We start from the raw sequence: 144,179 nt of genomic DNA, 5'->3' as shown, positions 1-144,179 counted from the left end.
CATGAGCCTTAGAATTATACAGAAGCTATTAATTCTATAGACTGTGAACACTGGAGTAGAGCAGTGGAGGAAGAAACGGCTTTGTTGGAGGAAAAAGCTGTGTGGACTTTGGACGTCTGCAACCAGATCTTAATCCCATCACAAACCGTTGGGTTTAAAGAATTAAGGCAAATCTGATGGTAAAATTGATTGCTACAAAGCAAGACTAGTTGTTTACGGATTTAGTCAACAACAAGGTATTGACTATGAGGAAACATTTAGTCCTGGTGTTATATACGATACAATTAAAGCAATTTTTGCTAGTGAGCATTTTCAGTTGACACAGTTAGATGTAAAATCTGCTTTTTTGATGTTTTTGTAAAATAACACCTATAAATTGAGTAGCCTAAGAGATTTAGGGATGGGGCTGATTGAGTGTGCAATCTTCATAAACGTTTATGTGGACGAAAACGATCTCTAATATGCTGGAACCAATGGTTCAATAATGTCCTAATGAATCTTGAGCTTGTGGAAAGTAAAGCAGCTCTGTGTCTGTTCTATCAAGAAGACTGCAGTGACAAGTTGGCGGTAGTTCTGTATGTCGATGATGGATTAACATCTGCAGACAACAAGAAAGACATTGATGCTTTGTAAAGGAATGTTTAAGATTTCTGTTGAGCCAGTAGGATATTTCTTAAATATTAATATTGTGTGTTAAGAAAATTTATCAATGGACATTAATCAAGAAAGTTATGTTAAAGACATTTTACAATGGTTTAACATAATGCAGGCAAATCCTGTGTCAATTCCAATTGAGCAATATCTAGAGCCAGATGAATTGACTGATGATAAACCAACCAACGCCCCATATCAAGAAGCTGTTGACTGTCTTACATATTTAGCTGTTGGTACAAGGCCCAATATAATATTTGTAGTGAGCTACATGTCAAAATGTTTAGAGAATTCTCAAGAAAATCATTGATCTTTAGTAATAAGGATTCTAAATTATAGAAAAGGTAATGGGTATAAAGCATGATGCTAGCCACACAAATGGAAGACTGAAGATATATGTTGATGATTATTATGCCAATGATCCAACAAGTTCGCTAACTAGTAGAATCATGCCAGATTTTGTGGAGGAGCGGCAACATGCATTTCACTGCCAACAACCGAGTCAGAATATGTGGCTGCCAGTAAAGAGGCAAGAGAAGGAATATGGCTATCCAAGCTCTATGAAGAAATTTCGCCATTGAAGAGTGCTCTTGTACTTCTTGTTGATTATACAGGCGCCATTAAACTGGCCAGAAATCTATAATTTCATATGAGATTCAAGAGTATTGATGATGTTTGGTTTTTCAGGTGCTCAACTGCATGGACATTGGCGCCCACAAGAGTACTGATGTTTGTATGCACTACATCAGTGAGAAAATTCAAGAAGGCCAGCTAGCCATCCAGCATATACCACACAGTAAGCAAGCAGCAGATATTCTCACCAAACCAGTGACATATATCTGGACTGAATATTTAAAATCATTGATTGGAATGTGACATGTATTGTATTTAGCAATACAAACATTTAGGGGAAGTGTTGAAGCCAAATGTTTATGTTAGTATCTAGGCAGTGTAGCTTATCTCTGTCTTTTGTTGCTACCCTAAAATATATGTGTGTTGTTGTAGCAACCTACTTTTTGCATGTGTTTTGCATTGTACTCTTTTTTTCTTGAAGTTTCTCTAATACTATTAACTCAATTAGCAACACATTTTGCAGACAGTATCCACATATGCCGCTGAGTGTACCTATGACCTTATATCACTGCATGGCACATAGAGCAGAAGATATGACGTCATAAACACTGAGGTGCATGAGTGCCACATCAAGCACGATGTTTAAATATATTACTTCTTTGCTACAAATTCTGTTCACAACATACTTCGCTGATAGTATTCACATATGCCACTGAGTGTGCATTCACAAAAATATCTTTGTACGTCTCATAGATCAACAGATATGAGGTCATGAACACTGAGATATGTGAAAAACTGCCACAACATGCATGAAGTATTTTTACATTTTTTTCTTTACTAATAAGACACTGCTACAGTCGAGTCAACTTAAGGAGATCCCTGACACCTGGTAGCCCTTTTGACAGCTTTCAACTGCAAAACATAAGCGGCTGTAGGGGCAAGACAATGGCTGGCTATAGACCCACAGTCTACCGTATGATAGTCTGTCATAGAGCTATGAAGGAGCATTTCCATGGAGATGTTCACAGCAAATTTGAATACTGTTCTGATATATCTTAACATTACACATATTCGTTTCTACGACTTTCTATTTTCAAAGGTGTTTTCACGAATACATGGAAATGAAACTGTTTCGATATTATATTAAAAACACAGATCATTTTTTGTTTTCGTTTCTAATAGAAAATTGGCAGTATGAGTGCCTGGGAAATAGCGGGTTTGTCAGTTAGAAAAATATCCGAGTATAAGATAAGCCTACCCGCAATTAATCCATTAGCTTCAGCACTGATCATTAGTTTATTTCACAACATCATATAATATGACAAATTTGAATGCATGCATTTTTTCTGAAAACATTTTGAAGACAGATCACATGTATTTACCCCGCAGGTATATGATATATTATAAGATTATACTGAGAGTCTTTTAATTCACTGTAAACTCTATTCTCGAAGAATCATCTTATGGAGTACTTTTCCATAGTCCAAGGGGATTCATCATGCAAAAGCGATTTAGAAAGCCTTTTATGTATTGAGGAAGTTTATGTTCCATGATGAAGTTTAATTACAACTACAAGAAAAGATGGAAATTGTTCTGTTCGTATTTTACTCAACAGTATAAGCTGAGGAATGGTCCTGTGCTGTTTCAGAAGTCAAAGCACCATATTTAGATTTCGGAATTCTTTCAAAGCTTTATATATGCTTAGTACCTCATTGTGGGCGATGCATGCTACAAGAAGAGAAAAGTGCCCAGGGGGCCAAGAATGATAAAGGTTTATTACTAACACGTAGAGTACACAAAATAGCGTTTGGATCCAGATAACAACTGAAATAAAAGATTCTGAATGAAAGCGACTGCAAGTTCGTCACAGTTGGGAAAGACTGCCGTAGGCAAAGCCCATATAAAATGCATTAGTAATGTCGCAGGCTCTGACTGGCTCTAACGGGTAGAGCTTCCGGTGTCGAACACTACTGTGGAGACTAGAACTTACAGTGACTGTCGAGTTATTGGACAGCGTCCTTTAAGGTCGTCCAGCGGAGAACTATCAGAAAATTATCCTAGGATCACATGGCTCGTGGAGACGGGCTAATGGCGGAACAGCAGCACTGTACCCAACAGACGTGGCGCCTGCTGGTGCTGCAGCGGCTGTCGCAGGCAGTAATTGCTGCAGTGGAGTTCCAGATACCTTGACAGGTCGGCAACTCGTAGCACTCTGTTGTGTCGCTTGTGGATGGGTCATAAGATGCCAGCTGGATGCCATGTATGTTATCAGGTCGTCGATAGTGATACGCTGTGTGTGGCTTTACAAAAACTGAAAAATCATTCATGGTGGCATGAAAAAGAATGTGTTACTAAACAGAAGGTCTGGCTGAGATAGGCATCAAATTCATGGAACACTATAATAAATATTGTTAAAAAAGTGAGGAACAGAAGCTATGTATACTTCAGGTTTTTTCCGAGAATTCCCAGAAAGGTCCAGGGCAAATAGAGAGACTTTGTCAAAGAATAAGTATTTTTCTCATCACATTTCTCTCACACACTAGGTTAATAGTAGAGATACAGGCTATATTATTAAAGCTAATGGAGCAATACTCTATTCATAATTTAGTTGTTCTGGACAATATTTCTGATATAAAGATTTTATGTCATTCTACAATTTTTTAAATGGAGAGGCATTGTTTCTTTCTCGCTTAGCCGAGATCATACACAACTTTTTTTTTTTTGCCAAAGGAAACCAAACTAGGGAGTACCACAGAAAAACCAAACTTGAAAAATAAGAGCCTTTCTAAGTATCACGTTCTGTTTTTGGAAAAAATGTGAAAATCACAATTTTATGTAAACTTTCTTACACTAAAATTTAAAAAACAATTAAAAGTTGCCTTATAAACTAATAATTAAATCATACAGATGAAACTTTAGAAACTGTTAATAAAAAAACTAAAAACGTATTGCTGTGTTTGGCGTTTTCCATATATATGCCTGTGTGTTAAAAAACCTGTTAATAAAAAACTAAAAAAAATATTCCTGTTTTTGGTGTTTTCCATATTTATTCCTTTGTGTTGCTAAATTACGCAGTTTCAGTGATATAACACATTAAAGATCTATCCAAAATTTGTCGTTGTAAGTATGGTTTGCTGTGCTACAGTGGTAGGAAGTGTGACTTCAGTACATAAAACGTTCATGAATACATAACTATAATTGATATGGTGAAAGTATGTGATATTTTTATTACATGTTCATGGATAAAATTTTTGGTGAATAAGCAATCATTATTGAGTGATTGGGTGAAAGGTGGCTTGCATAATTCTTCAAAGTGTGGAAATTTAAGCAATGCTGGCAGTATGTTCAGATTCGAGTATATGGGCGTCTTCAGTGATCATAAACGCTTGGCGCCGGCCGAAGTGGCCGTGCGGTTAAAGGCGCTGCAGTCTGGAACCGCAAGACCGATACGGTCGCAGGTTCGAATCCTGCCTCGGGCATGGATGTTTGTGATGTCCTTAGGTTAGTTAGGTTTAACTAGTTCTAAGTTCTAGGGGACTAATGACCTCTGCAGTTGAGTCCCATAGTGCTCAGAGCCATTTGAACCATTTTTAAACGCTTGGCCAGTGGATTTGAGAAAGGAAGTAACAAGGTTTCTGGCACCAGTAGAATTTAGATTGAGTGTAGCTCAAGGAAATCAACTATATTACAGTGTATTTTGGTACATTTGTTCAATGCATAAATCCAAAATTCGATATAGAATAACTTCAATATTTCATCGTATTTAACTTTTGTGGAGCACAGATCGAAAATATTAGATTTCAAACGAGTCTCTAGGACACTGTAAATAGATCCAACACATCATACAAGAATGACGAAACTGTAGTTTTGAGGACATTACATACATAATGGAGCAACGACAGATAATCGCCAGGTGTCAGTTATCCAAGCATCACTTGTTTCATTCGGGCAAGTACTGCATCTCTGAAGTGAGCATCTGATATTTAAATAGAGCCGGATATGCAGCTCAACAGCCACTCAAAATATACTTTTGATATCGAAAAGTGGTTCAAGAATGGATTCTCGTTTATGAATGCTACTTTATTTATACGTGTATTTGATGCTCCTTTGTTATTTCTGTGCAATACCCACTTCCAAAACCAACAGTTATGCTACCTCTTTTTCTGATTGGATTCTTGACTCAATTCTAATGTCATAATCTAAATGATGAACACTAATTTCTGTTCAAGTAATCTCAGTTGACACTAAATAGAAAGTCGAACAACTGGAATTTTTATCAAGAGCATATGAAAGAACAGTGCATGGATATCAGCTGTCATATGCTTGCTTCAACTTCGTGGTATGCAGTTGACTCGTAATTGATAGTACTGACAGCTAATTGAAAACTGAGCATTTCATCGCATATATATATATATATATTCTAAACACACATATTTTCATAAAAATTGAGGAAAGGAAATTTTATAACTGCAGCTCTTATAGCCAAGAGGTTCAGCGACCAAACCATCTGGCTGGGGAGCAGAGAACTTGTATTCGATTCTCTGATGTGCTCTACATCATTTCCATATTGAAATTGATAGGAATCAGAGAGTTGATAAGGTAAGTAAATATTAGTAAAGAATAAAATTTTTTAAGCCTCATTGTATGAAAGCAGTTCCAAGTAAGACTTTATTGAATTCATCAGAAGGTATCAGTCAGCCCATCACGCCATAGACAAGGTATTCATCATAAGTATTCTCTATAGAGAAATATTTCTAAAAGCAAGTGAAGTAAGTTCTCCCCCGAATATTGAGGAGCAAAGATGTAATTGTACAAAGACTGCATTCATTATTTGTTTATGATGCCATGAGTATATTTGCTTCTAATGTTTCTGTGACAAATACTATCCATCTAGTTGTTTGAAGGAAACTGAAGACTTGTAACAAATTGAGTGAAAGAAATACTGTAAATCGACCCACAATAAATTTTTAGTTCTTTACTAATCCACGTTGTTTGGAATTTATTTGCCTACCTTGTTATTTATTATTCCTTATTAATCTACGTGCCCTTATTAACCATTCTATTCTTACCAATTTAGACACAAAAAAATGTAAATGAATAAACACTGGAGAATACATTGCCAAATCGAACAAAAGTTCTCTGCTTCCCATCCAAATGTCTTGGTCGTTATGCCAAAGCCACTTTCGTTGAATACCGTTTCCTTATGGGTGCATAAGTTTTAGTCTATTGCTTGTCATGAGGTTTTCTAAAAAACGGGGTTGTATTGATCTAAAATATTTTAGTGTCTTTCATTTTAGGCTGTACACAAGTGACCTGTCAAATATGAGCAAAATCAGTTCGCTCTATTATGGTTTCCTCTTGTGAGTTTAAATTCAATGTGCCACTAAGATTTTATGACCACAACCTTGAGGACTTAATATGTTGCTCTGCTCCCTTAATCCTGCACTGGATATTCAGCCTTCATGTACAATTAAATATCTTCAAAGTAACTGAACATTTAGATTGTTACCATAAAGCATTTCATGTACAAGAACCAAGTGTATTTCATCAAAATCGAACTTTTACTAACTCTATATAGTGTAGTGGCTACTTCTGACACCAAATGTAACAGCAACACCAAATGTAGCGGGAAGCATATTAAGACTCGTCTGAGCTTTCCAAGTGATTTATTGTTTCCAACTACAGTGCCGCGTTCCCCTCAGTCTGCGTCACTGGGTTCCGCAAGGCTGAGGACACCACTTGGCTGACTGCAAGACAGCTTGGCGCTGAATGGCTGCTTCAGCAACCCGTGCAAGTACTGCTGTGTATTGGCCTTGTACGGCCGTTCACCTCTGCCACCTCAGCGCTCCCTGCTGCAAGGTGATCCGCAATGCGCTCCCTCGCTAGTGTGGCTAAGAATGCGTCAACAACGAGTGCCCATGATCGGGCAGCTGAATCTGCGGCCCTCGCCCTGGATGCCTCCGGTGTGTGTTGGGAGCCAAGACAACTGCCCGTGGTAACAAGCCATGGAGTGGCCCGTCGCTGGCTGGCTACGGACCCCACATTGGCCTCAGATGGTCAAACCAGCCACCCACCATGGACTCGAGCACTGTTGACCCATCAGCTGCTGCTTGTAGCTGGTGGTGTGACATACCCTGCCGTCCCGGATAGCTGTCATACTTGAATGACTTGTTAGAAAATCGGCACCTATTTATACGTGGCTGTGCGCCTCTGTTTTGCTAATGCACCGCTCCAAGTCATGTACTCACAACACCTAGGTTGTGCCAGTGGGCCCCTTTTGACTTTCACAATGCTAACTGCTGTGTGTACTTTTCCCAGCTGTTCTATGCCGCTACATTATTCCTCCCTTTGGAAAGACCCGGTTCCCGGATCGACCTTTAACTAACTCTTAACTTGTTTGGGTTGGCACCTATGACATATTTCCTTACTTTTAGAAAACTTAAATGTGGTCTAGTGCTCCTTAAAACACATGACATGAAACAAAACGTACTAATTCCTTACTGGACGACCACTGCTGGATCAATCCCTTACCTACTCGTCTCACGCCCTCGGTATCCTTGGCACACAGGTGCTCATAATAATCGTTATTTGCTGTTGCCTTTCCCTATACTGAGTGGCATGTTGCACATGCTGTTCAGCTGATATGCGCCTCTCTTGCTCTAGTATGAACTGATTTACAGATCTCAACAGATCTGACTCCAGGGTTTGGTTTAACAAGGTCAGATTCTGCCTTGCCAAAAACTCTAAAGTTGCTTATGGCCAGTACAGCTGTGGCTGCATAACGTTCAATTGCGTGACTCCTGAAATTGACGCTGGCAGATGGAAGGTTGGTCCTACTATGTTACACACAGTTCCATTGATTAAAGTTCCGCTCCCCTCGAGCTCTATACGTTTCGCTTCTGCAAAAACTCCCTACTCAAAACAACTTGCTATTACTACCAAATTCTCGTAGGTGGACAAGATCCAATGCATCTCGACCCCTTTGCAAGCTCAATTTTGGCTCCATGATGTCCCTTGGACAGTCTATTTCTTTCCTCCTGGCTAAAAATAACTGCATCGTCCAAGTGTACGGACTGGTTGCTTATTACCCTGTCCGGGCATACCGCTACCTTCCCTCTATGGTGGCTTTGTAATTCCTCCCCTGTCACCTCGGTGTACCGGCTGTTAACTGCCGAGATCAGCAATATCTCCTCAGTTTTTACTTCTACGAACCATTACCCTTCTTTCCTCTTCAAAAAGACTGATGTCCCTAGCAGGCTCACAATACTGAAAAACACATACAACATATGAAAATACAATGCCTAATTAATCAATGCAAACACAATGACACATAACAAGAAAACAAAACAAAAAAACTACAAATACTCTACTACTTTCTGGATTCCAATGCATATGGTACTCCATGCTGTATTCTTCTTCCTGGTTTTCTCTGTGATCAGCACCTCTCTTCACTCTCTCTTTCTTCCTCTTTCCTTCCTGTGACACGCTTGGAATCACATCCGGGCGTAACCGCCCAATGTGTACTATTGTTGGCTGGCCGGAGTGGCCGAGCGGTTCTAGGCGCTATGGTCTGGAACAGCGCGACCGCTACGTTCGCAGGTTCGAATCCTGCCTCGGGCATGGATGTGTGTGATGTCCTTAGGTTAGTTAGGTTTAAGTAGTACTACGTTCTAGGGGACTGATGACATCAGATGTTAAGTCCCATAGTGCTCAGAGCCGCTTGAACCATTTTTGTACTATTGTTGTTCTAGTTGGCAGCTGAAGATTAACATTAACGGGGGATGTGGTTTTAACAACTTGGTATGGCCCTTGATACCTCGTAAGCAACTTCTTCGTTTTCCCTTTCTGCATATAGGGACTGGACAGCATTACCCAATGCACCACTCTGTACTGTGGTAAACTTCCTTTCCGCTTCATTGCGTCTTCCTGCCTTTCCAAAGCCTTCGTATTCACCTTTTGTACCCGTTTCCAAACATCCCGAATTGTTCTCCCAAATTGACGTACAGATTCACCAGTCCTTCCTTTCTGTAGCTTCAATAAATCAAACGGTGACGGCATTTTTCGCCCTTGCACTACCTCCTATGGAGACAAACCGGTATTTGTATGGATTTTTGTATTATATGCACATACAATATGCTTCAAATACTCGTACCCCTGATGGGGATGAGAATCCACATAAAAACTCAGCATCTTCCTGACTGTTCTGTGTACCCATTCTGTCCTTCCGTTCACCTGTGGATGCAGGGCGCTCGTCCTCAACTTCTTTACGTTCAACAATTTACACAGTTCCTTTATTAAATGCAGTATGAAGTTGGTCCCTTGGTCAGTAATTATTGTCTCTGGTACACCAAACTTCAAAATCCAGTTGTTTACTAACGCTTGCATGATCATTGCTGCCTGTTGATTTGGCATAGCCACCATCTCCACATACCTCGAAAAATGATCTATTACTGTCAGAACGAATCTGTTCGCCTGAAAGGTCCTAAGACATCAAACCCCAACAAAGAAAATGGACATGTCGCTTCCGGCAATCGTTATAGCTGTATCTGTTTCCGACTCAAATCTGCTCTCTGTGCACATGGTATACAATTCTTGACAAACTGATCCACATCTACTTTCCTACTTCTCCACCAATACTTCTCTGCCACTCTCCTATTCCTCGCTCTACTCCCACCATGACCAGATAACACCTGATCATGTGCTTCCTTTAAAACCTCATCTCTCAGTTTCGCTGCCACTACTACCCTTGGCCCTAACTTCGTTTCCCTGCACAGAAGACCTTCGTACATATTAAATTGAGACAATGTCTGATACAATTTACAATCGTTGTCAGTGTCCTGTAATTCTTGCCACACTGATAGGTCATAATGTATGACCTCTGCTTTTGCCACCTTCCTACTTAGTGCATCTGCATTACCGTGCTTTTTCCAAGGCTTGTGCACCACCTCGTAGTCGAATTCACTAAGCCTCACAGCCCATCTAGTTAGTCTAGTGGACGGATCCTTCAACCCCAACAACCACTTCAACGCAGCATGATCTGTCATTACCCGAAATCTTCTCCCATATAAATAACATTTAAAATATGTGATTCCATAAATTATGCTAAGCATCTCCCTCTCCGTTGTTGAGTAATTCCTCTCTGCTGCATAGGTACAGGATGCTCTTTCCTATCTAATCCTGACTAAGAACACGCCCTAATGCTTGATTCGATACATCACATGCCAATATAAACGCATTTTCAAAATCTGGAAACATAAGAACCGGATTTGATGATAACTCTTCTTTCAGTTTGTCAAACGTTTTCTGACACTCTTCTGTCCACTAAAATTTCACACCCTTCTGTAACAATCGCGTCAACGGCGGTGCTAAATCTGCAAAACCCTTCACGAACTTTCGATAGAATTTGCAAATTCTGATGAATGACTGCACTTCCTTAACTGTTTTTGGTTCCCGAAAGTACAGACTGTACCAACTTCTGATCTGTTCGCACTCCGTCCTTATTGATGTTATGACCTAAACATTCCGCTTGTTCCAATGCAAAATGACACTTCTCCAGGCTCAACGGTAAATGAGCCGCTCTTAACATCATCAAGACTTCTCTTAATCGCTGTCTATGCTGCTCCATACTACTTGAAAACACTATAATGTCATCCAAACAGACAAGACACTGCCGTGCTTTCAAACCCCTCAACACACTGTCTAGCAACCTCTGAAAAGCTGCCGGGGCGTTTTTCAAACCAAATGGCATTCTCCTGTATTGGTAATGGCCTCCCGGAGTAGAGAACACAGTTTTGCTATGATCCTCTGGAGCCACCTCTAACTGATGATAAACACTTGTCTAATACATCGTAGAAAGGTACTGGCACTGTCCTAAGTGATCCAAAGTCTCCGATATGTTCGGAATGGGGTATGTGTCCATTACTGTCTTATTATTGAGGTATCGGTAGTCACAACAGAACTTGTATTTCTTAGTTCCATCCAAAGATATTTTTAGGCACAACGACAGTGCCCGCTCCCCAGGAACTATGCTCTATAATACAGTCCGCAAGCTGCTGATCAATGAATCGGCTGCAAATACCTCGGTATTCTATATGGTTTATGGTAAACAGTTGCTTCATTCCCTGTTGGTATCCTATGTTGAACTAATGGAGTTGCTGGCAAAGGTCCTTGTGGAAAAAACGAATCCTTAAATTCCCACAATAATTCTTCCAATTGCTCTCTTCTCCTCCTTTCAAATACTTAATTTTGTCACGCAATGCAGTTCTATCGGCAGTTAGTGGTTGATCGCTTCGCGTACCTCTTTGTCACCTGGCACATCCAAATTTGCTACTAAAACTCCTTTTCCCAAATTCGCGCCTACATCGCTAAAATTACCCACGTGCACGGGAACTACTCGCTCATCATTCTCCTCCTGTACGCGTACAACACTACGTTTCACAAAACAACACAATGGACCCAAAACTTCATTATGCTCCAATGGTTCAATAACACATACTGTACCGTTAGGTAGATTTGACTCTACACTTACGCAAAGCGACTTCCCAGTGCCACCAGACACACACTCATGCGAGTTAAGCCTTAATGCTAATTTACGCCGGCCGCGGTGGTCTATCGGTTCTAGGCACTCAGTCTGGAACCAGGGGACTGCTACGGTCGCAAGTTCGAATCCTGCCTCGGGCATGGATGTGTGTGACGTCCTTAGGTTAGGTAGGTTTAAGTAGTTCTAAGTTCTAGGGGACTGATGACCACAGATGTTAAGTCCCATAGTGCTCAGAGCCATTTGAACCATTTTGCTAATCTACGCTGTTCAGTTGGTTTGTTCATTACGTTGAACGCTCCTCGCGACAGCTCTGCATCGACAACAATTTCCCCTAGTTGAAAAAACATTCCACCAAGTTCCACAGTTCGTTGTCCAAGGTCAATTTTGGCATGATGTTGATGTAAGAAATCTGCTCCTAGGATCATGTCGTAGCCCTCGCTCACGCATGATACCACCTCCATGTATGCATCAAATCGGACTTTCACTATTCGAAAGTCAACTGTCACCGACTCGAGAGGCGTGACCTTCTTATCCCCAACTCCATGCAACCTATAACGTGGTGGGTCTAACTTCCTTCGTCCTATTATATTCTTAGTAGCCACGGACACTTGCGCCCCTGTGTCTAACAAAATCTTAAACTTTTTACTTCCTACAGATCCTACCACTGAACATTCCACCTCTGCATACGTACTCGTAGCATTGAAATTAAACGGGAGCTCCCTTGGGTGGGTCTTGGGTCTCCTCTGCCGTTTAATGATTGTCCACCTCTACTAGCTCCACTTCTCCATCCTCCACACTGCTGTTTTCCACCCCTTCCTCTATTACTTCGGTGATTGGGTACTTTGCCTCAGCACATGTCCCATACAACCACCCTTATAACATTTTATACCCGCTGTAAACACTGTTTGTCTGTCACGTACCCCCGTTGCCACGTCTATTTCCTCACATTGGATTGCCAGCTGAATGGCTGAATACAAATCTTTCGGAGTTCCTGCACGCAGTTTCCGCGACATATGTGCCGGTAACCCCCTCAAAAATATATCAAGTGCCCTTTACTCGGCCTCCTGCAACAGAACACCAATCGCTTCATCGCTCTGACCCAACTCGTAAGTGTACTCTTAATTTCTCTTATTCTGTCCGCAAATTTCTCTATCGTCTTCCCCTGTCTCTTCGTCATTGTACTCAACCTCTCTCTAAAGTACTGAGCGCTATTCTGTTTCTTGTACCTTTGTAAAAGCCCCTCCTTCAACTGCTTAAACTGTCCTGTCTTCCTTAAGACCTCAGTACACTTTACATATGTCTTCGCTTCACCCATTAATCTAATCTTGGCTACATGTAACAACTGTTCATCCAGCCAACCATTCATCACAGCTGAAGTTTCCAAGTCCTCCACAAACGAACGCACATCCTAAGATGCCCTGCAGAAAACGAAATAATCAAACTCATGGCAGCTAGATCAATCTCCTGCTGCGACACCCTAGGCAAAAACGACTGATCCAGTGCGGTTTCCTGCTCACTTCCAGATGTTAATTCACTTCTCAACTGCGTATTGTTCACTGTCAATTGTGCTACCTTTTCCACCAAAATCCGTAACACTTCTGGTACCGACACACCTTGCGTCCCTGACTCTGCCATTGTATTGCTTTTGCTCCCAGTTAGTTCCGAAACAAAACATTTAACTACAAAAATAACCCAATTCCCCACACCTCAGTATCATCATACTCAGTAACATCATTCTCAAACCAATAGAAAAGTAACGAAATGCCACGAAAAAAAAAATCTTACTGCCCCAAATACACTAACACTTACTCTGACAACAAAAAAATACTATGCCCACACAAAATATCTACAATGTTTGCCATGAGCCATGCTCAAAACACAAAAAAGAAAGAAAACGTCCAACACTCAAAAGAAAACTGGTCAAAACTCACCACATCTTGTGACTGTAATGCAGGCGGTGGGCTCAAATGTTGTACTGTACAGACGACGTCCGCTATTCTGACACCAAATGTAGTGGCAACTTCTGACACCGAATGTAAGAACAACACCAAATGTAGTGGGAAGAGGTAGAAGGCACTGTATTAAGACTGGTCCGAGCTTTCCAAACGATTTATTGTTTCCAACTACAGTGCCGCGTTCTCCTCAGGCTGCATCACCGGGTCCCGCAATGCTGAGGACACCACTTCAATGACAGCGAAATGGCTTGGCGCGGAATGGCTGCCTCAGTGACCCATGCACGCACTGCTGTGTATTGGCCTTGTACGGCTGTGACGTCAGGATGCGCCAGTAGCCGACTCAGTGGCCTTCGCCTCTGTCACCTCAGTGCCATCCTCTGCAAGGCGACCCACGACATGCTCTCTCACAGGTGTGGCTAATGATGTGGCGACAACGATCCCTGCGATCCTGCAGCTGAATCTGCAGCCCTCGTCCTGGATGTCTCCAGTGTGTGTTGGGAGCCAAGACAACTGCCTGTGGCAGAGAGCCATGAAGTGGCCCATCGTTGGCTGGCTACGGACCCCATGTCAGCCTCAAAGGGTCGAACCAGCGACCCGCTGTGGAGTGGAGCACTGGCGCCCCATCTGCTGCTGTGTGTAGCCAGTGGTGTGACACGCCCTGCAGTCCAAAAGTGCTGTCACACTTGAATGCCTTGTTGGAAAACTGGCACCAAATTATACGTGGCTGTGCACCTCTGTTTTGCTAATGTGCCGCTCCAGGTCACATACTCATAACACCTAGGTTGCACCAGTGGTCCCTAGTGCCTGTGACTTGCACCATGCGAACTGCTGAGTGTTTTTTTCCCGGTAGTTCTACGCCCCTGTGGCCTCTATTTTACTTTGCAAATCCTGGTGAGTGTAACTCACTGTAAACAGGGCCATGCCTGGCTGTAACTTGTGGCCTCAGAAATATTGCACCAAAACTGACTTTTTCTATCCCAAACAGTAGTGCCGCTACAATAGTTAAATTTGCTTCTTCTTTGTTTTAACATTGTCTTTGTTGGTGGGCTCTAAAAAGTTCGGCCTGTTCAGTAGTGAAATGCCACAGTCAATGTAATTTCTGCAGCAGCCCAACAACAACCTATTTAATTTTGACACATCCTCCCAGTAAAGTCGCTGTCTGCTGAGTGCATAAAGCTGGGTTCACACATGCAACTAAAGTGTCGCCATAGCTTGTGGCTTGCTGCAGTTGCAGTGGAGTTGCATATTTGAACTTCCAGTTTTTAGTGGCTCAACATAAAAGAAGTACTTTTGTCATGCCACAAAAAGTTCAGCTTGATTGTAATTTGTTGTGGCACTTTCCTTCAATGACTACACCCTACTGGTAGTATTTCGAAGCGCAAGCACACATTTGTGGAAAGCTACAAACTTCATCTCTTTAAGAGATTTAAGAACTGATTGAAAAATAAAAAAATCACTATCTTCAAAAGAAAACATGAGAACACTCTCAATATCGTAAATTATCTCTTCTGGATGAAACACATAATATATAATTTTGTACTATAGCTAATGAAAACATTCTATGTACCAATTGTATATTTTATGTCAGAACTGTAACTGTTTCTAAGGAAATTACAAACTGAAACCTTCTTTCATTTAGCACTCCGAAAATACACTTTGCAATTCATAAGTTGCAATAAAATAAGTACTCATTAGGATGCGAAAATCAGAGATCACCTCAACCTTCAGAAATCGACAAGGGCTGTTTGTAATCCAAGAGGTCTTAAGCTCTTTACATAAAGTAACTAACAGAATTTAGAACTTCATTCAGAAAAAAATGTAATAGAAAAACAAAACTAATCACTGTGTCATTCATATATCCTCCAGTAAAGATGCTATTTCTTTATCTGTGCAATACTGGAAGCAAAAATCTTTCATAAATTTATGAAATGAGTTCATGAGATGTATGTAACTGAATAACATAAAACTCAGTAATTCATTCACACACCTTAGATGACTATGCTTGGTATGACACAACACATGTAACATATTTTATTTTTACATAAATGTGATAAATATTGATTATAAAGTGCCAAATGTTAACATACTACTAGGTTCATCCAAGATATCTAAATGAAAAATACTGTGTGAAATTGACATGAAAGGTGGAGGAATGATGTTAATTTTTAATTTGTAGATCATCAATCTAAGGAATCTCCAGGCATAGACTTAATTTTTACTTTATTCTTATTGATCCTCCCTACCATAAGAAATATGAACATTACTCAGATCATGTACCATATCTACTGAACTACTACTACTAAAATGATGCAATGTATACTGGCAAAATTAAATTCTTTCTTCCAATAAAGTATGTGACACAGACTACAAGGCTACCTTCTATGTGGTCTCTCATGTAGTGTTTGTGTGGAGATGGTTCATTGGTGAATGAACTGTTCATTACACTAAAAGCAAGAACCAAGTAATGAATATTAATGAATAGCTGTCCACTGTTCACTTGGATTGTTTTAGCTGCTATTTTGGTCAGATCTATTAGGTCTCCTTCATTTAATTTATGTATTTGTATGATCTATGTATCAAAATTACGATATCTCACCATGATGGGGAAGAAGTTAGTTTTACAATTATAATACAGTTTCTCATAGGAAAATATAGCAACCTGTTGTATATTTAAATAATTACATTAAGCTCCATTTTATATACATTAACTGATACATTAACATGCTTCATCTCGCTTTCTTAAAAACACTCACACTATATTATTAAACATTCAGAAAATCTCAAAAGGAGTTGTCGAGAAGCTATGTCTGCAATTTTTGTGTGAAGATAATTGCATTATGAATTATTATTCACATCAATCAGTGGTTTGACAAGGATTTATATGGCTGAGCACCGCAATCCATTCTGCTACCACTAAGACTGAGCAAAGAAAGATAGAAGTCATCATGCCTTCTGATATTATATTTATGAATGTTAGTTTTTTGTATTGAACTATGATTCATTGTTGAAAACAAACTTAATATGTGAGGTGGCCGCTCATATCGATAGCGCCACTCTGGTGGTTTATCTTTCCTGCCATGGTCAGGGCGGTAAGCAGCGCCCTCCGGGGCCTACACAAGGAGTAACGAGGCGAGGTCCTGTGGGGGCTGTGCTCCGGAATATGGTGGAAGACAGTTGTTGGGTTGATGCAGCGAGTGTGGTACTGGACATATCGTATGGAGATATACAAGTTGGCTCTGAACAGAAGGCGCCGTACTAAGCAGCGGGAAGCGGGCATCCTGTAATTTGTGTGAAGGAGCAACGATTTTTGCATTGGATGTCCCAGCAGTTCCCGAGAGTTGCGATGGCTGCTTTCGGAGAAGAGAATTGGTAAGAGCTTGTGTCTACACTCTTTTCTGTACGATGTTGCTGCCTGCCGTTATAAACGGGTGAAAAGCAGGCGCTTGTATTGACTATACGGGAACTGGTGATGGAAAATTACATTTGTGATTGAGTCTCACTTGTACTGTGACAATTTAGAGGCGACAACTGTGGTGGTTTCATTACGTCTGGTTCTTTGCTGTGCAACTAAGGGAGTCAGTTATTTGGGGTAACTGAGGGAGCACCATTATGTTGGTCTAAGTGATATGTTCTCCGCGTTTTGTCTATGGCTTTGCGAATCGAAATCGTGGGGGAGTACACGTGTGAGTAATTTGCTATAAAGACTCTTCTCTAGTGTGTTAAATCACGCGCTCACTTGAAGCCAATCTAAGCAGAAGATACCATTGCTACTTGCTTATGTGCTACTGTCCTTATGATTGGCGTTTTTTGTCTTTTGATTGTGGGTGTGCTCACGTTTAAAAAAAAATTATGGCTACTATTCATAAGGGTTGTCTAGTAAGGAAATTGCTTAAGCTTTTATCATATGCTGGTCTGTTTGCTTATCACATTGGCTTTCTATGCAGTAGCTGGAGGAATGTGTATGGTGGTTGAAGATTGTAGGCTGACTAGTATTTGAACTGGTGTCAAGGTTAAGGGCGAGATCAGCACAGCACCCTGTAAACCCACACGCTGCACGTGTTTAAATGTTCCGCTATTTGGGAGCCGGCTCTCTGTTCTTGGATTTGTAAGGATACATTATGAGTGCATCGCTGGAGTTTTTCGCGTGCTAAATTGCGGGGTGTCGGTGCCGTCCTAGGGCTAGACTTGTGATGAATGTTATGTTGAAAGGGCATTAACTGTACCAAACTTAAGAGAGCTTTTAGTTTCTTTTAGGTCTGTACATGGAATGATGTTGATATTTTGTCGATTGCGGCAATAACTTCCTGTGTGGGGAGATCCTCTGAGGGACTTGTATTGTACTGTTGCAGTGCAGTCCATCTGAAACGTGCTGCTTAAAACTTGGGACTGCAGCTCTCTGATGTTATATATTACTGTTTAATCTTAAATATCTTGGATGTAATATGGTTCCTGAGGATTATGTAATTAATTTTGATTGCTGGTTCCTTAAAGGATGTATTGCGTTTTAAAATATGTGCTCGGTCAGAGCCTATTTAAATATGATTTTAACTCATCATTCAAATTATCTAGTCTTGCTTTCTTAAAAGGCTGTCAGTTAAATGATTGCTATTAGCCTATGTAAATGTTTGAGTGACTGAAAGGAAAAGAATATTATTTTGTAATTTTTACTGATTGTTCCGTTTGGGTAATACCTGACCCAGAGTTGAGCACACATCTGCACGGCATCTTAGAGCGGCCCATTTGTCTCGCTGGGGAGGACAGTACACAGGTAAGCGCTGCTTTGCTGGCTCGCGCTGCGTCGTTTTCTGGTGTGCGTGGGAGCCTTGAGTTTATGCGGGGCAGTAATCTGTCACGTATTCAAACTAGACCTCCTTCGAGCTGACTAGAAGTGGACAGAGGCGCCGCGTCACAGAAGTGTCCCATACGGAGGTATAATCACATAAGGGCTGTTGTAGGGTCTTCCTTACCCTCTGTGTGTGGGGCCTTGAATCGCGAGCTGATTTGTATGTTGGTCGCCTCAGGGAGTAGTGCTTCCTTATTGTATTACCGTTGGTACCAGAAGCACCGTCATCTGTGTAAGCTGCCTGACTTACAAACGATTCCCGGGGTCTGTCGGGCTGTTAACAGGCAGAACCTGTCTATTCTAGGTCGCTGCCGAGGTAGTATTTCTATTGAAGGGTTTTCTTGGTCAGCTAAGTTGTTGGTGGTGGACAACCTACCTGTCGAACTATTATTAGGTTGTGGCGTGATACAATGGTGGGGATTAATTTTGGATTGGGCTGGTAGAATGTTTTCTGTCCGTTTCGCACTGGGGAAAGGGTTAAAATTTTGTTCATGTCGGGTGCAGACGGAGGTTATTAATGTAGTAGGGCAAGGTTCCGAGTCTGGACTCAGTCATATACCGCATAGTCAGGCGGAGAAGCTGTCAGTGCTTTTGAGTAGTTTTCCCGATGTATTGACTAACAGATTAGGTGTTACACACAAAATTAGATATCACATACGCCTCGCGGATGATATACCTGTTCGTCAGCCACCTTATAGGCTGTCGCCTCCCAAGATGGAGACATTACGGCAGTTACTTGATAAAATGTTTGGGGAAGGCGTAATTAGGAAGTCGACTTCGTCTTATGCGGCTCCAATGTTTTTAGTCCCAAAGGCGGGGGAGGGATACCGCGGCGTAGTGGAGTATAGACAGCTTAATCAAAATTGTTTTACCTGGTTTGCGGGGACTAAGATATTTACTGTCCTGGACCTGAACCAGGCTTATTATCAAATCACGTTGTCAGAAGAGTCTAAGCCGGATTGGAATCTTTATGAGTTTAATCGGGTGCCATTTGGATTGTCCACGGGGGCGGTGGTACTGTCCTGGTTGTTTGATAATATCTTTGGTGACGTCAAGTACAAGTTTGTGTATAACTACCTCGATGACGTCGTAGTGTATAGTTCAACATTTGAGGACCACATTCAACACCTTGAACAAGTTTTGTTATGATTGCGTGAAGTTGGACTTACGGTTAAGCCATCCAAGATTAGTTTAGCACATGAAGAGATTTCTTTCTTAGAACATTTGGTTTCTGCTAAAGGCATTAAGATTGACCAGGAGAGGACAAGAGATTTGCGAAGGTTCCCGCCTCCCACGAGTAAGAAGGGAATCGCCCGTTTTGTAGGAATGGCGAATATTTTTCGCAAATACGTACCAAATTTTGCGCAATTGGCAGCGCCCCTGAATCAACTTCGAAAGGAGAATGTACCGTTTAAGTGGAAGGAGTCGCAACAATCCTCCTTTGATGCGATAAAATCTGCTTTAGCTAACCCTCCGGTGTTAGCGGTTCCCGAATTCCGCAAGAAGTTTGTCGTTCAGACCGACGCGTCGAACTCTGGGGTATCTGCTGTTCTTCTCCAGGAAGATGAGGGTGAACGTCTCCCAATTGCCTACGCGTCCAGGACCCTTTCGGCTGCCGAATTATTGTATTCCGTTTACGAATGGGAAGCGTTAGTAATACTCTTCACTTTAGAAAAATTCCGTTTCTACCTGGAACATAGGCAATTCGAATTCGAATTAGAGACCGATAACCAGGCATTAAGCTGGGTCCTGGCTAGACCCAGGAAGACTGGACGTATTGCGCGGTGGGCGGATATCCGTTTTTAGGTTTAGCGTCCGACATATCAGGGGATCAGAAAACTCTGTAGCGGACGCTCTGAGCCGAATGTTCGAGAAGGCTAAAGAGACAGAGAAGGGTAATTCTGAAGACAAGTCAGAATGTTGGGTCATGGGTGTGCTAACGCAAGTCCCGGAACTCTATGGGAGTCTAAAGGAGAGGCAGGAGATGGATCCCGAATTGGGTCCGGTGAGGAAGCAGCTCCTCGAAGGTAGGCAAGTGCAGGGGTATAGCCTCGAAAAGGGTATCGTCTGTTATCAGACTACGAATGACAGAAGGTCTAAGCTTTGTTTGCCTAAGGAACTCGTTCCCACTGTGTTCCATTACTTTCATAGCTCGGTGGTAGGAGGGCATTTGGGAATTGCGAAAACTGTTCAGAAAATCCGAGAACACCTGACATGGAAGACCCTGTATAAAGAGGTCCGTAGGTTAGTGGAGGAGTGTCAGGTGTGGAAAATTTCTAAACCAAATGCGAATACTGAAAGAGGCTTCTTGCAGTCTAGCAGGGAGAAGGTACCAATGGACAAGCTGTTTATTGATTATATCGGTCCCTTGCCAAAGACTAGGAACGGACATAGGTATGTACTCGTGGTAGTAGATGCTTTTACCCGATTTGTATGGCTCATTTCTAGTAGCGGAATAACCGCAGGGCTCACTATTCGCCACTTAATGGGCATATTTTCCATCTTCGGTCCCCCACGGGTTTTAGTTAGCGACAACGCCCCCGCCTTCGTGTCTCAACAATTTAAGAAGTTTTGTTTCGAAAGTGCTATACTGCATACCACCAACATTCCATATTATCCGCAACCCTCCTTTGAGGAACGCGTCAATAGGAACCTCAAGGCCGCATTGATAGCCTTTCATCATAAGCCACAGCGTAGGTTGGACGAAACTATACCCTGGTTGAACTTAGCTTCCACTACTGCTCATCATGAAGCGAGTAAGGACACCCCCCTGTCGCTGATGCTTAGCTACCCAGCGAATTCACCGCTCGCGAATTTGTGGGCCATCAATTACTTATTACTTGAAGAGCTGGACGAGGAGCAGATCCGCCAGAATTGGAAGCGCCCGCGTAGAAACATTGAGCTCGCACATCAGAGGCTGGTTCAGCGCTACAATGAAGGACGTCGTCCATTCAGAGTGCAACCGGGGGAGAGCGTCTTTATTCGTAACTTTGTTACAGGGGGTCAGGGTGCCGATAAGATTGCAGGAAAGCTCTCACCGCATTTCATGGGTCCATGCAAGGTGTTGCGTGTCGTAAACCCGGTCAGTTTAATAGTTAAAAACCTAAGGACGGGAAAGGTCTCCCGGAACCACGTCTCCCAGGTGAAGGGAGTAAACTGACTGGAAGAAAAGAAGGGAGGGGGAGGGTAGTTCCTGTTTTCTGCGGGGGAGTATGGGAGTAAATGTGCTGTAAGGATGCTGTCAGTGTACACATTACACAACTTTTTAACTAACTGTCTACAAAAGATTATCCTTCTTACATGGCTAAGTGCAAGAAACACATTTTTCTCAGTGATGTTTAAGTCTAGAAATGATGCTATAAGACATTAGCGAACAAAAATTGGAAATGTAAATCAGATTATTGACACTTTCATCTCCTAAATCTGATGTTATCCATAATGCAAAAGTTACAGACATCAGACGTTCAGGACAATCTGTAACATGAGATCTCCAGTCCAGGTTCCCACCCCTCCTCTAGCTCTCAGGGAAAGGAAAAAAATATAGGGCACTCAATGTTTTTATTTCAAGAAAATCATTTAAAAGTCAATATTATGCAGGTTTTTAATAGGGCCAGAACTGGGATTTGTTTATGGTTACTTACAAGTTGCTATTCATCTTCCAAAATATTAAAAATACTCCATACTCCCAGGTCGAGTTCCCCCCCCCCTTCCCCACTACATCCTATCATGTGGATACCCTTGTCTAAGGCCTTAGAATAATTTGTTTCATTTATTGGTTTACCTTCATGTATTATTTCTAATTGTGTTGTCAGCCCTAGTGCAATATGGAATTGTGTGTACATTGTTTTAGGCAAGTTCAGAGACAAACCATTTGCAGAGAACCAGGTATTAATTTTCAAGAAATTTTTATTTATATTTTAAGTTCTTTCTTGGGTGGTAACTCTTTGTTCATTTCAGTCTATTTTCTATGTAATACTGAACTGTCATTAGTTTCATTCACTGCATGGAGTCCTTCTCATTCAATTTCAAACTGGTCTCAAAACCTCGACATATAGTTGTTAGTACTTGCCATTCAGCATCAGTGTATAATAACTTATAACTTGATTGTAATTATATAACGTACAGAAAAAGTTAATTTCTATGTCAGACATAAAGTGTTCATATCACAGTCAACTGACCAGCTAAAAAGGTAAGTCTGCTTATCTTCCCATCATTTTGGTCACTTGTAAAACTGATATTTAACACAAGACAAGTAGTTTCTATTTTTATTAGGAAATTTTTTTCGACTTGAAGTGTTTGATTTAATTACTTGATTTACAAAAATCATGTGATTTTACCATTATTTGCAAAAATAATATATAAGCCTTTTTGGATTTTTTGTCATTCAACTGCACAGCTCCATTCTCCACTGTTCGATTTCTATCTATTTTGATTGCCTGCAATGGAATCTGCACTGAATAAACTGAAAGCAACTTACTTGCAAATGAAGTTAACAACATTATAATTGAAACAGTAGTCGCACTTTTCAACCTGGTAGTCTGTTTTTCTGAAGTTAGTGCCCAATTATTTTTCAATTTATCTATTTTTAGAAATTATGAACGTGAACTGACAACAGACAAATGGGAAATCACAGAGTATTCGATAATATTATTTTAAATCTTTAAAAAATAGGTAAGGAGGTGAGTATTGAGCAGATTGTGTCATTACCTAAAACGTCAATTGTGACATGGACACTTTCAAAATTCATTTCTTTGTTTAAAATCTGAGAAGAGAACCTCCAATAACAGCTGTGATGTTTGAGAAAATTACCAACTAGAATCATTGCCACTACTAAAGTAATAATCGTTGGTAGCATTTTATGATATTAAATAGGTTCAGAATAAATCTATTCATAAGTTTATAACCATAACCGCAGTATGTTGAAGAAATTAAACAACAACAGGTAATAGGCACAGATTATGAAAAACAATGGTTTATTTCGAACAAAGGGAATTACATGTTGTAACATTTCCGCAATCTACTTGCTGTCTAAAGAATTTTCAATGTGAATCCAACAGTTGTATTGGTGCAGAACACAACAAAATTACACCGGCCAGCTGTGAGAGAATATAACATGACAAACCTTTCTTCACAATCTACTACTAGACATAGCTCACTGCTGCAGTAGGCGGCAGTATAAAAGGGTGCACAGCGATATGTTAGTACTGACCTATCTGCCAGTACTGCATTGTACCTAGACAGCTGCATTGTTCCAATCTCTGAAACTGATGTGACCTTAACTGTAGTGCATTTATCCATACACTTCACTTCAGCTCAAAATTCTGCATAATGAATCTTCAATTTTTGACTTATGAAAAAGACTTAGTTCAGCAACTTATGCTCTATGTATTACAGCAGCGACTGTAAAATACTGATGCTGTTAAGGCTGTTTATTTCGGCTATTTTCAGTCATTGTTGTCATATGGCAAAATGTTTTGGGAAATCAGCCAATGGCAAATAAAGTATTTGTCATTCAGAAAAGAGCAATCCGAATTTTAAGTGGAGTGAGTAGAATTCATTCATGCAGAAAACTTTATAAAAAAGAACACACAAGATATTAATAGTGAACTCACAATATGTCCTATCCCTTTTGTCCTTTTTTAGTTAAGAATGTACCCACGCACAAAACGAACAGTGACTATCATGACTATGACACAACTTCAGCCTAGTACAAAATAGTGTACACTACTCAAGCAAAAAGGTGTTTAATGCGCTTCCTATGGACATAAAAAGTCTTACTAGTATAATACCACAATTTAAAAGTAAATTAAAAGAATATCTTCTGGAACACTCTTTTTACTCCCTTATGAGATCTTCAACATAAAAACTTCTATATTGTAAGTCAGATATGGCACATTGACATGTAATATATTTGATGTTACTGCTTTGTAACTGAACATGATGACCTATGTCAGAATAACAATGTACTTCTCTTTTAGAAAAATTATAAGACAATATGGAATAATTATGATTTATTATTGTATTGTTTTATACCTCTGTTTTACTTTAAGAAGTGTCTAAGCTTGTAATTGTTAACATATTTTGAAAAAAAAAGCTGCTGTTTTCATTTTTAATTATGACTTGTTTCATATCTGTACAATTCTCTTGTATACTGGATCTACAGAACACGAATAAATAAGTAAAAACACAAACACACTTGGGGATTTTGAATACAACTATGGTTATATTGAGGGCTGCTGTCCACTCCTGACCTAGAGCACATTCCTCTAGTCATATCTAGATCAAATCTGATAGACTTGCTTAATTAAAACTTAAATATCTGCAATGCCTATGCTCCAATCGTTATGCTGTTTTTATCACTCTTATTGTAATAAAATACTGCATCATTTAACGTGTTTCCCAAGTAATTGCGTTTCTGAGTTATTATTCTCATTTACATAATTTGTTAATAATCACATTGTATATCTGCAGTGTTATGACAATAGACTGCCACGTCTCAATGTGCCTTCAGTACTACAGTTAACTTCACTTCAAGATGCGCCAGCACTGTAGCTTCCTTCAACCATACACACTCATATTAATCAAGAAGCTGAAAGGAAGAGAAAATGACAAAACATGGCTCTTTCCCAAATAACTTATTTATATCATGGAGAGCTACAGCAATGCATAACAGGTAAGTTCACATATGAGCTACGTGCTAAAATTATAGGCTACTTCAAGTGTGCAAGAAACATGGATAAAGGTTAAACAAACCTGCATGTACTCTGGGCTTTCCTGAAGAATAAGAGTACAGATGACACTCTTAACAACTAGATAGGAGACCTGTGTGTCAAAAATCATTTCCGCATCAGTCAAATTGAATGACATTAAATTTGAAGTGAAGGACGAGTGGGTTGGATATATTTTATTGAGAGGGATGCCTGGTGATTGCATACCATTGATGCTCAGTTTAGATTACTCCACTGTGATGATAACAGGAGATTCCATGAGGAACAAACCACTACAGCAACTAAAAGATGATGTGACCACAATTCAAGATTTAATGACATAGCTTCTTGAGCAAACAGGAAAGAGAGCATCAATAACACATACCATGTTCGCAGAGGTCCAAGATGTTACCACTTCAATAAATATGAGTACATAGTGAGGAACTGTACAGTAATAACAAAACAAGTAAACAATCTGTCACCACAGCACTATGAATGTCACAATATCGCTACCATGAGGTAGAGTTAATTCATTCTTTATTGCTCCAGTGAATCATTTTGTGTACAGAGAGTACTACATGATATGGGACAAGTCATTACACTTTTTAAACATTTAAAAAATACATAACATTAAATTAAATACACCTAGACTTACACAACTGTATAATAGTTATAGATCACTGAATATAATACTAGTATATTCACAAGTTTTTCCAAACAAAGCTCTACAAGACATAATTAAAATAAAAATTCGTGGATACATTTAAAATCAAATTAAGTGCAAATAAGCACTATGTAATTTATACAACAGTTAAGATTTAGTAGATAAACATAATATGTACATGCAAGTACATCAATTTTTAACAGTTGGTTAGGCCTTATTGACATTTACATTTTGAAGATAAATTATAGTAGAGAAAGATTGTCCTGCATTGCTGATGTTTTTTATGTTTATTGGTAGATAATTATAAAGTTTTATCCCTCTAGTGATGTGCTGGTGAGAGTTCTGATTTTGCTTCAGGCTGCCAATATTTAACTTGGTAAAACGTAGTATCTCCAATATGTACTGGCTTGGAAGTGGAAGAATACCTAGTTTTCAGAATAGTTGTTTACACAAGCCTCTTTGCTTTTTAAATAACATTATCCTGATAGCTGTCTTTTGCAGCTTAAATATTTTATTGGACTCAGAACTGTGGCCCCAGAATATGAGGCCATCTTTTAGGATTGAGTGAAAAAGAGCATGGTACACTGACGTTGGGATATTTATACTCATCACTTCCCTGACTGACAGAAGCATAAAACATATGTTACTTAGATCGGTAGCTAAGCTGTCAGTGTGCCTTTTCCAGCTTAGAGTGTCAGAGATAGATATTCTGATGAATTTAGTTACATTTTACAATTCTATTTCCACCTATTTGTATAGTTCAGACGGTGGGATTTCTGTTCTGGATTGTATGAAATGTTTGGCCTACAGTTTCTTTTTACATTAAGACGTAGCCCATTAGCCATTAATCCAGTAGAGCTGTACATTGGTTGACTTCGGCTTCAATATGATCATCTGAGTCAGATATCAGAATATTGGTGTCATCGACGAAATGGAAGGTATTGCAAGTCAGTAGGTGAAGAGGAAGATCATTAATAAACAGCGGAAGTAGGATTGGGCCTAAAACTGATCCTTGAGGGACATCATGTTTTATGGTTTGCACATCAGAACATGAAACTGTGGATTTTCCTGAAAGGATGACCTCACATAATTGCAAATACTGTTTTCTGTTTAGTACATAGCTTGCAGACCAATCATAGGCTGTGCCTTGTAGACCATAGTTATATTGTTTTGTAATAGTGTTTCTTGGTTTACAGTATCAAAGGATAAAGGAACAACCCCACAGCTGGCTGTTTCTTATCTACGAGAGTGAGAGTTGTATCTAGAACTTTATGGACAGCATCTACTGTTGTTTCCCCTCCTGGAATCCATAGTAAGATGGAGATAGGATACGATACCTATTCAGAAATGATTTTACATACTAAATTATTTCACTAAACACAGAGAGGACTGCTATCGGCTGATAATTATTGTAATCTTGTTTAGAGTCTTTTTTGTGTATTGGTATAATTTTTGCTATGGTAAGTAATTTAGGGAATATGCCTTCCAAAAATTAAGAATTAATGATATGTGATAGAGCCTTATTTATTATACTTGAACATCTTTCCACTAGGAAACAAGGGATTTCGTCTTATGCAAGAGAAGGAACCTTTTTTTTTTTTTTTTTTTTTTTTTTGCCGACTGTATTTTCGAATTCTGCTTCTGAGGTTGGTGATAAGAATAGTGAAGTAATAGAGTTGCTTGGATGAGGAGCCGGCATATGGTTGTTCTTCAAGTGAATAGTTTTCAACAGAATTTGTGAAGAAGGAGTTAAATTCATGAGCAATTTTTTTGTTAGTAAACAATCTTCCATTTAGTTCTAGGTTACTGCTATTTGCAATGTTTTTAGTCCTACTTGTGTTAGCGTTTACTATATGCCACATACACTTACTTTTGTTAGTTGAATATTTGATGAGTGTGTCATAATAAATAACTAAATGTATAGACTGGATCAACCAAGTGATCATAATGTTGAAACGAAGTATAAATTCTTGTCTAACGATGCAAATCTATGGCCCAGCCACACTTCTATGCAGTGATCTCATTTCTTCAGGTTTTGGAGTTGGGGTTTTTACCTATAGGTAGGTTCCGTCTTTTTATGATAATTCGAGTGCCAAGTCAGTCACAAAGATTTTTTATATTATGCAGAATATTTGACCTATCTACAACATTCGGTTTGTGTTTCTGTTACTCAGTATTGAACGAAACTGGCGTTGTAAGACCTATTTTTGACCTACTTTGTAGCTGTATCGATATTTCTATGTCAGTTTGTAGTATTGCTTATGTAAGATGTTGTATCTGTCATGGACTTCTTTGACTATATATACATGTTTCAGTTACTTGAATTTTTGAACGATATCATTTAAAATATGCTTCTGAATTTAAATAACTACTGAAATGATTGTTGTGCAATGTTCTATAAATGACTAGGTCAATGATTAAGGAACATAGTGTTAAATGTAAAAGATGTGGGGAAGCCCCACAGCTACAGAAGTAGTCTGGCAGAGTGGAAAAGGTGTGGTTGGCGTGCAAGTGGCAACTCGCCCTTCGTGATGAGTAAGGAGTCTGAGCTGAGCAGTGCTGTGGTTAACGCCTTGCTAGCAGCAGCGGATCATAGTGATTCATATTCCATGAGTTTTGAGACCAGAAGAGCTTAAGGGCAGTATTTATTGGCCTCTGATGCTGAATTTGGTGATACCATTATGATGGCATGGTTTTTAGCACTATAAAAGTATTATTTCGACGCCAAGAGGATTAGTAACAGGGCGAAGCCAAAATTTTGCCATGACTGCATCGCTGCCAGGTTAATAGCCACTGCAAATTGCGACACCAGTGCCACCAGCCTCTATTAAATTGTTTTTTATTTGGCACTCTGTAAATGGACCAGGTATTTGTGAAATTTGCTTAAACTAAATTATAATGATGGTGTTACTAAAATCTCTATCTTATACCCATGATTATCCCAAATCACAAAATTGGACTGGCTTCCTATCCTAGTGAATTTAATTCCGAGTGTCCTAATTTATTCTGAGAAAGTGGCTGAACTTGAATTTAACGTTGTATTGTCATTTGCACAGCCAATTACAATTTTGAGTAGTTCAAAAGACTGTTTATGAAAGCACATTTGTTATTTAAAAAGTTATAGTTTGTTGTGCTTTACTTAACTAATAATTAATAATAAGAATACTTACCTTTTCTCATACATATTGGTGTAGTTTTGTTAATGAGCATTGTTCTTCAAACCATGAAAGTTTAAGGGTCCTCATGGACCAGCCTAGTTATTTGATGAAGCAATGCAAAGGATCCTTCAGAGCCAGTGTATTTAGATTTGCATTCTGTTTAGCTGCTTCAAACGAGTTTAAGGAAGAACTGTTTACTATGTTACCTATTCTAATACAAGTTGGTTACATACAGGCATAGAGACCCAGTATTAGGCAATAAAGTTATAGATTATAATCATTAGACCCTCTGATTTAAATTCAGAGTCATTTCAAACTTTTCCCTGTTCAGTACTGCTACTAGTTTCATGTGTTTTGGTATTTGGTTTTATAAACTGTTGCACCTAGTTCATTTAAGGTACTTGATTTTGAGAGGCATATTTTGCTGTTTACTATCTCATTGGCCATTTGCTTATCCGACATACTAGTTAGTATCTGTAAGGTTATTATCTGTTATCTGTTAGGTTATTGTGTTGTAGTGTGAATGGATATAATGAAAGAGTTTAGTGTGTGTGTCAAAGAAGGTTAGGTTAGCCTTAGCACTGCCTTCTCTTTATCGTTATGCTTGGCACAATAATGCCTAATTAGGCTGGCAGCCTGTTTTAATATGTAATGTTACAACTTGCTTTTGTGCGGGGGTGGGGGGGTACGTCTGTTCCTGACCCACCATTCACTAATGTTCATACTCTGCTGGAGTATTTCGGAAATGAATCCCACTTTGATTGCTCTGTTTCCATTAGGTTATCTCGCGAACACATCTCAAAAATTCCTTGCACAGGTAGAACCTTAGCATTGATTGCTGTTTAAGGTTGGTAGGTAGTGCTGTTAACTTGAAAAGTCATACAACGATTTACTTCAGTTTTTTACATGATACTCTAATAAACTTCTAGACTAAATATTTTGTAATATATGTGGTATAAAAGTATCCATTTAAGATCTATTCTATTATATCGAGAAAAGTTGATCTTTAGTGATGTAGCTAAGAATCTTGAAAAATTCTTGACAAACTTCCTTCCAATTTGAACACAATACGCTAATAAATGTTTGAATGGACATAGACTACATATTATGTGGGAAGTGTTATTAAGGCTGGTATTACACTTTCCTATTTCTGTATCAAAGTTGATATAACAAATATTTATCTCAAAGAAATTTGATGGTGTAATAGGGAACTTTGTCAAATCTCGCCTATCATCAAATAAATATGATCAAATCTAGGGCCTTGCAGTAGATTTGATCATAAAAGTCGCTTGTCTTCTGTTCACTACATTGTGAAATGTTACCACTTGGAGCGCTAGCATCACTCCAGCGTTCTGTCACCATTAGTGTGTTTGTAAATTGGCTGTGAAGTTTAATTTGTGTGTGCCCTCAACAACAAAATTAATAGAAATGTATGAAGCTGATGAGGCACTTTACAACATAAGACACCATGAGTACAAAAATAGGTTGAGAAGACTGGAGAGCTACAAAATAATTGCGGAGGTCATTAGCCATGAGATATGGCCCAGGTGCACAGCCGGCAGGATTGGCCTAGCGGTTCTAGGCGCTACAGTCTGTAACCGCGTGACCGCTATGGTTGCAGGTTCAAATCTTGCCTTGGGCATGGATGTGTCTGATGTCTGTAGGTTAGTTAGGTTTAAGTAGTTATAAGTTCTAGGGGACTGATGACCTCTGCAGTTAACTCCCATAGTGCTCAGAGCTATTTGTTGAACCAGGTGCATGGCTGATGGTATGAAAAACAAAATTAATGGCCTCCGTTCAAGCTGTTCTCACGAGAAATCAAAAGTAAGTATCACCATACTTACTTATATATATATATATATATATAGAAATTTTCTGAACTCTCAAATATTCTTAATCGTTTTTTGTACTCAGGATGCCCCACATTGTAAATCACCTCATCAGCTTCATACGTTTCTATTAATTTAGTAGTTTTGGGACACAAAATGTAATTATTACTTTGATCTACAATAAAAATAGTTCTTAGTGCACATAAAGTGCATAGAACATATATTTACTTTCAGATATTGGTCCTTTAGTGCTTTGTGAATTGCTTCACAGGTTTCAGGTATTATGTTAATTAATGTGCACTGTGGTATTAGAGTGCTGTACTTTAAGATAGAGTAACTCTCTCCAGCAGCAAGAAATCGGAAACCTACTGTGAGTCTGTCTTCTGCAGATATAACGCTTCTTAATTGAGTATTGTGCTTTGTGATATGACGAGACAGTTCACTGAGCAAATACTGAAATGCATGCTCATCCATTCTTAAGTAATTTATGTACAACTTATGTCCTCCACTAGAAGCTGTTGAAAGCTTTTATCACTTCGTCGTAAAACCCATGGCTTCACCCAGGTATGTTCCTTCCCACCCTCCTCTTCCAAATGTGCACACAGAGCTATTGTGGTAAATGCAACTGCTGTGAATAGTAACAAGTTGTTGTCAGCCATCTTGAACTTTGACAAAAATATGATGACAGTGTAATGCCCATTTTTATCGCCACATCAAATATCTTTGCCAAACAAATTGGACAAATATTTGATCATATCTTTGATCAAATCTTTGACCAAGGAATATAATAGTGTAATACCATAATAAGAAACATATCGAAAAGTTCTTGACCGATTTACTTCAAATTTTGATGCAATACTGTAATGAACATTTGTACAGACATAGGCCTGCTCCTCCCTCCTCCCCCCCCCCTACACACACACACACACACACACACCGAAGTGTATATATATATATATATATATATATATATATATATATATATATATATATATATATATACTTCTTAAAGGGGCAACATTGTTAACAAAAATCTAGAAAAGTTCCTGACTGATTTACTTCAAATTATTACACAGTGCTCTTTGAACAGACATAGACTACACATTTTTAATATACTGGTACGGTTTTGAAAATAAATAATAAATCGAATTATTACTTTGTATGGGCAAACCTTATAGCACAAGCAGCAGTAATTGTCCGAGTTTTCGCTGTGCTACACACTGTATGTGATGCTTACTGTGCAATGGTAGTGTCTATATACATGATGGCGTCACAATAGGAAAAGGCTTTCTATGTGCACCGTATTGAGGTGTCCAGATCTGTGGTTACAGGGCAGTGTTAGTTTCATGCACAGTTTAAGACACCCCATACAAGAATAACATTAGCAGGTGGTGCCACTGTTCATGGAAACTAGATGTCCTTGTAAGGCAGAGAGCTCTTTTTGGCCTAGTTTTTTTCTGGTGGAAACATCGAAAGAGTGCGCGAGGCGTTATACCAAAGTCCTCGCAACTCACTTGGTAACACAAGCAGGGAATTGTTCATGCCAAAGATTACATTGTAGAAGGTGATGCACAAGCACCTACATTTAAAACTGTACAAAGTACTACATCGTTAGGAAAAAGTGAAAAGGCGTGACTTTTGTGAAGAACTACAGTTCAAAATGGAGTATGGTGCTCTTGTAGAAAGTCCCATCTTTTGTAAAGAAGAGCAGATGAGTGCCAAGCACTGAGTGGGAGTAAAAGGGAGAGAGGGGATAAAGGTCCCTCAAATGCATGGTGAAGATGTGAGGAATACATGGTGAAGATGTGAGGCCGATTGGAGGTTCAGAGAGAGCCCAAAATATTTACGAAAATCTGTCCTGTGGACAGAACAGTCGACATCAGCGACCTCGGAAGTCCAAGAGAACATCAGGTCCCCCGTGAGCTGGGAATGAATGACTGCCATGCCACAGACAGGTATGTCGCAGTTGGTGGCTGCACAAAGGAACAGCAGACTTGTGAGACAGGATATGTAGCTGAAGATGAGACGCACTTTAACCTGCTTAAAAGTCCATATCATGACATCAAGTAGTTCCTCAGATGTGACTTCAGAGCGGCGATGGCGCCACAATTGAGATGGGGTCTGAACCTGTAGCTTTACTTTGTGTATAATGTAGTGAATTGTTTCGCTAGGAGGGTGAAATAGGGGTTCAATAAGTGGGACCTAATGGTAGCATATTTATGTTGAGAGGGCAGATCCAGCAGCAGGTGACTGATGAAGTCTGGTTCATTAGGTAAGTGGTTAAGCAGGCATATGAAAGCATCATAGTACAGAATTCTGTGAATGTCCAATGAGTTATAGACCAATGCAAACCCTGTTTTGAGATGCTCCTTCTGCGGGTGAGATAGTTTAGGGAAACGTTTGACAAGCACCTGTTGCGGCGATGCAGAAAGAGGCGAGTGGCAATATTGCGATGACAGTGGCGACAAAGACCCATGAAGTAATATTTCGTCTCAAAGAGGGGGGGGAGGGGATAGCTACGCACTGTCCACACTTGACACATGATGCAGTTGGCATGGATGTGCATGTGGTTTTCGTGAGTGCTGTAACGTTGGTCACGAATGTACAAAACAGAAATGTTGTTGTTACAATGACTGCGCAAAAGTACATTTCCACATTTAGTGGAAGGACGGAACAAGTCCACTTTATGTACAAACGTCTGCTGTGGCAACACTGGAAAGCCGAAAATGTTTGTTGCTTGATTTGGTGTGGTATGAATTTGGGGTATTGTGGCATGTTGTGGATGTGGACATGTCCTATATGCAGTTCCCACTAAGGTGGCTGCAACACAGACAGGTTAGAGTTCACATTCGCAGATGGATGCCAGCTGATAGGCACAAACGACTGCAGGATAAGTACACACTGAATGGTAGCAGTGTCACTATCAAAAAACACTGTCCATGTGACATGGTAGAGTCCACGTCACAAAACTGCAGCTGATCCATTATGCAAGCACCTTAGACATGAAGGCATTAATGCATCACACAAAAACATGATAGAATGGAACACATCAGATGGTCACCAATTTAATACTCGATCTGTATGTGGAGTAACACCCTTTTTTATTGGAAACATTTACACAATACGTCTGCACATCGCCAGAGCACAGTTCTTACTAAACAGAGACAGTCCACAAATTCACTCTTGTAGGTCGGTGATGTTGTTGTGGTCCATAGCCACCACGGTCGCAAAGGCGTGATGTACACAGACATGACCCTACATATGGTAACGATCTAGATTTCGCTTTTAAACTGAATAAATCTTCATAGTTTTAAATTCACTGGGATGAAGATGTCAATGAACTACCTTTACTACTGAATCAGACGACTAGAAAAATATGAGTAGTTTGTTTCATACACCAACCACTAAGAGAGAAGATTTTGTGAAATTTGAAGATTTTTACCTGGTTTAGACAAACAACTGTACAATATTACTCGTAAAGTAATTTACAGGCTATAGCGTCCCCAGTGCCATATTACGAAAAGACTTAAAAACAGTATATATTTTTATCATGTAGCCATAAAATAATAATTTCTCTGTGTAGGTTTAGATTGCAAAGAAATAATTTATGACAAAATGATCTAAAGAGACGACAAGATACGCTCTTTTGTTAATTTTTTAGTCGTCTTCACTTCCTCTTTTGTCTTGAGTGTGTATAGACGGACATCTTTCGAGTGCTGACAAGTGTAAGCATATTTGTATGAGTTAAGCAGATAATATATTAATTGAATATTATTGTGCACTTTTAATTTGTAAGAGGTGATCCCGATTTCATGTCCGCCTTCCTTGAATTAACCTGCATTCCAGTAATTTACAGTTCAACAATCGCAGCGGCCGATGCAGCCAACGACGCCATTACGTGGCGATATTAACTTATGAAAATTAGCGGAAGCGAAATACCCGCCCGCTGTTAACATGGTATTAATTTTTCTCCACAGCCGCCCAACGTTGCAGAAAATACTTAGCTTTAAGATTCTTATTTTCAGTACCATAGCCGAGACCCAGAGCCAGGACGCCGACTACAATACAATGGTTAACGGAGGTAAGAAAAATACTCTCGCGCGTGTGTCGGCCGCAATTGTAATTAATAACTAAAGATCTTTTGCTTTAAGGTGAATTGACTAGCCGAGAAATTAATATGAAAAGTTTATTACATTGTTCAGCTTGTATGCTCATGTTTTAAGATGCAGCAAGTCTAACATTCATTAACATAACAAATAATTTGAGATTAATATTGTTAAAAAGGAGAACTTCAGGAAAGCATTTAACCGTAAAATCAAAATTAAATGGAATATCATTTTTATTAAGGCCCACCACATAAGTCGGCAACAATCAAAAAATAATAATAATAACCATAATAATATATTAAATAACCACGGCCAAAGTTACGTGAGATTGGCGCCGCAACTTTGGGGCCCGATTAATATGATTCTATTGTACTGAATGTAATTATGTATGTGTCTAATTGTTGTAAAATATTAATGCTTATATGAATTCTTTTACATGTACAACAACAAAACCACACCCTAAGGAGATCTGGAGAAGAAAAAGTGTAGAAAAGAAAAAGGATTGAGAGAAAGAAAAACAAGTAAGGTAAGGCCTATTGTGCAAGCATCCTGTGTAGCTCTGTGCGGAATATCGAACCCATGTGCACATGAGATACCTTCGGTGTTTTGTGTATTTATGTGTTTATTTTTTGGAGGGGATAATTATTCGTGTGTGTATCAGTGTTAAAGATTTGTCAGTGGCTTAAAGTGAATTTAGTATGGGTAAGATAGGACAACCTAAAGCATCCGTACCAGAAGAACAGAATTCTGTTAATATCGAAAGTGAGGATCATTTGCAAAACGTAAACGAATCCCAAGCCACCGCCTCCAGTAACATAATTTCCGGAGCGGGGGGCGAGGATCTGTGGACGGTGAATGACGCTCCACAGCAGAATGGGAATAGAGTAACAACTCCACTGCCTGGGCAGGGGGGCCAATCGAGTGCTAGATTAAGTGGGACACCAGTATGCTCACCGATTGCAGACCCATTTGCAGAATTTCTGCGCAGGTTAGAAGAAAGAGATAGGGAAAGAGATCAGAAACTGGCTCAGATGCTCTATGAGCAAGAGCAACAAAGAGAACAGAAAGAAAGGGAAAAAGAAAGAATGTCAGAACAGAGGGAAAAACAAAGAGACAAAAAACTGGCTCAGATGCTCTATGAGCAAGAGCAACAAAGAGAACAGAAAGAAAGGGAAAAAGAAAGAATGTCAGAACAGAGGGAAAAACAAAGAGACGAAAAACTGGCTCAGTTGATGCATGAGCAGGAGAAAAAATTAACGCAAAAGCTCATTGAGCAAGAGCAGCGCAGTGAAGCAAAACTAGACAGTATCCAAAGCGAACTGGCCGAGATGCGGAATGCGTGCAAAGAAATACCCGATCTTGTGCAAAGCTTAGCCGGCGAAATGCAAAAATTACAGATAGTCAAAATTAAATGGAATATCATTTTTATTAAGGCCCACCACGTAAGTCGGCAACAATCAAAAAATAATAATAATAACCATAATAATATATTAAATAACCACGGCCGAAGTTACGCGAGAAGGCATACAGAAATGACTACATTTACCGTGTCCATATCAAAGTGTTTTAAGGTATTCCCCAATGTGCCAGTAGCATATGGTATTGTCTTCTTGTATTAAACTGCGAGAAAAGCTTCAGTAGCACAATTCATTCCTCAGTATTTAATGCACAATGATAATAACTTCATCACGTACAGAACAACAAATGTTGACTATTGTTTAATCTTGAGTCCTACTGATACAGCACATGTTACGAAAATAGCAATAACATGCTTTCTTTCTGGCAGGCAAAAGTTCTTAAGGACAACTGCAATGTAATTAGTGCTGGAAAGCTTCTGTAAAGTTTGGAAGGTAGGAGACGAGGTACTGGCAGAAGTAAAGCTGTGAGTACCGGGCGTGAGTCGTGCTTTGGTAGCTCAGATGGTAGAGCACTTGCCCGCGAAAGGCAAAGGTCCCTAGTTCGAGTCTCGGTCGGGCACACAGTTTTAATCTGCCAGGAAGTTTCATATCAGCGCACACTCCGCTACAGAGTGAAAATCTCATTCTGGTACCATCCAGTATCTTTGACATCGATTTGTTGTAGAATCTTAGAATGTATTCTGAACTGAAACATAATGAGATATCTTGAACAAAATGTCTTCCTCAGTGTCGCCAGCATGGATTCCAGAATCATCGATCATGTGAAACCCAACTTACACTTTTCTCATGTGACATAGTGAAAGCTCTGGATCAAGGCGATTAGCTCAATGCAGTATTTTTTTATTTCCAATAAGAATTTGACTCAGAACCACACTTACGCTTACTGTTGAAAGTACGATCATATGGGGTATCAAGTGAAATTTGTGACTGGATTGAGGATTTCTTGATAGGGAGGATGCAGCTTGTTATATTGGATGGAGAGTCATAGACGTAGAAGTAACATTGGGTGTGCCCCAGGGAATTGTATTGGGACTCTTGCTCTTCATGTTGTATATTAATGATCTTGCAGGCAGTATTAATAGTAAAATCAGGCTTGTTGCAGATGATGTAGTTATCTGTAATAAAATACTATCTGAAAGAAACTGCATAAATATTCAGTCAGATCTTGATAAGATTTTAAGGTAGTACAAAAATTGGCAACTTACTCTCAATGTTCAGATATGTAAAATTGTGCACTTCACAAAACGATAAAACGCAGTACCCTATGACTATAATATCAATAAGTCTCTGTTGGAATCAGCCAACTGATACAAATACTTGGGTGTAACACTTTGTAGACAAATGAAATGGAATGATCACATAGACTCAGTCATGGGTAAAGCAAGTGGCAGACTTTGGTCTAGTGGTAGAATACTGGGGGAGAGCAATCAGTCTACAAAGAAGATTGTTTATAAATCACTCGTGCGACTGGTACTAGAATATTGTTCAGGTGTGTGGGACTCATACCAAATACAACTAACAGGGGATATTTAATGTATACGGAGAAGAGCAGAACGAATGGTTACAGGTTTGTTCATCCATGGAAGAGTGTCACAGAGATACTGAAGGAATTGAACTGGCAGACTCTTGAATACAGATGTAAACAATCCCGAGAGAGGCTATCAACAAAGTTTCAAGAATTGGCTTTAAATGATGACTCTAGGAAGGTATTTCAATCCCCTGCATACCATTCACATAGGGATCAACAGGATAAGATCAGAAAAATTGCTACACCCACAGAGGCAATCGTTCTTCCTATGCTGCATACGTGAATGGTACATGAAGAAACCACTATAACTTGCACAATGGGATGTATCCTTTGTTATGCACCTCATGGTGGTTTGTAGAGTACAGATGTAGATATAATGTAGATGTATATTCTTGTTCATTCTTAACATCATGTAATACCTCAACTTTTATGCTGTAGCCTGTAGGTGGTATCCCTCAACTCTTATAAGGAGGGGAGTCACTTATCAGGTATCCCGCTAGTAACAAGGTACCAATTCATCCTTAAGCAATGTTGAATTCGTATTACATTAATTTAAACGTGTGGTGATAAGCTCTCACAGGAAACGCACTTTTCCTGTTAAACCTCTGTACTCAAAAGCTCTTCTTTGATTGTCCCATACTTCCTTAGCCATGCTGTTCTTTTCCATATGAATGTAATTTATAGGATCGACTAGAAGAATTAATTTGCTTTCTGCCTTATGATATTTATTCTAGAAATCTGAATCCATGGACTTAAGGTTCCATCAATGATGTCCCAAAGGTGGTCCTACTGTAGATAAGCTTCTATTGCAAACTTCCAAGTGCATAATTATCTCGACTCAGGAGCTTCTAAATGTCTGGTATATGGCCAGAAGCCATTTATGTAGTTACAATATAATTAGTGTAAAATATAAACTACTCACAAGCAGTATTACATTTTTCACCATTTACTGACCAAACTTATGCACTTCTGTCTTCCTGGGTCCGTAACATGTTGGGTTATATATTTGCACAGTAAAATAATGTTTATGGAGAAACTTAAATTAGGAATATATATTTTATTACAAATAATGTCTTCCCAGCACTTACCAAGGCACACTACGCAAGGGCATATTAAAGCCCATCCCCAAGAAACGAGCTGTCTACGCAAATGTCTGCGCACATCACGCCTGTCCAGGCAGATCGTTGTGTATGAACCATAGAGGCCTGTACAGGGTATCTGCACAGATATGATATGTGCACAAACCTGGAAGTTGGAGTTGGTAGTTTGAGCGAAATTGCTCCAATCTGTGAGTTCAAATCACGTCTGCGCAGACAAATTGGAGGGTATGGATAGCAGATCGCCGCAAATCTGACGCTAAACCGTGTCTGAGCCAGCTGTTTGTCCACTCAGGTGTTCTTCATCTGTGTGCGCACGGTGGATTTTAAAATGGCAGATACACGTCTTTGTTCTAGATAATTCATTGCCAAGGTTATCGAAACATCCAGTGTAACACATGTTTGTGGAAAATTAAAAGCAGGGAATACAACGATAGGGTATAAGAGGGCAATTGCTTATAATTTTTTAACAGCAAAATGACGAGTGGCTGAGCCTATGGCAAACAGAAAAACGGTACATAACTAAAAACATAATTGCAGACTGTTTACCACAAAGAGCTAAGCCAAGTAATGAAATCTATTCGATCTGTTGCTGGTGGATTTCTAGCATATTTTCACTCATTGCTGTCCTACGTCATAATTTAATTTGAGCTGTGATATAGCAGCAAAAATAAGTAGGCCCAATTAGTTCTACAAAAGAGTGCAATCAGAATACAGAGGTGACAAAAGTCACAGGATAGCGATATCCACATATACAGACGGTGGTAGTATCATGTACACAAGGTATAAAAAGAGCAGTTGCATTGACAGATCTGTCATTTGTAGTCAGGCGATTCAAATGATAAGGTTTCCGACCTGATTATGGCTGCACAGTGGGCATTAATGGACTCTGAATGCGGAATCGTAGTTGGAGCCAGACTCATGGGACATTCCATTTCGGAAATCGTTGGGGAATTCAATATTCTGAGATCGAGTGTGTCAAGAGTGTGCCAAGAACACCACATTTCAGGCATTACCTCTCACCACAGACAACACAGTGGCCGAGGCAGCATCGTTTGCGTAGATTTGTCAGTGCTAACAGACAAATAACACTGGATGAAATACCCACAGAAATCAATGTGGGACTTACGACGAACGTATCCAGTAGGTGTGGCGAAATGAAACGTTAATAGGCTACGACAGCAGCCGACTGATATCAGTGCCTTTGCCAACAGCACGACATCGCCTGTAGCTCCTCTCCTGGACTCGTGGCCTTATTGGTTGGACCCTCGATGACTGGAAATTCGTGCGCTGGTAAGATGAGTCCTGATTTCAGTTAGTATGAGCTGGTAGTAGGCTTTGGGTGTGGTACAGACCCCATAAAGCCTTGGACCCAAGTTGTTAACAAAGGCACTGTGCAAGCTGGTGGTAGCTCCATAATGGTGAGTTGTGTTTACATGGAATAGACTGGATACTCTTGTCCAAAGGAACTGACAATTGACTGGAAATATTTATGTTTGGTTACTTGGAGACCATTTGCAGCCATACAAGGATTTCAAGTTTTCAAACAAGGATGGAATTTTTTGGATGGCAGTGCGCCGTGTCAATGGGTCACAATTGTTCGCGACTGGTTTGAAGAACATTCTGTACAATTCGAATGAATGATCTGGTCACCCAGATCGCCCAAAATGAATCCCATCAGACATTTATGAGACATAATTGAGACCTCAGTTCATGCACAAAATCCTGCACCGCCAACGCTTTCGCAATTACGGACGGCTATAGAGACAGTATGGCTCAGTATTTCCTCAGAGGACTTCCAATGGCTTGTTGAGTCCATACCACATCGAATTGCTGCACTACGCTGGGCAAAAGGAGGTCCGAAACGATATTAGGAGGTAACACATGACTTCTTTCACCTCAGTGAATTGTGTTAAGCTGATAATGGAAGGGCCGGCCGTGGTGGCCGAGCGGTTCTAGGCGCTATAGTCTGGAGCCGCGCGACCGCTACGGTCGCAGGTTCGAATCCTGCCTCGGGCATGGATGTGTGTGATGTCCTTAGGTTCGTTAGGTTTAACTAGTTCTAAGTTCTAGGGGACTGATGACCTGAGAAGTTAAGTCCCATAGTGCTGAGAGCCATTTTTTTTGATAATGGAAGATCTTGGAACAGTGCCTTCAGGGACATCGGTATTATTACACTTAATTTAGTTGCTAAAACAATATGTGACACATAACAAGTTAAGAATACATGTAATAAGCTCCTGACACACATAACAAATATTTTGTTCACCATCTTCAAATAATTAGCAACTTATTTGTCCCTTTAATTGCAGTCAGTCATTTTACTTTACACGCTAAGTTGTTTAGTGCATATAGATAACTCGTCGGGTCAAAATGAGGCAAATTATGCGTATTTTATAGCTACAAATATCCACCCATATTTCACTCGAGCATAGAGTTTCGCGTCAGCTATTTGCGCGTCGTTAAACTACAGCCAGGCGTGTACAGGCGCTGGTCACATGGTGCTGGTTTCCAGTTACAAACGTTAACGCAACCAAACGCTTTACTGGCGCGAAACACTTACAGTGTGAATCTACTTCCGTGTAGTGGAAGGTGTACGCATGTTTTTTATTCGTCAACTTTGGTTTCTGCGCAACGCTGTGGTTAAACAAAACATGGGGTGCGAGTTTTGAATGAGTGTTGATATTGTGATAAAGACTGGTTAATGAATACTAGTCGAGAAGTTTATGAAACGGTGTCAGAATGCCAACCTGGAATCAAATTCAGTCTCAACTTAGGAATCCGAATAATCCTGTTGTGTTCTTTGACATAAGTGTCGGGACAACGGTAGCACATTTACTCAGTGTTAAAATGCCAAATTACATAGTGATGTCTATATATGTATTTTTGTCATCGCTTTTAATCTTTCGTAGGAAATAGGACGTATGATTCTTGAACTCTTCGCAGATGTGGTGCCAAAAACATGCGAAAATTTCCGTGAGTTTTGTACTGGCGAATATCGAAGAGATGGAGTGCCTCTGGGATATAAGGGTGCAATATTCCACAGAGTGATAAAAGATTTCATGATTCAGGGTGGGGACTTCGTAAACGTGAGTAATTATCATCATCTTTCAAGGTATTTGAAATTCTAAAATCGACCGAAAAAAATGGAATGCTAGGGCGCCATTCCATCCTGGTGATCACATTTTTCAAAAGTTTCCCGCTCTTCCATTTCCGATTTTGTTCAAATTTACCGTGGGTACAAATATACCATAGAAATCAACTCGTGAAAAATGTGAGCTCATCATACTCGGTATGTTGGAAATTGTGGCCCTTTATTTGAGAAGCTCTTCTACAAGGGTGTGTTGCAGTCAAACCCCAATGTTTGAACCTTTCGTAATACAAGGGAACAGCAACTAGGAACCTATTGTTTTCAGATCCTATAGAATTTTTAGCCTTGAGTGAGAAAAACAAAGTGTGGCAATGTGCAGAACACGTTGAGAGTCAGTATAATGCATCACAATGCCCCAAAAAGACGTGCAGAGAAAAACTTTAAAATTTTTAGCCTTCTTTGGAGTGGGATATCTCTTGAAAAAAAACGCAAAAGAACTACAACTGGGCACTTATATTAACAGCACCTGGGGCAGGACTCTCAGTCCATCTTCTTGCCTAAGTACTTTTGTGGATCATACTCAACCAGAAACATGGTGTCAAATATAAAACTGCAGAAAGTGACTCAAGTTCAGGTGCAAAATTGTAAAAGGATCACTTCAGAAGTTCGTATTTCCAGTACTGGGACCAATGACCTCAGCAGTTTGGTCCCATAGGAACTTTTTAATTTCCAGGACCACCGGAAAGACCACAATTTTTTCCACTACAAACATCATCTTGTATCTTAGAGTTAGTTCACCAAAGGGATGAAAAGTAAGGTTGAACTTCAACAAAAATCATGCACAGTATACTACCATCACAAGGTCGTACAGCTGGTTGAATGCACAGTGCCAGGCAAATTGATGTTGATTTACAGCTAATCATGAAGACCTATACAGTTCTCATCCATAAAGACATCCTTCTGTGAACCTGCTGGACAATAGTCTAATCTGATGTTGCGTAATTCATGTAAGATTCTTGTAGATATTGTCAAGGAAAGAAGGTTTTTGTCATAGTTAGAAGTCCTAAAGGAACGAAAACAGAAATGCCAATTGCTTGTAAATTTGAAACTGTTGTTTATTCAGCATTGAAAAGATAATATGAAACAAGAAATTGGGTTACCTAAATTTTGTGAGTTTCAACCAAAATAGTTCATTACCATTGGAGCAGCTGTAACTCTTTCAGTACACATTTCTGCAATCCATCAAAATGTGAAGCTGATGTTTAATGCAAAACCTGTTGACACTGAATACAAGTCCCTTCTTGCTGAGACTGATTGCAATTTAGATTCGAACGATTGCATGCTTCAGTGGTGTGAAAGAATGTGGTTTTGATGAGGTGACTGACTGACTTTGAACTATGGACCAACACTGATCGTGATACACTGGAGACAAAGCAGCTGCCTTTTAAAGAATTTAGTAAAAATTTGATTGCCAAAAATTTGAAGCTTTCTAGTCATCACTCCATTGCGAAACACCTGACTTGTCACCTGAAAAAAGTCAAAGAAAATTTGAAGTCTACTGAATTAGCCTTTCTAATGCATTTCACGGAAAACTGTTCTTTTATCATCCAAGATGCTGTTTAAGGATGCCACTGAGAGAACAGTCCAGCAGCGTTGCACCCGTTTCTGTACACTATAAAACTGAAGAAGTACAACATACCAGCTTACGCATTATCAGCTATTATCCCGAACATGACAGCATTGTCATCCATACATTTCTGAGCAAATTGATCAACAATTTGAAAAGAACAATCAAGCAGTAGTATGCATTCACTATTTCAGTGATGGTTACACTGCTCAGTACAAGAATTACAAAAAAAGGACATTGGTAAATTGTGTGGTCAAAAGTATCTGGACACCTCCAAAAACATATGTTTTTCATATTAGGTGCTCTGTGCTGCCACCTGCTATCAGGTACTCCATATCAGTGACCGCAGTAGTCATTAGACATTGTGAGAGAGAAGAATGAGACGACCTGCGGAACCGACGGACTTCAAACGTGGTCAGGTGATTGGGTGTCACTTGTGCCATACATCTGTAAGAAAGATTTCCACCCTCCTAAACATCCCTAGGTCCACTGTTTCTGACGTAATAATGAACTGGAAATGTGAACAAACACATACAGCACAAAAGTGTACAGGCCGACCTCATCTGTTGACTGACGGAGACCGATGACAGTTGAAGATGGTTGTAATGTGTAATAGGCAGACATCTATCCAGACCATCACACAGGAATTTCTGACTGCATTAGAATCCAGCGCAAGTACTATGACAGTTAGGCGGGAGGTGAGAAGACTTGGATTTCATGGTCGAGCGGCTGTTCATAAGCCACACATCACGCCGGTAAATGCCAAACTCACTTGATGTAAGGAGTGTAAACATTGGACTATTCAACAACGGAAAAATGTTGTAGGGAGTGACGAATCCCGGTACACAATGTGGCGATCTGATGGAGAATGCCCGGTGAACATCATCTGCCAGAATGTGTAGTGCCAACAGTAAATTTCGGAGATGGTGGTGTTATGGTGTGGTCATGTTTTTCATGGAGGGGTCTTGCACCCCTTGTTGTTTTGCATGGAACTATCACAGCACAGGCCTACATTGATGTTTTAAGAACCTTCTTGCTTTGCAGTGTTGAAGAGTGATTCGGGCATGACGATTACATCTTTCAACATGATTGAGCAGCTGTTCATAATGCATGGCCTGTGGTACAGTGGTTGGACAATAACATCCCTGTAATGGACTGGCCTGCACAGAGTCCTGACCTGAATCCTGTAGTAAGCCTTTGGGATGTTTTGGAACACCGACCAACATCGATACCTTTCCTCAGTGCAGCACTCTATGAAGAATGGGCCACCATTCCCGAAGAAACCTTCCAGCATCTTATTGAACATAGGCCTGTGAGAGTGGAAGCTGTCATCAAAGCTAAGGGTGGGCCAGCACCATATTGAATTCCAGAATTACCGCTGCAGGGTGCCAGGAACTTGTAAGGCAGTATCAGCCAAGTATTCCAATACTTTTGATCACATAGTGTATATCTGCTGAATGGAATTTTTGTGGCACAAGCCATGTTAGATCTCTGTGCTATGGAATTGGTGGAATGGCTGAACGCTTATCAGTAACAGCAAGCTTGCAACAAACTACAGATGATCAAATTTTAACCCCAGAACATTTATTCAAATTTTGTGACCAACAAGTACAAGGAATCAAGTTCATTTTTGTAACAAGTGAAGAAATAGAACGCAAAAGATAGCTACAGGAATAATTCTTTGAAAATGGTCTTATTTTTGCTGGAACATTTTTTGCCAATGGATTTGATCCACATTCAAATGATACAACTTCTTTTATAGGTTTGGTTTATCAATCAACTGATACCTATAAGGCTTTCATGCCAGTTTTAAGCCTTATTCCTGGCCACTGCATAACCTGCATGTGTGACAGTCACTGGCAGGTTGGTAAAGTTGATACTGAAGAACATGATGCCCTTGCCAATTTCATTCACCCCTTTGGTCCAGCTCACTCTTTCTATTTGCCTGAAAGGTAAGATGAATGTTGGATTCCTGAACAACACATCTTCATGAATATTGCAATGCCTTCAGCAACTAGAACAGGACAACAGCATAATTTTCCAAAAGCCATATTGAACAGTATTAAAGAAAAATTTAATTCTGTGAAGCTTTAATCCAGCTGATGCTTTCGAAACTTGTGTAAGAAACCAACAAACATGGCTTACGAACCAAGCAAGATACCCAAATGAGGACTTGGAACCTTGATGAAGAATCCAACAAACACAGGCATCCATATTATGTAACAGAATAAGCAATGTTTGATAACATCATACACCTCTTGTCTTTGCAACCACACATGGCCACTACCAGGATAGGTACAGAAACTAACTCAACTAAAGGTTTTAAACTGGTTGAGTTATCAAATTTCCATGGTTTTCATGGCTAGTTGAAACACCAGCATTAGTCTACCAATTGTCATTCCTGCTCGTCTTGAAGTTACGGGTTCAGCAGCCTATACCATGTTGCAATCTTAACATATTGCACATGACTTTTGTTGAAGTTCAGCCTCATGTTTGGTACCTTTGTTGTGCTGACTCTGAGGTCCAGCAAGATGTTTCCAGTGCAGAAAATTGTGCTCTTTTCCTGTGGTTCTGGAAACAAAAATTTCTGAAATGATCCTTTTGCGACATTTACATCTGAACTTGGGGCTCATATGTTGTGATTTTAAATTCAATGCTATATCTGTGATTGAGTATAATCAAAAATAATTGGCTAAGCAGGAAGACATGTTAGTAGAATCATGTCCCAAGCTGTCAACAAATGCACCAAGTTGTAGTTCCTTTGCACTTTTTATTCCTGAGATATCTGACCCTAAAGAGGGTAAAAAAAATCTATGCATTTTTCTTTGCAGGTTTTTTGAGCCACTTTCATGCATTATGCTGGCTCACAGAATGCTTTACATTCTGTCACACTGTATTTTACTGAGTCACAGCTGAAAGTTATCCAAGACTTGAAGATAAGAGTTTCTTACTTGCTTTTGCCTTGTAATAAAAGAGTTTCAAACATTGGGTTTTGTTCATTTTCGTACACATTGGTTGAAAAGCCATCCAACTAGAAGGCCACTGTCTCTCAGTATGTAAGCTCATGATTCCAAATTTTGCACAGGTTCATTTCTAGGATAGGTCTACACCCACTGCAAATTTCAGGAAAATTGAATCTCAAGGAGTGGGAGAGCCATGATCACTTTAAATGGAATGACGCTAGGAGAAAAAGATAATTAATAAAACCTGATTGGACTAACCTTTTTTCAGAAATAAACTTCATCCTAGACTGTGTGTTACTTAGTGCATGTGTATTTTATTGTCTTAAATACTACCACTCCGGGAATACATTTGGCAGTAGTCCATGGCTTATGTTGCCATTCGCATATACATATATGACACATAATTGACAGTAGGGTAAACTGCAGCACTCTCATCAATCATTTTTGCACAGTGGTGTACCATAATTTTTAGATACACCCTGATTGTAATGTTTTGAATTAGTTGGAGGGAACTCAGCGATAGTGAATGTTTGAGTCAGGCATTTAGGTTGGTCCACATACCCCAGTGGGTAAAGGGGCTGCTCATGATAAATAATAGATTAAAGTTCAAGTCCCAGTATGACACAAATTACATATGTCAGGTCATATTCATAATATAATTTGAGTCAACAGTTTGTTTCATAAGGGCTGTTAGTAGATAAATTGTCAAAATTGAGTCAAGAACTGTCTTAAAACTCTAGTATTTCATGGCCAAATGTAATTCATCTTAGTGTCTTGTATTGAAATTCTGTTCAAGATTGCAAGTTATCCATTATGTTGTATCCATTTCTAAAGTCTTGCATCCATTACACTCACCTACAGGCTACAAATATATATGATACAACGTCCATAGCCTAAGGGGCCGAAGTGTGTCGAGGTAGATCGGGCAACTGAACCCTGGCACATCAGAGTCAACAACGCTATATGACATTTACATTTTTAAAGCCTCCTTTTTCCTTTCTCTGATTAAAACACTTCAGTTTTTTTTTAATTTGTTGCTAATGATAATTTAATTGAATATCATGCAAATTACATAGAAGAGTGACTAGATCGGTATTTTATTTTGTCTTGTCTGTCTTCCATTGCATCAAACAATTATTTCAATTTTGGAGAATTGTTTTCCTCTGCAGGTGTTCTATAGATAGTACTTTTGATTAAATTTCCTCCAGTATTAACCATTTCTACTGAAACACCTTTATCTCATATCTTCAGTGGCGTTGTATACCTCATCTATATGGGTGAAAAAAGTGTAAATTCAAATTTCATGTGGCCACCTGCTTGGAGGGAACTTTAAACTATGTGGTACAAGCAATCACATTGTTTGCAAGTTGTGTAAAATTTTTAAAAAAGTAAGTCTATGCTGGTTATGCACAAAAACAATTGTTTGTTTTGGGATACAAAATCTTCAAATAATAAAAATTACACAAAAAATCCTGTTTTGAAACTAGGCTTTTCTATTGCTCCCAGAACTGTGTATTGTTTAAAATACTGTTAAAGTTCACAGTAAAGGGAAACTATGTTTTTCCAAATTAACTGAAGTGTTTGACACAGCTTCCACAATTCTCAACTGTCACCTTTCAACATAACACAGATTTTGAGCTGTGCTACAGATCAGGCTGTGGCCACAAACGTTTGTCCAGAAACTAATATATATGCAAAAGAAATATTGTCATTGTTCTGTTTTCTTTCTGTCTGTGCACATAAAATGTCACAGGAAATACAGAAGCGTCCGATCCCGCCCGTCTGCTTTGACCCATGACGTCACAAATATGGCGGAAACAAAAACAAACACACACACTTTCCACAAGAAGCCTAATGACACTAACGGGACAAGCGCGGGAAATGGGGTGTTTTGGGTGGGGTGCAAACTAAATATAAACAAATTTAGACGCCTTGTGTAGCTACAACGGGAAATACGGAAGCGTCCGATCCAACCCGTCGGCTTTGACCCATGACGTCACAAATATGCCCCCCCCCTGACCCCCTCCCCGCCAAAAAAACCTCGTATTCGGGGCTACGCTACAGATCAATGTGTAGGTCAATCAAAAGATAAAAAAAAGAAACAAATAAAAAAAAAAAAGAAAAAAACAATATTGATTCATTAGACATAACGAGTAGCGACAAAACATATAGACCATAAAGATTGAACAATCTAATGGCAAACTGATAAAAGCCTCATAGACGACGTTAAAACAAAAAGTACAGTAAAAAGGTAAACTATATATTACAGGCCCTAAAACTCCTACTAAGGTAACGTCAACGAGGCAACATCTACAAACATGCCACACTCACAAACCAAACTCCGCGCCGTAATGACGTCACACACCACAACACCCTTACGTCACGGGTCAAAGCCGACGTGTGAGATCGGATGTTTCTGTTGACCCATGTCACATGCTACAATATCTTTATGGTAAAGCTCGAAGGTATTGGTAGGTACAGTTGATCTGATTTTCCACCTTAAAGGTATGATTGCCTGGAGCCAGACTATCTTCATTTTTTAAGCTGGAAATTTATGTACATCATTATATAAGAGGAAAATTGCTTCTGGTAGGAGCACTTCGAAACATGCTGTAGGGTTCCATACTTTGATCATGGTGTATTTTTAATATTTTGGAAGACAAACAAATAAGAAAGTTCCAGATTCTTCAGCCCTGTTAAGGGTGATTTCATTGCAGGTCATGTCAACTCGTGGTCGTGAATTTCTATGGAAAAAATATATATTAGATCTCTAAATCATAAGTATTAAGAAATAAAGTATTTCATTTTATCTTAATTTTTGGTGATGGTACATACCTTTGAAAATGTATATTTTGCAAATAACTCTTAAAACAATTGAGAACAAAAAAACATTATAACTAATAAACCAGAAGTACTGGAGACCTGGCAGATATTTTGTGTTAAAGCTGCCTCACAGTATCTTGAAATTTAGTTGACACATGCACACTAATGGGCTTCCTTTAACTTACAAATTTAAGATGAATATACGAAATTAAAGTTAATTTTTCCACTTAAAAAGTTATTATTATTTTCTAATTTGGAAAGTCACAGAACACTATCTTCTCGGTCATATTACCAGAGACTACTGATGTAATTGTAAATAATATCTTCTCCGCTCCAGCTATCTGTATTATGTAAATATTTATCCCTAAAAATGTAAAAGAAATGCATTTTTGTGAGATTTTATGCATTATTTGCTCGAAAACCCCATCTGAAAACTTTTGAGATTTATCAAAATATTGTTTGGTTAATATTTTACTAGTCAGAGCAGACACAGTGGGCAATAGTTTTCTGTTTAAAGTGTTAAAATTTTTTTAACATTCTGCATATTTCATATCACTGAATTTCTAGTATGCGAGGGTTGCCAGAAAATAATGCACCACATTTTTTGTCCTCAGCCAAAAACAGTGCTACGAATGCAAAACATTATGTATTATTTTAAGTCTCCTGAGTGAGTGTACCAAGTTTCTGTCACTTCCGACAGATAGCGTAGCTCCAGGACAGTTTCAAAATAGTGTCTGTAGGTGATGTATGTTGCAAGCAACAAGCCGTCATTGAATTTCTCACTGCAGAGAAACTGTGGGGAATTTCACAAAAACTTGTACAAAGTCTATGGAGCATCAGCTGTCAATAGTAGTTCAGTTAGTAGCTGGGCATGGAAGGTGAGGTCATCAGAAGGCAATTAGGTGGAGCTCCATGATTTGCAGCCTTCAGAGAGACCATACACAGCTGTCACACGTGGCATGTTGCCGTGAGCTGATGATGTCATTTGTGAGGACAGACACATTATGATTCGGCAGTTGGAAGACATTTTGAGGACGATGATGAGGTATTGACGTGAGCTTATGATGTCATTCGTGAGGACAGACACATTATGATTCGGCAGTTGGAAGACATTTTGAGGATGATGATTAGGTGATTCACACAGTGAATCACTGGCTCTGCCAGCAAGACAAGGATTGGTATTCACAGGGCATACATGCCCTTGTTTCGCGCTGGATCAAGGCCATAGAACGGGATGAAGATTATGTGGAAAAATAGGGTGTTTAGATAAAACATGATGATTCTTTCATGTATGTAATTCTGAATATGTTCAGTAAAGAATTGTTAAAGAAAAGAAGTGCGGTGCATTACTTTATGGGCATCGCTCATAAAATATGCATGTTGGCAACATTGTTTCCAGCGCTCTGCTGTTTATAACAAACAAGTGAGAACTTGCACATAAACTAGGCACTACACCTCCACGAACGCTAACTGCAATGCAGTTAGCATTGGTGGAGGTGTAGCACCTGCTCAGTTCACAGCCACCATCTATATTATGGTGTGGGTCTGAAGGTAGGCTAAAACAGGCTGAAACGGTAACTTTATATAAAAAAATTTTAAAAAGCTTGATTGTAGTTATCTGTTTATATTCAATTTTAAATAAATAATAAACTGCTGTACTCCAGAGAGTGCGCTCCCTCCCAGTTATTGGGTGACACTAATGTGGATTTAGTTAGGCACGCTGTGACATTGTCATGAGTTTTGTATGATGCAGAATATTTTAACCAAATGAATGGCACTGGGATGTGGAGCCCATTCACTCCAGTTATAGCCAGCATATGTGTAGAGTACTTTGAGGACATCACTCTGGACACAGCTCCTGCAAAGCATAGTTCATTTTATCATCACTTTGTTGTCCGGTATCACAGATTTGAAAAGCTGGGAGAATTCCAGGATCACACCAACAATATCCTTGACAATATCAAGTTGATTTTCTGATGATTTGTTAAAACGCTACAGACCTCTCTATATGAGAGTATTTGTAAAAATTTTGTAACGAAAGGGAAAATTGAAAAATTATAATAAAGAAACCAAACGTGATAGAGATCTTAATTTATTTTCAATAAATACTCTGTTCCCAGTACTATAAGACATGATTAATACATAAACACTTCTGAGCTTTTTTTTAGGGGGAGGGGGAAAGAAACTATAAAAATTTGTAACTTTTTGTGAATTTTAAAATTGTTTTGAATATATGAATAGTCACAGGATATCAGTTGTATTGAGAAATAATATAGTGAAAGGACCGCTAACTGTCAGCTATGACATTAATGTGTGAAATTCTTAAACTGACAAAATATTTGCACATAAAGATGAAAGAATGTGAAATTTTTTGGTTATTGAGGAATTATTTTCTCCAAATCTCCTTCCTAAATGTTCTAAAAATTTCGTGGTGCGTTAGTTGGTCATTGTACAATCAGAGAGCCAAGTACTTGTCTGTACAAAATGTGAGAAATTTTTTAGGTAGACCTAGCTCTACTCTCACAGTCAAAAAATCATGGACACTTAAATATTTAAATTGATCGCTGATTTTAAGTAACTGTTGTGCAAAACTGGTATTTATGAATCAAAATAATTACTTTGGAACATTATAAGTTACTGGGAAAACAATGCATAATTTTGTTCGAAAGCATTTTATAACAAAAATGAGATATAGAATACTTATACCCATTTTTCTTTTTATGATATTATTCATAAATAATTGTTGTCTTCTGTCATGAGTTTACTTCTTCATGATTTTCCATGAATTAAAACTACCAACAATGTAACAATCAACACAGCACTGTTGCAAAGAGTTCATTCTTTTTTTCTGCTTTTCATTGAACTTGTGTAGCTGAGCTGAATTTGCCCACAGATAAGGTTGATCCAACAAGAACAGTACTTGGGAAATGGGAACTGCACACTGGTCTCTTGATGATGGCCATTTGCAAGCATTAGCAGGATCATGAGGTGTCATAAAGGAGACAATTATATCTTGCAGCCCATGAGAGACACTTACTATCTGTCCCAACCACCACTGATTGTCGTACACACAAGAAATGATGTGGCTCACTACAAAGTCTTCTAATGTGTAATGTGGTCTCTGCCAGTGACAGGCTGCATTTTGTGGAGAACCGTTCTTGCAATGTATGTCCCATGTGGGATGCAACCCGATAATGACTTGATTGAATTCCTACCACAGGCTTCATAGCAGACCACTCTTCTCTCTTTTTTAAATGGAATTCCCTTGATGTACTTTCATTTGTAATTAAGAGTTTCATGTTTGTTACTAATGTTGATATGGTGTGTACAAAACCCAGTAACACCTTGTATAGTTCAACAGCATCATGCTGGAGATTAAATCTTGTTGCAGGATGTTTACAGAGACCTCCTACTGTATCATGTGCACTTTTTCCAAGACCTGTTGCTGAAAATATCCATTTTTTTGCCTTAATTCCTGTACTATAGTGTTGACCAAACTCATAAAGCTGAAAGCGGTTTTTAAAATGAGATGCTGCGCCACCAGGCACACACATGGCCTTCAGATGCTATGTCATCAATTATCATGCTGACAGCATAGCATGCATGCCATGAATGAGATGAAACAATAGCAAAACAGTGTGATGTTCTAAGGAAATGTGCCACACGTGTGAATATTGATATCAGTGATATGTGCCAGTGGTAATTTCAAATTTCATTCTGCAAAGCAACAGGCCAGTTCTCAACAAAGTCGAAATGAAGAAACAGTCTGTCAGCATTCTGGGACGTGGTTGATTTTACTTCTGCTATGGCCTGTTTCTGAATGCTCTGGATATGATGGTGGGCTATTCCTTTCATGACCCAATGCCTAAGCTCTGTAACAAACTTCTCTGGCTCTATTGTCTTTTTCACCAACTCTCCTCCCTCCCACAATGCATTTGTTATGTCAATGTCAGTATCCTGAAGGTGTAATGCTTCAACAGTCATCACTTAAGCACCAGGACACATTGCACACTCCTGCAGCCAACATTTATCTTGCGGCTCTTGACGTGTATACAAAAGCATCAGGTCCATCACTGTGTACTTCTTTCCTGGGACACTGCTTATGGCGAAACAAACAAGTTTCAAATTAGTGCAGCAAATACATGTGCATACTCCCTTCACTTGCTGACATTTTACCCATTTTGGCCATAAGGGGTCGAATTTTGTGAGACAAGTTGTTTTATTTATTTATTTATTTATTTATTTTAAACTCAGTTTCTCCTTTTTAATTAGGAGAAATGCTATCTCTTATTGATCTTGTCATATATATTTTTTAACCTTTTTTCACAACAATTGATAACATCAGACTGGTTACGACTGCCTGCTGCAATGTTTGTCATCACTTAGGTACTATTCGAGAGCAACAGTAAGCATATCTTCTGGCAATGGATGCGCCACAGTAAGAATCTGGGCATGCCCAAACACCTTTATCATTCTCTATTTAATGAGCTTTTGAAATCAAATCATCTGAGGAAGTGGGTATGTATTTCTGTATCTGCTGCTCAGAGTAGCTACCTGGTATCAGTCTAAATATAGGTGACTGCTGAGATAGCAGTATTTAAGTTTTGAGACTGCACATCACATTTCATGCTCATATCACTATCTTCGTGTTCTGCACCTAGTTCATTTACATTATACACTGCCTCTTTCTGGACATTTAAGGGGGGATATAGTAGGGGCTATGGCAGAAATGCTAATATTCAATGCATCAACTACTTCACACTCAGAAATATAACATCTGAACTATCTTGTTCAGTTTCACATTTGGATGATGGGGATTGTTCAGGTGGGTTGTCACTAAATTTCTTCTTGTAGTCATCATCATCATCATCATCATCATCATCATCATCTTGGACAGTTTCCAGCCACTGGCTGGGTCTGTCGGGAACACAAGCCTCTCCATCGTGTTCTGTCTTTCCACCATTCCCCCTCTTCCACCTTCGTCCAGTTCTCTCCTCTTCTCGTCACACATTCCTTCACTCCCTTCACCCATCTATCTCTTGGTCTTCCCCTGGGCCTCTTCCCCTCCAGTTGCAGATCAAACATCCTCTTTGGAATTCTTCCCTCATCCATTCTCTTCATGTGTCCATACCACTGCAGTCTTGATTTTTCTATCCTGTCCTGTACTGGTTCCTCCTTTAGTCTTTCCCTCACATACACATTTCGCAATCTGTCTCGTCTTGTTACACCCAACCTGCTCCTCTGGAACTTCATTTCGCTAGCCTGTATTCTTCTTGTAGTGCATGTAGCAATTCCTGCACAATGGATGTGATGCTACTAATGCCATTATTCGAGAACCAAGATATTCCTGCAGTACATCTGACAGATTTCCAATGACTGTGAAGGGTTTTTTTTTTTTTTTGTTTTGTTTTTTTTTTCCTCATTCACTTCTGTATTTTCTCAGTGACTGTGTATCTAACAAAAAGTTCAAACCAAACACAAAACTCGATACAGAATGGTTTATGTGCAAATTCTCGCTCATTTGTTATAAATAGAAGAGCGCTGGAAAGTGTTGCCAACAACCATATTTTACACTAGAAATTCAATTATGTGAAATATGCAGAATGTTGAAAGATTTTTAACACTTTACACAGAAAAATGTTGCCAACTGTGTTTCCACTGACTTCTAACACATTAACCAAACAATATTTTTGTAATTCTCAAAAGTTTTCGGTTTGGATTTTTCGAGTAAATAATTCATAAAAACTCACAAAAATGCAATTTTTTACATTTTTAGTGTACATAATACAGATAGCTGGAGTGAAGAAGATATTGTTTATAATTGCATCAGCAGTATTTGGTAATATGGCAGCAAAGATACGTTTGATGCAATACATCTATCAGGTCTCCAGTACTTTTGGTTTATTAGTTTTTTTTCTCTACTGTTTGAAGAGTTATTTACAAAATATACATTTTTCAAAGGGCCCCACCATTTACAAAAATTAAGACAAAATTAAAATGAAAATACTTTATTTATTAGTTCTTATGACATAGAGGTGTACTATGTACTTTTTCCAGAGAAATTCATACCACAAGTTGACATGACAGGTATGATATTTGATGAAAACGCCCTTATGGAGGTAGAGACAGATGGTGCGTTGCCGTTCCTTGATGTCCTTGTTTGTCATAAAGCAAATGGGTGTCTCGGCCATGGTGTTTCCTGGAAACTCAACACACACAGACTGATATCTGCATGCTAACAGCTACCACCATCTGTCACAGAAACATTCTGTTCTGATGAAGTTGGTGCATTGAGTGGAAGCTGTCTAAGATGCTGGAAACCTTCTGAAGGAATTGAGCCACTTTCGGAAAGTATTCAAGAAAAATGGCTACAACAAATCCCAGATTCTACAAGCCAGCTTTCTGAAAACACACAAGCAGAAGGACCCAGAGGAGAACACAAAGAAGCTGGCATTTTTGTTGTTCTCTTGCTCAGTAACAGGAAAGGTTACCTGGTTCCTAAGAGACATAAATTCATGTGGTCTTCAGGGCTCCAGAAACAATACAAGAACTCATGAGGCCTGTGAAAGACAATGTAGACCTAAGAATGCTAGGAGAATACAAAATACTGTGTTTAATACATTTACCTAACTTTCGACACTTTTAAGGATATAATCATTAGAATGAAAAATTTAAAAGTCCTATAAAATAATACATAGGAAAATACGTTTGTCAGAAACATTAACCAAGATGAAAAAAGTCGTAACATAGAAAGGTTACTTACATAAAGGTACATTGCAAGAAGGCAGTTGTCAAAGTTTAGAGCCGATATGTTCAAATCCAAAATTAAAAATGTTCCAGCCTTTGGTACCTACATCTTGCAAGGAACATCATCAGATTAAGTGGCCCAGTAGCTTAGATTGCTGCTATGAAGACAAGGCACAAGTTGCGCCACCTATTGGGCACAGACAGTGACATATGCCCATTTGAGACATTATAATAGAAATAACTGAATTAAACAATAGTTATAAAAAACAAAGCTGCTGTGACTTACCAAACAAGAAAGCGCTGGTAGATAGACACAATAAAAAACACACAAACACACACACAAATTTCAAGCTTTCGCAACTCAATGTTGCTTCATCAGGAAAGAGGGAAGGGGAGGGAAATACGAAAGGATGTGGGTTTTAAGGGAGAGGGTAAGGAGTCATTCCAATCCCGGGAGCGGAAAGACTTACCTTAGGGGGAAAAAAGGACAGGTATACACTTGCTCGCGCTCGCGCACGCGCGCGCGCTCTCTCACACACACACACACACACACACACACACACACACCTACATTCATACATATACAGACACAGGCAGACATATATGTGCGGATGGATGTGTGTGTGTGTGTGTGTGTGTGTGTGTGTGTGTGTGTGTGTGTGTGTGTGCGAGTGTATACCTGTCCTTTTTTTCCCCCTTAAGGTAAGTCTTTCCACTCCTGGGATTGGAATGACTCCTTACCCTGTCCCTTAAAACCCACATCCTTTCGTCTTTCCCTCCCCTTGCCCCTTTCCTGATGAAGCAACCTTGGGTTGCAAAATATATATATACCAACGGGAAAGCACTGGTAGATAGGCACAATAAAACACACACACACACACACACACACACACACACACAATTTCAAGCTTTCGCAACCAACGGTTGCTTTGTCAGGAAAGAGGGAAGGAGAGGGAAAGATGAAAGGATGTGGGTTTTAAGGGAGAGGGTAAGGAGTCACTCCAATCCCGGGAGCGGAAACACTTACCTTAGGGGGAAAAAAGGACAGGTATACACTCTCGCACACACACACACACATCCATCCGCATATACACAGACACAAGCAGACATTTGTAAAGGCAAAGAGTTTGGGCAGAGATGTCAGTCGAGGCGGAAGTACAGAGGCAAAGATGATGTTGAAAGACAGGTGAGGTATGAGCGGCGGCAAATTGAAATTAGAAATTAGCGGAGATTGAGGCCTGGTGTATAGCGAGAAGGGAGGATATGCTGAAGGGCAAGTTCCCATCTCCGGAGTTCTGACGGGTTGGTGTTAGTGGGAAGTATCCAGAAAACCCGGACGGTGTAACACTGTGCCAAGATGTGCTGGCCATGCACCAAGGCATGTTTAGCTACAGGGTGATCCTCACTACCAACAAACACTGTCTGCCTGTGTCCATCCATGCGAATGGACAGTTTGTTGCTGGTCATTCCCACATAGAAAGCGTCACAGTGTAGGCAGGTCAGTTGGTAAATCATGTGGGTGCTTTCACACGTGGCTCTGCCTTTGATCGTGTACACCTTCGGGGGTTTCCGGACTGGAGTAGGTGGTGGTAGGAGGGTGCATGGGACAGGTTTTACACCGGGGGCAGTTACAAGTGTAGGAGCCAGAGGGTAGGGAAGGCGGTTTGGGGATTTCATAGGGATGAACTAAGAGGTTACGAAGGTTAGGTGGACGGCGGAAAGACACTCTTGGTGGAGTGGGGAGGATTTCATGAAGGATGAATCTCATTTCGGGGCAGGATTTGAGGAAGTCGTATCCCTGCTGGAGAGCGACATTCAGAGTCTGATCCAGTCCCGGGAAGTATCCTGTCACAAGTGGGGTACTTTTGGGGTTCTTCTGTGAGAGGTTCTGGGTTTGAGGGGATGAGGAAGTGGCTCTGATTATTTGCTTCTGTACCACGTTGGGAGGGTAGTTGCGGGATGCAAAAGCTGTTTTCAGGTTGTTGGTGTAATGGTTCAGGGAGTCAGGACTGGAGCAGATTCGTTTGCCACAAAGGCCTAGGCTGTAGGGAAGGGACCGTTTGATGTGGAATGGGTGGCAGCTGTCATAATGGAGGTACTGTTGCTTGTTGGTGGGTTTGATGTGGACGGTTGTGTGAAGCTGGCCATTGGACAGATGGAGGTCAACGTCAAGGAAAGTGGCATGGGATTTAGAGTAGGACCAGGTGAATCTGATATAACCAAAGGAGTTGAGGTTGGAGAGGAAATTCTGGAGTTCTTCTTCAATGTGAGTCCAGATCATGAAAATGTCATCAATAAGTCTGTACCAAACTTTGGGTTGGCAGCCCTGGGTAACCAAGAAGGCTTCCTCTAAGCGACCCATGAATAGGTTGGCGTACGAGGGGGCCATCCTGGTACCCATGGCTGTTCCCTTTAATTATTGGTATGTCTGGCCTTCGAAAGTGAAGAAGTTGTGGGTCAGGATGAAGCTGGCTAAGGTAATGAGGAAAGAGGTTTTAGGTAGGGTGGCAGGTGATCGGCGTGAAAGGAAGTGCTCCATCACAGCGAGGCCCTGGGCATGCGGAATATTTGTGTACAAGGAAGTGGCATCAATGGTTACAAGGATGGTTTCCGGGGGTAACAGACTGGGTAGGGATTCCAGGCGTTCGAGAAAGTGGTTGGTGTCTTTGATGAAGGATGGGAGACTGCATGTAATGGGTTGAAGGTGTTGATCTACGTAGGCAGAGATGCGTTCTGTGGGGGCTTGGTAACCAGCTACAATGGGACGGCCGGGATGATTGGGTTTGTGAATTTTAGGAAGAAGGTAGAAGGTAGGGGTGCGGGGTGTTGGTGGGGTCAGGAGGTTGATGGAGTCCGGTGAAAGGTTTTGTAGGGGGGCTAAGGTTCTGAGGATTCCTTGAAGCTCCGCCTGGACATCAGGAATGGGATTACCTTGGCAAACTTTGTAAGTAGTGTTGTCTGAAAGCTGACGCAGTCCCTCAGCCACATACTCCCGACGATCAAGTACCACAGTCGTGGAACCCTTGTCCGCCGGAAGAATGACGATGGATTGGTCAGCCTTCAGATCACGGATAGCCTGGGCTTCAGCAGTGGTGATGTTGGGAGTAGGATTAAGGTTTTTTAAGAAGGATTGAGAGGCAAGGCTGGAAGTCAGAAATTCCTGGAAGGTTAGGAGAGGGTGATTTTGAGGAAGAGGAGGTGGGTCCCGCTGTGACGGAGGACGGAACTGTTCCAGGCATGGTTCAGTTTGGATAGTGTCATGGGGAGTTGGATCATTAGGAGTAGGATTAGGATTAGGATCATTTTTCTTTGTGGCAAAGTGATATTTCCAATAGAGAGTACGGGTGTAGGACAGTAAATCTTTGACGAGGGCTGCTTGGTTAAATCTGGGAGTGGGGCTGAAGGTGAGGCCTTTGGATAGGACAGAGGTTTCGGATTGGGAGAGAGGTTTGGAGGAAAGGTTAACTACTGAATTGGGGTGTTGTGGTTCCAGATTGTGTTGATTGGAATTTTGAGGTTTTGGAGGGAGTGGAGCTGGAAGTGGGAGATTGAGTAGATGGGAGAGACGGTTTGTGTGCAATGAGAGGAGGTTGAGGTTTGCTGGAAAGGTTGTGAAGGGTGAGTGAGTTGCCTTTCCGGAGGTGGGAAACCAGAGGATTGGATAGTTTTTTAAGGTGGAGGGTGGCATGCTGTTCTAATTTGTGGTTGGCCTGTAGGAGGATGCTCTGAACAGCCGGTGTGGATGTGGGAGAGGAGAGATTGAGGACTTTTATTAAGGTTAGGAGTTGATGGGTGTGTTGATTGGCTGAGTGGATGTGTAGGTGAAGGATTAGGTGGGTGAGGGCAATCGATTGTTCAGTTTGGAACTGGTATAGGGACTGATGGAAAGAAGGGTTGCAGCCAGAGATGGGAACTTTAAGTGTGAGGCCTTTGGGGGTGATGCCGAATGTCAGACAAGCCTGAGAAAATAAAATATGGGAGTGTAATCTGGCTAGGGCGAAGGCATGTTTGCGGAGGGAATGTAAATAAAACTTAATGGGGTCGTTGTGGAGGTGTTGTGAGGGTGACATGGTACTAGAAGGTGGAAAGTGTAACATGAGGCTGAAATGAAAATGAAAATAAATATAAAAATATATGGGGAGAAATAAAGGTGAACTAGAAAGCAAATGGAGATCTGGTGTGAAAAAAGGCGAAAAAGGGTTGGTTATAACTGGGCTATGTTGATCCTGTGGTGAACTTGTGTAGGTAGATAATGATGTGCATAAAGGTTAGGTGGTTGTGTCGCCGCCAAAACACGTTAAAGGGTGGAGAAGTTCGGGAAAATTCCGAAAAAGGTGTACACGATCAAAGGCAGAGCCACATGTGAAAGCACCCACGTGATTTACCAACTGACCTGCCTACACTGTGAAGCGTTCTATGTGGGAATGACCAGCAACAAACTGTCCATTCGCATGAATGGACACAGGCAGACAGTGTTTGTTGGTAATGAGGATCACCCTGTGGCTAAACATGCCTTGGTGCACGGCCAGCACATCTTGGCACAGTGTTACACCGTCCGGGTTATCTGGATACTTCCCACTAACACCAACCCGTCAGAACTTCGGAGATGGGAACTTGCCCTTCAGCATATCCTCTCTTCTCGCTATCCGCCAGGCCTCAATCTCCACTAATTTCAATTTGCCGCCGCTCATACCTCACCTGTCTTTCAACATCATCTTTGCCTCTGTACTTCCGCCTCGACTGACATCTCTGCCCAAACTCTTTGCCTTTACAAATGTCTGCTTGTGTCTGTGTATATGCAGATGGATATATGTGTGTGTGTGTGTGTGTGTGTGTGTGTGTGTGTGTGTGTGTGTGTGCGCGAGTGTATACCTGTCCTTTTTTCCCCCTAAGGTAAGTCTTTCCGCTCCCGGGATTGGAATGACTCCTTACCCTCTCCCTTAAAACCCACATTCTTTCATCTTTCCCTCTCCTTCCCTCTTTCCTGACGAAGCAACCGTTTGTTGCGAAAGCTAGAATTTTGTGTGTATGTTTGTGTTTTTTTGTGTGTCTATCGACCTGCCAGCGCTTTTGTTTGGTAAGTCTCATCATCTTTCTTTTTAGATATATTTTTTCCATGTGGAATGTTTCCCTCTATTATATTCAAATGTTTTCTATTTTTATATTGTCATCAGTTCAACCACGAATAATGTTTTAATCAATAAATATTGTTATTGATATAGCCGAGTAGGCTAAGGTGCTGCAGTCATAGACTGTGCAGCTGATCCCAGCGGAGGTTTGAGTCCTCCCTCGGACATGGGTGTGTGTGTTTGTCCTTAGGGTAATTTAGGTTAAATAGTGTGTAAGCTTAGAGACTGATGACCTTAGCAGTTAAGTCGCCTAAGATTTCACACACATTTGAACTTTTTTTGTTTTGTTTTGTTTTGTTAAATCTTTCTTTCATTTAGTTATTTAAAAACATCACACTGAGTTAACTCAGGGTAATATTTTGCATCATCACTGATTATGTACATTTGTATAACAAAAAATACCTCATATTATGTACTGCTCTGCTTGTTAACTCTAAGTTAGACAACACTGTAATTTTAATGTAATGTGTTTTGAATATATGATCAGAATGTAAACTAACCAAGAAGGGTTAATATAGGATGTATTTGATTAATCAACTGTACCGGTATGTTGCAGGGAGATGGAACTGGTGTGATGAGCGTATATGGTGGTGGTACTTTTCCTGACGAGAACTTCAATCTGAAACATGATGCACCAGGACTTCTGTCTATGGTATGTATTATAGGTGGTATTAACCTTTGGTGCAGCACTAACCAATACCTTTCTGTGTGTCTTATAGGAACTAAATAATACAGTATTCAAATTCAGAAAGTAAATAGGTTAAAAGAATAAGATACCATACAACTTTGACTCTTAACACCACCAGCAAGGTAGGCATGACAGTGTCTCCTTCCACTAACATCTGCAGTTTAATATATTTTAAATTTACAGTTTTCATGAAAAAAATAATAAGAAACCAATCATAATATTACTACTATGAGATCTGTGGGGAGAGGGCACTGATGCAGAGAAACAAGATATGCCAGTAACTAAAATAAATACTGGTCAATCTTTCATGCAAGAAATTAATTTCTATAACAGCATGAGAAATATAAAATAGATTTCAGTAGCCGTATTGCACCCAGTCAAATGAATACTGGTGTACTGATGATGACTCTTGCATAATGAATTACAGTGTAGTGTTCTACTGTTAATCCAGTTTGATCTCTAGATATTAGTTTATATTATGTGTTATTTCCCTAACCTGCCTGGATAGATGTGTTTTAAAGCAGTGATTCTGGGATGAGAGCTGTGCCAGCCCAGATCGAATACACCCTGTGGTTTTAGCGACGAGAGTCATTGTGCTAGCCAACCTGGATGTGGCTTTTAGGCAGTTTCCCACATCTCACTAGGTGGATTCCAGAGCTGGACCCATGTCTTGTCTCTTGTTACATGATTTGCAAACACTTAGAAAACTTTTGCTCATTTTCACATGAGCAACACTGCACACAGGACAGCTGGGGTGCAAATTTAATCCAAGGGTGTAATGGTGGCAAAAGAAAGGGCATCTAGCCACCCCCTTCAATTAACTTTGCCAATCCATTAATAGGGTCTGTGCAGGGTACGGCGGCCAATGAACAATGACCAGTTTTCGTCCAAAGCGCTGAGCGAGTTCATTCATTTGTTCAGAAAGGGAGGCCAACAAGTGTTTTCCAGCTTTTGGCTGATCAGTGATGACAGAATTGAGGTGCACACCCTACAGTCTTTCTCAAATGATTTTACAGAAACTGTTTGGTAAAAAAAGTCATTTTTGCTTTACTTATAGCTTTATAGTCAGGTTCATGATGATGTGCCCATTCTTTCATTAATGGTTTTGTAAACCCTTGTTGCCCGTGTTGTGAAGGCCTCGTCACTGCTGCTGTAGAGGCCAAGTTGCCACCATTGTTACAGTAGGCTGAGTCTGTGAGTTTGTGAAATGGCTTCTGGTGCAGTACACCGCTAAGACAATTTCTCCCTGCCACTATTACGCAGGTATGCACCAGGGTCAGATAACAGGATAGGAGAACGAAGATTCTATGACACTCCAAGAGATTAGTAACAGTGTTAGACAAATGAGTTAAAAGGTTTACTTATCTTTGTGAATTGTTGAATGATTAAGTCTGCAACACTGCATTTAATATAACACAAAAAAAGCCCTCAATGGCTAAGCGCAAATAATCATAGGCCAACTTCACGGTACACAGCAAATGCAATTTTACAACAATTGTCTGTCCACTTCTAAGAGTCTACTAAATGATATTCCCTGTGTAAGTCAGTCCTGGATGATGACCTATAACCAAATGAGTGAGTGCTGCTTATCTATCTTCCGAGTCGGCTTCTGTCCATTGTCTCCGGTCATTGGCGGATTGTACTCGACCAGCAATTGGCCAACGTGAAGTCGATATCTTCATCCTCAGCACCACCCGTGGTGCTCGTGGAACTCATCCTCAGCACTGTCCATGGTGCTGGTGGAACTCATGCAAGTGGCAAGCCTCTATGGCATTGGCATCAGCTCACATCTTTGCGCCTTGTCTGTGGTGCTTTTGCCCCAGCTGTGTCTTGTTTGGACGACACAGCAAATGGTGATAGTTATTGTGATATTTACATGGAAGTAAGACACTTCGCAAAACTTGGAAAAGTTTGTAATTAAAAATAGAGGTCAGTATGATTTTGTGCTTGGTGCATATTACATAATACATTGTTCTGTATGATATTTAGTTTACATATTGAATTTTTATTTGGATTTGGGTAGAGATAGCTATCTGCCACCATTCTCAAGAAAACTGATCTGACACAGCACACTCATTAGTGATTGCGCCGTGCCAGCAATAAAGCCAGAGTAAAATATCTGCAACACTCCTCGTGTTCATAAATGGTTTGATGTATCGAAACGATATTTTGGCAAATGATTGCACACAAACTTCATTATGTACCATGTTATTCCACTAACTACAGACTTTTTCGATGAGAGAATGTAATTTTTAAGGGCCATTGATAGCTGGTAAAAAGAGAAATGCTATGGGTTTTGGAACAACATAAGTGAAGACATTACACTTTTTTTGTGCTGAGGATGTGCTTTTTCATAAGCTGCTGGCCTAACTTTTCCTCGGTTCCTCACTTAATAAACCACTGTTTCAGAATTCTCTCGCAGTTGTATCTCCATGATACATTAGTGAAGTGAGACTGTAAAGTCCGCTGTGTTTTTGCAAAAGAAGCAGATTTTATCATAGCAGCCAGAGAAATGTGTAGGTTTTACACAAAATTTGCCACTCATGATGCTTCTCTGAAAGTCAATGGTTAACAAGCGAGACTAAAATAAATTGCTGCATTTTGGTGGAATTCTTTTTAGGTACTAACCAAAGCAAAGGTGACAGAAGAGCTTTTTGAACAGTCACCATGCAAGTGTGGTCATGGAGGGGCCCCACTTAATATTTACAAGAAAATATGAATGTAGACTAGAACGGCACATCCTCTCCAGTGCTTGGCATTTCCCATAAAACACCTGTCTGTAACCCCCACCACTACTGTTCTTCCATATGTGCCCTGTCGTCTGTGCATGTACTGGCCAAGTCATTCTGCACAGATTATAACCACGTCATCTCTATGCTGATTTCAGACAAAGGGACAAAAAAAAAAAAAGAAGATGATGTGTAATCACCTTGGATGCATATAAATTTTTCAGTTTGTATGAGTTAATATTCTCCATTTTATTGTTTCATAATACGAGGTGTGATAGAAAAATTTGGTGAATAGTTTCATTAGGAACAAAATAATAAACTTACATGGAATTTGATGTCAAAACACTGTCCATGGCTAGCAGTGCATATATCCCATTGTTGAATCCATGACTGGATGTATTTGCGGAAAACTTCTTTTGGAAGGCTGTTCAGCTGCTCTGTCATGACCCTCTCAGTGTCAGGAATGGGGTCAAAATGTTTTTGTTTAAGCACAGTTTTAAATTTTAGGAAGAGTGAGAAACTATGTGGTGCTAAATCTGGCATGTAAGGTGGATGTGGACAGATAGGAACATATTTCCATCCAAAACCTCGTGAATTAAATCAAGGTGTGGCATGGTATATTGTCTTGATGAAGAGGGAAGCCATTTTGCCATTTTTCTGGCCTTTTTCTTTGTACATTGTTTCAACTTCAGTTACAGTTTTGAACTAGTAGTCAGGATGTGAATGAAGATGATCATTCAACTCCATGCAAACTGACACACAATTTTCCTTCTGCTCGCCACTCGAAAGTCTGGGAACAAATTTTGCACCCACTCGCATCATTAATTATTGGTCAGAATGCATTCCATGAACCTGTGCGAGATGCTATGGACTTCAGTAAGCTCTCAAATAGTACTTCACAAGTTTGAACAAACAATTTTTGTCACTTTTTTCACATTTACTTCTGTTTTTTATGTTAATGGATGTCCTGAATGTTTCCCATCTTCTTACCTCTTCTAAACAGTCTTCACAGTCTCAGCATTATCGCCATACACCAATTTCAAGATTTCATGAGCGTTTTTGGCTCCCCCCCCAGCTTGAAACAGAATGTTCATGCTTCATTTTAAATCCATGATGCACAACAGACATGGTAAACACAACCTCACTCTATCTTCTCCGGATGCTTACTAAGTCAGAATGTGTTCCAACTTAACATTGCCTGTCTCAACAGATAAAGCTGTCAAGCAAATTACTTCAAACGGTTGTAATAACATCAGCAGTTGCTACTAAAAAGATTCATTTACTGAATTTTTTAATCACACCTCATATGTGACTACCACTATTTCTTTGATATTGTCACGCATGATATATCTAACCAATCTCTAAACAGAGATATGAGCTATGGTTGTTAACTCTCCATATCCATATTAAGTCATGAAATTATGACTTGGATACTTCAAACAATCCATAGGTTAGGCAGGTTTAAGTCGTGGAAAACAATGTGCTATAGTAATTGTATCTAATCTTACTCTCCTGGCCCCACAGACTGCTGCAGTTGGTTTTTGGCCTTGTCAAGTACTCGCTTCACAGTGTTCTGTCTTTGGCATCTCCTTCCCTTTCTCCAAATATTTGAAGATCTTAGCCACCTCGTCGTCTCATATTATTGGTGTTCCACCGAAGGTTTTCAACCTTTGGGTTTCTTCTCGAACACTTCTCTCTGTCTTGATCCCTCCTCTTTTCTGAAGACATAGCTGGACCATCTCAGTCTCCTTGTCTTGGTATCCACAATATATATCCATCCACAATTATATATTTCCCAAAGCTCCCTGTTCTTTCTTCTTTGCCATTCCCCTCCCATACAAATTGACCCGAACATCTTCTGCAGGATTTCATTTTCAAAAACTTTTATCCTTCTGTCTGACTACATACATAGTCTTCATATTTCTGTCCCACAGAGTAATAATTCATTGAGTTTTCCAGTTTTATCATCACTTCTGTTTCTCATTTCTCATCATTTCTGCTATTTACTACAACCTCAGACATTCAAACTCTTCTGCTTCTTCAAACATGTTGTTATCAATCTGCATGGTTTCTCACCTTTTTGTATCATAATTTCTTTCTAACATCATAAATTTTGTTTCCTCATTATTTACCTTTAAACCAATTTTTCTGATTTTTGAAATAATTTTCTTGCCATTATTTCTAGGTCATCTAGATTTTCAGCGATTAATGCTACATCAACTGCAGAGGCCAGTACAATAATTTGTATCCCCTACTTCCCTCTTCTGTTTTGTTTATTCCATCCAGGACTTGCTGTATGATTATGTTGAACAAGAGTGGTTACATTCCATCTCCTTGCTTGACTCTTATTTTTCTGTCAAAAGCCGTGGAATATTCTCCGTCCATTTCAGTATTCTCTCTCACATTTTCCCTTTGTTTATGCTATGTAGGCTTCCAGAAACTCAACAAACAGTATTACCATTGTGTAGTTGTATCCTCAGTATTTTGATACGGCTTCCTTCCATACAAGTATCTGATAAATGGTGGATTGTTTCTTCATAAATCCCACTTGTTTCTCATCTATTGCCTCTTTCAAATGCAATTCCAATCTTTTCTGGGGAATCTTGGAGAACACTATGTAGACTGCACTAATTAATCAGATGCCTCTATAATTTTTGCAATCTTTCTTATCACTCTTTTTATGAATTGGTACTGTGACTGCTCCTTTCCACTCAGCTGGCATTCTTTCCTCATTTCAAATGTTGGTCACAAGTTAGTGTACTTGTTTCGGAATTGTCTCTCTTCTCTGAACTTCAGCTGTTATTCTCTCTCTCCCTGGACCTTTGTTGCTTTTTAGTATTTGGATTGCTTCTGCTGTCTCTTTCGTTGTTGAACAAAGGGCTCTACATTATAATATTCATGTAGTTCCTCCATCTCTGTACTTCCATCTTTGACATTTAAAGGTTCCTCAAAATATTCCTTCCAAATTTCTGTATGTTTGGTTCTTTCAAAAAACCTAAGTCACCTGTGAAAAGATGTTGCATTCCAAGCAGTTTTATCCTCTTTTGTTCTTTTAGTTACTTTCCACATGCTCTGTTTTTCCTTCTGAGAGGGTTTTTGGTTTCCCTGTTAGCATTTTCATATGCTTCTTTGCTTTTATGGAATCTTCCTTTCTTTCATTTTTTGTTCACGTTCTTTTGAGAACAACTAATTTTCCTTCCTTCTTCCACATATTTCTGCTGCTGCTTCCACTTTAAAAAAAAGTTGTCTTCCATTGTTAGAAACTCAAAATCTGTTTTTAAGCATAATGACAAATTTCCATGCCTTGTCATTATTTTTCAAATTGGTCTGTGTCGGGCTTTCATTCTCTTATGCTCTTTCCCCCCTTTGGCTTTTCTGTAGCTATTCATTGTTGTACCTCTGTCATGACAAAATGGTAGCCAGTGCCTTCCTCGACTCCTCTTATGGTTTTCATGTTCTTTACACTTCTGTTATGTCATTGGTCTACCAGGACATGGCCTGTTTGGTTTTTTTGTTCTACAATTTGATGATATCCAAGTTGCCTTGTGAATGTCTGTCTGAGGAAGGTATGTGCTCATAATTTTGAAGTTTGCTGCATGTGCCCAGTGGAGTATTCTTACTCTATTCTTGTCACTTACATTGTGTAAGCTTTTTATCCCAGCTTTTCCCCTCCAAGTGGTCTCCCTTCAGACTTCAGCTTTGACGTCTCAAACAATGAGCTTCGTATCATATCCTGGTGTCTTACTAATTGCCTTCATGAGGTAAAAATCCAAGTACTACCAACAGACACATTTAAAAATAGAAATATCCGCAAGAGGTTTTCAGAATTAGTAGATCCTTCATAATGTAAGTTGAGAAAGGTTGTAAAGATGGGGCAGGTCACTCAAACCCCACATCAAGAGTGACTGATGCATCTATTGTTTCTATTATTAGCAATAATTATTTGTAATTTATATTTTTCTGAAGTGAATTTTCCTTTTGGTAATATCACAGCCTACTACATTGCAAACTATTGTAAAAAAAAAAAATGATCATGAAACACATATACTAAACAGGATTTAATGGTGCCACAGATTTATTTGTCTCTCGTAGATGAGCAAAGAAGACATAAACAGTATTTCGTAACCTTGGTTTCAATTAAATTCGAAATCAATTCAATGTTCCAAAACAAAACTTTGTGAAAGCTATTAATAAACATTAATTGTTCTTTGGAACTAAAAGACTTGCATAAGTAGAAATGTTTACCTGTATATAGCAATCATCCTTTTCAGTTTTCATTTGCTTATTACATACATAATAAATTGATGCATTTCACTATTATTCTTGTTATTGCTTCAATAGGACAATGAGGAAAATGTAATGAATGTGTGTGGATATCATTTCAGGTTAAAATTACATTGGAATTTGAACTAAGTCACTCTTAGTACATTTGCATAATAACAAGTGCTGTAATTTGCTTCTTGCTTTCTCATTAAGTGATACAATTCACGTAGTGAGTAGGTAAAAGCAGCTCACACCATCTGTTATCAAGCAGATGTACTGTAAGAAAGTCAACTTTGGTTTCTATGTAATTTGAAATGTTATGCAGTCACATTAATTATTATCCTCAAATGCTGTTGAGGTGTACGAGGGAAATAAAATATCTCCCATGGACCAGAAAGGATGGAGAGGAAATTCTTGATAGCAAATCCATCTAAGGTGAACCTAGCAATCCAGTACTGAGTAAAAAACATTGTTACAGACAAGGAACAAGGCTCTAAAAGAATGGATATAATGGAAGAAGACCCAGTTATTCCCAGGGACTAAGATTTTACGGATTGAATATACAGTTGCTGATAGGGAAGATGAAAGAAATGGTGGTCTTGGTGAATAGGAGGAGGTTGGATAGTCTAGAATTGTCGGAAACCAGATAAGAGGGTAAAGGAAGGTGAGAATCAAGGAGTGGATGTAGGCTGAGCTGGTGTGGGAATGAGGAAGAAGGAAGACATGGAGTAGCAGTGTAGATATGAGAGGAGGACTGAAAGAGGAGGTGAAGGGAATAAGTGACTGGACGATGAAGGCTGAAGTGAAAGGAAAGGTTTGGAAATTCTGCAGGTATCTCAAGTTGAGGAGGACTGTGAAGACTAAATGCAGAGACAACTAACTGGATAGAATATTATGATAATGCCAGAGATCTAATGCACAAATGGGTAAGGAAAGAGAATGGTATGAGAAAATATTAGCAGTAGAAGAGTGACAAAGAATGGACAAGGAAGAATGAAAACTATTAGACTTTTTAAAAGGAATGGACTAACAGTCAGCTAGACCAGGTTTAAAAAGAAGGAGAGGCATAAGGTAACTCCATATGTCTGTGACTTGTCAAGTAAATCTGTGGCAGACTACATAATATGTTACTAGGACACATCTACGAAAGAAATGACATATAAAACATCTGTTCGACCAATTTTTTTTGGTATTGTTCATCAGTTTGGGACTCATACCAAATACATTTAACAGAAGATATACAGGGTGAATCAGGAGGAAATGTACCTGCTTTGACGAATGATAATATTAATGATTCTGAACAGAAAAACTCCATATGGACACATGCCCTATTTCAGATGTTTTCTGAGATAGGACACATTTAATGTACATTGTTATTTATTTTCTGTGTTTCTCAGATATTGATGTTGTTTACAAAATACCACAGTATTGTCATGGAAGCTGAGACGAACGATTTGTTACAGGACACTTGTGGTCAGTCGAGTTGGGAAGCTACCTCAAAGTGGCCTACAGAAATACAGTGCAAGCACATTGTGCAAGATTTTCAAAATTCTAATGCTCACTCCATGCAAACTATTAGTTCTTAAAAAAAATTAATGGAACCTATTTTGTAGGAAATTTAATGTAGTTTAAATTTGTACTGCAATGTATTTTCACTGAAGGTGCAGTTTTTGAGTTATTCAGGAAAATGTACAAAAGTTACATTACATCTATGTCAGAAACATTTGGAATATGGCACACATTCATATAGTGCTTTGTTCAGAATCACTAATACTATCACCCTGTCAAATCATGTACCTTTCCTCCTCACTCACACTGTAGAGAAGATCCAACACAGAGGGGCACATTTCATCACGGGATAGTGTAGTAAAAGTGAGAGTGTTACAAAAAATTCAGAGTGTGGAGTTTTGAAGAAGAGTTGGATGACATATTAGTTCTTCCCACATATGTCTCACGAAATGACTACAATGCAACCAATCAGAGAAATTAGGGCTCATACGGAAGTTTATCGACAGTTGTTCTTCCATTCGTGAATGGAACAGAGGAAGAGGAAAATGATGGTGGTGCCAGAGGTACCCTCTGCCATACACTGTAAGGTGGCTTGCAGAGTATAGATATAGATGTAGAGAACAGTCACAAATGCCAAGGTAGTACCTTAGTAATACCTTTTAGTAGTGATATTTGCAGGGATTAAAAAAGGAAAATGGAACAGAAAGACAAAGTCTGGAAGACAAAATAAAAGAAATTTATAGAATTTCAGAAAATAGTAAGGAGCAGCATATCAAGAAATGGACGTTTAGAGGAGTAAAGAAGAAAGTTCAAAACAGTGGTGATGGAAGCAGCAGGAAAAGTGTGGAAGAACCAGTACGAAAAAATGTGGAAAGAAACTTTATGTTGCAATGATAGTGTAAGGGAGGAAATGGCAAAGAAAACCAAAGTACTCCAGATATGATTTCAAAAGAGAACAGAGGAAGAAAGAAGGGAATACACTTAGAAGAAGAAGAAGTTGGTGAATAAAGGAATTTTAATAGGGGAGAAGAGGAAATTGATGGAAGAGTAGACAAAAATTATGGAAGAAGAGAGCAAGGGGAACAAATACAGGATGGGGCAAGTAAAAGTGGCCCAGATGAGTGGCAGCATTAACAAGGAAGAAAAGACTTATAGTTCCTTCCATCAGGGCCAAAAATGCCAAGACATGAATGATGGTCGCTTTCAGCATATGCTGTCATCAGGTTAGTACTGTATTTCCTTTTGTCTGCTGTGTTTCTTTGTAGCCTGGAACTGTGTTCTCTGGCCCTCTTTTATTTGTGTCCCACCCCCCCCCCCCCCACCCCCCACCCCGTACTATATGGAATGCGTAAGGCTAAGAACAGAGGCATGATCAGTAAAGAAGGAAAGTAAGCCATTGAGGTGAAGGAACTCAAGGCGATAAGGGAGCAATATGTGAAAGAGTTACTAAACCCTAACAGAAATATGGAAGAAGAAAATGAGTAGTTAGGGACTGTAGAGAATGTCGAGCTGGACCAAACCTGGACAGAGCTAGAGGAAGCAATAAAGCCCATGAAAGGAGGCACAGCACCTAGACTTGATGAAGCAAATATGGAGATGGTAAGAGGATCTGTCACTGTTGGAGTGCTGTGGTGGCTCAATGGGGTGATGAGAACATAGGGAAAGGAGGAACACCTGAAGACTGAAAAAAAATCAGAGTGCCAGCCTTTGAGAAGGGTTGGAAGAAACTATGCCAAAATGGTAGGGGATTTACTCTAAAGTGTCATACCGCCAAGGTATTTGAGAAGTTCCTGAAAAAGAGAGTACGGGAAATAGTAGTTGGAGAACAGTGATAGGAACAGTACAGTTTTAGACTGGGAAACTAATTTTTGGTATAAGCAGCTCCAAGAGACACACTGTGAATATGGCGAAAATTTAGTAATGGTGTTACTGGTCACTGAGAAAGCTTATGATAGTATGAAGAGAAGCAAGGTTTGTAAAAGGTAAGTGTGGAAGGCTATTGGGAGAAGACTAAAGGGAATATATCAAAGAAGTGTGAGTTGTGTGAAAATGGACTACAGAAGAGAGACTGGTTCAAACAGAAAAATGGGCTGGAGCAAAGACGTACATTGTGCCCTCTACTTTTCGTTATAGTGGATGAGAGAATGGCAGGAGTGACAACGTGAATTGGAGATGAAAATATGAAACCAATTGTGTTTGCAGATATAATGGTGTGGGAAAATGGAGCAGGAGAGGTACAAGAAAGGCTAAATGTATGGGAAGAAGTGGTGGTACAGTATGGATTGAAATTTGATGAAAAGGAGAGTGGACTGATAGTTGTCAATGAGGAATAAGATACGAATATCAATCGATATAAGTACCAGAAGGCATATACTACAGAAAGTGGGGCATATCCAGTTCATGGGGTGTGTAATACAAGACAATAGGAGGGATAATAAAGAGATAAGTGAAATAGCAGAGCAAACACATGGATTCCTGCAAAGTGTAAGAAACCTGGTCTGGAGCAAAGATGTACCTCCACCAAGCAAACAGGTGTTACACGGAGCATATTATATTCCAGTACTCACTTATGTATGGAAAATGTTTTTGTGTAGCACTCCAAAACCATGACATGGTACAAAGAATTAAGAAACATATGGGTACAAATATCGGATCAAAAAGGAATAGGTCATCAAGTTCAGATTATTTAGACTTTTTTTTTAGACTGGCATTGTGTACTCCTCCATCAATCATCGGTTTTTCCATATCAACTATAAAAGACTTCATGAACCCATTAGGTCACTGTATAGCAATGACTGTAGAAAATTTTCTGCCAGTGATGATATTTCAACCAGAGTATTAAAGTCATGTTTTTACTTTGTAGTGTCTGCTTTGAATTAGTCTCCAGTTGATGATTCAGTGTCTAATACGTAGAAGATTGAGTTATGCAGTAGTAACTCCCACTTATAAAAGAGTGCTTAAACAAGTGACTTTTAATTATAGACCCATCTCCCTCATCATTTTCTCAATTTTATTTTGAAAAAGTGGCTTACAACAGAATGTTTAGCCACCTTTATGAGATAACCTTTTAACAACAGTGTCTTTATTGAGAAGTCAGTATATGTGCTAATAAACTCAGTCCTAGTAGAACTAACAAACAAAAACTTTTGTGGTAGCATTTTATGTGTCTTTCTAAAGCCTTTGATTGTGTAGGTCATAAAGTTCAACTAGGGAAACTCTAATGGTATGTGTAAAAAAACAGGGCTGTGCCACAGATGGAGCCACATCTTAATAATGGCGAACAGATGTCACATAAAAAAAAAAAATGGTATCAAAGGAGCAAGACTACAACCAGAGCAGGGAAACATTAAATATCATGTTTCCCAAGGTTCAGTGCTTGGCTAGCTTCTCTTTATGACCTACAGTATGACCTAAACCTAGGACGTAGGATGACTTGTCAGAACTGTGGTGGTTTTTGAAGACAGAAGTATACCGATAAAAAGATGCAAAAACATATGTACCTGACACAGTCAGGAGAATAATTGAACAGTCTTAAAGCTGGCTCACAGCAAACACCTTTATTCTTAATCATATGATGACTATATTGCTCCCTGAAATCTTAAAAAAGAAAAAGTCCTGTTATCTTGTCCCATCTTTTAGTTTGTGTATTCCTCATCAGTTCTAGGGATGACATTACATATATTGTCAGTGCACGTAATTTTCAACATGCTTCTGTAGCACAGGTCAAATGCTTCAATTCTCTTCTCTTTTTTTTCCTCCACAATCAGGACTCACTTCCATACAGTGCTATGCTCCAGACTTACATTCTCAGTAATTTATTTCTCAGATTAAGGCCTAAGTGTGATATTAGTTGACTTCTTTTAATGAGGCATACTCTCTGTGCATGTGCTAGTCTTCTGCTGGTTTCCTCCTTGCTTTGTTCATTTTGTGTTTTTTGCTCCTGAAGTAGAATTCCTTTTACTTGGTACACTATGTGGTTTCCATTTTTTAAGTGAATTTTGTTGCTGGCCCATTTTTATTGCTTATCAATGTGGTAGTTTTGTCTTTCTTTAATTTACTTTGTGCGTATATTCCATGCTCGGTAGGGTATTCTTTCCATTCAACAGGTCCAGGAATTCATCTTCATTGGGCACTCTGCTATAATCATTTAAACAACTCATATATAAACCATTAACCCACATCACCGTGCCCCCTAACAAACAGTTTCACCTTCCTCTGTCTATTCACCCCCTCTCAGTCCACGCCTCCACATCATCATCATCATACACCACATCACACTGCCTCCAATACCCACATATCACATGCGTAGCCTATGCATCTGTCTGTCACCCCTCCATCCCGCATTCCTAGACAGCAAACCTGCCGCCTCTCACCAAGCCACTAGCTACCCATCCCCCCACCCCTCTTCCTGCTTACACCTCTTACTCTATCCACTCGAGCCGACACAACTCCCTCTCCACCCTAGTACATGTTTGTGTGGAGAGGGAATGTCTCTCAAGTTCATCAAAGCATTTTTTTTCTGAAAGCAAGCAAGCTTTATTTCTCTTTTGTGCATACTGGTCTGCAACTCAATGCTTTTGCTATTTGGTGAGTGGTCTCCTTTACTCCTAAATTATTTACATTCTGCCAGAACTTTCCTTATCTTCTAATGGCAGTTGTGTTTGATGAACAGTGCTATTCACAACCATTTCCTTATAAAATGTGAATCCCTCTGTAGTGGTCAGAATGGAGGTTTATATTGTGGTGTAAAAGACTGTAACAGGTTGCTAAAAGACGTAAGACAGGAAACTGAAAACCCTAGATATTAAAAAACAACTCATTTTACAGTTTTTCAGAATTGTTAGAATCAGGGATGTAAAGTTTGGTCGGTCCTAATGTTTGTGTTAAACAGAAATGGACGTAGGCAACATATAACCAGCTGATAGTGTTCTGTGTAAAGTTACATAAATGCTTTGTTTGAAGTATAAAATTAAAAGTTAAAGAACAGTGGTTGAGTACTTTTAGAGGAGAGGCAATATCTTTTATCAGAGTAGTTACTTTCTCTTAATATACATATGTAATGTAAACTAAAATTAATTCCCATAATTATGCGTGCGAGTTGATTAGCACTAATCATAATATAGCATTAGTGTATGTCTCAGAAATAGTTTGCAGTAATTACTTCTATCTGTTAATGTATGACTTGACTTGTTCCACTTTCCTGAAGGCTCTCTTTCGTGGCAGTATTTGTGGAACACTTTGCTTGAGAGTTCTGTATTATTACACATTCAGCATTGTAGCTCTGATGCCACTTTCTGAGCTGATGTATACTTCTTTCTGTCTTTATTTCATTACAGCAGAAATTAATATGATGATTCTAAATCATAAATGGAAAGACTAATATGGTGGTTGAAACTTTAATAGTGACAACTATTATTTACAGTTCGTACAAAATAGATACATGTTTCAAAGTTTTGCTGACCTCCAAGGTAGTCACCAGAATTGTGTATAACCCATTGCCAGTGATGTGGAGGTCATAGAATGCTCTGAGCAGTGCCAGTTGTGTTGACAGTTCGAGCGGCGGGGTCTATTGCCGAACTACTTGTAGCAGTTCTGAAGCGAATGCCCTGCCGCCGTTGGATAAGCAGCTGCAGCAGCAAGTCGTATACTCCTAGCTCATTCATTTGTTACATAGTTTAATTCTTAATTTCTTTGCGTGTTTTTGGTACTTGCATTGTTTAATTGATAAATTTCGGGCGTATTATAGTATTTGAGAGTTGTAGCATCGCGTTTTAGAACGGCCAGTGTCGGTTGGTCAGAGTCAGTGTGCTCCCTGCCGCCATTGGATAAGCAGCTGCAGCAGCAAGTCGTATACTCCTAGCTCACTCATTTGTTACATAGTTTAATTCTTAATTTCTTTGCATGTTTTTTGTACTTGCATTGTTTAATTCATAAATTTCAGTCGTATTATAGTATTTGAGAGTTGTAGCATCGCGTTTTAGTACCCGAATAGTGTAAAATCGCGTAGTCTCCTTCCGCCGCCGAGCAGTGTGTCAGCAGTGCGCAAGTAGCAGCATTACTGCATTTACTAGGCAATCTTGTATTTTAATAACCGTTTAAATTTTGTGTCGATTTGTTTGCGCTCTCTGTAGATTAGTTCAGACGTTCTTTGCACAACAGTTTTTAGCATGGATAGGGACTGCAACTGCTGTGTTCGGATGCAGGCTGAGTTGACATCCCTTCGCTCCCAGCTTCAGGCAGTGTTGGCTTCGGTCACACAGCTCGAGGCTGTTGCCAATGGGCATCACTGTGGGGGTCCGGATGGGGGTTTGTCGGAGACGGCCAGCTCGTCCCATGCATCCCCCGATCGGACTACAACTGTGGTTGCCCGGGATACTGCTCACATTGAGGCTGATCCCTCACCTGTGGTAGATGGGAGGTCGTCTCAAGGTGTGGCAGGGGGCGAAAGACATTCCGGAGGGCTGAACGGAATGCCTCTCCAGTTTGTCTGACGAACCAGTTTCAGGCTCTGTCTCAGGCTGATACTGATCTTCGGCCTGACATGACTGCTTGTCCTGTTCCACAGGTTGCCCCTCAGTCTGCAAGATCCGGGCGGTCGCAGAGGGTGGGCTTACTGGTAGTTGGGAGCTCCAACGTCAGGCGCGTAATGGGGCCCCTTAGGGATATGGCAGCAAGAGAGGGGAAGAAAACCAATGTGCACTCCGTGTGCATACCGGGGGGAGTCATTCCAGATGTGGAAAGGGTCCTTCCGGATGCCATGAAGGGTACAGGGTGCACCCATCTGCAGGTGGTCGCTCATGTCAGCACCAATGATGTGTGTCGCTATGGATCGGAGGAAATCCTCTCTGGCTTCCGGCGGCTATCTGATTTGGTGAAGACTGCCAGTCTCGCTAGCGGGATGAAAGCAGAGCTCACCATCTGCAGCATTGTCGACAGGACTGACTGCGGACCTTTGGTACAGAGCCGAGTGGAGGGTCTGAATCAGAGGCTGAGATGGTTCTGTGACCGTGTGGGCTGCAGATTCCTCGACTTGCGCCATAGGGTGGTGGGGTTTCGGGTTCCACTGGATAGGTCAGGAGTCCACTACACGCAACAAGCGGCTACACGGGTAGCAGGGGTTGTGTGGCGTGGGCTGGGCGGTTTTTTAGGTTAGATGGCCTTGGGCAAGTACAGAAAGGGCAACAGCCTCAACGGGTGCGGGGCAAAGTCAGGACATGCGGGGACCAAGCAGCAATCGGTATTGTAATTGTAAACTGTCGAAGCTGCTTTGGTAAAGTACCGGAACTTCAAGCGCTGATAGAAAGCACCGAAGCTGAAATCGTTATAGGTACAGAAAGCTGGCTGAAGCCAGAGATAAGTTCTGCCGAAATTTTTTACAAAGGTACAGACGGTGTTTAGAAAGGATCGATTGCATGCAACCGGTGGTGGAGTGTTCGTCACTGTTAGTAGTAGTTTATCCTGTAGTGAAGTAGAAGTGGATAGTTCCTGTGAATTATTATGGGTGGAGGTTACACTCAACAACCGAGCTAGGTTAATAATTGGCTCCTTTTACCGACCTCCCGACTCAGCAGCATTAGTGGCAGAACAACTGAGAGAAAATTTGGAATACATTTCACATAAATTTTCTCAGCATGTTATAGTCTTAGGTGGAGATTTCAATTTACCAGATATAGACTGGGACACTCAGATGTTTAGGACGGGTGGTAGGGACAGAGCATCAAGTGACATTATACTGAGTGCACTATCCGAAAATTACCTCGAGCAATTAAACAGAGAACCGACTCGTGGAGATAACATCTTGGACCTACTGATAACAAACAGACCCGAACTTTTCGACTCTGTAAGCGCAGAACAGGGAATCAGTGATAATAAGGCCGTTGCAGCATCCCTGAATATGGAAGTAAATAGGAATATAAAAAAGTGGAGGAAGGTTTATCTGTTTAGCAAGAATAATAGAAGGCAGATTTCAGACTACGTAACAGATCAAAACGAAAATTTCTGTTCCGACACTGACAATGTTGAGTGTTTATGGAAAAAGTTCAAGGCAATCGTAAAATGCGTTTTAGACAGGTACGTGCCGAGTAAAACTGTGAGGGACGGGAAAAACCCACCGTGGTACAACAACAAAGTTAGGAAACTACTGCGAAAGCAAAGAGAGCTTCACTCAAAGTTTAAACGCAGCCAAAACCTCTCAGACAAACAGAAGCTAAACGATGTCAAAGTTAGCGTAAGGAGGGCTATGCGTGAAGCGTTCAGTGAATTCGAAAGTAAAATTCTATGTACCGACTTGACAGAAAATCCTAGAAAGTTCTGGTCTTACGTTAAATCAGTAAGTGGATCGAAACAGCATATCCAGACACTCCGGGATGATGAAGGCATTGAAACAGAGGATGACACGCGTAAAGCTGAAATACTAAACACCTTTTTCCAAAGCTGTTTCACAGAGGAAGACTGCACTGCAGTTCCTTCTCTAAATCCTCACACAAACGAAAAAATGGCTGACATCGAAATAAGTGTCCAAGGAATAGAAAAGCAACTGGAATCACTCAACAGAGGAAAGTCCACTGGACCTGACGGGATACCAATTCGATTCTACACAGAGTACGCTAAAGAACTTGCCCCCCTTCTAACAGCCGTGTACCGCAAGTCTCTAGAGGAACGGAAGGTTCCAAATGATTGGAAAAGAGCACAGGTAGTCCCAGTCTTCAAGAAGGGTCGTCGAGCAGATGCGCAAAACTATAGACCTATATCTCTGATGTCGATCTGTTGTAGAATTTTAGAACATGTTTTTTGCTCGAGTATCATGTCGTTTTTGGAAACCCAGAATCTACTATGTAGGAATCAACATGGATTCCGGAAACAGCGATCGTGTGAGACCCAACTCGCTTTATTTGTTCATGAGACCCAGAAAATATTAGATACAGGCTTCCAAGTAGATGCTATTTTCCTTGGCTTCCGGAAGGCGTTCAATACAGTTCCGCACTGTCGCCTGATAAACAAAGTAAGAGCCTACAGAATATCAGACCAGCTGTGTGGCTGGATTGAAGAGTTTTTAGCAAACAGAACACAGCATGTTGTTATCAATGGAGAGACGTCTACAGACGTTAAAGTAACCTCTGGCGTGCCACAGGGGAGTGTTATGGGATCATTGCTTTTCACAATATATATAAATGACCTAGTAGATAGTGTCGGAAGTTCCATGCGGCTTTTCGCGGATGATGCTGTAATATACAGAGAAGTTGCAGCATTAGAAAATTGTAGCGAAATGCAGTAAGATCTGCAGCGGATAGGCACTTGGTGCAGGGAGTGGCAACTGACCCTTAACATAGACAAGTGAAATGTATTGCGAATACATAGAAAGAAGGATCCTTTATTGTATGATTATATGATAGAACAAACACCGGTAACAGTTACTTCTGTAAAATATCTGGGAGTATGCATGCGGAACGATTTGAAGTGGGATGATCATATAAAATTAATTGTTGGTAAGGCGGGTACCAGGTTGAGATTCATTGGGAGAGTCCTTAGAAAATGTAGTCCATCAACAAAGGAGGTGGCTTACAAAACACTCGTTCGACCTATACTTGAGTATTGCGCATCAGTGTGGGATCCGTACCAGATCGGGTTGACGGAGGTGATAGAGAAGATCCAAAGAAGAGTGCCGTGTTTCGTCACAGGGTTATTTAGTAACCGTGATAGCGTTACGGAGATGTTTAACAAACTCAAGTGGCAGACTCTGCAAGAGAGGCGCTCTGCATCGCGGTGTAGCTTGCTCACCAGGTTTCGAGAGGGTGCGTTTCTGGATGAAGTATCGAATATATTGCTTCCCCCTACTTATACCTCCCGAAGAGATCACGAATGTAAAATTAGAGAGATTAGAGCGTGCACAGAGGCTTTCAGACAGTCGTTCTTCCCGCGAACCATACGCGACTGAAACAGGAAAGGGAGGTAATGACAGTGGCACGTAAAGTGCCCTCCGCCACACACCGTTGGGTGGCTTGCGAAGTATAAATGTAGATGTAGATGTAGATGTAGAAGTGTTTACTTCAGTTTAGAAATAGAGTTGAACTTACAAGGGCTTAAGTCAAGGGAGTGCAGAAGGTGGTATAGCACTTAGCAACCCCATCAGTCAAACAAATCAGTAACAGCGTGCACTTTATGTGCTTGAGCATTGTCCTGCAAAATGATGGGTAGGTCCTGCAGAAAGTGTCCCTGTCGCTATGCTGTTCAGTTTTGGAACACAAGAAGTGATGACACTTTCTGTAGGACCTGACCATCATTATGCAGGACTGTGGTCAAGCACGTACAGTGCAAGCTGCTAGTGATTTGTTTGACTGATGGGGCTGCTAAGTGCTATACCGCCTACTGCACTCCCATGACCTAAGCCCTCATGAATTTAACTTGATTTCTAAACTGAAGGAAACACTCATGGCATTCACTTCAGAGCTGCTACAAATTCGTCGGGCAATAGAGCACGCCGCTCGAACTGTCAACACAACTGGCACTGCTAAGAGTATCCTACGACTTCCACATCGCTGGCAATGTGTTATACACAATGCTGGTGACTACTTTGAAGGTCAGTAAAACTTTGAAACACTTATCTATTTTGCACGAGCTGTAAATAAATAGTTGCCACTGTTAAAGTTCCAACGCTCGTATATCAGAGAAATGTGACATCAAAATAATTTAGAAAATAATTAAATAAAAGTTTGGTGGATGTAGGTGAAAACAAGTGATCAAAAAAGGATTAATAAAATTTCCACAATTGCTGTGAAACTTGTAACTTGAAAGAAAAGGCCATTACAGAAGAGTGAAGAGTTGGGAGTCTGTTATTATTCTTATTTATTATGTGACATTTTAATGTAAAGTGGTTCCATGCATTTCACATTTGTTATTAATTGTCTTGTCAATCTCTTTCAGGCAAACAGTGGAAAAGACACAAATGGATGTCAGTTTTTTATTACATGTGCCAAATGTAATTTCCTTGATGGTAAACATGTTGTTTTTGGTCGTGTGATTGATGGACTACTAGTAATGCGTAAGATTGAAAATGTCCCTACAGGCCCCAATAATAAACCAAAAATACCTGTTGTAATATCACAGTGTGGGCAGATGTAACTATCATCCCATTTTATGGTGGCCTGGTAATTGTGGATGACCATACCACATTGTTTACTGAAAGCAAATTTAGTGAAGTTTTTGAATTCCGGGCTGAAGACACTGGAAAGCAGTCTATCAGACTTACCAAGGTGATGGAGAACTGCTCTGTTGTCATACGATTCCATCAGTATTTGTGAGTTAAATAATAAACATTGTTATTCATTCCATTTTGTGTTTGCAAGTCAGTGGCTTAAATGAAATGTTTGATGATAGTAAATATGCTTGAGGAAACCTTCGTTATTTAACTGTATTTTTTAAAAAAGCTACCTTTTAAGTGTTTATGAACTATTTCTCTTGCAGTATTTGAATGTGATAATTCAGTGCACAGTGTGGATGGTGTATGTGCAAAGCTCTTTGTGCTCCTGAAGCATTTCTTAGAACCTTTGAGACTAAAAGTGTTGGGATTTGTTTACATATTTCTGAAGACTACTCTCTAAAGAAAGGGTTTGTGAAGAGTCAACTCTTCTCCTCATTACTTTTAATGTAATGTTATATGCTTTGGGATTCCTTAAAGTCTGAAGATCATTTTCGAACCACGTAACTGTCATTAAACCTAGACATAGTTACTATTTTCGATTGTGCTTCACTCTTTCACATCTATTTTATATGCTGGCAATTGTTTCAGCATTAATATATAGAATAAGTATTCGTGATATCACTGGACAAAATACTAATCACCACCTTAAATTCTTAAAAGAACATAGTGGTCACTGGAACAATGTAGATGGTATGCAACTGGTACCACTTAGTTACATGACCCATTACAGCTGACACAAGTCGTGGCAGTGATGCACTGTGCATGTGTCAGTCAGTTGTATGGAACCAGCGCAGTAAGATGGGATGATATGGAGACATGATAGAGTGGCAGACCACACCTAGAATGTAGTTGCCTGATTTTGTTGTGTGAGTCTGGCTTGTTGTACATGTCTGTCTACAAGGAATAGTGTACCACAATCGATTTGAAACCAGACAGGGATTGTTGCTGTCAGTGAATGGAGGTCCATCTTGAAGCATTTCTGAGCAAACATTACAAAAAGAACTGAATGCATTGTACATTTGGAGTTGCGCACCTTTCAAAAAGTCATTGCTCACAGCAACACATAACAGTGCATGTCTTCAGTGGATCAAGCAACACAGAAACGGGACTGTGTGTAGTGTGTGTCTGACAAGTTCTGATTTTCTCTCTTTTCAAATAATGCTAGGCATTGACCACAGTGATGGTCCAATGAGGCACTTAAGCCACTGTGTTAGGAGGCTGTAGCTCAGGTCAGAGGGTGTTCTGTGCAGGCGTGGAAGTGTTTTTCTTACTATGACTTGAATCAACTCATGTGGGTTACTGTGAACAATAACCAGGATGTTTATTTCAGTTTTGCCCTTTCTTATTCATCTTCATCATGATTACGATGTGGCCACTTTGTTTTTTTAAGATGACTGCAGCTTTGTTCACAGAACTGCACATACACATTTATAGTTTGATGAACACTGAGCCACTCTATCGTAACTCAGCTGGCCTGCTAAGTCAGCCAAACATAATCCCATAGAAATTGCGTAGGAATGTTTATGACATTGGGAGAAATGTAGCAATCAACATCCTTGCAATTTAGTCACTCTACAGCATCAAATCGTCTTTGAGTGGCTTGAACTAGATAAGGCATACGTGAAGAAACCTCTGTACTCTCTTCTCAGTGAATTGAGGTCATTATTGAGGTTAGAGGTGGTGTTATACGGTATTAGTGTGAAGTCTAATGAGGGTGACTAATTTTTTGTTAGCTGTGCTTATTCATGCAATACTCACCAACTTTCTCACTTTATTTGTGGCATACTCTATAATGTATATATGCACATGTCCTGTGCTCCAAAGAATAACTTCCAGTCTTCATTATTGAACATAAAGGATTCAACAGCAGCTGTTATTATTGTTGTCATTCATATGTTTGACAGTGCAGTTGCACTGCTAAGTTGACATGTCTTTTATTTGATTTTAAGATGCTGATCACACTGTGTATGTTTCCAGATAAATATGGTTATAATAGAAGGAAACATTCCACGAAGGAAAAATATATCTAAACACAAAGATGATGTGACTTACCAAATGAAAGTGCTGGCAGGTCGACAGACACACAAACGAACACAAACATACACACAAAATTCAAGCTTTCGCAACAAACTGTTGCCTCATCAGGAAAGAGGCAACAGTTTGTTGCGAAAGCTTGAATTTTGTGTGTATGTTTGTGTTCGTTTGTGTGTCTGTCGACCTGCCAGCACTTTCATTTGGTAAGTCACATCATCTTTGTTTCCAGATAAATAGTTACACTGAAACATTTGTTGCACATTATGTGCTGTTACAGTGACAAAACTCTCTTAAGGGTGGCACTTTTTTCATTTTACATTGGGCATCACATTTCTGGTAGTTGTACCTGTACCCAGTATGGATATGTGGAATTCTTATTAAGGATACCATCACACATTGCTGTTATCAAACTGCTGTGTTGATTATAATGTGCTGCAAGCATAACAGTTTTGCTTGATATGTATCTTGATAATGCTCAAGGGAGGTGAAATTAGCTGATTGCCAATAATGAAATAAAGTGTTTCCTTCCAAATAAAGAACAGCCTTTACGGGAAAATCACTTCTAAGAAATCAACAGCAGCTGTGGACCCATATTCAAAAAAAGTTAGTTGAGACTTACTCTTGATTAATGAACAACGGCCTGCATACACACACCACCAAGCACACCAGCACTTGCTGTTGGTACTATAAGGCATAAGTTGTGCATAATATGCTGTTGTGTTGCATCACTTCTAGTACTAACAGAGGGATTACAGCTGACTTTTTTTTTTTTTTTTTTTTTTTTTTTTTAATATAAACTTGATGTCAAGGATTTGCTCACTATATATGGTGCACCTATAAGTAAGTAGATCAAACTTTTGCCCCTCTCCTTTGTCAACATCAGCAAGTATGTTCAACATTATAAAGATATAGCTATGTGCACTGAATAAGTCAGTTGTGTATGATCTCTTGTCTGGCTGAGGATGAAAAAAATTCTTTTTACATTCGACATTGGTTACCATCAGACAGGTAATTTCATTACTCTGCTAATGTGATCAACATTTGATAAGTCTGTGTAATCAGCTTCCTCTAAATTCAGTATTTACTGAAGACATTATATAAGGAAAATTATTGACTGTTGTAAGTTATATTCGTAGGAACCACCTATTACTGTCTGTTATGACATTTATCATTTCTTCAGTATTAATAAATGTCAGACGAACAATAAAGTACTGTATGACTCTCATAGTAACTGTCACTTCACATTCAATCAGAACTGTCAGAGTTCCAGTATTCTAACTACTGATCAACTAACTGCACCACAGCCACCTTCACAGAATTTTCTGACCCTAAAGCCACTTGTCCACAGGCACTGAAAAGATGGACGCACATACTTCTACCAGCTGTAGTGCCAGACAGTTTGCTTGTGGAATCACCTGGCTCTGCTCACTCACTACTTTTACATGCAACTCAGGGGCATAACAAGGCTGATCAAGAAGCTCCCGCCACCCAAAAGAAAGAAAGGGGCAAAAATTAAAATGAAAAGGGTAATTGGAAAATAGAAAACATTGCATGCATCGATGTATCTTTGTAAACGTCCATAGCGTATTGATGATCAACAGCTGTCCTTCTGAATTAGTACTTTGTGTATGATCTACACTCATCATCATAAAAAGAACTGCACCCAGAAGTACATGGCAGACTGTGATCACTGTTAACAGGCAGGTAAATGATACCACACATAGGAAATGATTACTCTTTCAACATGGAATGATAAGTATGTATTGTGCTACATGACCAGAAAATGTTGCTAGTGTGGCATCAGGCCACCACGATTGTGAATGCAAGTGTCAAGACATGTGGCATGGATCTACAGGTCTCAGATGTAGTCCTGTGGTATTCCATTCCATGCCGCATTCACCTAAGCATGCAGATCCTACAAACCGGTGGGTGGAGCAGGAATTCTGATGACACACTCCATGGCATCCCACACATATTTCATTGGGGAGAGATTGGGTGATTTGGCTGGCTGTGGCACAGTATCCACAACTGCAAGGCATGCTCAGGAGATGGCAGTGGCATGAGGAAGAGAGTTGTTCTGTTGAAAAGGGCATGGCCATGGGCATTAACAAATAGCAGAGCTACTGCTTGCAGAAACTCATCCATGTACTATGCGGCAGTCAGAGAGCCCGTTAGGAACACCAGCAGTAAATGGCCACCATAGGATAATGCTCCCCACACCAATACACCAGGCTAGGGGCTATGTGATGGGAGACCAATAACTGCTCTTTGTGGTTCTCTTCTCTGTGCATTCAGATACGGACAACGTGGTTGTCACTTCCAATATAGAAACATGACTCATCACTAAAGATGACCTGCTACCAGTCTGCAGGGCTCGATGTCTGCCGTTGCCAACACCAGGGGAGTCAGGTGCGACGCTGTGGGGGTGTGTGAGTGCCAGATATCATAATCATTGGCAAGCTGTGAGCCCTACATCACACAGCCACCTGTCAATGCTAGTGCGTGACAGACAGTCCTTCAGTGCTCCCTCCATGTGGCGCATGTCGGACATCCGTATCCTACATGTTGTCCATGCTTGCCTTCCTGTATTCTTTGCCATCAACAACAGGCAATGACAGTGTCTGTGTGACTGATGTAATGCACAATACGACCGTAGGACCATCCACTCTCTTGCCACTCTCTTGCAACCCCACAACATGGCACCTTTTGAACTTGTCCAGCTGGTCAACCCACCGTCAGATGTGTTTCATGGGCGTAGTGCATATTCAGGTGATGCTCTAGTTATGCTGCCCACTGTCATACCGGCTGGCATGGCTGTTTGGAGCCCTTTTTATATTATCACCATGATCCCACCCGTGTTCCCTGAGTGCCCAGCCGACCATGCAAAAGTAATCATTGGCATAGCTTATGGTGTGCAACATACCCATCCAGTTTTCCCTGAACCAGTTGTTTCCATCTAGGTACAGCTCTTTTTATAACAATTAATGTAAATGGATTTCAATCTGTGAAAATAGATCACAGACAGCTGACAGGTACACAACTTGTACCAGCACACCACCCCAGAAGAAAACAGCTCTCTACTTCATGGAGATAAGATACAGTACATGCAGAATACTAAGGCACTGGTAATATTTAATATTTTAATATTACATTTAATAAAATTGGCAAGGATTCAGACATATGAGCATTCACAAAACTGGTTATTCCATGTATTTTGTTTTTCTTGTTCTATTACAATCATACTGAGATTTTAAAAAAAAAAATATATATATATATATATATATATATATATATATATAATAGAGGGAAACATTCCACGTGGGAAAATATATTTAGAAAGAAAGATGATGAGACTTACCAAACAAAAGCGCTGGCAGGTCGATAGACACACAAACGAACACAAACATACACACAAAATTCAAGCTTTCGCAACAAACTGTTGCCTCATCAGGAAAGAGGGAAGGAGAGGGAAAGACGAAAGGATGTGGGTTTTAAGGGAGAGGGTAAGGAGTCATTCCAGTCCCGGGAGCGGAAAGACTTACCTTATGGGGAAAAAAGGATGGGTATACACTCGCACACACACAGACATATCCATCCACACATATACAGACACAAGCAGACATATTTAAAGACAAAGAGTTTGGGTAGAGATGTCAGTCGAGGCAGAAGTGCAGAGGCAAAGATGTTGTTGAATGACAGGTGAGGTATGAGTGGCGGCAACTTGAAATTAGCGGGAATATATATATATATATATATATATATATATATATTTAAAAAGAAAGATGATGAGACTTACCCAACAAAAGCGCTGGCAGGTCGATAGACACACAAATAAACACAAACATACACACAAAACTCTAGCTTTCGCAACCAACGGTTGCCTCGTCAGGAAAGAGGGAAGGAGAAGGAAAGACAAAAGGATTGGGTTTTAAGGGAGAGGGTAAGGAGTCATTCCAATCCCAGGAGCGGAAAGACTTACCTTAGGGGGAAAAAAGGACAGGTTTACACTCGCGCACACACACACATATCCATCCACACATACACAGACACAAGCCTCTCTGCCATAACATTTTGTTCAGATGTGTGAGCAGGCACATACCCAAGGCTTGTTCTTGGGGGTGGGGGGCAGAGTTTTTCACTATCTCATCATTCACAGATCTTTGATATTTCCAAACTGGGGCAAAAACTTGATACACCCACACCCACACCCCTGTCCATTAGAACATTTGAGGTAAGACATCAGACATTTTGGGAAAAAAAGGAGCAATTTTTCTAAAATATGTTCATTTTGTAGTGCACATCTTTATGAAGAGTTTGTTATGCAAAACATATATGTTTGAGGAAATGTAAGAAATGTTATTTGGTCTTCAGAATGCCAAAGTACAGCGCCCCGCTTCCCACAGCATTCTTCTATTGCACGTCACTGTATTTTGCTCTGTGGAATTCAAATGTGTATAATTTGTAATGGAAGCCATCAAACCGATATTCAGGACAGTGCAAATTTAAATGTCCTGTGGTGCCTTTGCTACACCCAGCTGGCCGATTTGATATCGTGCCCCCCGCCCCCCCCCCCTTAAGAAAGCAGCTCACAATTAATAGTGGGTGGGATTATTTGTGACCAGGAGAATAAGAACTCTTCAGGAAATTGTCTATTAGCTAATAACTTTCTCTTTTGTATGATATGAAATTAAATATAAGAAACATAAAACCAGTACAGCCAAGAGACAAGCGAGACAGTACACATTTCTTCAGTCCTTAGTTTCCAGCATTTTTTCTCTCTAATCTTGCTACAGCTTTACACAGCGTGCTTCCCTTTATGCAAAGGAACAAAGGAATCTATTACTTCGTCCAAGCTCGTCAAATGTTTTGCTACATGAAAAATCAAAATGTCATTGTCAAATACTGAAAAATACTGAAAATAACACTCAAGACTGGTGTGGTGCCTCATTTTGATTACATCTGTTTTGTTACTGTTTGCGAAATAAAATGAAATTGGTCTTTCCAATATTGCAGCAATTGTAACAGATGCCAAATAAGTGAGACTGTTTTGACACAAATGGTCATTTTTATCTACCTCATTTACATAAATAACACGACTGAATGTAATTCATAAAGTACCAACATCAAATTTCTGTTATACCAATTACAAGCAAAAAGTTTTATGTTAGGAAATATTTTCACTTTTTATTCATATGATACAGCTTCTCAAGCCTGAGATCGAAAAGCAGCATTAGTATGAAAATTTGGAATCGTCATATTCTTCTGTATAATTTGTGTGAAGTCCCTTTTTCTTCACCTTCCTCATTCTAACAAACAATTTTGTCATCATTAATTCTGCAACTATTCCTATCATTGTCAAAACTTATTTTCCTGTCAATCTCACTAACCCTGCCATAATCACCAGTTTAGTTATTATTCTCGGGTTAGGCATTATTACATGTGTGTGCAACGCGTTTTCCACGCTATTCCAAGAATAGAACGTCAGCAGCTGCTAATCAGGGACTGTACAACTAGCCCTTAGTGTAGCAATCTGGCAAAAATTTTCTGTCAAAATTTCATTTTCTTGGATACACCAAGAAGGTAATACGTAATCTTTCTTACCTGCTATTCCTGTTAGTCGTTTATTTCCAGTTGGGTAGTCTGAATCTGTGGATTTTGCTAATACTTATAACAATGCTTTTCATTCGCACACCCAATCAACCGCATAAAAAAACAGAAATTGGTATTCACCCGTTCGGATTTATTCGGCTCATCTCGTATAGCCCTGTCCCATTTTGTCTGTGGGAAAGTTTTCGTTTCTTGATGCAGCGGGGATTACCCTGGCAGATACATCACGTATACTATTCATGCATTCAAAAATCAAAATATGATTCATTCAGAAATCAACTTAGAACGTGTTCAAAAACTGATAGTGATGCGTTTCAAAATCATATGAATATCCAATAGATCAACATGCGCTGGATGCTAGGTGCATTATGAAACAAGGTTTTTTCTTCAAAAGTATGAATTTAATGTCCCCTGAAATTGCCTCCCGGGGCACGTACCCCAGTTTACCATGTCCTCCTCCTCCCTCCCCCCCCCCCCCCCCCCCCCCCCTCTCCAGGTCTGGGCCTGATATCCATTGATGTATTAGAGTTCTTTAAAATCATGATCACTCGTTTTTCTTATCAAGTAGCACTGCCATTAACATATACCCCATTGACTCAATCTTCATTTCAAAATTTAGAGTATTTAATGTATTTGAAGTTGAAATTATTTTGGATGCATACCCTTCTGCTGATATGCAGTTCTCCAGTCGATTTGTTAGGAGGGTTTTCAGAAAATCAATTATTCTATTTTGTTTTCGAGTCTTAGTCCATTGAACTTGTTTGATGCAGCTCTCCACAGTAGTGTATCCTGTGCAAGCCCCTTCATCTCTGTGTTCCTCTTGCAACCTACATCCAGTTGAACCTTCTTTCTGTGGTCAAGTCTTTGTCACTGTCCCTCTTACCAAATTGGTAATTGAAGGGTTGAGAAGATACAATCTAAAGCCAGCCACAAAATGTAAATTTGTCAGAAGAGCATTTTATAAGTTGGAATAAATCCATAAATCATGTATCAATTTTTCTGGGTATCTAACAAAAGTATTTTATTTCCCCAATGTCTTAATATACACATATGCATGGATGTTTCATGAAAAAAGTACACATTATTAATACAAAAAAAAATTTTATCGATGGGTAACATAACATTGGTTTTTTTTTTGGACTATCTCATACTAAAAGAAGAGAAGGTTTACAAAATTGTGAACACCAACATACTACGTAATTTAGAATGACAGTGACTACAGTATTTCAAACAATATAACCGCTATTTATCTGTGTCATTTTCTTCCTTTTTTTTCACTCAGGCTCTTGGAGTATTTCTTCAAAACATCTGATATACATTTCATTAATGACATAACATCTTTCAGTTTTTTGTTGCACATTGGAATGGGTTTTAAGTATTTCCTTCATAGCTGAAATGAATTAAGCTCCTGATGTGCTTGTCCTTTTCAAGTAATATTTGCAGTTCTGAATTCTTCGAATCAGTGTACTGATACTTCACTTTTAAATGTGATGGCATTTCTTCATCAGAAAGGAAAGCTGTTGCTTCCAAAACTTGAAACTGAGATCCATCATTTCATCCTTCTTTGCAATATTTATCTGCAAAGGTGTCAGATATATGTAGCCTGCTTGCTTCATTTTAACGACTGAAAATGGTTTATTTTTGCAGGACTCCTCAATGATCATAACCCAATCATCAGACGTGTACATTGTGTTGTTTCTGCTCTTAATATGCTTGTCAATTTGACCAAAATCTTGGTTAAAGAGCAGTCATGTGTGCCCAACTTGTGGAAAACAGTTTTCAGTGGCCTTAAATTTTCCAGATTGCACTAGTGATCTCTCTAGTGTCACAGATTACCAGATTTTACAGTGGCTTCTGCAATTATCATTAATGATGTGCAGAATAGTTGCTTGAGGCTGTTCTATTTATAGGAATTTTATGAGACAGTGTCCTATCTCATCAGATCTACATTTTGCATCAGCTTCATTCCACATGAACATATCTCACTTTTCAGGCCCAGTCATGAAGACCTAAATAATACGTCCAGAGTTTCCTCTTATAGAATGCATGCCCAGATGTCAGTCACAGTGTTAGGAAGGTTTGTTATAGATCAAACACTATTGTAAGATGTTCCTCGGGATATTCTGTAGCTAATTTGGAAGGTTGTGTAATTATATTTTGTCCTGCAGATGCTTTAGCATGATGTAGGACCCTCGCAGTTTTTAATCTTCTAATCATATCTTCAGAGTTGGTCAGTTGTGCATTTTCAATATGAAATTCATCACATGCATAACATGTGTCTGAATGAGGCAGTTTAAAACCAGTATTACAATCATTGTTGAAAAATCTCGATATTTGGAACTCTTACTTCACACTATTTCAAATAATCATCTTGACAGAATGAAGATATTGACATGAAATGGTCACTTTATTGGGGTTCTATGAGCAACTGTAATGACTGGCATATTTAGGTTTATTGTTTATGAAGTTTTGAACTGTCTGAACTGCTTCTAGTGACATTTTTTGTGATGGGTTCCGTTTTTTCATGGAAACAAAAGTTCATTTTAAAGATAAATGAGCAGGTCAGAGAAATACAGTGAATTTTTGACTGCATATGAGACTTAAAGAAAGAAAAACATAAATAAACAGAAGGCAACATAATTATGAATTTTTCTGGAAGCAATATTAATTTAATCTTTAGGTACCTCTTCCGTCTTTTGGGAAAGTGCAGTGACCATTACACAAGCATATCTGTAAGTTCTTAAGACATTCTTGATTGTTCTGGAGCCCATGCCCACTTAAATAGGCTTTTCTGCGTACCAGAATATTACAGCCACTAACCTTAATCTAGTACAGAAAAGTTAACATTCGACATGAAACTGCACTTTTCCTTTTCTTTGGGTACCTGAAAAGAAAAAAAAATGTTAATCAGAATAATAATCTTATCTATAAAAATGTACTCAATATAAAAATCTAATTTCTGATTTTCATTAATCATAGTTACCTCCTTTGCACTTGTTTCATCTTAATATTGCTGAGAAGGGAATTACTTTGAAGTTGCCCATATTCCTGAAAGAATGAAATATCTGCTCTCTACATTTGTGGCTTTTGCTCCAACATTTGTTTTTACATGTACATTGTGAACCAAGAATTTTAGCAGCAATAGTTTGTCCTGTATTATCAGACTTGTACACTCTACCAAATTTTCTACAGTGTTTACTTTTCACCCTTTTCCTATTGCTTGTACATCTTTTTATGTGCGTTTAGATGCTTTAGGAGATGATACCTCTGGAGACCTTTTACATTTGTCAGCATTCCAAGACAAACAAAATATTCCAAATGAGAAAGACGAAGCCACTATAACATATATAACATACATTAATATATTATACAAATAGCCTTATAATATTAAAATTATTACAAATAAAGCAGTAATAAACTGGAGAAGTATAATTTGTTTATGATTCACACATACAAATTTTAATAAATGTGTAAATAATAGAATTATGCAATAACATCGCAATATAGTACAAACCTAAGCCTTAATGTTTTTATTGTTTAAAAAATTAACCATGTAATTTCGGTAAATATTCATCAGACAATAACTGCTTCCAATGGGTGAATAATCTTCATCAGAACTAGCCATTTCTTGCTCAGAACTTCTTTTTCAGCTACGCATAGAAATAACCTCTCCTTTGCAAGTGGCATTTTACTATGTGCTTGTGTTGTTTTACTCATGGAAAAGACTAGTTCATCTACATCTACATTTATACTCTGCAAGCCACCCAACGGTGTGTGGCGGAGGGCACTTTACGTGCCACTGTCATTACCTACCTTTCCTGTTCCAGTCGCGTATGGTTCGTGGGAAGAACGACTGTCTGAAAGCCTCCGTGTGCACTCTTATCTCTCTAATTTTACATTCGTGATCTCCTCGGGAGGTATAAGTGGGGGGAAGCAATATATTCGATACCTCATCCAGAAACGCACCCTCTCGAAACCTGGCGAGCAAGCTACACCGCGATGCAGAGCGCCTCTCTTGCAGAGTCTGCCACTTGAGTTTGTTAAACATCTCCGTAACGTTATCACGGTTACCAAATAACTCTGTGACGAAACGCGCCGCTCTTCTTTGGATCTTCTCTATCTCCTCCATCAACCCGATCTGGTACGGATCCCACACTGATAAGCAATATTCAAGTATAGGTCGACGAGTGTTTTGTAAGCCACCTCCTTTGTTGATGGACTACATTTTCTAAGGACTCTCCCAATGAATCTCAACCTGGTACCCGCCTTACCAACAATTAATTTTATATGATCATTCCACTTCAAATCGTTCCACACACATACTCCCAGATATTTTACAGAAGTAACTGCTACCATTGTTTGTTCCGCTATCATATAATCATACAATAAAGGATCCTTCTTTCTATGTATTCGCAATACATTACATTTGTCTATGTTAAGGGTCAGTTGCCATTCCCTGCACCAAGTGCCTATCCGCTGCAGATCTTACTGCATTTCGCTACAATTTTCTAATGCTGCAACTTCTCTGTATACTACAGCATCATCTGCGAAAAGCCGCATGGAACTTCCGACACTATCTACTAGGTCATTTATATATATTGTGAACAACTGCTATGCCATCTAGTGAGTGAAAGTTAAAATATTTTTGCAGTAGTGTCCCTATTGAATAGAAGTTGAATTAACACAAAAAAACATGTTTTGAGAAAGGTGGGGCTTCGGGCTATATCGTTCCCACACCTTCAGTTATTTGATCCCACAGGATGTTGTGATGTGTAGTTGATCCTTTCTAAGCCAGGTTGTAGCAAAAAATTTCTTTTTTCTGTAAGTCAAGTCAGTAACTCCTCATTAGTTATTCATTCTACCCATCAAATCTTCAGAATTGCACTGTAGCACCATACATCAAAAGCTTCTATTTTCTTCTTGGCTGAATTAGCAATTGCCCATTTTTCACAGCCATACGTGGTTACACTCCAAATAAATATCTTTAGGAAATACTTCCCAACATTGAAATTTATATTTGATGTTAACAAACTCCTCTTCTTCAGAAATTATTTACTTGCTGGTATCATTTGATATTTTACATCCTCTCTTCTTCGGCAATCATCATTTATTTTTCTGCCCAAAAAAGCAAAACATCTACAGCTTTTAGTGTCCTGTTTCCTGATGTAATTCCCATGTCATCACCTGATTTAATTTGACTTCCTTCCATCACCCATCATTTATTTTCGTTACTGTTCATCGTATAACCTATTTTCAAGACCCCATCCATTCCATTCAACTGCTTTTCCAAAAGCTGTGCTGTCTCTGATGTAATTAAAATTTTATCAACAAGGCTCAAACTTTTTATTTCTTCTTCCTGAACTTTAATTCTCTTTCCTAATTTCTCTTTGGTTTCTGTTACTGCTTGCTCAAGTGCAGATTGAATATCATCTGGGATAGGCTACAGTCCCTCACTCCCTTCTCAACTACTGCATCCCTTACAAGATCACTGACTCATGTGATGCCATCTGGTTTCTGTTCAAGTTGTAAATTACCTGTCGTTCCCTATATTTTATCCAGCCTACCTTCAGTATTTCAAGGTTCATATTCCAATCAACATTGTCAAAATCTCCCTGAATCTACAAATGCTATAAATGTAGGTTTGACTTCAGTCAGCCATCTTCTAAGATCAGTGGTATGGTTGCCTCGTGTTTCTGCGTAACCCAAATTAATCTCCCCTCCCCAGTTTTTTTCCATTCTTCTGTAAACAATTTGTGTCAGTATTTTGCAGCCATACTTAATTGAACTAATAGTTCAGTAATATTCACACCTGGCAGCACCTACTTTTCTTTAATTGGAATTATTGCAGTCTTTTTGAAGACTGGGCATATTTCCCCTGTATCATATCTTGCATATCATCTCATCTTCATCTATGTCCTCGTCCCTTTTTATAATATTTCGTTCAGGTTCATTTCCCTTGTATAGCACCTCTGCTACATTATCTGGGCACAAGTATATGTTGACCCCTAGAAGTTGCAAGAGGCAGTTCCGCCAGTATTGAAGGAAGAAGGGAATATGGTGGTGTTAGCAGACAAGCGGTAATAGCAGAATGAATTCTTCAGGAGAGTTTGGTGACTTCAGACTTTGTCTAAGTCATTGTGTGTCACCTGACTAACAAATCTATGAGGAGCATTTCAATTCTTCTAAAGCTGCCCAAGTGATGATTTGATTCTGAAATGGAAGTGCAAAGGAACAATCATAGCTACATCAAGACCAGCCAGACCTGATTTCCTAATGGACAGGGACTGTCGTGTGTTGTGGAGAGTGGTTGCAAAAAATCTCATAAATCAGTGGGAGGGATCACTTCTGAGTTCCAAAGTGCTTCCAACAGTCCAGCTGGCATAATACCTGCAGGTAAGGTTTAGAAAAGAACGAGTTACAATGGTTTAATAGCTCATCACAACCCACCCATTTCTGTGGGAAGTGCTAAGTAACACTTGAGGTGGTGTAAAAAGGGTTGACACTGGACAGTGAATGATTGGAAATGGTTGATTTGGAATGATGAATTGTGCTACACCTTGTACCAAACCGAACGAAGGGTTTGGATTCAGCCAGTGCGTGGAGCAGGTGTCCTGACATCATACACAGTGCCGGCAGTGAAGCAAGGATGAATTAAGTGTTACAGTACAGGATGTTGATAAACTCTTCTCTGGTGATCAGCCGAGTGGTGGCGTAGTCTAGTCGCAACATTTCGATGAGTTTTGTACCCATCATCCTCAAGCGAGGTGTTTTTTGTAGTTGGGATGTGATTCCCTTATTGCACTTACAAAAATGCTAAATTTAGAATGATGTGAACATGTTTACAGCATTATATGCTGACTATAGTAGAGGAACAGCAGAGATAACAATTGTATCAGATTGACTATGTATCCTGTCATGGAGCAACATCTGCGAGGCATTGGCTTCTAGACAGTTCATTCCTGAAATGGATTGTCTTGCCCACAGTCCAGGCCTGAACCCAATGGAACACCTTTGAGATGAGTTAGAACTTCGAATTTGTGCAGACTCCAGTGTTCAACATCATTACCACCTTTGGTGCTGGCTGTTGAGGAAGAATGGGTTGCTATTCCTGCCCCAACTGATTGCAAGCTGTTATAAAGGCAAAGAGTAGATGCCACATATTTGTATCCACAAATTGGTGTCCGGATATTTTTAATCAGGTAGTGTATATTCCTTACACCATTTACTTCCCTTCTGTGCTTAGTATTGGCTTGTCATTTAAACGTCCTGAATCATCATATACCTGTTGTAATTCGTGTAAGGGCTCTGTTGTGGTTGTGATGTTCTGCAGGTTCAGGTAATCAAACAACAATATTATTTTTACTCTAACAATACACACATTATCTCATTCATTATTTCGCCTGAGTCATATTTCTATAAATTTTCACAATGAAGAAAGTTTTTGATAGCAAAATGCCACATGGTGTAGTTGTCTCTTCCTTTCAATTTTTCTATAAGCAAAGAGTTCTTTACGTTGGGCAATCATAACTTTATATCTCCATTTCCACAAAACGAAGAAAATAGCAACCGATAATATTTTATTACACACGATCAGTTTCGCAATAACATAATTCCATCTACAGCCACATGATTATGCTGCAATTCACAACTAACTAACTTAAAGCCATTTCCTTACTGAAACTTACTGGTAGATTAAAACTGTGTGCCAGACTGAGACTCAAACTCGGGACCTTTGCCTTTCGCAGGAAAGTGCTCTACCACCTGAGCTACCCAAGCACGACTCACGCCCCGTCCTCACAGCTTCACTTTTGCCAGTACCTCGTCTCCTACTTTTCAAACTTTACAGAAGCTCTCCTGAGGTACTGACAGAAGTGAACCTGTGAGGATAGGACATGAGTCATGCTTGGGTAGCTCAGAGGGTAGAGCACTTGCCTGCAAACGGCAAAGGTCCCGAGTTCGAGTCTCAGCCCAGCACACAGTTTTAATCTGCCAGGGAAGTTTCGTATTGGCGCAGACTCCGCTGCAGAGTGAAAATCTCATTCTGGAAACATCCCCCAGGCTGTGGCTAAGCCATCTCTCCTCAATATCCTTTCTTTCAGGAGTGCTAGTTCTGCAAGGTTCTCAGGAGAGCTTCTGTAAAGTTTGGAAAGTAGGAGACGAGGTACTGGCAGAAGTGAAGGTGTGAGGACAGGGTGTGAGGTGTTCTTGGGTATCTCAGATAGTAGAGCATTTGCCCGCGAAAGGCAAAGGTCCCGAGTTCAAGTCTCGGTCCGGCACACAGTTTTAATCTGCCAGGGAGTTTCATAGAGTTTCATATCAGCGCACACTCCACTGCAGAGTGAAAATCTCATTATGAAATCATTTCCTTACTGTTCCACTCTCGAACAGCACACAGGAAAAATGAACACTTGCATCTTTCTGTGCAAGCCCTGATTTCTCTTATTTCATTATGATGATCATTTCTTCGTATGTAGGTTGGCCTCAACAAAATATACTTGCACGCTAAGGGGAAAGTTGGTGATTGGAATTTCATGAGAAGATTCTGCCACGTCAAAAAATGCCTTTTTTCTAATGACTGCCACCCTTATTTGCGTATCATATTTTGGGGAGCAATATTCATTGATCCTCTTAACGCACACTTTCTGATGTTAGTTCATAATCAATCTTTGATTTACGTGTGCATCTGCCACATCAGCCCCCCCCCCCCCCCTCCTTCTCCTTTTCTGGGGAGAGCTGTAGTGCAGCCATATTTGGTAATTGTTCACAATGGTGGGCACAAAAAACAATATCATAATATCACAATGTTTTGGAGTAATAAGTACAACAAATGCCAAACAGTGCAGAACACAAGAAAAGATAAACATATTATGAGAGCAAGGTAATAACAGATAAAAGCGTAATAATCAAAGGACTATTCACACACTGAAACAAACAACATAGGCACTTAAGTAACATATATCCTGCAGCCCGCAGGAAAACACAGAAATTGTTTGTTCATAAATGGATTTGTCCACTAGTTTTGGCATAAAAAACCAAGCTCACTGGGAATCCATGGAAACGTACACTTCACTGGCCTGCCAGAGTGTGTCTGCACTACTTGTGGGGTAGCCTGTGAAGGGGAATGAATGTGGAAATGCTCAGTCAAGGGAACCCTATGGTTAGGGGCCGACAAAAACTCGTGCTCAAGGGCAGCTGTTCATCCTCAGTGTATGGTGGTTTCAGGTGGTTAACCAATATTGTATTGTGGTTTCCATTCCTATCAATATTGAAAGTTTCTTCTTTTCTATCAATTACCCAAAAGGGACCCACATACTGGGGGAAAGTGGTGGCTGGACCATATCATCTTTGACCCAAACGAATTTACAAGTAAAGAGGTCCTTGTGGTAGAAGATTGGCTTAGTACCGTTATGGATAGAGTTTATATGCTGAAGGCTACGCATGTGAGTTTGGAAGTGTTGCAAAACTTTGGAATATTCTCCAACTGATAAATGTGAAGTAGGGGCATGGGAAAAAATTAATTAGGTACCCCTCAAAGCCTCGCTATACACCAGCTGGGCGGAGGAACATCCCGAGTCGTCCTTGAAACAGTCCTTAAGCCCAGTAGCACTAATGGGAGTGCAGCAGTCCAGGACTCTGTCTGACAAGGCAGAGCAGCCTTTAAAGTGTGATGCATATGCTCTACCATACTTTTACTGGCAGGGTGGTAGCTCATAGTTTTGAGATGCTTACATCTGCACAAATGCAAGAGTTCCTCAAACAGCTGACAATCAAACTGGCTGCCTCTGTCTGATGTTATCAGCTGGAGAATACCAAAAAAGGAAAACTAAGAGGAAACAATAGCACTTGCGACTGAAACAGCTGAGATATCGGAAACAGGAGCCGCCTCAGGCCACCTAGAGAATAAGGCCGCCATAGCAACCAGGAAACAGAAGCCAACAATATCTACATGGTGGTGAGCAGATCTTGATGGTGTAGGAAAAGCTTTTACAGGGGCAGATATGTGTCAGGAGATCTTCCACTTCTGATATTGAATGCAGCTTTGTGGCCAACAACTATCGTTCTGCATCCCTGGCCACAGAACTTTATCTGATATCAACTTTGCAGTTGCCCTGATCCCTGGAGGTGATAAATTATGGAATGCATAGAAAACAGCATGACACCAATCTGGTGGGATGAAAGGACGGGGCCGGCCGGAGTGGCCGAGCGGTTCTAGGCGCTTTAGTCTGGAACCGCGAGACCACTATGGTCGCAGGTTCGAATCCTGCCTCGAGCATGGCTGTGTGTGATGTCCTTAGGTTGGTTAGGTTTAAGTAATTCTAAGTTCTAGGGGACTGATGACCTCAGCTGTTAAGTCCCATAGTACTCAGAGCCATTTGAACAGTTTTTTTTTTAAAGGACGGGTCCTATTGCTTGATGAGTCGCACCAGATGTGGAGTGCAGATCTCTGTAGTGGTACTTGCTCAAGATTCAGTCCAGTGGAAGCATTGTTTGTTCGGCAATTCAGGAGGGAAAGGTCAGTCTCTTGCTCGGCAACCACTGCTGCCCAATCAATAACAGATAAGGCTGTGCAGTTACAAGATAGATAGTCAGCAACCACGTTCTGCTGTCCTAGAATGTGTTGGATATCTGTAGAGAGCTGTGTGATAAAATTAGATTGATGTACCTGGCAGAGTGAGTTGAGCTCCATAACATGCTTGAAAATAGCAACTAGGGGTTTGTAATCTGTGTAAATCTTGAACACATCGCCCTCCAACCATGGCCAAAAGTGTTTAACTGCCAAGTAAATGGCCAAGAGTTCCCTGTCGAAAGCACTCCAACACTTCTGTTTCTCTGGCAGGGTCTTAGAAAAATATGCCAAAGGCTGCTATGTGGACGAAATCATTTACTATAACACAGCACCCACAGCAGTTTGACTCGCATCTACCATCAAGGCAATGGGAGCCCCAGGGACAGGGTGAGCAAGCAGTGTGGAATCTGCTAAAGTTATTTTCAAAGCCTCTTAAGCTTTAGTGGTCTCCAGATTCCATGGGACTTTACTGGTACCTAACGTGTTCTTACCCTTAAGCAATTCATTAATAGTGCCTTGCGTTTCTGCTAAATGTGGTAAATGTCGGCGGAAGTAATTGAGCATTCCAAGAAATTGGCAGAGACCTTTAAAGGTTCTAGGAAGTGGCATCCGCATGATATCTGCTACCTTAACTGGATTTGGAGAAATTCCAGACTGCGTGACAATGTAACCAAGGAACTCAATCTCCTGTCTTCCAAAGACACATTTGTCTATATTTATCTTGATTCCATACTGCATACTGTCGTACTACATGCAAATGTTTGATGTGCTCCTCCATTGTGTGAGAAGATACCAGTATGTCGTCAACATAACAGAAAATGAAAAACAGCCCATGCAATGCTTCATCCATGAAACGCTGCCAAGTCTGGACCGCGTTTCAGAGGCTGAAAGACATAACATTATGTTGGAAAAGACCAAATGGCATTGTCACAGCTGTCTTATGTTTGTCCCAATCTGCCATTGGAATCTGCAAGAAAGATTTAATGTTTCCTGTGGCAAAGGTGTACCAAACAGGGAACACATGGTTGACATTTATAAAAATAATATGGCATGAAGTCTTGGCACAATCAATTACACTAAAGAAACTAGCACCACTCAAATTATTGTTAAAGTCTGACACATTGGGAACTGGGTGGGTAAGTGTCAGGGATAGTGCGATTGTTGAGACCCCTGCAATCCCCACAAATGCACCATGATTCGTTCTTCTTTTTTACTATTTACAACAGCAAGGCCCAAGTACTGTGTGATCTCAGGATTGCCAAAAGTTCCAGAAATAAGGGAATTTCAAACGCATTAGGGAAAAAAAAAAACACTGGACAAAACCTCATTTTTGTGTCAGTAGATGAAATGGCTTGTTTTCTGAGATGTCACACATGTCAGTGGCTGGGCGCAGCTGAGTACATTCTCCGTTTCCCTACATCCTCATTCTTACTGCTTCTCCCCTTTCTACCACTCCCCTCAGCTTGCCTGCCACCACTTCTTGCCACTAGCCTAGCAGCTGCCAACGAGAGGCAGGGAGGCATGAGAAGTGGTTTGTTTAGATCTGATTCTCAGAGACTGTTGCAGCAGCCAAAGATGGCGGTCATGTGTGCATGAGTTATGTTTGAGTGATTGTATGTGCGCTCTCGTTTTCTGACAAGGCCTATGGCCAAAAATTTAGTTGTGGGAAAGTAATTGTCTTTTCTATGTGCCAGTCTGTGGCTCAGGGATCATCTTTATGGTGTGTTGCTACCCGTCCTCACTAGTATTGATTCTCAGAGTATTTTCACAAGTTATCTGTTGTATGGATTGATCACAGTGGTCTCATTTCAACAACGTAGTGTCTGTGACACGTGAATAGCTGTCCACACGAGTTAACTTTCATGAAGGGCCAAAACCACGCAGGCTATTTCTGTGGGTATCTCTAACGGATCGGGCCTGCCAATCTGAAGCCCACAGTTTCCCACTAATGTGCGGGCCCTGCCTGTTGGATCTAGTCTCATCTGTGGTGCTCCTCACCATGGGTGATGTATTTCAGGATTGCGACTGTCTCAACGCAAATACGTTGTACAGTTTTATAGATATTTTATTTATTCTGGTACATTTTGGCACTTTGAAAGTAACTTATATATTAACAAGTATGGACGATAAGACGAAGAAAATTATGGCAGTCGCTGGCAGTTTGTTCGCTATGTATTCGTGTATTTCTTGAAAGAAAAATCACACAGTGCCTGTAAAAAAATTGACGTAACGAAGTGGATAATAACCGACAGTAAAAAACATAGTAGAACCAGCATTTTACTGGCAGTCACCTGTAGTGTTGGTTTACATAACTCTTCCCCACCGTATACACTTATTTCAAAGGGCTTACTTTTTTCTGGGGTTATTTCTGAAATCAGTGAAGGTATTTTAAATCTGTCATGCGACTCCAACGAAATACGTATTTTTGAAATAAAAGAAAATCATTGGTCTTAATGAAACATATATACGATTTGGCTTGCCTTCTTTATCCAAAAACAGGTCGTTACAAAAGATGTTGATGTTAGTACTTAAGATTTTTGCTCAAACGTTTAGAAATACAGAAGTCCTTACATTTTTTGTCAACTTATGTCTTTACTTACCCTTGAGATCTCATAATTTGTCAGGGAAAAATGCTGTAACTTGTGTGGAAATCAGGGAAATATCGGGGAATTTCACTCATGGAATCTTGTGGGCAACCCTGGATCTAGACACCGTCCCATCAGAAATCATTTCATCAAACGCATTTTTAGCGGCACGTAATTTTTCAGGTGGTGTGCGTCTAGGCCTACTAGCCACTGGTGGGCCAGGAATAGTGCTTATGTGGTGCATAGTAGAGTACCTCACTGTACCCTGGGCCACAACAGGATCTGTCAGTGCCGGGAACACTCGCAGAAGCAGCTGACCGAGATCGTTGTTTGCTGGCGGCGAGTCCAAGGAGGGGGCAGCAGTGGAAGGAGAAGTGGGTGCAACACGCAGGCGCCGTAGCTCCGCAAGCTTGTTCTCCAACTGCTGTTCACGTGTTGCCACCTTCAGTTTCAAATCGATATTTTCTTCGCGTAGTGCAGCAACATTCTGTACTTCCTTGGCATATAACGTTGATTTCGCGTATTTTAGCGTTAAGCGACGCATATTCCACCTGTAATGCAGCAAGCTCGGAATTGTCACGCGGCTGCGGCGTCTTCTCGAGTAGCGCACTCGCGTGTGCTCCGCATGCAGGCGAAAACGGAGGAGGTAACAACTCACGCGTCACGGTAGGCGCGGACGACCCGTAAATCTTCACGCGGCCGAAATCGCGCAGTACGTGGTTCGGCGCGGTCGCGAGCTTAGAAGACACAGGTAGCGGTGTACCAAATCAGGCGCCAAAGAGAAGTGCTTCAGAAAGTTTGTTCCTAATATCGGCCCTTGCATTAAACAGGATCTGAGAGTTAATCCTAAGAAGACTGTTGTGGTGCCATTTACGAAGAGACATATTCAGCATGAAACTCTACCTGTGAAGGGGACAGTGAAATATCTAGGGGTAACCTTGGATGAGAAGCTAACTTGGACCCCTCATATTAAGAGTATTTGCTCCAAGGCAAAAAGCACTTATAGTGAGTACCAGGAGGGCTTGTGGCAAAAACTGGGGCCTAAGCCCCAGGGGTATGCACTGGATATACACCACAGTGGTTAGACCTAGGATTTCCTATGGGGCCGTAGTGTGGTGGAAGAAGGTAGAACAGCAGGTTGCTGCTAAAGAGCTTGCTAAGGTGCAGAGATTGGGCCGCTTAGCCATAACGGGCGTAATTAGCAGCACACCAACCGCTGGAATGGAAGCCATGCTGGACATGCCTCCACTTCACCTTTGGGCTAAGATGGAGGCAGCAGCTGGGGCATATGGACTTAAGACTGGCCAAAACTGGGTCTCATTTGGATATCCAGAATCACACACTAACATAGCGAGTGAGGTAAATATAGGTATGGCTGTGGAAATGCCTGCTGACTATATAACAACTCCTAACTGCTTCGACAAGCCTTACAACATAATAATTGGAAGTAGGGAGCAGTGGGAGAAAACAGTTTGACACCGTATGGGGGACATCATTTGGTTCACCAATGGGTCAAAAACAGATCAAGGTGTTTGGGCAGGGTTGTACGGGGTTCAGCCAAGACTGGAGAGCAGCATCTTTCTAGGGAAACTGGCCTCTGTGTTCCAAGCCGAAATTACTGCAATCAAGGCATGTGTGGAGGAGAATGAGTAGGTGCTACAATGATCGTAGTATCTACATCTATTCAGGCAGCCCTGAAATCATTGGCAGCTCCTGTAACAAGATCTAAGGTTGTTGCCGATTGCCACAGAGCTCTTGTGGAGCTAGGGGGAAGCAATAGGGTGTACCTAGTGTAGGTCCCTGGCCACTCAGGGATCTGTGGCAATGACCAAGCTGATAGATTGGCTAGGATGGGGGCAACAACTCCATTTATTGGACCATAACCTGTCTTGACAATCACCAAGGCTATGATCAAATTACAACTACAGAACTGGCTTAGGAAACAGCACGTAGGATATTGGACCAAGGTCCATAAACAAAAACATGGTAAGGTAATGATGCCCAAGCCATGTTTTAAAAGAAGCTCTGTAATCGTGGGATTGAACAGGAAATAGATTAAACTCATGACTGGACTGATGACCGGCCATGGGAACTTCAAAAAACACCTACACACAATGGGTGTAATAGAAGAGGACCCTAAATGTAGGATCTGTGATGATGGTGAAGAAACTGCATCACACCTATTCTTTGAATGCATGGCATTGGAGAGTAAAAGATACAGAATCTTCGGGACAATTAGACCTGAAGAAATTGTGTCTAACAAAATACTGGCAGAGGGACTCCTTGCACTATTCAAGGGCACTGGTTGTCCTTACTAAATATACAGGGAGCGATACCGCACATAATAAAACTAGTTTCGGTGCGGGCAGTGGCGGGTTAGACCTGAACTGTTTTAGCTCTACTGTTAAAATCAAATTAATATCGGCCCTGAAACACCAGCAACCACAAGCGTCCACGTTTGGGAAAACTCATCGTCAAATGTCAACTTTAAGGTCTTATTGCCAAATGTGGGAATGTACGAATTATTTGCCGCCCTCAGAATCGGAGCTGCGAGTAGATCGGGGGACTGCTGGCAGTCATCTTCCTCTCGTGGAACAACACTAATCTCCGAGCCAGAATCCACAAGAAAATGAATCTCGACGTTCTGTTAGTAATGAATAATTTTGAACACCTGCCTACTGCCGATACTGTAGCATTTGGTGCATGAGGTGGGCGCTGTAATCCGTATGAGCGGACGGGCCTACTGGCGCTAATCAAAAGTATTTGGGTAGTTGCAAGGACGGGCGCTTTGTATTGCAGCTTTTTCAGTACACCTGTGGTACCAACACCAAGAATTGCGGCGTGCGGTGGAGTCACGAGCGTTGCTACTGTTGCTATCCTTCCTCACAAGCCGTGCATTTAACCTGGCCAATTCGTTAAGCAGTATGTTCATAGATGGCTCTGGGGCCGCTGCATTGGCTGTGCACTGTGAAATATAGGGATCGGGGCAGATGCCGATGCTAGCATGCGCGGTTCGGGGCCGCCGTACATAACCTTACTAGTCACAGCACAGAAACAAATTGAACAAGCAATTTCCACAGAATCAACTTTGCACGCGAGTTCATCTAGCGACTAGCCAGAGAAAGCAGAAAGGACAGCCCGTACATTTTGAGGCAACCTGTGGAGCCAGAGTAGTTTTAATGATTGTTCACACAATTGTTCCCGCCAACGCACACAACGAACGGAGCACTTGGGAGGGGGAAATCACTAACACCAACCTCACTATCTGCAGTACGCTGCAACCGTGCCTCTGCCGGAATAGGAAACCCTGCAGCACAGTTTCTCTGAACAACGCATACGATTGATGGGTCAAAATATCGTCCAGTTGTTCAATAACACTCGAGTCTAGTTGAGAAATAATCAAAGTAAATCTGTCAGTATCCGACGCAATGCCATTCTGCCTGATAATGGCTTCCTCTTGCGTAAGCCAAAGTTGAGCTCGTGCGGGCCAGAAGGGCGGAATTTTGTTGTTGTGGTCTTAAGTCCAGAGACTGGTTTGATGCAGCTCTCCATGCTACTCTATCCTGTGTTAAGTTCTTCATCTCCAAGTACCTACTGCAACCTGCACCCATCTGAATCTGTTCAGTGCATTCATCTCTTTGTCTCCCTCTACGATTTTTACCTTCCACTCTGCCCTCCAGTACAAAATTGGTGATTCCTTGATGCCTCAGAATTGCCCTACCAACCAATGCCTTCTTCTAGTCAAGTTGTGCCACAAATTTCTCTTCTCTCCAATTCTATTCAGTACCTCCTCATTAGTTATGTGATCTACCCATCTAATCTTCAGCATTCTCCTGTAGCACCACATTTCGAAAGTTTCTATTCTCTTCTTGTCTAAACTATTTATCGTCCATATTTCACTTCCATAATGGCTACACTCCATACAAATAGTTTCAGAAACGACTTCCTGACACTTAAATCTATACTCGATGTTAATAAATCTCTCTTCTTCAGAAATGCTTTCCTTGCAATTGCCAGTCTACATTTTATATCCTCTCTACTTCAACCATCATCAGTTATTTTGGTCCCCAAATTGCAATACTCATTTACTACTTTAAGCGTCTCATTTCCTAATCTAATTCCCGCAGCATCACCCAATTTAATTCGACTACATTCCATTATTCTCGTTTTGCTTTTGTTGATGTTCATCTTTTATCGTCCTTTCAAGACACTGTCCATTCCGTTCAGCTGCTCTTCTAGGTCCTTTGCTGTCTCTGACAGAATACAATGTCATCGGCGAACCTCAAATTTTTTATTTCTTCTCCATGGATTTTAATTCCTACTCCAACTTTTTCTTTTGTTTCCTTTACTGCTTGCTGAATATACAGATTTAATAACATCGTGGAGAGGTTACAACCCTGTCTCACTCCCTTCCCAACCACTGTTTCCCTTTCGTGTCCCTCAACTCTTATAATTGCCATCTGGTTTCTGTACAAGTAGCAAATAGCCTTTCGCTTCCTGTATTTTACCCCTGCCACCTTCAGAATTTGAAAGAGTATTCCAGTCAACATTGTCAAAAGCTTTCTCTAAGTCTACAAATGCTAGAAATGTAGGTTTGCCTTTCCTTAATGTATTTTCTAATATAAGTCGTAGCGTATTGCCTCACGTGTTCCATCATTTCTACGGAATCCAAACTGATCTTCCCCAAGGCCAGCTTCTACCAGTTTTTCCATTTGTCTGTAAAGAAATTCGTGTTAATATTTTGCAGCAGTCGCTTATTAAACTGACATCTGTCAACACCTGATTTCTTTGGGATTGGAATTATTATATTCTGCTTGAAGTCTGAGGATATTTCGCCTCTCTGATACATCTTGCTCACCAGATGGTAGAGTTTTGTCAGGACTGGCTCTCCCAAGGCTATCAGTAGTTCTAATGGAATGTTGTCTACTCCCGGGGCCTTGTTTCGACTTAGGTCTTTCAGTGCTCTATCAAACTCTTCACGCAGTATGATATCTCCCATTTCATCTTCATCTACATCCTCTTCCATTTCTATAACATTGTCCTCGAGTACATCACCCTTCTATAGACCCTCTATATACTCCTCCACCTTTCTGCTTTCACTTCTTTGCTTAGAACTGGGTTTCCCTCTGAGCTCTGACAAGTGGTTCTCTTTTCTCCAAAGGTCTCTTTAATTTTCCTGTAGGCAGTATCTATCTTACCCCTAGTGAAATAAGCCTCTGTATCCTTACATTTGTCCTCTAGCCATCCCTGCTTAGCCATTTTGCACTTCCTGTCGATCTCATTTTTGAGACGTTTGTATTCCTTTTTGCCTGCTTCATTTACTGCATTTTTATATTTTCTCCTGTCATCAATTAAATTCAATATCTCTCCTGTTATCCAAGGATTTTTATTAGCCCTCGTCATTTTACCTACTTGATCCTCTGCTACCTTCACTATTTCGTCTGTCAAAACTACCCATTCTTCTTCTACTGTATTTCTTTCCCCCATTCTTGTCTATTGTCCCCTAATGCTCTCCCTGACGCTCTCTACAATCTCAGTTCATCCAGGTACCATCTCCTCTAATTCTCACCTTTTTGCAGTTTCTTCAATTTTAATCTACAGTTCATAACCAATAGATTCCGGTCAGAGTCCACATCTGTCCCTGGAAAAGTCTTGCAGTTTAAAACCTGGTTCCTGAAACTCTGTCTTACCATTATATAATCTCTCTGAAACCTGTCAGTATCTCCAGGCTTCTTCCATGGGCGGAATTTTAATGTTTGAAAATCTGTTACTGTTGGTGCCATTGTCGATGTATGCAGGACCAGCAGACGCCTGTTCAACTCCAGAAGTGGACTGCAAAACTGGATCTTCTGCCGTCACGTTGACAAGATTCATTTGTGTATGAAGTGTAGCACAGTGGAGAAAATGAGAAAAATCCGTTTAGTACGGGTTCACCACTTCCATCATCCTCATCAAATCGGCGATCGAGGACCCTGTAGCTCATGCGCTGACCACTTTGGAGAGCAATATTCAATGAAGATCTAACACACATCCTGATGTGAGCAGCTTTATTATTCACAGTTTACCCACGTGTGTTCAGAGCACAACTTGTCAAACTTTTTGGTGAACAAACCCAAGACAAAAAAACCAAAGGAGTACAATCGTCCATACTGGTGCATCCAGCATGCTACATAAGTTAACAATCGATCTTCGATTTATGTGTGCATCCGCCACATCATCACTGATCCACTCTTTCTATTTCATCTACATCTACAAGGATACTCTGCAAATCACATTTAAGTGCCTGGCAGAGAGTTCATCGAATCACCTTCACAATTCTCTATTATTCCAATCTCGTATAGCACGCGGAAAGAACGAACACCTATATCTTTCCGTACGAGCTGATTTCCCGTATTTTATCGTGGTGATAGTTTCATGCCTATGTAGGTCGGTGTCAACAAAATATTTTCACATTCGGAGGAGAAAGTTGGTGATTGGAATTTCGTGATAAGATTCTGTCGCAACAAAAAACGCCTTTATTTTAATGACGACCAGCTCAAAACCCGTATCATTTCTGTTACACTCTCTTCCATATTCCGCGATAATACAAAACGTGCTGCAGTTCTTTGAACTTTTTCGATGTACTCCGTCAGTCCTATCTGGTAAGGATCCCACACAACGCAGCAGTATTCTAGAAGAGGACGGACAAGCGTAGTGTAGGCAGTCTCCTTACATTTTCTAAGTGTCCTGCCAATAAGATGTAGTCTTTGGTTAGCCTTCCCCACAACATTTTCTATATGTTCCTTCCACTTTAAGTTGTTCGTAATTGTAATACCTAGGTATTTGGTTGAATTTACGGCTTTTAGATTAGACTGATTTATCGTATAACCGAAGTTTAACGAATTCCTTTCAGCACTCATGTGGATGACCTCGCACTTTTCGTTATTTAGGGTCAACTGTCAATTTTCGCACCATTCAGATCTTTTCTAAATCGTTTTGCAATTTCTTTTGATCTTCTGAGGACTTTATTAGTTGACAAAAGACAGTGGCATCTGCAAACAACCTAATATGGCTGCTCAGATTGTCTCCCAAATCGTTCATATAGATAAGGAACATCAAAAGGCCTATAACACTACCTTGGGGAACGCCAGAAATCACTTCTGTTTTACTCGATGACTTTCCGTCAGTTACTACGAACTGTGACCTCTCTGACAGGAAATCACAAATCCAGTCACGTAACTGAAATGATATTCAATAATCACAGGATTTCACTACAATCCGCTTGTGTGGTATAGTGTCAAAAGCCTTCAGGAAATCTAAAAATACGAATCGATCTGACATCCCTTGTCAATAGCACTCAACACTTCATGTGAATAAAGAGCTAGTTGTGTTTCACAGGAACGATGTTTTCTAAATCCATGTTGACTGTGTGTCAGTAGACAGTTTTCTTCGAGGTAATTCATAATGTATTAAAACATTACATGTTCGAAAATCCTGCTGCATTTCGATGTTAACGATATAGGCCTGTAATTTAGTGGGTTACTCCCACTAACTTTCTTGAATATTGGTGTAACCTGTGCAACTTTCCAGTCTTTGGGTTCAGATCTTTCGTCAAGCGAATAGTTGTATATGATTGTTAAGTATGGAGCTAATACATCAGCATACTCCGAAAGGAACCTAATTGGTATACAGTCTGGGCCTGAGGACTTGCTTTTATTAAGTGATTTAAATTGCTTCACTACTCTGACGATATTTACTTCTACGTTACTCGTGTTGTCAGCTGTTCTCGATTCGAATTCTGGAATATTTAGTTCATCATCTTTTGTGAAGGCATTTCCCTCGAAGGCTGTGTTTAGTACTCTGCTTTGGCAGCACTGTCTTCGATAGTATCTCCATTGCTATCGCGAGTGGAGATTGTCTCTCGGGAAGGCGTCAAGTGAATATTTTTCGCTTATTTCTGGAGGATTTGGGGATTCAATCTCGCTACGACAATCCTGTGTTCATTAATCCGTGTATCGGTTTTGTGCTCGTTATTAACTCAAGATTATTTGTTGCTAAGAGGTCAAGTGCGTTTTCACAACCGCTTACTATTCGCGTGGGCTCATAAACCATCTACTCGAAATAATTTTCAGAGAATGCGTTTAGCACAATTTCATATGATATTTTGTGCATAGCTGCGGAATTAAACATGTATTTTCGCCAACATACGGAGGGTAAATTAAAGTCACCACCAACTATTATCGTATGAGTCAGGTACGTGTTTGAAGTCAAACTCAAGTTTTCTTTAAACCTTTCAGCAACTGTATCATCTGAATTGGGAGGTCGGTAAAAGGATCCTATTATTATTTTATTCCAGTTGCCCACAATGACCTCTGCCCATACTAACTCACAGGAAGTATCTACTTCAGTTACGTGACAAGTTAAACTACTTCCAACAGCAACTTTCCGATAGTGCAAAACAAACTACACTTCTTTGTACTTGATTGATGTCCTCCGTGAATCCTATCTGACGTGGATCCCATACCTCGCAGCAATAGTACAGGATAGGACGGACAAGCGTAGTGTAGGCTGTCTACTAGACATTTTGCTTTTTCCAAATGTTCTGCCAATAAATCGCATTGTTTGGTTTGCTTTTCCCACAATATTAACTATATGATCACTCCAGTTTTAAGTTATTTGTAACTGTAATCACTAAGTATTTAGTTGAATTACAGCCTGTAGATCTGTGTATCTTATCAAGTAACCGAAATTGAACAGATACCTTGTAGTACTCGTGGATAAGTTCACAAGTTTCATTATTTACAGTTAATTACCACTTTTCCATCATACAAATATCTTGTCTAAATCATTTTGCAATTTAATTTGATCATCTGATGTCTTTACAAGACGGAAATGACAACATCATCTGCAAACAATATAAGAGAGCTGCTCAGATTGTCTCCTAAATCGTTTATGTAAATGAGGAACAGCAAAAGGCATAACACTTCCTTTGGGAACTCCAGATATTACTTCCGTTTTATTTGGTGACTTTCCATCAATTACTACAAATTGTGACCTTTCTAAGAAGAAATCACAAATCCAGTTGCACAACTGGGACTATATATTCCATTGGCGCACAATCTGATTAGAAGTCTCTTGTGAGGAACAGTGTCAAAAGCCAATTTGACGTCTCCTTTCGAGAAAATAAAGAGGTAGTTGTGTTTTACAGGAATGATGTTTTCTGAATTCATGTTGGCTATCCGTGTATAAATCGTTTTATTCAAAGTAATTCATAGTGTTCTAACATTGTATATGTTCCAAAATCCAACTGTGAATCGACGTTAGTGATACTGGTCCATAATTCCGAGGATTACTCGTATTTGATTTCTTTGGTGTTGGTGTGACCTACGCAACTTTCCATTCATGAGGTACATGTCTTTTCACAAATGAGCAGTTGTGTAAGACTGATAATTATGGAGATATTGTATCAGCATTTTCTAAAAGGAACCAAACTGATCTACGATCTGTATCAGAGGCCTTGCCTTTACTAAGTGATAGAAGCTATTCCACTACACCGAGGATATCTGCGTCTGAGTTTCTCATGTTCGCATTTGTTTTTGATTCGAAATCTGAAATATTTAGTTCGAATTTCTGGTGAAAGAATTTCGGAACTCTGCTTTAGTGGTACTGTCATCAGTAACATCACCATTGTTGTCGTGCAGTGTCCGTTTTGATTGTGTCTTGCCACAGGTGTACTGTGCATACGAGCAGAATCTATTTGGGTTTTCTGCCAGATTTCGAGGCAGTTTCGTTGTGTAAACTGTAAAAAGTATCTCGCATTGACGATCACACTAAATTTCAAGCTTCTCTAAAACTTCTCTAATCTTCTTCTTTTAAATTTGGTATGCCTTTTTTTCGTTGCTTCTGCAACAGTGTTCTGACCTGTTTTATACAGTCTCATATTAATTTTGTGATATATATCTCTCAATTGCCTTTGATACTATTTCTTTGAATTCAAACCACATCTCGTTTACACTCATATAGTTGGGTTGGATGGAGTGCAGACTGTGTCTTAGGAAGGTGTCAAGAGCATTTTTGTCTGCTTTTTCAAATAGATATATTTTGCATTTAGTTTTGGTGGGTTTGGATGTTACGGTATTCAGTCTTGCTACAATGACCTTGTGGTCACTAATCCCTGTATTTGTCATGTATCCCTGTTTGCTCAGAATGTGTGTTCACAATCATGTACACTTTAAGTGGGCTCCTAAACTGATTGTTCTAAATTATTTTCTGATAAATCATTTAATACAGTTTTTGACGATGTTTGTACCTACGACTAGCTTTGAACAAGTATTTTCGCCAACATATCGAGGGTAAATTGAAGTTACTATCAACTGTAACTGTATTTGAAATGAGACTCAAGTTACCCTTGACCTGTTCTGTTTTTATATCAGCTATTTCTGATAGCAATAAACACTCCACCACCCACTGTATTTAATCTATACTTCCTGAACATGGTTAGGTCATTCGTAAATGTTTTTGGATGAACTTATCTTTGGCTTGAGCCAACTTTCCATACCATAACCATTTGAGCTTAGGTGCTTTCTATTAGTGCTGGTTATTTCCCAACATGGCCTATGACAATGTACAACTGCAGTACCGATTGTTGCTGGGTCTACCATTATACTGTGTTTGCCCTGAATCGTTTTAGACTGATGCCTTTTCTGAAGTTTTCCGAGACCCTCTAACCTACAAAAACGAGCAGTCCCCTCCACACTGCACCCACTACATGTGCATCCCTTTCCTTTGTGTAGTGGATGTGTGACCTATTAAGTGGAACTCGAAAACTCACCACTCTATGGCACATCTCGAGGAATCTGCAGCCTACTCGTTTGCAGAACTGCCTGAGCCTCTGATTCAGACCCTCCATTCAGCTCTGTGCCAAAGGACCACAATTGGTTCTGTCAAAGACAAGGATGGTGAGCTACGCCTTCATCTCACATCTCATCTGGACTGGCCATCTCTACAACTTCAATCAGCTGCATGAAATCAGAGATAATCTCTTCCAATTGAAGTGACACACATTGTTAGTACCAACATGAGCAACCAACTGCAGTTGGCTGTATCCTGTGCTCTTAGTGGTATCTGCAAGCATCTGTTCCACATCTGGAATGACTCCTCCAGTATGTATGCAGAGTGTACATTGGATTCCTTCCCCTCCTTGGCAACCATATTCCTGAGGGTACCCATTATGTGCGTAATGTTGCAACTCCCAAATACCAGTAATACGAGCCTCTGTGAATGCTCAGACTTTGTGGACTGAGAAGCTTCTGTTGAACAGGTGGAGCGACAGCAGCTGGCTCAGGATTTTTGTCAATTGTAAATAGTGCCTGAAACGTCTTTGTCAGATGAACCACAGAGGACCTCCAATCGACCTCTGTACAGGAACATAATGAAAGACCCGCAGGATGCCGCTAAGTTAGTATTTTAACAACAAGTAAGGATAAAATACCGATTGAAGGTAAAAAGTCGGCAGAGACATTAAGCACAAACCAACGAATTAATTTTTTCACATTCATCTTTTGATGTGCTGTTTTTAGTAGGAGAACACAGTCGCGGTTTTTTTTTCTTTTTTTCAAGAGATGGATGTGCATTTGTAGAATAAAAGTACTGCATCAAAGTGTATTTAAATGTGCGTGAATAATACAACATAGAAGACCAATATAAAGCATTTTTATTTGTGAAAGTGTGTGAATTTTTGTGTAATTACGACAAGCACCAGTGTCCACAGAGTCCTTTAGGTGCCTGCATCTTCACCAAAATTGTAAGGAATCCCGATACACAAGCAGACATTTTTAAACATATTCAATTACTAATATTCAATCAATTAATTATTAATTGATTTATTTTTTAATATATTACAATTGGCGACCTGTGTGCCATGACTTCTAGGCACCGGTTGTGAATTGTGTTTGTTAACTATTGTTATAGTTAGAAATTTCTATGACATTGTTATTAATTACAAAAATTGTCTGTATTTTCTGTTTGCATAAACCACGATGGGAGCAAGTATTACAAAAAGGCAAAAACTGAGAAGAAAAATTTTGAAAGAAATAAGAATTGGACGCAAGTCACATAAAATTTTCCATAGTAAGCTGGTTTATTCGGCGCAGCAAAGGTAGGACGGTTACGCAAGTTGCTTGCGTGGTTACGCTTGGTAGCGCCTCTTTTGGTGTAGATTAGAGATGGGCAAAACTGTTCTTTTCAGAGATTGGATCAGAACTGTTCACTCCCTGAAATGAATTAGCTCTTTTTCATGACTCACCACTCATTTACAATAGAAAATAAATGGAAGGCACATTGCCCTTTAAACTTGGTTTATTCCAGTACTATACCTGTATTTTGATCTTATTTGATCCCATTTTGAAGTAACACAGATAATGAGTAAGAATTTTGTATTGTTTATTGAAATTTCCACGATATGACAAAGTTTTTGATTATTGATTTATTTTGCACTATCGTGGTTTTTTGGGTGATCGGAAAATGTTGTAACTTGAGATTTACATTAACAGTATATTTGGCTATAATGTATTAAAATTTCATTAACCTCATACAAATACATCGCAAGCCATATATTTTTAAAGTGAATGTTTCCTTCTGAAGACGCCTAAAATCGCAAAATCCGTACCAGAATAAAAAATATATATATAAATTTGACTGTAAAACGAAAGTGCTGCATATAGCCTTACGCAGAATAAAACAAGGAAAATATTGGTGTATCACATTTTGCGATACGTTTATCGGTTCGCTCGTAATTAAAGCGTAAATTCGAGTGTCCATAATAAAAATCCTATAGTAAGAGGAGTCATCAGGAACCTAATCTAATCAGTTTAAACAAATAAAAATAAAATAAAAACAATTGATGTATACATAACATAATAATGTAATATACATAGCGGTATTACTACGAAGAACAATATCCAGTAGGGACGAACTCCGATGCAGAGGTGCTGAGTCGAGCAGGCCGAGCCGCGAGCTGTATTACTGTGTGAGCTGAGACCGCAGAGACCAGAGTGACACCTGAGTCGCTTTGCTTAACGCTCTGGCTAGAGTCGAGACGGTGGGGTGAGCGTTGAGCGGGCGAGTACCGAGGGTGGGGGGAGCAGTGAACTCACCCGCTCCGAGACAAATCGTCCGTTCCCTTGCGAGCAGGTTGTTGCAAGTAGTTCCTATGTTATCCGCTAGGTGGCTCTATGTCCTGTTGCTCGCATCAACTGCCCAGAGGGCAGGACGTGCGACTGAAACGATCGCCGACAGAGTGCGATGCGAAGTTAAGCTGCGCCAGATACTGCACGTGGCAGACGACGCACAGAGACGGCACGGCATATGTGAAACACAAAATCCAATGGGGCACTGCACAATGCAGGCAGCCAAGGTAGAAGCAGGGCAGAGGCTGGCGCTGGCTGTGTTGTGTGGCGTGCACTGTGCTCTGACCAGCAGAGGCGCTGCTGATATGCTCCGTCTCTCTCTCTCTCTCTCTCTCTCTCTCTCTCTCTCTCTGCCGTGGGAAACGTTTGGAGCTACCGTTCTTTTTTTCTGAATCACTGATTGTTCACTCCTTTGAAAGATTCAACTCTATGAATTAGTTCAAGAGCGGATCCCCCATCTCTAGTGTAGATAGAAACCTTTTCGTCATTATTTCCTTCCTTGAATTTTAGTGGCGAAAAATTTACAGAAATCTTACAGTGTGATTCACATTGTCAGTAAAACAAAAAATTGTGATACAATAGTTTGAGCATCATAAATAGACGTAAAACAGACTTTGACATTGCGTACTTTACATTTATCAAGTGTAATAATTAGTGTATGAAATTTTTAACATTTTGTGAGATTTCCATATTTTACAAAATACTTACAGGGTGTTACAAAAAGGTACGGCCAAACTTTCAGGAAACATTCCTCACACACAAAGAAAGAAAATATGTTATGTGGACATGTGTCCGGAAACACTTACTTTCCATGTTAGAGCTCATTTTATTACTTCTCTTCAAATCACATTAATCATGGAATGGAAACACACTGCAACAGAACGTACCAGCATGACTTCAAACACTTTGTTACAGGAAATGTTCAAAATGTCCTCCGTTAGCGAGGATACATGCATCCACCCTCCGTCGCACGGAATCCCTGATGCGCTGATGCAGCCCTGGAGAATGGAGTATTGTATCACAGCCATCCACAATACGAGCACGAAGAGTCTCTACATTGGTACCGGGGTTGCGTAGACAAGAGCTTTCAAATGCCCCCATAAATGAAAGTCAAGAGGGTTGAGGGCAGGAGAGCGTGGAGACCATGGAATTGGTCCGCCTCTACCAATCCATCGGTCACCGAATCTGTTGTCGAGAAGCGTACAAACACTTCGACTGAAATGTGCAGGAGCTCCATCGTGCATGAACCACATGTTGTGTTGTACTTGTAAAGGCACATGTTCTAGCAGCATAGGTAGAGTATCCTGTATGAAATCATAACGTGCTCCATTGAGCGTAGGTGGAAGAACATGGGGCCCAAACGTTCAGAGAAAATTTGTGTTGATGACGTGATTGCGCAATTGCGTGCGGATTCTCGTCAGCCCACACATGTTGATTATGAAAATTTACAATTTGATCACGTTGGAATGTAGCCTTGTCCGTAAAGAGAACATTTGCACTGAAACGAGGATTGACACATTGTTGGATGAAACATTCTCAGTAGTGTACCCCTGGAGGCCAATCAGCTGCTGATAGTGCCTGCACATGCTGTACATGGTACGGAAACAACTGGTTCTCCTGTAGCACTCTCCATACAGTGACGTGGTCAACGTTACCTTGTACAGGAGCAACTTCTCTGACGCTGACATTAGGGTTATCGTCAACTGCACGAAGAATTGTCTCGTCCATTGCAGGTGTCCTCGTCGTTCTAGGTCTTCCCCAGTCGCGAGTCATAGTCTGGAATGTTCCGTGCTCCCTAAGACGCCGATCAATTGCTCCGAACGTCTTCCTGTCGGGACACCTCCGTTCTGGAAATCTGTCTCGATACAAACGTACCGCTCCACGGCTATTGCCCCGTGCTAATCCATACATCAAATGGGCATCTGCCAACTCCTCATTTGTAAAGATTGCACTGACTGCAAAACCACGTTCGTGATGAACACTAACCTGTTGATGCTACGTACTGATGTGCTTGATGCTAGTAGTGTAGAGCAATGAGTCGCATGTCGACACAAGCGCCGAAGTCAACATTACCTTCCTTCAATTGGGCCAACTGGCGGGGAATCGAGGAAGTACAGTACATACTGACGAAACTAAAATGAGCTCTAACATGGAAATTAAGCGTTTCCGGACACATGTCCACGTAACATCTTTCCTTTATTTGTGTGTGAGGAATGTTTCCTTAAAGTTTGGCCGTACCTTTTTGTAACACCCTGTATAAAATGGCCAAAAATGTATGCCAGTTGTTGATAACAATAGCGAAAATGCAATCAGCCAAGATGGCGTAGAATTGCGAGATCGAACAATTTAAGTTCAGGCGCCATTACTACTGCTGAAAGTTTAAGTAGATCAGAGATGAATGTCGCAGGAGCGACACATGATAGCAACGCTTCACCACAGAATGACCTTTAACGACACAATGTTTACGATTGACGAAACCACGTCACATATCTCCCAGAGCGACATGCCGCTCATGAATGAAACATCGGAGAGTGGTCAAAACATGAATCTTGACAACACGTTACAAACACCACTTGGTCACAGCACCAACATTAACTTGGGAAGTACAGCTGACAGCAACCACAGTAGTGCAACTGAAGTACTGCTATGGCAGCTACTATCTAACATAAATGCGAAATTAGATGATATAAAACAGCAGCAAAACACTGATGCAAGATATGAACTTGGTAAGACAGCAGCAAAACACCAAATTCAGTAATTTGACACAAGATATGAACACTGTCACACAAGATCTAAATGTAATGAAACAAAAACAAGTATTCAAGGATTTCCAAGAAATTCGGTGACTTAGCCAAAAATATTCGCACTGAAATAGACGAAAAATTTAATAATATGAAAACACAGGTAAAGCATGAAGAACTTTCTGAAGTTAACGGTAGCATTTCGGAGTTAAAACATAAGGTAGATTCGTTTAATGACCATAACGATCTCGTAGAACAACAGATAAAGAAAATTACAGACGCAAACACAAACATTGAAGACACACAAAATCAGTTGGTTTCAACAGTAAAAAATGTATCCATTGTCGTTAACAAACTAAATAAGGAATATCAAATTACCTCTAGCTGTAGAAGAGCTTACGTTAAGGGTACCAACCTTAGAAGTTGACTCAGCATGTGCTAACAGAGAGAGGGAGAAGGTTAATGAAAATCTGAGTAATATCATTAGTCAAGCTGAAGCAGGTACGTTGGATAAGGGTCACACCATTGCAGAGAAGCTAGTAACCGATGGCAAGTTTTACACAGATGTAGTTGTGTTGTTGTGGTCTTCAGTCCTGAGACTGGTTTGATGCAGCTCTCCATGCTACTCTATCCCGTGCAAGCTTCTTCATCTCCCAGTACCTACTGCAACCTACATCCTTCTGAATCTGCTTAGTGTATTCATCTCTTGGTCTCCCCCTACGATTTTTACCCTCCACACTGCCCTCCAATACTAAATTGGTGATCCCTTGATGCCTCAGAACATGTCCTACCAACCGATGTCTTCTTCTGGTCAAGTTGTGCCACAAACTCCTCTTCTCCCCAATCCTATTCAGTACCTCCTCATTAGTTATGTGATCTACCCATCTAATCTTCAGCATTCTTCTGTAGCACCACATTTCGAAAGCTTCTATTCTCTTCTTGTCCAATCTATTTACCGTCCATGTTTCACTTCCATACATGGCTACACTCCATACAAATACTTTCAGAAATGACTTCCTGACACTTTACCCGATGATAACAAATTTCTCTTCTTCAGAAACGCTTTCCTTGCCATTGCCAGTCTACATTTTATATCCTCTCTACTTCAACCATCATCAGTTATTTTGCTCCCCAAATAGCAAAACTCCTTTACTACCTTAAGTGTCTCATTTCCTAATCTAATTCCCTCAGCTTCACCCGACTTAATTCGACTACATTCCATTATCCTCGTTTTGCTTTTGTTGATGTTCATCTTATATCCTCCCTTCAAGACACCATCCATTCCGTTCAGCTGCTCTTCTAGGTCCTTTGCCGTCTCTGACAGAATTACAATGTCATCGGCGAACCTCAAAGTTTTTATTTCTTCTCCATGGATTTTAATACCTACTCCGAATTTTTCTTTAGATAAGTCTGTTCAGAAAGAGGAAAATGAAATCGTGAACCAGGTAAACATTAACCTACAAGCCGCAGAAAATAGGATCCACAATCTTTTGGAGGAATATATTGCTGGCTCTCGAAATATAAATGTAAATAATACACAGGCTACAGTAAACAAACCACAACCTGTTGGTATACATTCACAAATTGTCATGAGTCTCACTACAACCGCCACAAATAATTATAACTAACTTGTTCAAGAAAAGATGACAAATTTGTAGAACTCCAGCAGCAAGAGAAGAAGCACTTACACTTTCTTGTACACAAGTGCAATGCTCCTGTCTTTTCTTTCCACGAATAAGACTATAACTCCGTCTACAAAGATCTGATCACTGGATAGCTCTCAAAGTAGTGTCTTTTCTATTGCTAAAGTGCTCAAACACGACAGCCGGATGTTGGACAGTGAATTCTTTAAATAATTCTTCACTCGTTTAAGAGTACTCATGCTTCGTTCACTTGCTCTAGTTGCAGTAGGGTCAAAACCAAACGCAAGTACTTCGTTGTTTCTTCATAAACGGAATCCAAATCATTGTTGACAATGTACTTTAAGAGGATTCTTGGAGATAAGCGTTTTTTCTCATCAACGTATATGTTACGCAGTTCATTTTCAACTTGTTCTTGTTTGAAAAAAGGGTACTGTTCCAATAATTGAAGCAGTTTCAACTTTGGAAATTCTTTTTGATAGTTCGGGAAACACTTTTCGTTCAAAAGTTCAACAAACTGAATTTGGGGAAAGTCTTGAAACCTTCTTTCCATCTGAACAATTTGCAAATCCAGTATCTTCGTAAGTTAGTGACCTGAGAGATGTCTTTGCCATTCAAACACAAGCTGCATTTAATGCATTCATTAACGAATGTTTCCATTCTTAATTGTCGTAAGTTTCTCAAAACAGTTCTTATTTCGTCGTGGCAAGCAGTTATACTGACTGATTTTGAGTGAATAACATTAAAGGGATGATCAACATAAACAAAGCACCCTCTGTAGAAGCAAAGTAAGTAGACAAACGTAGGATCATCCATCCGTCGTTTCATTCCCAAAGCATAGCTCAAAGATTCTGGCTCCCACTGAGAGTCTGTATCATCAAATATATAATTAAAAACACTACATAGTCCTGAGAAATGACTAGATGTTGAAACTGCCCTGGGACGAATGTTCCAGCGAGTGTTGCTTGCATGTTGCAGTTTAAATCCTGTCTCAGTTAGTAATACAGTTCGTTTCGATGGTTTTCTGAAAAACGAATGGAATGCAGTAAGATCACTTACAAACATGTGTACTTGTCGTATGATTTTGGAGGCATGTAACAGTACCACATTCAGTTGGTATGCGTAACAATGAAGAAACAGCGCATAGGGACAGAACTGCTTCACAATTGTTGTAGTCCTCTTTCTCTGCCCGCCATTACTGAAGCGCCATCATATTTTTGACTAATCACGTTTCCCTCCACATTCCATTCTTTCAATACTGTATGAACAATGTTTGACAAACCTTCAGCAGTTTTATCTCCAGAAACATCGTAAGATCCAACGATTGTGTCCTCAATTTTGTCTGCAATACAGTACCTGAATATTATACTCATTTGACTCTTACATGATACGTCTAATGTTTCATCAGCCTGAATCGAAATGAAATTGCAGTTCTGAATTTCAGATTTTATTTTCTCATTAACTGCCAGAATTATTATTTCTATTACATCATTCTGTGTATCTGGAGACGTTCCTTTAAAGGTTGGGGATGATGACAGATGGCCTCGGTTTACCTGCTCTCCTTGAGCTATAGTTCAATTCTTTTATCTTGGCGGCTCGCGCATGCCCGCCCAGACGCGGGAGATTGCTGCGTTGCCAGTTGCACACGACGCACGCGCCAATAGAAGCAGCGCCATAGTATAGCATAGTTCGCAAGCTTACGTTTAGGGGGGAGCGCGCAGTTCATGAAGTAAAGCCACCACGGCCGCATTAACCCTTTCGCTGCTACAAAGACGTGCTCTCTGCATTCCGCGCTGCGCGCGATTTTATCACTGCACTGCTCGCCTGTGCAGACACATCGTGTTCCGACTGCTTTGACACTCTTATAAATCGATTCCACAAAAACTATTTGGCCCAAAAATTAGATTTTTACACATCTTCTTGACTGATACCTTCCCCCCATAAATGACTTAATTTTGTTTCGATGTTCAACGCAGTTATTATGCAGCATTAAATATAGTAAACCATTGCACGAAATTTTGAAGAGTTTGCAGAGGTAAAAGTCCATAGAGTATACTTTCCGTATGGTCGATTTTAGTTGCCACAATGTTGAGAAGGAAATGTGGACAAGATACCTAAATTTCATATAAAATTTACTGTATAACAATAGCTAACGCACCTCGCGTGAGTACATATCCTCATGAGGACTATAACACGTCACGCAAAATACTGACAAACCCTGTTGGTATGACTATGAATTACTCACGCTTCGTCGAAGTACAATAGGAAATAAACAATTACTGCTGTTCTTTATTGCGAAAAAGCGGTTCGTGAGAGTGATACATACACCTTTCCTTGCTATCGCCTGAATTAGGAGTCTTATTGCTTGTTTGGTTTAATTAATTAATAGAATATGAAGCAATTGGTATAAAGAATGCTTTTTCCAAACTTTCTATAAAAGAATGTCTGCTATCAAGACATTGCTTTTGTTCTATTACTTTATTTATGACTGAACGTTTCTAAAACTGAAGACACTCGTCAATGCTCTGCACTGCAGTCGAGATGTGGCAACGTCGTTCTCTGTTCATTGGCTGACTGTGTTTTGTGACGTCAGATGCGCAGAACGAACCTAAACTCGGCCGCCAACATAAATGACGCGCACTTTAGTAAATCCAACAGTTCCAGATAGTTACCTTTGTTGCTGGAGGATTCGTCTTCTCGATGGCCGCGAAAGGCTCTCCTGCTGTATGCAACGAGCGGCTTCAGGAAGGGCGTGCTCAATTCTAATTTTACCCAATAACTGAAATGATTCTTTGTTCTGCAGATCACGTTTTGATGTCTGATGTTTTTGTGCTCTCCTGTCAAAGTTCTTTATTGTCAAATGCCCTCATTGCATCATTCCTTTTCACCACCAAACAGAAGACATATATAATAATATAATCTGTTATTAACTGCATTCACAGTCAGCCAAGCATACTTTTCGTACCAGGATGTCTGAAAAGTGCGTTTTTGTTTGGCTTCACTTAAAACTACACTGAGTATAGGAGTAGATCGTTTGTCCTCCAATTCGCACTTTTTTTTCGTACGTTGATGTAGAAAAAGGCGTTTTTAATAAAAATTCTATAAGGTGTACAGTTGCTGGCTCACTCATGTTGGCGACACAACGAAAATATGCACTAAAATCACCCAAGAATGACTATGAACACAAACCGCGCGACTGTTCACTTCCGTGTTAAAAGCCAACATAGAAGCGGCAGAGACTAGTCTCTATACCTGCTAACAAGTGCAGCGCACCGGCCTTCGTGGGACAGGGGAAGTGGAGGGGAGCCGAGAACGCTCAGGCGGACACAGCCAGTAAGGGAAAGGAGGCAGAGACTGAGAGCAGTCGAGTCTCAAGCAGGCGGATACACCAATACTCAGGTGCGGCGGCGCGGGCTACAAAACTGATGTCTTCGCACAGTTAGTGCTCTTAGTTGAAAGTTGTTTATATTTTTGTTATGAATTACTATTGCATCTTTTTTAAGCACGAATACAGGGGAGACTAAGTCTCAAAGTCTCCCCTCACGCTACGCCACTGGTAGATTGCAAAATGTAAACATACAACTCCAATACCTGCACAATAACCATCCGGAATTACAGATAACTACCATAACGACACAAATTCGACCGAAAATGCCATGTGTTTATCAACTATTTTTGCAGACGAAGCTTTGCTGAGACATAGACAATTTCCTTCATTCACTGGCGAAGCAAAAGAATGAATCCCGTAGTATTTATTAGTGCTTTTCCTCATGTATTTCCACGCAACTGGACGGAAGCACAGAAAATCAGATTTGTCATATTTGAAGTGGCCGAACGTTGCAACACTTATATTCAATTTGAAAGAGCTTTCCTCGGCAAATATGGGTCTGAAGCAGTACAAGAAAGACTCAGAACGCGAGGTTTTCAAACCCGCACCATTCAACGGCAAATACGGTAGTCTATGTGATTACTTTGAAATATACCTGAACAAGACACGCTACTGGACGAACCCAATATCGCAAGTAGACGTGTTAAAAATTTTGAAAAGTGGTTTACCATCTCACATTAGAGAAAAATTAGTCACAACGCCCTAGCACGACACTGAATATTTCGTCAGTGCTCGATTCTATGAGGAAAGACCTTTACCCCATAAGGCAACAGAAAATCAGGCACAACAGCAACAACAACAACAACAACAACATGATTACGTAAATCAGTCAGTAAAACGTGATTTAAACACCCAGCAAAGGTTGGTACACACAAAGCAAAATTACATACCCAGAAATAATGAGTACCGTAACGGGAATGGAAAAAACAAACGGTTTAAAAGAAATTTCTAGAACAACAATGGTAATTTCAGCCGAATATGAATAGAAGCAGTCAGTCGCAGTAGTGGCCGACGCCCGACAACAATGGCATGCCGTACGCTGTACCGCAGTCAACCTTTGGACAACAAAATAACTGCACAGCAGCTAACGACACAAATTGGCGAAGTACGCACACAGTGCAGCTTACTGAAATTTCTCCAGGTAATGAACTAAGTCACACTATGACGTCGGAAAACACCAACTGGTCGTAGTAAAGCCAGAGGCTATTGACGTCTCAGGAAGTGGGGGCAAGGACGAACTACAAGCATGTTTCATAAGGTTTGTCAAACAAGGTGACATCAAGGATGATTTGTAGATACAGAAGATAAGGTCAAGGAAGAACAAGTACAAGCAGTCATTAAGATGGAAATATTTAACATTGACACACAGTTAATTTTAGATACAGGTTCAACTACTAACCTAATGTCAAATGCATTTTTTTTAATTGAAGAAGAGAGGTATGTTCCCAATATTTCCTGTACAAAATTGCAAGGTTCAAACTGCTACAGGCAGTAAGTCTAAATTGGTTAAGCATCAAGCACTTATTCCAGTACAAATTGAACATTTCACTGTAAAGTGCAACTTTCCTATAATTGACAAACTTATTGTTAATTGTCTTATTGGAATGGACACGTTTAGAGCGTACAAAACACAGATTGACATAGGTAATGATAAATGCCACTATTATGTGAAGGATCAGATCTTTTCTATTGATTTTGTCAAAACACCTGATAAAAGTAAGAAAAAAAAAAAAACAGAGTCAAACGTCAGAGTACAGTATTCCTTTCCAGCTGTGTATTTCACAAACCAATTTGATACTGAACAAGAAGAGAACACTGAGGTTAGTTGCGAAATGATAAAGCAGAAACTAAGTGAATCACAGGTACTAAATGAGATACAATGACAGAACGTTCTAACTTGTTATTTAAGTATGCCAATGTTTTCAGTAAGGAGCCGGGGGTAATCAAAGGCTATGAATGTAAATTTGAAGTCTATCCGCATGATACATTTCGTGTAATATCATATCCTATTCCATGGGCAAAACGAGAGGCAGTAAAGGAGAGTTCAATCGTATGATTAAACGGGAAATTATACAACCTTCATTTTCACTGTATTGTAGTCCAATATTACCAGTAAGCAAACTAGATGGTTCTGTAAGATTAGTTATCGATGCTAGAGTTATCAATAAGATAATATTACCAGTACACATAATACCAGACAATTTGGATGAACAGCTTCTAAAGTTGCACAATACAAAATATTTCAGTATACTCGATCTCAAAATGGCCTAATGACAAATAAAACTCCATGAAGAAAGTTGGAAATATACTGCATTTGTTTGTGGGGGCAGAAGTTACGAATTTTGTGTTGTACCTGTTGGACTGAACATCAGTGCAAGCGTGTTTATATCTGCATTGGACAAGGTCTTAGGACCAGAATTGCTTAGCAAAGTCACTGTATGTATAGACGACCTGCTGATAGCCACACCCACTTGGTTAGAACATATCAGGCTCATTGAAGAGGTTCTTCAACGATTTGCAGAATATGGAGTATCAGCCAACTTAAAAAAATCTAGTTTTGGTAAGGAGCAAGTCAAATTTTTAGGACATGTTGTGTCAGAACAAGGTATATTACCTGATCCGAAAAAACATGATGCCATACGCAATTGTCTAGCTCTAAGGAATAAAAAACAACTAAAAGACTTTTTAGGACTAGCTTCGTTTTTTCGTAAATTTGTACCACAACAACTAATGAGCAGAGATGCATTGCTCAATCTGTTACAAAAAAAAAAAAAAAAAATAGGTTTTGGTTATGGTATGATAAGTGTCAAGAGGACTTTAATAATATTAAACATCTATTGGTAAATGCAAACATTCTTAGCCACCCTGACATATCCAAGGATTTTTGTCTATGCACAGATGCCTCATCTCAAGGGATTGAGGCATGCTCATTTCAGATACGAGAGAAGACGGTAAGGAAGTACCCAGAGTAATTAGTGTTGCTAGTCGCACGTAATCAGAAGCAGAAAGGTCTTACTCTGTATCAGAACTGGGAAGTTTAGAGGTAATATGGGGATTTAAAAAGTTTGATTATTTTTTGTGGGGAAAGAATACCAAAGTGTACTGTGACCATCAGTCACTGTCATTTCTTTTAACATTTAAGCTATTGCACCATAGATTAGCTAGGTGGTGTGTATATTTACAAGAATTGAATTTTGAGATTATTTCTATCAAAGGAAGTCAGAACGTTATTGCAGATGCCTTGTCTCGGCTACCACTAGGAATTAACAGAGCAAGATGCAGAAATCAAAACGCTATTAATGCAGACTGGCTCAAGACACAAACAAAATAGGAATGCAATGTATACTTAATTTAAATACAGAGTAAACGGAAATACTACGCAAATACATCTACTGCCTAAAAACAAAGGAACCTATTGCTATATGTACACAAAGATCTAATTAAATACTAAGCTATATACAACAATATTTACAACCAAATGGAAATATGAAAAAAACTATGCGTGAGAAAAGTCAAATAATTTTCTTTGCAGAGTGAATAATCATAATGTATAACAGATTAAACAAAAGTCTATGAAATGAAGCAAAGTATGGAAATATCTGCGGACTTATATAATGGCCAAATATATCAGTGGCTATCGAGCTACAAAATACAATTAGTTTTAAGTTATATTCTTTCAGCGACCGGTACATCGCCATGGCGCAGAAGAAGAGAATTACGTCGTGTGTAGCAGGTACCAAATGAAGAAACTTGCCGCACCTCGAGTAAACAATTTAGTTATAAGGATTCTTATAATAAAATGGTCATAAGGCAAATGAAAAAATGTAAGATGCATCATCGTAGTATATTTCCGTGACAATTGTCACTACCTATTCACTGCTAAGTACACACAATCATTGAAGCAGGAGACCTTACAGCCGGCCAGTATGGCCGAGCGGTTCTAGGCGCTTCAGTCTGGAACCGCGCGACCACTACGGTTGCAGGTTCGCATCCTGCCTCAGGCATGGATGTGTGTGATGTCCTTAGGTTAGTTAGGTTTAAGTAGTCCTAAGTTCTAGGGGACTGATGACCTCAGATGTTAAGTCCCATAGTGCTCAGAGCCATTTGAGACCTTACAAAACCTAGTTAATTGTTAATGACATTTCCACGTATTTAAGAAAGGTAAGTCTACAATGGTGAAAACATTAGATTTCACACTAAGCTATACGCGAATTGAAGTTTATAGTATTAAAACATGAAGAAACAACATGACACTTTGTCAATGATTAGTCGGTATACATTATTTCAATGAACCAAAGTTCCTTAGCAACTAGTTCATGATTATACAAGTAACATTTCCTCATGAATCGTTGAACCAGTAGATGAGTATTTCACTTCTTCCCTCCCAAACAAAGGAGGTGGCGTCAAGCGTAGTTAGGCCAGCAGTGCGCGATGTTTTAGTCCTATTTCCAATGTTCTTTCCTCTCCCTCCTCTAACTACGAAAGAAATGACCTCCCTTAAGTGATAAAAGAGAAGGATGTGCATTTGTAGAGCAAACGTACTGCAGTCTCAGTGTATTTAAATGTGCATGAATAATACGATATAGAAGACCAATATAAACCTTTTTTGTTTATGGAAATGTGTGAATTTTTGTGTAATTACGACAAGCACCAGTGCTCACTGAGTCCTTTAGCTGCCTACATCTTCACCAGAATTGTAAGGAAGCCCAATGCACAAGCAGACATTTTTAAACGAATTCAATTCTTATTCAATTACTAATATTTAATCAGTTATTAATTCATTTATTTTTTAATATATTACACCTCTCAGAAAATCTTCTGTTGCCTGCCATACATTGGAAATACCTCTCACTGAACCATTGGTGAGAGGTGAACGTTCATCCTTAGTACAGGCAGTAGACAGGGTGGCCACAGTAGTGGGCCAATCGGGAAACATTGGGACATGCTGGACATTCCTTGGAGCCCCACTGTGATGCCCATCAGCAGTAGCCTCAAGTTGCAATGACCAAAGTCAGCACTGCTTGGAGCTATGAGTGAAGGGTCACTATCTCAGCCTGCATCTCAACACATCAATCATGGTTCTTATCCATATTAAAGGTGGCAGAAATATACACTAGACCAGTAATAAAATGTGGGGCTATACCTAATAAATACCTAAACAAGCACAAATTATAGGAGTTTAAACTAAAGAGCACAGAGGAAATTTATAATAAGTCGCTTCTTATGAGAAGCTGTGTCAACTGAGACAGATGCAGTAAACAGTTAATGCAATGTAGAATTTTGCCAGATAAATACTGAAACGCACAGGAAATACAGGAGTTTAAACTAGTACACGAAGGGAAACCTTAAGGTAACATGCTTTTTATGAGTAGCTGTATCAATTTACAGGCAAAATGGTGTAGTCGGATGGGCTGCTGCAATAAAGAAAGCTACCGCTCTATTTGTGGATCTAACTACTGCAAGTGGCTCTTTGAATGCAAGACAAATACCTGGTGTGATTCAAACAGCGGTACTGTGCCCTATACAATTAGTAAAATGCAGAGCTGTGCCTGTTAATACATAAAATGTACATGAAATATAGGAGTTGAAGACTGCACGGCTCTCCTCGTGGGGGGGGGGGGGGGTTAAGTTAGATCAACTAGTGTGTATGCTTAGGGACTGATGACCTCACCAGTTTGGTCCCATAAGACCTTACCATAAATTTCAATAGAAGTTGAAACTATATGTCCATGGGACCACCAGATGAGCAAGACAGTGGTTGCTGTCAGGAACCTATTTTTCCCATTTTAAAAATTGAGAAATGGAAATTTTGTTCTGCAGTTAACATAGGGTGAAAGGCAATGTCAGTTCTTTTACACTTTATTGTAAACTATGAGGTGTAATTATGTTATTCCAAAGCCAGCTTAAATATTAACATAACTCATGGTTATCTTCATTTTGTGGAAATTTTCTAGAAGTTGTAATGAATTTTTGCCGAAAGAGCAATTTTCTGTCGTCACGTCTTATAATGGAAATAAAATTGTCTTCCATACATCTCTCTTTTTCGTAATTTTCAGCAAACTGTGTTTTCAAAACTCTCTACCTATTGTCTTACTTTAATATTTAATAAAATGACCACTATTCGAAGCAACATGATCATTCATAGGTAGGGCCTAGGTCGACAATGAAAATGCAAGTAGTTTTCCCCATATACAATTGAGGAACATACCAGCAATATGCTAAACAAGGTATGTAGATATCATACTTTCATTGGGACATGACACAATATAGTGTACACACCTCGTAAGATATTCTCGAGTAAGCCGGCCGGAGTGGCCGTAAGGTTCTAGGCGCTACAGTCTGGAGCCGAGCGACCGCTACGGTCGCAGGTTCGAATCCTGCCTCGGCCATGGATGTGTGTGATGTCCTTAGGTTAGTTAGGCTTAATTAGTTCTAAGTTCTAGGCGACTGATGACCTCAGAAGTTAAGTCACATAGTGCTCAGAGCCATTTGAACCATATTCTCGAGTAAACATCTTACAGCCACAGATATTCAACTCTTTCTTGCGACAATGCTGATCAGTGGTCATATTTGTGGTGATATCCTCACAGAACCTCCATTCCCTTCCCCCAGCAGAGTGCAAAGCACTGGAGGACGTGTGATGAGGTTGAATGGCAAGTGCTGCTGGTACTCATCCATGGTGTTGCCTGAATGTGAAGTATAAATGTTATGGCGTGAGCCATCGGAGGCGGTGATGGGACCGACTGTTGCTTGAAGTACGGGGGCTGGGGATGATTCTGCACCTGCTATCGACGGTGGTGGACCACTTGTGTGCAGTGGTGGTAGCCGGGGCATAGCTGCAGGTAGTGAGAGGCTCAGAGAGTCAGCTATGTGGGTGATAGGGAGCTTGCTTGCTGGAGAAAGCCAGGAGGATATAGCCATAAAATGCACAGCTGGTGGGAGGTGGAAGGTAGAGATGAGTTAGGTAGCAATAGGGATGGAGGGGTAGTTTGGAACCACAACCAAGAGTTCTGTATCAGTCAGTTTGACCATGACTTCGTCCAGTCAAAAGTCACAAATCTCAACTGTAGTAGTTCATGGTTCAGCTAGTTGCAAGTCTGGTGTGCAGGGCAGTCGTCACAAGGACTGTCATCCTGAAGAGCTGTTGGATCATTCAAGGTGGAAAGTATCCTGGCAGGTATGACTACCCCAGAAGGTGTGACTCCCCGTTTCAAAATCTGAAATGGACTGGTATGGGGCAGTTTGTTGTCTCAGTGTGTGATGTATGCACATTCTGTGAGCTCCTTGTGGATGAATTGCGTCGGGGCGAGTGCACAGATTGGGGAGGCACTAGTGAACTATGGACATGACTTTTGTTATGCTGCACTAACATGGGGAGTTCTGTCGAGTTGGCCGTAGGAGTCAATACAACTAATTCCACTGGCAGACTAAGGGCCTCGCCATAGAATATTCCTGCAATGGAATGCCATACAGATGCATGGAAAGGCCTCAGTCCATGCACTCCATGACACATGAGTGCCCTCTTTGTCATATAATAGCTTTGTTCCATGACACCATTACTATGGAGATGGTATGCCATGGTATGATGGCAAAATATGCCACAGAAATTACAGAAGGCCCTGAAGAGTGAAGATTAAAACTGATGACCCTGATCAGTGTTGATGGTATCCGGGCAATCCAAATGGGATATCCAGGCCACCACAAAGTCTCTGGCCAAGTATTCTGTTGTGATGTTTTTGACTGGCACAGCTTTCACCCACCTTGAAACATAATCAGTCGGCGAGAGTAGAAATACACACCCTTTCGTCTCTGGAAGGGGTCCACAAAGTACAAGGGTATGTGATGGAAGCAGCCATGTGGTATGTCAAAACTGAAATGGGTTTATGCAAGTGGCGGCCCGCCTTACTGCGTTGGCACTTGAGACACGCACAAGTATACACATGGTAGTCATGCCTGATGCCTAGCTGCACAAACCTCTTCGTAAAAAGGCGGAGTGTCAGTCAAACGAAGTTGTGAAGACTGGCTGTCACAATGATGTGGGGAAGAGCAGATGAAACCTTTGTTGGGACACTGCGCAGAGGATGCTTGCATTCAAACTGGAAATCGATCAGCATTCAGTTTTGATATTGGAGGAACTGTAGCGGAGCAATGCAGAAGTTTTCAGGTCCACTCAGCTATTCTGTGTGTAGTATAAATAAATAAATAAATAAAATATACATATATGCATATGAGAAACATTTAAAAGGGATAATACAATTGTGTTACTAGTAATGGTCTGTGCTTGTACGAATTTTTAGGCTGTCAGACTTCCTCTCTTACATTTCAATTGTAGATGCAGGCAGCGGACTCCAAGTACACCAGTGTGTGTCAATTACGAAAATCCTCTTTACTTGGTTTCACTTCACTTGAATAAAAAATACTTAATACTGCAATCAAATTTTTCCTCATTTCGAAACATGTATATACAAAACACTTGTAGCCCGTCATCCTCCAAATGGCAATTCTTAACAGAACTTCTACATACAAGAGAGTGTGAGTAACAAAATCATGTACAAAAAAATGAATGATGGATTTCGTTTGTCTGCACTTTACCACGCATTCATAATTAACGTCTTTGCCAACGCTTACAATCGATTGGTGTTTCTTTTTTTTTATCAGTTTTAATTTTACGATATCCTGGGGTTCTTTCATCATGTACCTACACAGTTGCTCCCACACTGTGCGTTGACATGGTGTGGAGACGTAAAGTGTTTTTTGCTTGTATAACTTTACATTTGCCGATAGGGGTCGATGCCCTTGATTTGTTGTCTTCTCTATTATTTAATGGATTGGATATTTCAGCTTATCCTATGTCTTTTAGAGTTCTACAAGAAATTAAAAGATTTTTTATATATATAATAGTCCATTACATATTTGAATTTAGTGTGCTTACAATAATGTTCAGTTTGCTTCATTCTCGCTGCCGGGTATCGCGCTTGCACACTGGCAGATTTGGCGGCAAAGAACTGGGCGCCAGCAGTCAACAAGTCAGCTACTACCATCGCCCGTGCGTGCACTCGTTTTCTTAGTGTTGATTTCACATTAAGTGTCACAAATTCACCTGAGTGACATATATTGAAGAATTGTCGTGGCGTTTGTCTTCATTCTGAAAGCAGTGGGTGTGTACTTATTGTTCAGAATCCGACACAGTGTCAGATCATCTCCATTTTTACGACCCAGGCGTCATTATTACCCGTCGTACTCTCATTTTGCAGGAGAGAGAACCCTGACCAGCAGCATCTGTCGATGAGGTAAGTACCAGCTCGAACAACGATAGTTCACTTGTTAATGTGTCAAGCGTTGTGAGCCACGATACTCATAAATTATTTCGTTGTACACCCATGTTCATATGACCCCACTTGACCATCCACTTTTTGAAATACACATATAGTCGTACAAAACATAGTATAAATTGTTTGTCTTTAAAGTTCATGTGGTTCATGGTGTGGGTTTCTGTAGTCATGTCCTAGTTCATGAACCACGGGCAACGTATGAGTGGCCAAGTAAGTGGTCCCGACAGTCAGGATACCAGTTACTTTGGAATAAGGCTGGGCATCTCGGACATATTCTGAGTCGTGGTCGCCTTTGTGCTCATACGGCAAAGACTACCAAATCCACCGGTTAGTCCCTCAGCCGTTAGGGGTAAAACCCAACTGGACTCGGGGCAAGTAAGGCTAGCAACCTGCTTCCCTGGTACTTTAAATATGATGCTGGCAACAATCAGAGTAAAATGCCTCGGACCTTTGGAGGTGACGGAGTCCCACCTCTAACTGACAAACCAGGGACTCCTAAGATACGACTTGGCAAACAAATGGTAATGAGATGGGGAGCTATTAATATCAATGGGGGCTACTCTGGGAAGAAGGTAGAGCTGGCAGAGGCTGCAAGTAAGATGGGGCTGGACGTTTTAGCTGTTAGTGACATTCGGGTAAGGGGTGAGAAAGAAGAGGAAGTGGGAGAATACAAGGTCTACCTGTCAGGAGTCAAAGCAGGAATAGCACAATGGGGTGTAGGGCTTTTCATCAGGAAAGAAATGGAACCCAGCGTAGTTGCAATAAGGTATGTAAACGAACGACTGATGTGGATAGATTTGACAGTGTCTAGCAATTAGGATTGTGTCAGTATATTCGCATTGTGAAGCGACAGATCAAGATAAGATGGATAGTTTTTATGAGGCACTCAGTGATGTAGTTGTTAGAGTAAAGGACAAGGACAGTGTTCTGCTCATGGGTGATTTTAATGCCAGGATTGGAAATCGAACAGAACGGTATGAAAAGGTTATGGGTAAATTTGGAGAGGATATGGAGGCCAACAGGAACGAGAAACAACTCTTGGATTTCTGTGCCAGTATGGGCTTAGTAATCACAAACTCCTTTTTTAAACATAAGAACATTCACCGGTATACTTGGGAAGGCAGGGGAACCAGATCTGTCATTGACTATATAATAACAGATCAGGAATTCAGGAAGGCTGTGAGGGACACACGCGTATTCAGGGGATTCTTTGATGACACTGATCATTATCTAATCTGCAGTGAAATTGGGATTGTGAGGCCGAAAGTGCAGGAGGTCAGGTCCATATGTAGGAGGATAAGAGTGGAGAAACTTCAGGATAAGGAAATCTGGCACAAGTACATAACAGCGATCTCAGAAAGGTACCAGTTAGTTGAATGTAGTCAATTACAGTCATTGGAAAAGGAATGGACAAGGTACAGGGACACAGTACTAGAAGTGGCTAAAGAATGTCTTGGAACAGTAGTGTGTAAAAGTAGGATGAAGCAAACAGCTTGGTGGAATGATACAGTCAAGGCAGCCTGTAAAAGGAAAAAGAAGGCGTATCAAAAATGGCTACATACCAGAACCCAGGTAGACAGAGAAAGATGTTGAAGAAAGAAACAAAGCCAAACAGATAATTGCAGCATCCAAGAAGTAATCGTGGGAAGACTTTGGAAACAGGTTGGAGACTATGGGTCAAGCTGCTGGAAAACCATTCTGGAGTGTAATTAGCAGTCTTCGAAATGGAGGTAAGAAGGAAATGACAAGTATTTTGGACAGGTCAGGAAAACTGCTGGTGAATCCTGTGGATGCCTTGGGCAGATGGAGGGAATATTTTGAAGAGTTGCTCAATGTAGGTGAAAATACGATCAGTAATGTTTCAGATTTCGAGGTAGAATGGGATAGGAATGATGATGGAAATAGGATCACATTTGAGGAAATGGAAAAAATGGTTAATAGATTGCAGTGCAATAAAGTGGCTGGGGTGGATGAAATTAAGTCGGAACTCATCAAATATAGTGGAATGTCAGGTCTTAAATGGCTACACAGGATAATTGAAACGGCCTGGGAGTCGGGACAGGTTCCATCAGACTGGACAAAAGCAGTAATCACACCAATCTTTAAACATGGAAACAGAAAAGATTGTAACAACTACAGAGGTATCTCTTTAATCAGCGTTGTGGGTAAAATCTTCTCAGGTATTGTTGAAAGGAAAGTGTGAGTATTAGTTGAGGACCAATTGGATGAAAATCAGTGTGGGTTTAGGCTTCTTAGAGGTTGTCAGGACCAGATCTTTAGCTTACGGCAAATAATGGAGAAGTGTTATGAGTGGAACAGGGAATTGTATCTATGCTTTATAGATCTAGAAAAGGCATATGACCGGGTTCCTAGGAGGAAGTTACTGTCTGTTTTACAAGATTATGGAATAGGAGGCAAACTTTTGCAAGCAATTAAAGGTCTTTACATGGATAGTCAGGCAGCAGTTAGAGTTGACGGTAAATTGAGTTCATTGTTCAGAGTAGTTTCAGGGGTAAGACAAGGCTGCAACCTGTCTCCACTGTTGTTCATATTATTTATGGATCATATGTTGAAAACAATAGACTGGCTGGGTGATATTAAGATATGTGAACACAAAATAAGCAGTCTTGCATATGCGGATGACTTAGTTGTGATGGCAGATTCAATTGAAAGTTTGCAAAGTAATATTTCAGAGCTAGATCAGAAATGTAAGGACTATGGTATGAAGATTAGCATCTCCAAAACGAAAGTAATGTCAGTGGGAAAGAAATATAAACGGATTGAGTGCCAAGTAGGAGGAACACAGAACAGGTGGACGGTTTCAAGTACTTAGGATGCATATTCTCACAGGATGGCAACATAATGAAAGAACTGGAAGCGAGGTGTAGCAAAGCTAATGCAGTGAGCGCTCAGCTACGATCTACTCTCTTCTGCAAGAAGGAAGTCAGTACCAAGACTAAGTTATCTGTGCACCGTTCAATCTTTCGACCAACTTTGTTGTATGGGAGCGAAAGCTGGGTGGATTCAGGTTACATTATCAACAAGGTTGAGGTTACGGATATGAAAGTAGCTAGGATGATTGCAGGTACTAGTAGATGGGAACAATGACAGGAGGGTGTCCACAATGAGGAAATCAAAGAAAAACTGGGAATGAACTCTATAGATGTAGCAGTCAGGGCGAACAGGCTTAGATGGTGGGGTCATGTTACACGCATGGGAGAAGCAACGTTACCCAAGAGACTCATGGATTCAGCAGTAGAGGGTAGGAGGAGTCGGGGCAGACCGAGGAGAAGGTACCTGGATTCGGTTAAGAATGATTTTGAAGTAATAGGTTTAACATCAGAAGAGGCACCAATGTTAGCACTGAATAGGGGATCATGGAGGAACTGTATAAGGGGGGCTATGCTCCAGACTGAACGCTGAAAGGCATAATCACTCTTAAATGATGATGATGATGATGATGATGATGATGATGATTAAAGTTAATTTCTTCATATGGAGTTTGGTTTCCTAGGAAAAGTCATACAAGTTTTGAGTTACAACAAGATGCATAACATGAATGCTTATACCTATGGCTGACATTCCATCATCGCTTAGGTTATGAACATAAATTTCTTAAGTTTCAAAACGCCATAAAATTTTCATTAACTGGGTTCTGTTACTACAGTTTGTCAGTTTCAACTTATCTTAGTTTACATCACATATACAAATTAATTACATCGCCATTATCATGATACAATACAAGCATATAATACATTTATGCTTCATTTTATAGATAGGCTTTTGTCACTTATGGGAGCTCATTTCTTCATTAGGTAGAGGGAGGAGAAAAACATTCGAAAGAGGACTAAAACATTACACATTGCTGGCCTATCTACGCTTGGCGCCGCCTCCTTTGCTTGGGAGGGAAGAAAGGAAATACTCATCTATTGGTTCAAGAATTTATGAGAAAATGTTACTTGTACAGTCATGGACTAGTTGGCAAGGCACTTTTGTTTCATGGAAATAAACTGTACTGACTAATCACTCACGTAATATCATGTTGTTTCTTCGTGTGCTAGTGCTATTTACTTCAATTCATGTGTAGCTTAGTGCGAAATATGACATTTGAACCATCATAGACTCATCTTTCTCAAATACCTGGAAATGTCATTATTCAAGCTTTCAGTGGCGCGATAAAAATTAATTGGTTTTTGTAAAATCTCATGCTTAAATGTTTATGTGTACTCTGTGGAGATACACTGCAACAATGCATTTTTCATTTGCCTTATGACCTTTGTATAAATATCCTTATAACTAAAATGTTCACTGGATGTGTGGCCCATTTCTTCATTTGGTGCCTGCTACTCGTGACATAATTCTCTTCTTCTGCGCCGTGACTGTGCACTGGTCGCTGAAAGAAAAAAAAGACTTAAAACTAATTGCATCATGTAGCTCGGTGGCCATTGATACGTTTGGTCATTACATCCATCTGCAGATATTTCCATACTTTGTTTAAATTCATAGACATTCGTTTATTTGGTTAGCCTTTATGATCATTTACTCTGCAAAGAAAATTATTTGCATTTTGTACAGTATTTTGTTGCTTCTTTTCAGCTTACACATCTCGTATATTTTTTTATAATAATGCTTCCCTTTGCTTGTAAATATGTTGTATATAGCTTAGTATTTAATTAAATCTCTGTGTACATATATCAATAGGTTCCTTAGTTCTTAGGCAGTAGATGTATTTGCATAGTATTTCCGTTTACTGTGCATTTAAGAACTTGTACATATTGCATTCCTATTTGGTTGTGCCTTCTGCCAGTCTGTTGCGCATGTGCACAGGTCAGTGCCTCCTCTCCTACTACTGACGTCAGCGCATATTGTTGCGTGCAGACAGCTGAGCCATAAGCTAATTTTGTTTGTACCTTCGCTTCGCATTAAGCAGTGTATTACTTCTCATTGCTGTTAATTTTATGCCCATGTGTACAAATCAAAAGAAATACTTTTGCCTACACACATTATCATAAAATACACTCCATAAGTAAAATTACATTTAGAGTTATGTACACTTTGTACAATTATCTTGTGAAAGGACGAAAAAATTCTACTTAGCTTCATCATTCTATAAAAGCTTTTATATCTTTGTGAGGGTAGAGACCGTTCTGTCTCCCTGTTTTCTCATAGATCTGTATGTCCCATGCTTTAGTATTTTGGAAATTACATATGGTCCTGAATAGAGTAATGGCCACTTTTTATTCAGTTTGCCGAATTTTATTGATTTAGGTTGCGTTTGAAAGGGACTCATTGCCCTTCAAAAAAATTGCATAACATATTTCAGTTTCTTATTATAAATTTTCTTTCCATGCTCAGTCCTGTTTTCTAGTATAACCATGGCTTGTTTGATTTTGTCTTGTAGTGTCATTTCTGTAGTGAGTGCCTTTGGCATGGGCGACTCCCACTCATTTGTTTGTTATGTCTGCAACATCAATTCGTTAGGTGTGAAATCTGTTGAAGAATGTGGAAGGCTATTGACAACTTGTATATTCTAGCCATCGGGTGCGTTTGTTAGGGGTGTATGTCCTAATAAACCGGTTAAATTCTGTAAAGACTCGTTCTACTGAGCTTGCTTCTGGGTGAAAAAAGCTTACTATTGTGTCCTTTATGCCTTGTGATGTCATAAATCGTTTCCACTTTCGCCCTGTGAAATATGATTCATTACCAGTTAGTACTACCTTTGGTTTACCTGATCTTCTCAAATAGTCTCCCACAGTTCTTTTTCTGATATTTGCGGCTGTTGCATTTTTAATGGCGCACATTTTTATATGTTTCAAGAAAATATCGTATAGTGTTACTATGTATCTTCCTCCTCCTTTACTTCTTGGATATGGAGCAGCTATGTCGAGGGATACTATAGCTAGAGGGATTTTTGTGAGTATTGGATGTAGCTCAATATATTTTGACACATTGAACTGTTTTGATTTTTGACATATTGCTCATTTTCTTAATACTTGTAGGACTCCCCTTTTAAATTTGGAAAATAACAAAGTGTTGCAGTTTTTTCAGTACATTTGTCTACTCCATAATGTCCCTATGTTTCATGTGTGTGTCTTATAAATTCGACGACATAATCTTCAGGAATATACACATATCATTGATTAGGTTTTTCTTGTTTCCTATGAAACAAAACCCCCTTGGACTCATGATACCATTTACTTACCTTTCCACCTTTATCTTGCTTAAGGTTTTGCATGACTTTGCTACATCTGCGATCTTGCTGTTGTATAGTTTTCACTTGCTTACAAAACGTATGGTAATCAGACTGTTGTGTTGTACCTTGCATTAATTACGTTCTGAGTTCTGCATCTTACTCTGTTAATTCACCAAATGCCTCTAAACCTTGTGGTAAGGCGTGTGCAATAACATTCTGACTTCCTTTAATATAAATGATTTCGAAATTGCATTCTTGCAAATCTACAGTGCAATAGTTTACATGTTAAAAGAAATGACAGTGATTGATGTCATAGTAAACTTTGGTATTCTTGCCCCACAAAAATATATTCAGACTTTTTAAAAGCCCATATTACAGCTGAACTTTCCTATTCTGACACACAGTAAGACCTTTCTGCTTCTGATAATGTGTGACTAGCAAAACTGATTATCTTAGGTGCTTCCTTACCTCCTTCTTCTCGCATCTGGAACAAGCATGCCCCTAGCCTCTGAGATCTATGCATAGACAAAAATACTTGGACATGTAAGGATGGCTAAGAATGTTTGCATTTACTAATACCTGCTTCATGTTATCAAAGTCCTCTTGACACTTATCATCCCATAACCAAAACCTATTTATTTCGTATCAGATTGAGCAATGCATCTCTGCTCATTAGTTGTTGTGGTACAAATTTACGAGAAAAAGATGCTAATCATAAAAAGGCTTTTAGTTATCTGTATCTTGATACTCTTCTGATAACACGATTCTACATTGCATGTGTTAAACTTGTATGCAACTAACTGCCCAACTGTAGAAATTCTTTAAACCATCTCTTAAAGTTTACAGCACCATTTCGTTACAAAAAATTATGTTAATACCAAACTTCCTGGCGTCGCCATCTTACCTTACCAAACGTCAGGCTTCAGTAAAAGCTACAGCTTCGCCAGTGTGGTAATGTAATTAAGTATTGAGCTCACTCTAAGCTGATGAGAAAGACAGACCGCGATGCATATCCGCTGATCATCACATGACCAGGAAAGGTCGAGCTACAGAACTGTGCACATCTGCCTAAGCTGCAAGACCTTCGAACCTCCCACAAGACCGACACCATTTCTGGCTGATTCAACATTTTGTAGTCGTCTGTTAACAAAGGTTAACGAACTATCTATTCTACAAGACTGGTAAATCAGTACTAAGATATATTTTCAAATGAATAATATTTTAAGAGAGAGAGAGACTGTTAGTTTAGTTAACAGTCAAAATAAAGCGAGCTAACCAAAAGTGCAGAGACAATTTGTGTTGGGTCAACACATTATTGCAGAAACAGACCACTGAATAATCTTAACGAGATTCTGAGCAACTGATAGAGGAGCAGACTGAGATTTGGAAGGAAGGATTCTGTAGTCAGAATTAAAGATTGAAAGGTTTGTGCTGTTAAGGCAACATTTGCTGGGACACACAGTCTCCAAATTTGAAGCCAGTGAAGCATAGCATTTAAAAATTTCTACTGATTACGAGAGGTGTTTCTCATATTTTCTCTGTATGGATCGTTGAGTCTTTGGGCTTCAAATACACTTTTAATTTTACAAATTTTCCACCATTTTACAATTATTTGAAGGAAGATAGCAATCTGATTTATCCCTTCAGAAATGTCTGGAAGGTCTTTCGTTGCATGTTTCAGTGCTACTACATACATTGTTATCATTCGAAAATCTTAGAGCTATTTTATCATTCTCCTTTTATGTAGATGAAGAATAATAAACCTTGGCTGAATGTGTGTGGCCATAGCTAACCAATGAGGGGTTTTTCTTTCTCATATGGAAGTTCCATACGCTTGAACTGCACTCACATTATGACAGAATGGTTAATCATATCAGGAAAATATAATGTCTTGCTGACATTTCTCTTTGTTTCCCAGTTATTTCAGATGAATTTCACTATATGCACAGTGTCAAACATAAAAAAACAGCTTCCCAGAAGACTCCAGGGGATGTACAATACTAAGTTGCAAGATTTTATTTCAGCTGAAGAGCTCATAAACTTTTCTGTCCACATTATTATCATCTGCTACAAGGCTGACAATTGTGAATCCTGTACTTTATTCTATAGTCAGAACTTTTCCTGTTAAATACTTTAACTGTTCTGCGGTCATATTGGCAACTGGTATAATAGCTACAACATCAACACATTTTCTACATCTACATATATACTCCGCTAGCCACCAAGCGGTGTGTGGTGGAGGGCACTATTCGCGCCAAAGACATTCCCCCCTCTCTGTTGCACTTGCGGATCGCGCGAGGAAAAAACGACTGTCTGAATGCCTCAGTATGAGGTCTAATTTCCCTTATCTTTGCATGGTGATCATTGCACGACAAGAAAGTTGGTGGTAATAATATATGCTCTACATCCTCGGCGAAGATCGTATTTTGGAATTTAGTGAGAAGCCCCTTCAGTTTAGCGCGTATTCTATCTGCAAGTGTATCCCACTTCAAACTTTTTATGACAATTGTAACACTCTCGTGACGGCTAAATATACCAGTCACGAATCTTGCTGCTCTTCTTGGACTTTCTCAATCTCTTGAATCAGAACCAACTAGTAAGGGTCCCATACAGACGAACAATACACTAAGACTGGACGAACTAAAGTATTGTAAGAAATTTCTTTTGTTGAAGGACTGCATTGCTTGAAGATTCTACCAATAAACTGCAATCTAGAGTTCGCCTTACCCATTACTTGTGTAATCTGATCATTCTGTTTGAGATCATTTGGAATAGTCACACCCAGATTCTTGATGGATGTTACCACTACCAAAGACTGGGCATTTATTTTGTACTCGTACATTAATGGGGATTTTCACTTTGTTATATGCAGTAGGTTACACTAACTAATATTGAGAGATAACTGCCAGTCATTACACCACACATTTATTTTCTGCAAATCCTCACTGATTTGTTCACAATTTTCGTGTGATACTACTTTCCTGTAGACAACAGCATCATTGGCAAACAGTCTAATGCCGCTGTCAATACCATCAACCAGATTGTTTTGATTAAAGAGAGTAGCCATAAATATTTGGGCTGTTTCAGAACATGTCCTACCATCAAAAGGGCTACTTCCATATTTTTCAGCACACTTAAAATTTGTGGCTGAACATAAATCTTATCCATTAGCAGCTGATAATTGCAAATAAGTTACTGAAAGATACATGGGTGTGGAATAAAAATAATATCACATTTTCAGAGAGCATTATAAGCAGAAAGTGAAAGAACATACAAACAGCAAATATGCCTAAAGGTTTTGATACCATAATGCCTATTTTTTTTTGTATTTGTGACAGGTTAAGTTGTTCTTTCATAACAAGTTTATTAGTGCCATCATTTATTTTTACGCTGCAACTGAAATCAGAAATTACTGTGATATAGTAGATGACACAAGAAACTACACTGTCATGTGCCGAGAGACATGACTGACCAAATATTGCTGTTAATTTTTCTGTTTTCTGACAGCGACATTATGTCAGCCAGACTTTTCACTGAATCCTACTGTAGATAGCACTTGTAAGTTTCAGTTATCTCCTGAATATCGTTTTCCTTATTGTCTTCTTTTCCCTGCAAGACGTGTTACTTTAGACACAGATTTCGAACAGTATGATGGTGTGTTCAGAAGTATTATGGGCACAGCATCATATGTTAGCTCAGAGATTACTCTTGGAAAGACTTTTAATCCTCCTTTGTTCGTAATTCTTTCCACTCTAATTACATATGGCTCATTGAAGTGTTTTATGCAAACACCTGGTTTTTTCACTTTCGAAAAGTCAGTTGGAATATGTCTAAGCCAAACATTACGACGTTATTTATCTGAAGGCAATGAAAATATTATTGTTCTTTCAGTTTACGTTTTTTAATAGGATCTGCACCCAAAGACACTACACTTTCATGGCGTTTCGAAATTTCTCCAAATCTAGAAATAAAGTGAAATGCATATTTACATATCTTGCAAGTAACTACCACGATGTTTATTCAATGTTTATTTTACTGCTATCTCATGACTGTAAAGTCAGAACTGTAAATGCAAAGAATTTCAGCATTTACTTAACTCATATGTACAAATAGATCCCTTCTCACCCTTCAGTATGGAAATCTTCTTGGAATGCCACGCACCCTCAGAAACACCACACCAGTGCCTTGTATTCCACATGGTAATAAGTTTAAAACTCAAACTGAAATAAAACACATGGGTATTGTTTGGCCACAATAACTAGACGATTTCGCCAGCGCTGCCCGAAGTGGTGAAAATAGGCACTACTTGAAAGATATTCATTTGTCTCGGAGCGAAGCCAACATCAAGCTGCCGAAGGAGGTATATGCTGTTTATATAGGTCGTTGAAGCTGCCCCTAGAAATCGACAGAATGCTTTATAAATATTATTTCAGGATTACGATGTCAGAGTGGTGCAAGATGGGTTAACAGACCACAGCGACTCTGTGAGGAAGGCTGAACTGATATCTATTACACAGGAAAACGAACCAGCCGTGAAAATATACGTCGTGGATAAAATCGCTGAGAGTAGTGGCCGCAAAGTGTTTACGCTCTACAAATGCGATCTAAATCCCACAGAATTGGCATAGGTCAAAATAAAACACAATTTCATGGAGAACAATGTCACTCGTGACATGTCGATGGGAAGATTGCAGAATCTTGGTCATGCTGCTTTCGTTTCAGTTACTGCACAGGACTGGCAAGGTCGTGCATGAATGTACAGCAACTGGAGCAAGAGTACTTGATCTGAGATGGAATAATGGAAACGGCCATTGATGAAGTTATCATTAATACCATGTCTTCAGGTGATGATCTTGAAACAAACACAAATGACTGTCATCTTTAGTGAACATCATTTTGACAGTTCTTTCAGGCAGTTTCCAAAAATCAATTTTTTACTTTCGATTCACAGTGTCGTCAGTCGTACATTCATTTTTCATTGTTTTCGATACAAAAATAATAGGCTGCTTAAGTTATGTGGATGTGTGAGAAAGTTAGGTGATTTCCGATCCGACGGAAATGCCACTTACGCGTGCGGTGCCGACTGCGATT

At 40.0% G+C, this 144,179-nt stretch overlaps 1 protein-coding gene across 1 annotated transcript; it reads left to right on the top strand.

Annotated features, from left to right (window-relative positions):
- The first annotated feature begins 41,621 nt into the window (after nt 1-41,621).
- Nucleotides 41,622-82,029, top strand: LOC126175342 (peptidyl-prolyl cis-trans isomerase H). Its single transcript, XM_049922063.1, has 4 exons — nt 41,622-41,895; nt 41,982-42,158; nt 62,006-62,101; nt 81,559-82,029. Exons 1-4 carry the CDS (start codon nt 41,812-41,814, stop codon nt 81,754-81,756), a joined length of 555 nt encoding a protein of 184 aa, XP_049778020.1. The 5' UTR covers nt 41,622-41,811; the 3' UTR covers nt 81,757-82,029.
- The last annotated feature ends 62,150 nt before the right edge of the window (nt 82,030-144,179 follow it).

The sequence above is a fragment of the Schistocerca cancellata genome, chromosome 3 (assembly GCF_023864275.1).
Source record: "Schistocerca cancellata isolate TAMUIC-IGC-003103 chromosome 3, iqSchCanc2.1, whole genome shotgun sequence".
Classification (NCBI taxonomy): domain Eukaryota; kingdom Metazoa; phylum Arthropoda; class Insecta; order Orthoptera; family Acrididae; genus Schistocerca; species Schistocerca cancellata.
This window is presented reverse-complemented; position numbering and strand designations above follow the sequence as displayed.

Excerpts from the sequence above, each read along its gene's own strand:
- LOC126175342 (XM_049922063.1), top strand. The coding sequence starts at position 41,812 with ATGCCAACCTGGAATCAAATTCAGTCTCAACTTAGGAATCCGAATAAT. Across the intron at positions 42,159-62,005 it reads AGGGTGGGGACTTCGTAAAC|GGAGATGGAACTGGTGTGAT; the intron begins GTGAGTAATTAT and ends GGTATGTTGCAG. Across the intron at positions 62,102-81,558 it reads CACCAGGACTTCTGTCTATG|GCAAACAGTGGAAAAGACAC; the intron begins GTATGTATTATA and ends AATCTCTTTCAG.